The sequence below is a fragment of the Sphaerodactylus townsendi genome, linkage group LG01 (genome assembly GCF_021028975.2).
Source record: "Sphaerodactylus townsendi isolate TG3544 linkage group LG01, MPM_Stown_v2.3, whole genome shotgun sequence".
NCBI classification, from domain to species: domain Eukaryota; kingdom Metazoa; phylum Chordata; class Lepidosauria; order Squamata; family Sphaerodactylidae; genus Sphaerodactylus; species Sphaerodactylus townsendi.
In genome coordinates this window covers 149,952,096-150,094,004 of record NC_059425.1, presented here as the reverse complement: position 1 = coordinate 150,094,004, position 141,909 = coordinate 149,952,096, and the positions used below count along the sequence as shown (strand labels likewise).

General features: G+C 44.0%; 6 protein-coding genes across 17 annotated transcripts; 1 reads left to right on the top strand and 5 right to left on the bottom strand.

The window, feature by feature from the left end:
- The first annotated feature begins 21,730 nt into the window (after positions 1-21,730).
- Positions 21,731-31,419, top strand: TMEM14A (transmembrane protein 14A). Its single transcript, XM_048497467.1, has 5 exons — positions 21,731-21,887; positions 24,551-24,636; positions 26,466-26,567; positions 28,912-28,999; positions 30,840-31,419. The coding sequence occupies exons 1-5, from the start codon at positions 21,796-21,798 to the stop codon at positions 30,877-30,879; spliced, it is 408 nt and encodes a 135-aa protein (XP_048353424.1). The 5' UTR covers positions 21,731-21,795; the 3' UTR covers positions 30,880-31,419.
- LOC125433090 (glutathione S-transferase-like) lies at positions 31,299-62,164 on the bottom strand. Of its 3 annotated transcripts, XM_048497441.1 has the most exons (8): positions 62,029-62,164; positions 39,770-39,876; positions 37,705-37,756; positions 36,877-37,009; positions 35,456-35,597; positions 34,094-34,219; positions 32,473-32,630; positions 31,299-31,762 (listed from the first exon to the last, which is right to left on the bottom strand). In XM_048497441.1, the coding sequence occupies exons 2-7, from the start codon at positions 39,854-39,856 to the stop codon at positions 32,508-32,510; spliced, it is 663 nt and encodes a 220-aa protein (XP_048353398.1). In that variant the 5' UTR covers positions 39,857-39,876; positions 62,029-62,164; the 3' UTR covers positions 31,299-31,762; positions 32,473-32,507. The 3 variants fall into 3 exon arrangements, with proteins under 3 accessions (XP_048353398.1, XP_048353390.1, XP_048353408.1); XM_048497433.1 differs by having other exon boundaries at positions 31,299-32,630; XM_048497451.1 differs by having other exon boundaries at positions 31,299-32,630; positions 39,770-39,871.
- A 3,108-nt stretch (positions 62,165-65,272) lies between these two features.
- On the bottom strand, positions 65,273-75,251 carry LOC125433076 (glutathione S-transferase-like). 2 transcript variants are annotated; one of them, XM_048497412.1, is made up of 8 exons: positions 75,226-75,244; positions 74,758-74,787; positions 74,080-74,186; positions 72,309-72,360; positions 70,927-71,059; positions 69,485-69,626; positions 68,675-68,806; positions 65,273-65,588 (listed from the first exon to the last, which is right to left on the bottom strand). In XM_048497412.1, exons 3-8 carry the CDS (start codon positions 74,164-74,166, stop codon positions 65,469-65,471), a joined length of 666 nt encoding a protein of 221 aa, XP_048353369.1. In that variant the 5' UTR covers positions 74,167-74,186; positions 74,758-74,787; positions 75,226-75,244; the 3' UTR covers positions 65,273-65,468. The 2 variants fall into 2 exon arrangements, with proteins under 2 accessions (XP_048353369.1, XP_048353377.1); XM_048497420.1 differs by lacking the exon at positions 74,758-74,787 and having other exon boundaries at positions 75,229-75,251.
- A 4,633-nt stretch (positions 75,252-79,884) lies between these two features.
- On the bottom strand, positions 79,885-99,178 carry LOC125433041 (glutathione S-transferase 3-like). Of its 8 annotated transcripts, none has more exons than XM_048497338.1 (8): positions 99,040-99,162; positions 94,252-94,296; positions 89,545-89,663; positions 89,305-89,356; positions 87,517-87,649; positions 85,872-86,013; positions 84,462-84,593; positions 79,885-80,577 (listed from the first exon to the last, which is right to left on the bottom strand). In XM_048497338.1, the coding sequence occupies exons 3-8, from the start codon at positions 89,629-89,631 to the stop codon at positions 80,458-80,460; spliced, it is 666 nt and encodes a 221-aa protein (XP_048353295.1). In that variant the 5' UTR covers positions 89,632-89,663; positions 94,252-94,296; positions 99,040-99,162; the 3' UTR covers positions 79,885-80,457. The 8 variants fall into 8 exon arrangements, with proteins under 8 accessions (XP_048353295.1, XP_048353312.1, XP_048353321.1 ...); XM_048497355.1 differs by having other exon boundaries at positions 99,073-99,141; XM_048497364.1 differs by having other exon boundaries at positions 98,996-99,099.
- A 4,328-nt stretch (positions 99,179-103,506) lies between these two features.
- LOC125433029 (glutathione S-transferase-like) lies at positions 103,507-123,039 on the bottom strand. Of its 2 annotated transcripts, XM_048497315.1 has the most exons (9): positions 121,825-123,039; positions 118,632-118,829; positions 118,227-118,314; positions 116,504-116,611; positions 114,139-114,190; positions 111,531-111,663; positions 108,738-108,879; positions 107,930-108,061; positions 103,507-103,994 (listed from the first exon to the last, which is right to left on the bottom strand). In XM_048497315.1, the coding sequence occupies exons 4-9, from the start codon at positions 116,588-116,590 to the stop codon at positions 103,869-103,871; spliced, it is 672 nt and encodes a 223-aa protein (XP_048353272.1). In that variant the 5' UTR covers positions 116,591-116,611; positions 118,227-118,314; positions 118,632-118,829; positions 121,825-123,039; the 3' UTR covers positions 103,507-103,868. The 2 variants fall into 2 exon arrangements, with proteins under 2 accessions (XP_048353272.1, XP_048353281.1); XM_048497324.1 differs by lacking the exons at positions 118,227-118,314; positions 121,825-123,039 and having other exon boundaries at positions 118,632-119,187.
- An 889-nt stretch (positions 123,040-123,928) lies between these two features.
- On the bottom strand, positions 123,929-138,791 carry LOC125433026 (glutathione S-transferase 3-like). The gene is made up of 7 exons (XM_048497301.1): positions 138,667-138,791; positions 135,793-135,899; positions 133,870-133,921; positions 128,976-129,108; positions 127,266-127,407; positions 126,441-126,572; positions 123,929-124,718 (listed from the first exon to the last, which is right to left on the bottom strand). Exons 2-7 carry the CDS (start codon positions 135,877-135,879, stop codon positions 124,575-124,577), a joined length of 690 nt encoding a protein of 229 aa, XP_048353258.1. The 5' UTR covers positions 135,880-135,899; positions 138,667-138,791; the 3' UTR covers positions 123,929-124,574.
- Between the last annotated feature and the right edge of the window lie 3,118 nt (positions 138,792-141,909).

Genomic DNA, 141,909 nt, shown 5'->3' with positions numbered 1-141,909 from the left:
ACATTGCCCTTTCACTTACACAGCACATAAGGGGCCCATAAAATGAAGGAGAAAAGAAAATGCAAGTCGCCTTAGTTCTGCTTCAGGGAGAAAGGCAGTATATAAATGAAGCAAATAAAGCTGAAAAATGTACAAGTGATTCTATACAATTTGTAAAGAATCAAATGTCAACCTTTATCATTGAAAAGGTGATTTTATAATTAAAAAGAGTATATCCAACCATCCTCCACGTAGCCTTCCAACCTGAGGAGACTTTCTGCCATTTAAGGGGGCCTGACTACAGTGGAATGATCACTTAAGTTGGAGGATTCCTTAGATTGGTTGAAGGCTTCAAACTGAAGTGAAAAGGAAAGATGGGGTGCAAATATTTAAATAAGTAAGTACACTTTGTTCAATGGAGTGGTAGGGTAGAGGTAGGATCTCCCCCAGTTATAGGAAGTGTTTAAGAATTCCATTGAATTCTGTTGTGGCTGAGGCATGTTACCTTCAAATAGTCTGGTCTAATTTAGCCATCATGGTTGTAAATTAGTGCTCTGGCTACATCTATTGATGCAAGCTAATTATGGGTTATACAAAGTATTATTCTCCTTCAGTGGGGCTTGTTCACTGATGGGTTAGGTCACACCCCCTACTATCCAAGCAGAGCTACCTTGTTTCCCTGAAAATAAGGCAGGGTCTTATATTAATTTTTGCTCCAAAATATGCGCTAGGACTTATTTTCAGGGGATGTCTTATTTTTTTTCCATGATTTTGCGTCCCCCCACATGACCAGATCAGCTGCGCTGGGGAATCTTTAACTAGGGCTTATTTTTGGAGTAGGGTTTATTTGAAGCATCCTCCAAAAATCACACTAGGGCTTATTTTTGGGGTAGGTCTTATTTTTGAGAAAACAGAGTATATTACTTTCTGTTTCTCCTGGAATGATAGGGGGCTGTCCTTCCTCTCCTTCCAGTTTCCAAAGCCCTGCTTCCAGAAAGGTTGCTATTTGGAGTACCTCCACAACTTAGGACTTCAGAATGGCAAAAGACAAATCAAAACCTTCCTCCATGTCTGCAGAGGACATTTTATGGACCTCTTCCAATTGTATGGACCCCCAATGGGAGATGGGGGCTACCCTTTTGAGAGTCCTGCATTCCTGGACCAAACTTTACCAAACTTGGGTGCTCTCATCAAGAGAGTCACCTGAAGCTACCCTGGAAGTTTGGTCCCCTCCCCCTTCCCTTTGCTAGGGTGGGTGTGCCATGTCAAGATGTCGGGTCCCCTCCCTTGCATACCACCCCTCACTCACTCCCCTCCCTTGCATGACACCTCTCCCCCTCCCTCCCCTCCCTTGCATGCCACCCCTCACTCACTCCTCTCCTCTCCCCTCCCTCCCTCGCTCCCCTTCCCCTGCATGCCAGTGGTAGACCATCTCATTAGTCTGATTCAGTATAAGGCAGTGTCTTATACATTCCTGACAGCCCCCCACCCCACCCAATACCCCAGATTCTCCCTTTGAAATTACTTGGCTCCCTTTGAAATGACTTGGCTCCATTGCAAAATCAAACTGGAAGGCAGTTACATAAAAATTTTACAAATGCAAAATAACAGTAAACGGCAAACAAAGGAAAACAACAACAAACAACAAACAACAAGAGTTTTAAAACAAAAATGGGAGAGGGAAGAAGTGATAGATAGATGATGAAAAAATAGAATGCATACTGGAAAGTATAAATAATAGAAAAATAGAAAAGTATGCAGAGATGGAAAGAAAAATAATACTTAAATGGTATAGAACTCCAATACAACTAGCTAATATGATTAGAGGACTTAGTCCAAAATGTTGGCACTGTGGAGAACTGGGGGCATATTACACTCATATGTGGATTGAATGTAAAGAGGTTAAAATTTTTTGGGAAAAATATTATTGTATATAGAGAAACTTGTGAAGATTAAAATAGCATTAAACAAAAGTTTGCTGTTTACAGGAATAATTGAGAATAAAATAGATTAAAATATGGTTTAATGTATAAAAGGATGATAAGAGCTGCACATGCAGTAATAGCATTGGGATGGAAAGATAAGAAGAAATAGACTATTTTGAAATGGCTAGAATCTATATGGGAACAAATACAACTGGACATTTTTGAAATAATGGCAAGAAATAATTTATGGCAAAAGAAACAGAGAGACATTTTGAAGATCTGGACACAATTTACAGACTGGATGAAAGATATCGGAGTCAAAGAAGAAATATGGGAAAAGAGCATACAAAGAATGAACTTATTGCTGCTTACTTAAATAAATGAGAAAGAAAATAGAGGAGGGGGGAAAGGGGAGAAAGTATGGTTTGGAATATGTCAATATAGACAAAAACTAATTGGTCCCCGAAAAGTGATGCTGGAAATATGGGAGAAATTGAGAGGGATATGGATGCCAGGGATTCTGGATGCGGCACCATTAGGAAACATGGTCAGTAAGGAGGGCGGCCAAGTGATAAGATCTCTAAAAAGACAAGGAATACATAAAGTAGCACATTTGTATGATGAAAGAGGGGATTTGATTACGTTCCCAAATTTTATGGGAAAATGAGGTACCGAGGACTGGTTGGTATTAAGAGGCATTTAGGGGAAGATAAAAATGTCCAGGATTAAAGGTGAATGTATAATGAAGAATTGTAAGTGGTTAGGAAGACTTCCTAACCACTTATGATATCATATTTTTGCAAGAAACATGGTCCTCTGAAACAATTCTTTACAACGGCTTCAAATCATACGTGTTACCGGCAACGCGCTCCTCAAAAAAGGGCCGTTTGAAAGCTGGACTCTGCTGCCTTTATTCTAACCATCCAGACCTTAAGTGTACCTATCTAACAACATGTCCGCCCCTGGCTCAAGCTGTTCTGCTTACAGTGGCACAACTCAAATTAATAGTAGTCAATATCTACCTTCCGCCAAATGCTGATCATGAAACACTCCCAGCTCAATGGGAAAAGTCTCATCCTATCTGGAGGAATTAGGAGCCAACACCCGGAGCTGATTTGCTTATAGTCGGTGACTTTAATGCCAGAACTGGCCAAACAGATCCCATTTCCCAGTTGCCTTTGCCATTGTTGTCCAAAAACAACACCCATTTTGCCAAGGGTATCTCTAAGACTCCAATAAATAAACAAAAGCTGCCATGAACTCCATTAATTTCTGCTCTGGTAACAACAAAATAATCCTCAACAGGAAATTTCAGCAGGATTACCCAGGCAGTTTTACACATATCTCACATAAAGGAAGGAGGCAGGATTGACTACATGATCGCTTCACCCATTCTTTGATTCCATACATCCTCTTTTCAGGTTATAAACAGAACAGAAAGTGACCATTTACCACTGGAACTAACTATTTTATTTATTTATTTATTTCTCAGTCTTATAGATCCTACCAAACTCAAGGGGCTCTGACTCTTACCTCTTCTAATCCACAACTCATGCAGTCCTCAACCAAAGCCACACGATCTTCCATCCTGGCCTCCTTGCACCAAATGGTCTCCTAGGTGCAAACTCGCTTTGGATACGCAGGGTTCGAAGGGTTACTGTCAGGAATCCCTCAAAAAATGTCTGATACTTCCTCCTTAGAAGGGTTCTGCTGGTGTATGAATCCCTATCATCTTGATAAAGCAGCCACTCTTCCTTCACCAAAGTGCCATACTTTCAGTCAGTAGGACAGAAAAACATCCACGTTGGTTTGATGAAGAGTGCTATCAAAATGAAAGCACACCTCAGATTCCTTCATCGTATCTTCTTAGAAAAATGCTTTAACCGCTAGATCATATGCGATGAATACCAACAATTCAAAAAAAACCAGTTCCAGAAAGCTCTTTGATTATAAAGAAGAGGCACTTGTGCAAAAAAAAAACTGGGCCAATCTGGATTGCCACAATCAAAGTTGCCAAGAACACCGCCAAACAATTTTGGGAACCTCGTTTCAAAGTGGGCAGCTCTTGCACCTAATCCACCGATTTCACCTCGGGCCTCCTCTATCACCTCTTCAACATGGTGGGGAGCACTATAACAAAAATCTTTGGACCCAGAATCCAATCAACCCAATGTGGAGCTACATTGCTCTTGAAGACCTGCCCAGATGGCTCCTCGAAGTCACTACCACCGATGTATCTCGCCATTAGGAAAACTCAAACATGGAAAGGCCCCCCTATCCGATGGCCTATTCCCTGAAATCTTTTCCAACTATGCTGGAAATTGGGCTCCTATATTGGCTGAACTTTTTTTCATCAATTGATAATAGTGGTCAATTACCTCCCAAGATTGGGACCAAGGCCACCGTTGTTCCAATTTTCAAGAAAGGAAATTATGATACACCTTCAAATTACAGGCCAATCAAAGCCTGTTATCTATTCCAGGGAAACTGCACGCTGACCACCTTCCGGGCGAGAAACTCCTGGAATGGGCCATTCCTTTACTTGGTCCTGAGCAAATCAGGTTTCACTCAAGGGCCACTCCACGCACGGCATCTCACTGTGTGTGGTACTGGAGGCACCTCAAATGGTAGCCTATGGAAACCAAGAACTCCGTGGCTATGGTGCCGCATTCCTGAACTTCTGAGGAGTGCCTTTGATCCAATCCCCAGGCAACTTTCTGAACAAGCTAAGCTGAGCTGGGACAGAGAAGCCGCCTACTTCTTTCCTCATCCAAAAAACTCTATACTGCCACCACTTCGCAGCATCTATTACAATCCTACTCGGCTCATACAACTTCCAAAATAATCCTCTAATAAGTGTGTCAAGCAAGGCTGTGTCCTTGCCCCTTTACTTTCTGCTAACCTGTTTCTACAGGACCTCCCAAATTCTTCCAATTGCTCGAGCTCACCCTCCCATCTCTTGGGCGGCAATCCTACCCTTGGCCACTCTTCTATATGCCGATGACACGGTTCTACCTCGTGCACCAAGATAGGCCTGAAAACGCTTCCACTCCACGCCTCTTTCACAGACTACTGCGTAATGCAATCAACTCACAATAAACTATGAGAAGACCAAAATTGTGACATTTTCAAAATCGTGGAAGCCATCAGCATGGTCTATCAGTGGGAACAGAATTGACCAAGTCAAAAGTTTCCAACTACTTGGGAATCCGTTTCCAATATAATCTGAATTGGACCGAAAGCAGTACGCTAGATATCTCCCTCTCCACCAATTAGTGCCTGCAGCAATTAGGCGGTTCTTCTACTCCTGGCAAGGGGTCAATGTGTCCCAGTAGCTGTGAGAGCCTTTGATGGCAGACTGATTCCAAAACCTTGTATGGTGCCCCAATCTGGCTACAAATCACAATCTAAAGTTTCTTGAGCTCTATGCCAATCTAGCTTTTTTCAAGAACCTACTTGGAATTTCAACACCGTGGTCATATCTCTCTTTTATGTTTGGAATTAGGTCTAACCTTCGCTAAACACGTGATATGGCTCTCCCTCGCCATACTGGCTGCCTTACTTTCTAATTCTCATCAGAGCAGGACAGCCTAACAAAGTTTAATGCTTTCGATTCCTATCTCTACTACTTGAGCCCTCTGATCAAGAAAAAAATTAATTCGTTAGGGCTTCAGCTTTAGATTTCTTCATAAACATGGACTTAAGCTTAAATAGAATCAAACTTCTGTCGCTTAAGGGGCTACTTTGACTAAAAACCAACTGCTTTCAACTCAGCACATGAAGGGCATTTTACCGAGGGCTCCTGCCTTCCCCTCCTTCAGTAAAGGGCTACTACAGTATTTCTACAAATATATCTTCAATTGCATCTCGACTTACTCTTAATGCTAGCCTCGACTGAACGCCCTACCTCAGCAGTCCTGAGCGGGTAGATTTTCCAGATCCCATATACCAACAACAAAGAACGCAACTTGCGTTTCACAAAAGCCATTCAAACAATCGAGCACATGGTCCCCTCCTTAGATTAAGCTAACTATATGCTTCATCTAGAAGACAATACATAGACCCATATTAACTGAGAACTATGCCTACTCATCAGACAAGGTCAAATCTTTCTATCTGCTTTGGTGATCAAATCGTCAGAGATCCCTAGAGGCTGCCAAATTCCCATGCTTGGCACAACAGATCTCAATAGATTCGACAGATTTTAGTTTATTTATTTATTGTTTTAATCCGCTGAAATGTCTTTTACTTATTTTATTTACTTATTTTTACTTGATTCTCCTCAACCTCTCTGTTGTATTTTAAACTCATGCCAATAAAAGGTTGATGATGATGATGAAGAATTGTATTAAAATATATGATGAAATGAAAGGGAAAATATTAGGGGTTTTATATAAATATATGATTGAAGATCAAGAGTTTATGGTAAGAGTGGTGATGGGAAAATGGCAACAAGATGGAGTAAAAGACATTATGATCTCTATGTTCAAATAATAGAAAATATAAATAAGATAAAAATTGAAAAATATGCTGAATTAGAGAAGAAACTAATGCTAAAATGGTACAGAACACTGAAACAATTGGCATATATGATAAGAGGATTCAGTCTGAAGTGTTGGCATTGTGGGGATAAAAATGCAATTAATATCCATATGTGGCTGGAACGTCCAGAGGTAAAACAATTGTGGAATAATGTTATATTGTATATCGAAAAATATGTGAAAGTAAAAATAAAGATAAAGATAGATCTATTATTCATAGATATAATGGAGGTGCAAATAATAGAACAAAGAAAGAGAATGTTATTTAAATTTATGATCTGAGCGGCTCATGCATTAATAGCACGGGTGGGGAAAGTACATAAGAACCTGGACTATACAGAAATGGATGGAATATATATGGGAACAAATACAATTAGAAATTTTGATATATAATGTCAAGAACCAAATATGGTAAGGGAAAAAAGGATATAAGTTGTGGATCTGACTCAGTTCAAAAGATTGGTTAAATGAAATTGGAATCACAGAAGAAAACTGGAAAAGAAGACTAGAAAGAATGAACCTACTGCTGAACATTTGAAGAAGAGAAGAAGAAGAGGAAGGTGTGGAAAGTAAGTAAAAAAAAAGGGATGGAGGATGGAATATAATGATGTATAGCATAAGCATGTAATGATCCAAAATATCAATGAAAATTTATTTTAAAAAGGAATATGTCAATATGAATGCATATATTGTATAAATGTACTGAAATTTCAAACTACAATAAAAAGTTTATTTAAAAAACACGACTTAACAATGAAATAGTTGAACAAATTAAACTTGGTTAGTACAACCCTAGGCCTTTGTGCCTATGGCCTCAGCCTACCATCACCACCACCCTACCACCAAGCATCAAACTGGAACTGGAGCAACAAAATGTTAACAGTTAGTGAAATGTTTTTTTTTAAAAATAGAACTTGGTTCATCAAAGTGAAACTCAAACCCCTTGGCATCTTCTCTCCAGGCTGGTCTTATCTGCAGGGCTGGTGTCTCACACAGTCAGGCTTTCCAATGACCAGATAGATGGAGGACAAGTTCAATGACCAGTTAGATGGAGGACAAGTTCCAGGGACCAGATAGATGGAGAGAAATCTCTTGAGCTATCACTCTACCTCAGTCTAAACAGAATGGACTGGCTATGAACCAGCACTGCAATTTACACTTTTGGGCCAGCCAGCCAGGAACCCAAAATCCAGGAGTTTGAATATCCCAGGAAATAAAAACCTTCCCTGATTGGCCAAGGAGCAGCATTGACAGTTAAGCTCATGCTTCATTGGCCACAGTTAGCTTTTTGCCTTCTCCTGTCCCTAGCTAGGTAGGTCCCTGCAGAAATGCATCATTGGCTGAGTCAGCTCTCCTATTTGTTGCCCTGGAAACATTTAAAAACACAGTATTCACCAGGAAAGGAGATTGCAGCCAACTCCAGCAACATTGCTGGGCTTCAGGCAGGCAGCCTGCCCCCAGACGCCCCCCCAGAGCCCAAACACACACCCAGAAATTGGTAAGTAGGGTAAAGGAGGGATTCTCAGGGGGGATATATCTGAAAGCTGAATATACACTTTTCGGCTTTCATAGGTATTCAGCTCGACTTTTTCTGCTGAGCTTGTATTCTGGCTTTTTGAGGTTTTTAACTGATTCAGCTTTACGGGCCGAGGCAGGACTCTGCTGGACCAAGCCCTTTATGCAACCCCTCTTGGTTGAATAACGACGCTACGCATTCCTTTGTGGGTAAATATTTGGCCATAGCCGGATGTATTTATTGGCAAGGAGTTAACAGGAAGCAAAATGGCACAGCATGGGGGTGATCCAACCATCTGGGCAGCATGAGTGCTGTTTCCCAGAGGCAAGCAAATTCCTCAGCCCACCTGCTGGAGGAATTGACAGTGATGGGCCAGGATTGGAGGCAGGGGATGCCAGTTGAGCTGATGGGACTCCTTCCCTGGCTTGTTCCAATCTGCTGTTAGGGGCCCAAGCCTGTAGTAGCTCCCCTGCCGGGATGTCCTCCCAACCTCTGGCTCGGCCTCCACCTCTGCCCCTTAATAAGGAGGCGTCTCCAACAGGAGAGCTCCCGCAGTTCCTTTTCACATCACCCCCCCCCATGCGCAACCCGCCAGCTGGCTATGACGTAACCTAAAACAAACACAGAAAACAACATAAAAGCATGCAAACAAGGATGGATGGGTGGGTGGGTCTGGCGCCTGCATATGACGCGAGCCCTCTTTGGCTCCATGGGAATGCGGAGCCAATCAGGGACTCAGCCCCCCAAAATGTATTGGGTTGGAGTCTGAGGCCATACGGCCGCCCTGTCCTCAGAGTGGCACGCGGTTGTAGCTGGAGCCTGCCCACTAAGCACGTAGGTGGGCTCCAGTCGAAAGCTGTGGGTCACATATGCTGAATCACCAAGCCTAATGTTGAGCCCCATTACTATCTTGATTCCCCTTTTCCACCTTTATCATATCCTCTTTGAAATGGTTTGACCAGAGCTGTACCCAATATTCCAAATGTGGCCAGGGACCTACACAAACCCTATTTTCAATTGTTTCCTAATTATCGCAAGATCACAATCTTCCCTTTCAGTGCAACCAAACAGGGAGACTACTTTTTCACTGAGCTATTTCTCACAACCAGTACTGTCCAGTCACTGCCAATTCAGACTATACAATTAGGATTTTTTTTGCCACCGTTTGCACCCTTCACAATTATTTACTTAAACCTCATTTGCTACTTTGTCGCCTTCTCATTTCTGGAGAGATCTTGTTCTTCATAAGTTACTTTTATTTCACCATATTGAGGTCATCTGCAAATGATTCCAGATAGTTTATGAAGACTTGTGACAAGACAAGACTTGTCCCCAAACAGATCTCTGGGGGACTGCACTGCTTGTTTCTGTTCATTATGACAATTGACTATTTACTCCTATGCTCTACTTCCTGTTTTACCAGTTACTGATGCCCAAGTGGATATATCCGTTTGTGCTTAAGATTCTAAAGCTTTCACCCAGGACGCCTCATGTGGGAGTTTGTCAAAGCTTTTTAGAAGGTCCAAGTACATAATGTCTATCCTGCATTCTCTTCTTATGCACATATTTGCTTTATGCTCTGTGAAGAACTCCAAAAAAGCTGAGTGAGGCTACTGACATTTCCCTGCAGAAGCTATGATGGTTCTTCCTCAATAAGTCTTGTTCCTTGGTATTACATGCTTATCATTCTTTCTTTTAACAACTGTTCTCACTAATTTAACTGGAACAAATATTAAGTTAAGCTAGACTTTAATTTCCTGAACTTGCTATTTTCCAGTTCCCCAAAGGAGAGAACAGTTTAGTGAGAAGTTGCACATATTTTGCTAAACCATCCATTTCATATGTGAATTCCTTAACTCTTACATGTATTCTCTAGTCTAGAACATCATTCCTCATCATTAAGGGCATTTTTAAGCACCTTTCCTAGAAACAACAGTACCCAGTTGTGTCGTCCATGGTAAAAACTGTCTCAGAGCTCTTTCAGCTAATCTAGAACAATGTGCTTTGCCTGTTTTTTTAAAATAGCCTTTACTACTAAAGAATGAAATAACGGAGTCATTGTCGGCACATAAAGGATTATTAGACCTCTTCCATTTAGCACCATCTGCTGGTGAGATGAAAAGAGAAATGTAAACGATATGAAATATATCCCAAATTCCATATCTGGGTAGAAAAAAAGGATGGGATTTCCCAAAACCAATTTTCTCTGCTGTCTCATCTACAGTCTACCATCTGTCTCAGGAGACAGCAGAAACTAGCTCTTTCGTCAAGACAGAATTAGATGCAGATTAAGAAAATGCCACCTTGGGCTAGTCTCATCGTCTCAGCCTAACTGACCTCTTAGGGTTATTGTGAGGATAAAATTGATGAGAGAACAATGATGTATGCCATTTTGGGTCTCCACCGGGGAAAAAGTGGGGTATATGTGAAAAAGGAGCAGCAGTGGCATAGTGGTTAAGAGCTAGTGTATCTAATCTGGAGGAACTGGGTTTGATTCCCCGCTCTGCCACTTGAGCTGTGGAGGTTTATCTGGGGAATTCAGATTAGCCTGTGCACTCCCCAACACACACTAGCTGGGTTGGACCTTTTACAATCACGAAATTTCTTTGGAGCTCTCTCAGTCCCATCTACATCACAGGGTGTTTGTTGTGAGGGGGGAAGGGAAAGGAGTTTGTAAGCCCCTTTGAGTCTCCTTACAGGAGAAAAAGGTGGGATACAAGTCCAGTTCTTCTTCTTCTTCTTCTTCTTCTTCTTCTTCTTCTTCTTCTTCTTCTTCTTCTTCTTCTTCTTCTTCTTCTTCTTCTTCTTCTTCTTCTTCTTCTTCTTCTTCTTCTTCTTCAATGTGTGTGAACGGGTGTTGGCAGTTTTCTGACTATGCAAATTCCTGCAGTGGAGATGCACTGTCAAAGTACCCTGGTGGTTTATTCAGCAGCAGACTGGCTGCAAATGTATCTACTGGCAAGAGCGCAATCAGCAATCAAGAGAAGGAAGAGTGTGAAACTGAGGATCCGTCAGCTGCCTGAGTGCTAAATGGGGTATCATTTGTTTCTGGAAAGACTTTCAGTCTCTATTAGGTTAACAGCCAAACTATGCTGGAAAGAAGAGATCAAGTAAGACGATCTCTTTGAAAATAGATTACTTGCCTAAGGAAATGTGCACTTACTGTATCCTCTAAGATATATAAACATGGCTTATCTTAATTTCCTTATCTTGTATATTTAACACCTCATTTTAATACATTTTATTGATTTGGCTCAAGGGTCTATCCCCTCCTGGGACTTCTGCAGAGACAGAGTTTGTAGACTAAGAAATTTCCCTCTGCAGAGGAGTGGGATATGTTTTCTCAGGTTTTTAAAGGTAAAAACGCAGGGAATTATTTACTGAGACAAGACCAATTACTTTTTGACTGACGGGATCCTTACTTTGCTCATTTCTGGATAGCACTGCTTCCTATTTCTCTGTGTGTGAAAGGGTCTTGGTCTTTGAATGACAGTTTAGGATTCCTAAAAAGTATGGCGGTATAACACTATTGTTCTTTCCCAATATCTTCAGACCACAAAGGACAGAGTTCAAGCATGAGGTTTGTGGGCTCAGTGAATTAAATGTTCTTCCTGCCTTGTTTTTCTTTCCTAGAATCTTCTCCTGACCTCCCCCTCACAACCTGGCCTGTTATTTCTCTCTTAGCATCATCTTTGGTCTTCAGTGCTGTGTAACACATGGCTTTGAAGAGATGCTGTATTCGTACCTCTCTCTCTCTCTCTCTCTCTCTCTCTCTCTTTCACACACACACACACACACACACAAACACTACAATGGAGATTAAAACAATAATAAATGCAAATTGTGGTTTAGTTTTTAGTGGGAGTTGATTCCTTCCCATGTACGTGGGCAGTACTTACAAGCAGAGATGCATAGAATTTCCTGAAAAGCCATCAAGTGTGTGTGTGGAGGGGGGGGGGGCAGCAGACACTGAAGCTTCTTGGCTCATGGTGGTTATAAAGGGCCTGTAATGTGCATGCTATGAATACACAACCCTAGCATGTCAGTGAACCATTTTGAACCATTTTTAAAATTTATTCCAGTTTTTCCTTCATATGTTAGAGAGGAATATGAATGACATTTACCAACAACATCTGGTAAAATAGCTTTGGGGAATGCTGTTGTCTAGGTATATCTTTGATTCCAGGTTTCCCATTTGCATCACTAATCCTGGCCAAGTGCAAAATGTCATGTTTTGTACAAACAATAACACAGTTTATTATCCTGGAGCTTCATAGCCTGATACCAGACATCTTTATAGGAAGCTGTGGGGTGTTGTTTCCTAGCAAGATTATAGCCTTCCCTGATTTTTTAAATGCTCATTATTCCACTATGTGGAATAAGAAATTATAAGACCCCCATCCAAAGGAGGGGACTGAACCACCTCTGGGAGTGGTGTGGTGGATGGACTGGCAGATTAGCCTCTCTGGGACACCTACCCGACCAGAGAGGCAAAACTGTCAGCTGCCACCCCTCTCACCCAGTGGTGGAACATGGCCAGGATGCTGCAGCAGTGTCTCTGTGCCTCCACTGCCACCAGTGTAGCAGGGTCAGGCTGGGGGAGCAGGTGATGTTGGCATCCTCCCAACCATTTGCTGGTTTAAACCAGGGAAACCAGACTTACGCAGCCCTTTTGGGTTGCATAAGTCCATTCAGCTCCATAGAGGCTTCTCAGCAGCAGGCTGGTTTGTTTTGCCAGCCTCTCCACGCCATTGGGAAGCCTTTTTGGAAGAGGCAGGGCCACATCGGTGCTGCAGCCTGTCACCTCCACTGTGGATGGGGCTGTAAGTTGGATCCAACAGTTTTTCTGCCGATGAAAAGGAGGAAGGAGGTCTCCTTTGAACACCAGTAATGGTTATGCTGGGGATTGATGGGACATACACTGAAGAAAGCCACATGGAATGCAAACTAGGTGAAATTGAGTGAAAATGGTGGCTGGATCCAACCACATAATATATAAGTGATCCTTGGATCTGCAGAGTGCCTAATGTTAATAGATAAGAGCAGTGGTGGGATTCACTTTGGCAGAACCGGTTGTTAAAATGGTGCTTGTCAACAACCAGTTGTTAAATTATTTGAATCTCACCACCGTAACCGGTTGTTAAATTATTTGAAACCCACCACTGGATGTGTGTGTGTGTGTGGGTGGGTGGGTGGGTAGGAGTTGTATTGAAGGCAACTGTGCCATAACACAGTACTTGCTGAGGTATCTCTGTGTTATTCAGTTCTTCCAGGCATAGAACTCAAGGAGGGAAAGATAGGAATCTTACTTCACATACCCTGCCATAAAACTTGGGAAGAAACTACTGTGGCATATGCATTCATGCTTAAAAGACAGTGTTATATCCCCTGAATTTAAATGCCACATGTATAAACCATGAAAATAGGGGGAAGGTTGTTAAGGGTGTGCACACTTGTGTAACCAAGCTCTCAGATCTGTCTTGCTTTTTTTTTTTCCATTTGTGGGCGATGTTGAGATCAACAGCCCCTGTCTGCTACAGCACTAAAACTTTGGTGGCGGTTGCCCTGTTAATCATTCTGAGCTCATAAAGTCCATGTACTCTCTTAACTTTTGCCATATCTGATCCATTTGAATGCAGTTTAATGAATCACACAACATAGAATGAGAGTACGCCTTTCGTTTGGCAACAGAATTGTGTTTATTTTTTTCCCTTAGTCTTACTCTTGTACATCTTACAAAGCAAAGCTGTGGTACTGTCTGGTGCTTTACATTTCACAGGTGAACAATTATTTGTCATTGTTTTTGTACCATGCCAAGGTCAGGGTTATATCAGCTATGATTTGTGTGATCAGCTGTCCCAGCTGGAAGGAATTTGAATTATCCTTCAGAAACATCAGGATGTTGCTCTTATTTGTTTCCTGAAAACAGCTTAGTATTTTAAATGATCAGTACTAGAAGCTGATGGGAATGGTACATGACGCTTTGGCTTGGATCCTATAACATGTTTTCATTGTGCTCCTCTTCCCTTGTGGTAAAGGCAGATTTGCAGCCAGAGCATGTTTCTCTCATGCTAGTCTCCATTCTGGTTTTGCTTGAACAGAAGGGCCTAGTACCAGGAGAATGCATCCTCTGCTGCCTCTACAATAGAGGAGAGCAAGCAGAAAGAAGGTGAAGGATCCAAGCCTTTGTGTTTGACTGTTCCGTAAGAGATGCCATTACAAGTGTTTCCTTACAGTAATTATAGGGCCTTTCCATCTTGCAGTGGTAGATGGTAATTTCTTAAAGCTATATTCTGGTTAAACCAATTCAAATCTGTTTTCCAGATATTTTCATTTGTTAAATGAATACACAAATCAAGAAATTATATCATCTGATTCACACCCATGTGGAACTTTTATTAGTGACTTTACTGGTAGGTAAGAATGAATGGTCTAAAGGTACTACAGGTTGTATGTTTTGATCATGGAAAGGGAGGGCCCCGAATGCTATCTCAGAAGAATATCTAACAACTTATACCTATTGGTGCCAGCCAACAGCTATTGCAGTTGTTCCAACCTTTGCACTGATAAGACTGAGTTAGTTTGTTCTAACTATTGTAACATTATAGCTGTTTGGCGTAGACCATGTGCAAAAAATGTTGTAATTGATTCTATCACTTTTTTCATTTTCCTTGAATACAGCATACTGTAAATATATATGGCATGTTATGTGATCAGAGCAATGCAAATAAAGAATAGTAAGCTCATATCTGAACCTATAGGCAAACAAGTAGTCCTCTAGGGCATTTGCAGAAAAAACTGATCCTGATCCAAATTCTCAACCCTACAGGGAAACTTTTTTAAAAAAGTAGTAAATTCTCAAAGAAAAAGGAACTCACAAGAGTGTATCTTAAATCAGCAAATCTATGCTGTAGTATGACATTTAAAAAAACATTTAAGGGGTCAGTAACAGTAGATGGGAAACTGATGCCTCTGGTACCCAAGCTGACCTCTACATGATCATTAGGACCAATGGAATTATCGCCTACCCCAGGGACAATTTACTATTGAGAGCTTCAAAACTGACTGTCAGTTGCACACCAAATATAGATGGAATCCCAGAACGTAGATAATAGTTCTCACCCTATCCTACTATAGAATGTCTGTGTAAATAAAACAAACCTTTTATCAACCTGTCAGCAGGGCCTAGTTAGCTATTTTAAAATGTATTTTACAGCTAGCCTGGCCTAGTGAGATAGAGATCTTGTTTTATGAGAGCCTCTGAGGATGGGTGGGGTGGAAATCTTGAATTATATTCTCATCTCACAGAGGAATACTTAAGTCAGCACTAAGATGATTACTGGGCTATTAATTAATTAATTATCTGTGTACTTATCCATCACCAAAGTCCCTGGGATCCTCACAATGCTGTAAAGCGTTTCTCCCATGAGGGATTTAAGTTACTGCTTACTACCCCCTACCCCAAATTGGCAGTGGATTTTAGTATGAAGGCCTGTTCCCTGCACGCTCTGTCTTTAAAGTCTCATTCACATATGCATGTACATTGTACAGTGTTTCTCAATTCCAGCTGAATGTGGTAACCGTTTCTACTCTCAAGCATGATACCTCAAGCATGATACAAAATCTAGGCCATGTGGTGGATGAATTTTAATTACCATAGACAGCATTTAATTAAAGTCTTAGGCCCGCTTTGAAATGCAAGTTGTGACTCTCAGGAAGTTAGTGTGCCACAGTTTCTACAAAGCATTGTGAGCATAAAATATTACTCAGAGAAGCATTCTGAATGGCAGAGGCATACCGGGAATAAAATGGCACCTGGGGCAACCCTCCCTCCCTCCCTCCCTCCACACACACAAATACACACACACACACACACTTCCTGCTGCTGCCATAGGAGGGGAGAGAGGCTTATTAGTAAATGGTTAACCCACCATTAGTAATTCATCCTACAGACATCCCCTCTCCCCCTGCCCCAGCCTGTTGTTAACTCCAATGCCTCTTGATGTGAGAGCACAAGGGAAATGCCTGATCTGCCATTTGAAGGTTTTCAAATGCAATAGAAGACTGATTTTGCAGTGATTCTCTTGATATAACAAGAAAGTTGAAGTCCTAACAAATCTGAAAAGGGGGAAGGGGAGATGTGTGTGAGGAAGTGAGAGGAGCTGGTGGTGGGTGCAGGGAAGATGTCTGGGGCAAAGCTGTGCTCACTGGCAAATCTCCCCAGCTCTGGCAGCAAAGAAAATTAAAGTCATGCTTAAAGTGGTGATGTTTGGCACGAGGAGAATGAAAATTGAAAGAAGGGCTGGGGGAATACATCCATACAAGAAATCTCACTGCTATGGATATTTGCCCCTGCCGTACAGAGACACCTTGTGCATAATGGGCCACTGAATTCAAAGAGACTTTCATCATAACAGATGGATTCTACCTTTATGAAATACAGCTAAACATCATCCATTACATGCTATAAGTCATACTTCATTCTATGAATTCTTTGAGTATGGGGGGAACTATGATAGTTCCAGCATAATCTCATGAATCATTTCTGTGTCTGGTTGTGGTGGGTTTTCCGGGCTGTGTGGCCATGGTCTGGTACACACAACCTGGAAAACCCACCAGAACCTGGCTGTGAAAGCCTTCGACAATACATTTCTGTGTCAATTCCTAGTCTGTGAACTCCTGAAAAATTCTAATGAGAAAACAGTCTATCTATAAAAACTCCTGAACTCCCTCTGGGAATTCACTGGTTGCAGAAGAGTTCAGGGGTTGAAGACTGAAGCTTATTTACTGATTTTCACAGTAAATATATCATGGTAACACAGGATAAGAATAGCAGCCATCAGTGAGAGGAATGCCCATCCTTTTTAATGCATAAACCTTTGAGCCTCTGGACTCAAAACATAAATTAGGGATGTCTTAAGCAGATACAGTATCCTCCTAAGAGACAGTGGGATTGAACTGAACCCTGTATTGAAGGTAACAGCCACACCAGAAATCTATTCAAGGCATTATAATAGTGGCCTACTTTCAACCCCTTTCTTAACACTGAATGAGAACAAACTTTGATATTCTCAGATGACAGAGTCCATCAGTGAAACTACTAAGGCTACTCAACAGCCTGTCCAGAGAACTCCCCTATGGGAGAACTCCCCTTTTTCTAGATTTTATATATATATATCTTTTTCTAAATTTTTAAAACCAAGCGCTCAAACTTCTAGTCCTCACCCATATATAAGGAAGCAACTGGGTGAGGAAACATGAAGTAGTTTGAGCCTAAAACCTGGTTGCAGTTTCTTTCTACACACCATCTCAATAGTGGGCATGTTGTTGCAATGTCGAAGAATGTTCACAAATATTCCAGCTGTCTATGGCAGGGGAGAGAGAATCATCAAGTCATAGAATGTTCAAAACCTCAGCTGGACATTGTGATGGGAAAAGAGGCTGGGGTCAGCAGACCAGAGTAGAGTATAGGGGAGGAACATATATAAGTTCTTCAGGCCTATGGCAGGGTCCCCAACCTTTCTGAGCCTGCGTGCATCTTGGGAATTGTGACAGAGGATGGTGGGCCCAACTACACAGGAGGCGGAACTAGTTACAACATCGCTGCCACCAGAGGCAGAAGCAACTACAGAATGTCAGGAAGGGAGGTCATGCATAACTCTAATAGTAACTCTTCAATATATTAGGGTCAGAAAGCTAAAGATGAAGGATGTTTTAAATAGCCCTGTACCCCTTCCTGTGAGATTGCTGGCTTTACCAGAAGCAGTCCCTATTTTCTGGTCCCCGCCCCGCTGAACAACTTGCTTTTGGGTGATGCCATGTTCAAAGTTTGTTACTATGAGTCTTGGGGGTCAGGGCTCAGTTAAATGACCAAGCAGAGAATGAATGCTTGTTTTATTTTTAGTGCACCATGCACATCAACGTATCCACATTGTCACCCACAGCACCATGCATGGCTGCTTCATTTAGCGCTCTGCATCAAAAAGAGCATATTCTCAACTGCTGCTATGTGAGCAGAGTGGAGTGAAATGTGCCAGGCCTTCCTTAGCAACAACGACTTCCGGTCCAACTGAAATGGGGGTGAGGTGCAACCCAAATGTGAAGGTCACCACATTGTTTCTCCCTTCCTAGTCAGCCCCCAACTGGTCCTCACTTGAGCAATATTGTGAAAGCCACGGATCTTTTCCACAGTGGCATCCACTTCCTGAGGGTTTGGCAGAGCCTGCGAGGGGTAGGCACCCAGAGAGAATCTGCCATACCTTGTGGGGTCAGAGAAAAGAATGGATTAAAGTTACTGCTCCATTCTCCTTCACCTAGCAGGATTGTAGTGAAGATAGAGCAGGGATCCCAAACCTTTTTGAGTCTGTAGGCATCTGTGGAATTCTTCAGGTGGAGGGCAATCTTCAATCTAAAAAGGGTGTTAATCCCTCCTACCCCATAACAGAAGTAGCTGCTGTATCTTTAAGAAAGGATGCATTCTGTGGGTGTTGCTAGGCCTCTGATTGGAGGCAGGTGTCCAGTGGGGTGCCATAGGACTTAGTACTTCTCAATATTTTTATAAATGATCTGGATGAGGTGGTTGAGGGACTACTTATGAAATTTGCAGTTAAACCAAATTCAGAAGAGTAGCAAACACCCTGGATAATAAAGATAAAATTCAACGAAATCTGAATGCACTGGAAAAGAGGGTGGATGTGAACAAGATGCAATTCTGCAAGGACATTTTCCTGCAAATCTGGGGGACTCCTCAGGTTTGCTGAAAAATCTGAAACCTGGGGGAAAGTGGACTAGGATGGAGAAATTCCTCTCCTCCCTCCCCCTCCCCCCCCCCAGTATACAAGCTTTGTCTGTTTTACAACTGGACAACACACCTCCATTGGAGCTCTTCCCTCAGGCTAAAGGTGGCAGTATTTCAGGTGAAGAGGGAATGGGCAGGTAAAGAATAAGTGGATGGAAGGGTAAAGCGGCCAGCATGAGGGTAGGAAGAGAAGCTGTTGTTGTCATCTCTCACCCAGCCCCACCAGTTGAGCCAAGTGAGTGGGAGGAGGTGCTGCTGCAGTGAGTGGGAGGAGGTGCTGCTTCAGTTTGCCAACTCTGCGTTGGGAAATGCCTGGACAGGTGTGTGGAGGAGAGAGACCTCAGGAAGTATAATGTCCTTTAATTCAACCTCCAAAGCAGCCATTTTCTACAGAGCAACATCTCTAAAGACTGAGAATAAATTATCATATTGAGAGATATCTAGGTCCCACAGAGAGGTTGGCAACTTTACTGCCACTCCCATGTGTAAGCTGCCACAGCCCTCAGCCGCTTGAGTCGGGTGGGAAAGGGAGAACCATCAAACCAGGAAAGCAGTGGTGGGGCTTCAGCCATGCGTACTGCCTGTTCGGCAAGTGGTTGGCCTTCCATCAATCAGAGGGTGATGGGAATGGGAGGAGGCAGCAACTGGGCTGTGGCAAATGGACAGCCTAGCGAGTGGCTTGCCCAGCAGACTGCTGCAGTGAATTATTCTCTTATTCACTTATAAAGCCTACTGAATTCAATGAAATTTACTACCAACAGGCCTGTGTTTAGGACCACAATCATTATCAGTCTGCAATGTGTTAGGTCTCGATCCTTGAAGCAACAAACAGCAGAAGTGTTTATTGAAAAGGTAACGTAGCACTCAGCTTGCAAGAAACCAGTTCTGCCAGACCTGGCTTTTGCACCCCTCTTTATTAGAAATGAAATCACCCCTCCCATTTTCCCAAAGAATGTGAGAAAGAGTCACAGCAGAGCCTGGCAGGCCCCAAGGTCAGCGACAGATAGAAATGCCACCTGGCCATCTGCCCCCACAGAGCAACAGACCTCTTCTCATGGGAGTAGAAGGTGTCAGGGATAAGCCTTGTTTAGATATCAGGCATGAGAAGAGTGAGAGTAAGAACAAAGCAGGAATGTTCCATTAACAGAATGGTTACCTCTAACAGGCAGGATACATATATCTTAGAGCAGTTATATTGACAGGACTATACCTCAGTCACCCAGATGTAATTACCATCCCCCGTTAGAAGACCTTGCCCTGGAATCAGGAATGCACCTCAGTCACTAGGTGCCATCCCTGACACAGTGTCATCATAACCAGAGTTATAACCTTCTTAGCCCATTGACTTCAATAGATTTATTATAGATTTGCTTAACCTGTAGTTCAATTGATCTGAGGGGGTCAAACAACCAGTTATCCAATTTGTAAGACCACTTCCCTTGCTTAGTGGGCATTTCCAGAATGGATGTTAAAAAATATAGCCAATGCCTTTTTGCTGCTGATTTCATTTTAAAAACTTCATAAGAACCATAGGAACTTTCACACTTGGCTATATTGCTGATTCATGTACATGAGTGGTGAGACAGAATGCATGTTTCACCAGGAACAATGTGGAATGCATCATTCAGCAATTATCTTGGTGGTTCCCATAGTGCAGATATTCACTATGAAACTTTGTGCACTGAAGACAAGTGCAGAGCAAGAAGTGTATGGGGTCTAGCAGCATGCACCAAATCTATGCAAAGTCACAACTGCAGCTACAAGCATAGTTCACTAAAATAGTCAAAGGTAAGTTGTATCAAATGAAAAGGTTAATAAATCGCAGTAAATAAATAGCAGGAACAAACAAATCACATTATAGGTTTTCATTGATATCAACTGACTCTGACATGTAATTTGTTATTGTCCATTTTAATTACATGTCAAAGTTGGAAGCAACTTCATGCAACAAACAACAAAAAGATCTGCACGGCAGTTTCTAAAATCTGAAAAATATTTCTATTCCACCTTTATTCAAAACTCATGGTGGTTTGTAATTCTACACTTGCAGTGGTGGCTTCTGTACAGCACAACTAACATGTGTAACATTATTAATGAACCCAGTTTCCCGTTTGCCTTAGCACTGGAGATTTCACCGCACTAGAAAGCGATTGCGTTCAGTCCAGGTTGCTGGGCTCGTTTGGTTTCTCCAAAAAGATTATTAGTTTAGTGGTTTTTGTAAAACTTGAGGGAAATATAACAGGCTGAACCCGTTTTGAGGAAGAGCCCTGTGTGAAGTTCTTCCCCAAAACAGGATAAACAGTTTCCTCAGCCCCCTATATTTGGGCTGTGAGAACCCACCAATGAAAGGAAAAGGCTCAGTTCCATGGGATTTGTCTTGCTCCAGTCTAAAGGAAACAAGCCCTCTGAGCGCCAGTTATGGCAACCTTCCTTCAATTAAAAAAAAACCTAACCTGTTTTCCCGATAAATAAGACAGTGTCTTATATTAATTTTTGCTCCCAAAGATGCACTATGTCTTATTTTCAGGGGATGTCTTATTTTTCCGCTCCACAGCTGCTCTGTTCGACGGGCATGCTTCCAAACAAAAACTTTGCTCCAGCTTACTTTTGGGGGATGCTTTATATTTAGCACTTCAGCAAAACCTCTGCTACGCCTTATTTTCAGGGGAAGTCTTATTTTCGGGGAAACAGGGGTATCAACTTTTTGAAACTCGTTTTTTAGGCTTCCTGGAGTGATATTCACTTTCTCCACGAGGTGGCAATATTGCGCTTCGCAAAGGCTCGTGCCAAAGCGAATGGTGAAAAGCGAGGAGGGGAGCAATGGCCTCGCCTGATTCCAGCTGCCAGAGCACAACCGCAGCTCACATCCGCAGCTCACAACTCCAAAAACTGAGGAACACCACCCCACCCCACCCGACCCGGATGTTTTGGCTTTTTCATGGTATGTGCTTTTTCCCACGAGAGCTCCCTCCTGGCTTCTAGCGCGCGCCTTCCGCTTGTGAAGCACGAAGCCGCGCCACTTTTGCGCTGTGGAGCATGCGGGCCCCCTGCTGGTCGAGAGGAGGCTCGCGAGAGTGGGAGCTGCGTAAAGGGGCGGCCCGAAGAAGCGGCGGCGGAGGCGGCGCGAGGTCCGTGGGGCTGGGGGAAGGGGCTTTTGGCTGGCCAAGTAACTGGGAGGGGGACCAGTCTGCATGCGGGGCGGGTAGCGATTGGTCTGGGATGAGGGAGCATCAGCGCTCCTCTCCGGTACCCGCGCCTGCTTTAGGCTCTATCCACCGCCACGCCACTATTTTGCAGGGGCTGCTCGAGTTCCCTGCCTGAGCCCACCCGCTTTTTGGTTGTTGCAGGCGGCTGCTCTCTTTCGCAGCTCGAGCTGCTCTCCTTATTTTCCGGGGAGCCGATTCTCCCACTTGCAGCCTTTGTCAGCCTGCCTTCGTGAGGACCTGGCGAAATGTTAAGAAAGAAACGGCGTGATAGGCTTGCTGTTTTGTTTTAAGGATTCGAGGGGAGAGGTTAATTTTGCACACGTCTTGTTTTCGCAAAACTGTCGGAAAGGTCACGAAAGATAGGCAGGCATGGGTGGGACTAGGGTTTTGCCCTGAGTTATCTGCCTGCTGGCAGGGCTGTGCCCTCGTTTTTAAGATAAACTAACGTCTCCTACTGGAGTCCTGGGGGAGCTGAATAGGAGGCACAGAGGTATCTAGACCAGATCTGCAGGTGAATTTTTTATATATATAATGTTATAGAAAATAAGGTCCTGAAGGGATTTTGTTGAGGAATTGAGAAGTCCCTTAGAAGAGGCCCCCACTGCAAGTTTCATTTAAGAGAGTTATACCCTGCTTACAACGTGTTTCTTCCTTCCTCCATTTTACCCTTTCAATAAGACTGTGAGGGATTGTAACCAGCAAGTTAAACGTGGTGGCGTGGAGATTTTAGCCTCTGTTGGCCTGATTTAGTCTGACATTTTAGCCATTGCACCATGCTGGTACCCAATGATGAATGCTTCTCTCATTCCTGATAGTGTGAGAAGCAATCATTACAACATAGCGGAGTTTGATTGTTGGTCCTGTTTTGATTGTATGCAAAAAGCAAATTTCCTGGAAGGCCTTGGAAAGGAGCCAGTTGCTCATGTTGGTACCTGTGATGCAGGCAGATAAAGGCAAACGGTTCTAGCAGTAGCTATGCTGCCAGGCACAAGGAGCGTTAGTACACAGATGAATAGGGCAGTAGTTTTGACGTGTTAGGACCTGGGAAGTACTTGGTTGAAAAGGCACCTTTCACTAGAACTTTAAATTGAAATTCTTCTAAAAGGCCAACAGGGGAAAAGCAACATCATCTGCTTCAGCGATAAAATCAAATACTGTGTATCTTCCCAGTGAGCATAGGCAGCACTCTCCTGTTTTGTTGAGTGTGTGAGCACTTTGGAGATATAGTGGTATAGTGGCTAAAGTGTTGGACGGGGGCCTAGGAAACCCTGGTTCAAATCCCTGCTGGCTCTGTGGAAGATTGCTGGGTGGCTTTGGATAAGTCACACACTCTCAGCTTTGATTGGCTAGTATTTGGATGGGAGACCTTCAAGGAATACTAAGGTCATGATGCAAAGGCAAGCAATGGCAAACCACCTCCAAAAGTATCTTTCCTTGAAACTCTGTGGGGTTTCCATAAGTCAGCTGTGACTTGATGGCAAAAATTAAGAAAGGAAGCAATGTGCAGTTTCCTTGAACACCCTTTAACTTTTACCCCTAGGACTTGGAAAGTTACTTGTCGAGAGGGGGGGGGGGTATTTGGGAGCTGCATGTTCAAGATTCCATGTATTTAGACCCAACTTGTTAAAAAACATAACATGAGGTTTGGCCTGAATCAGGGAAGTGAGTGAATTCTGTTGACACAGCGCTGGGGATCATTGGACTAGCAGTTACTTTGTAGTAGTAAAAATAGTAAAATGAAAAGGTGTGTTTCTGTCAATACAAAGAAATTGCCATTGGCAGAATTCCCCAGCTAGTGGAACAGAACCTTTCAACCCAAACCATTATAATTTTTTTTCGGTATTGGAAGTCATTTTAGAATTGAAAGGCAGGATAGAACTGTTCTAAATAAATAAAAAAATGGAAGTTCTGGGTAGGAAAGAGTATAGGGAGTCGCTTGCTGTAGGCATGGTCTCTAGAGTTTGAGAACATGAGGGCACCAAGAATATATAAGGCTTGTTAAGATTGCCACAGTTAAGGGTTAGTTTGCCACTAGGTTCTGTTGCCATAATACCATGTTATTACTGTTATTGTGGTGCTTACTGATTGAATACAATTTGTGGATTGCATGCATTTTTGTGCACCATAGAGTGGGCAGATTCATGCAGTCCCCACGGTCGGACCCAGTGAAAATAACCGTTTGCCCATATGGAGCAGGGTGTTTTTATTGTTAGAGGCATTACATTAGAGGGGAAAGGAAGGATGATGTTGATCCTTCAACTACATCTGAATAAATCTGTATCTGATGGAGGGAGCTTTCACTCTCAAAAGCTTGGAAATATTGTTGATCCTCAAGGTGCTACTGGACTCCAGTCTTGCTCTTCTTTTGCAGACCTGAAACTGTCTTCAGCTACCAAAAGGGAAGTGAACTGTGGTTGCTTTAACACCAGCATTTTCCTACAAAGCCTGCTGCCATTTCCATACATTCTGGATATTTTTTTTTTTGAAATATCAGTTTTATAATTTGGCGCTTGCGCAGCCATTTTGGAAGCCTACTTTGTTTTTTCACTAAGTTCTGCTATTTTCATTTTTCTTCTTTCCTTCAGATATTTCATCATGAGTGTGGACTGGATTGGTGCTGCTTATGCTGCAGTTGTGGGTCTTGGAGGTGCAGTCGGATATATTCGCAAAGGTAAATCTTGCAGGTGGCAGAAAAAATTATATTGTCTAGTTCATTGTTTCCAAAGACCCCGGGGCAGCATGCATGCTTTTCTGTTCTCATGACAACATTGAGATCACAGGTAAGGCTGAGAGTGTGACTGGCCCAGGGTGTTAGGACAGGAAATCTTGTTCAACTCTGAGTCCATAATGTGAAATGGGCTCATTCACAGAAGACAGGCACATATAGAGACCACTTATGGTAACAGGGTAGCCAGTGACAGAATGAAGTTTGAACCTGGGTCTTGGGCAGCTCCACCCAAACTTCAACAGCTGGCCGCCGATGCAGTGCCACCTTGCTGCTCCCATGGAGGTTTCCGGGCAGCGTGGGCAGGCTTGAACAGTAAGCCTCCCTGCCACCAAGAAGCCTCCATTGGGCTGAATGGAGTTATGCTGCTTTTTTTACTGTGTAGGTCTGAGTCCCAGGCCGCTGGCATAATGGCAGCAAAGGCTGGGGGGGAGCCGACTAATGTTGGCTCCTCCCCTGGCCATGTCCCACCCTACAGCAGGGGCCCTAGGTCACTGGTGCTGTGTCCCAGTGCTAGGGAGGGCCACTTGGGGCTGCACTCCAGTGAAATCACTCCTCAGCAGGGCTAAGCACCCTGGGGAGGTCAAATCCACCAGTGTGGCTGCGCAGTGTTCCCCTAAACGACTTCACCCTCCCCCCCTTTGGTTGGGGTTGCTAGCCCTACACTCTAATGTCTCGGAAATTAAGCAAGGTCAGCCTTGGTCAGTATTTGGGAGGGAGACTACCAAGGAATATCAGGGTTGTTACATTGAGGCAGGCAGTAGCAAACCATCTCTGAACATCTCTTGCCTTGAAAACCCTACAGGATCACCATAAGTTGGCTGCGACTTGATGACAAGGAAACAAAAAAAAAGACTATTTCTAGACTATGCTCAGTAGAAAGAGTTGTTAATTTACATGTTGAATAATAGATTAATTTCTTTTTCCAAATATGCTTAAGATCCCTGATATGTCAGTGGTGGCGAACCTATGGCACTCCAGGTGTTCCTGGACTGCAATTCCCATCAGCCCCTGTCAGCATGGCCAATTGGGAAATTGTAGTTCAGGAACATCTGGAGTGCCATAGGTTCACCACCATGGTTATTTGTGGATTGCGTGAATTTTTGTACACCATAGAGTGGGCAGATTCATGCAGATCCCATGGGCGGATCCAGTGAAAATAACCATTTGCCTATATGGAGCAGGGTGCATGTGTGGGCATATCAGCAGATCATCTACATGACTAATTAGCTGAAGAAAGATACTTATCAAAAGAGCATGGCGACATCTGCACACGACTCAAGCTCCTGAATCCACCTTTATATGTCTTATACCTTTCCTTTGCAAAGTTGCTTCAAACTAATAATCAGTGCGACATCAGGGTGTGGGAGAGGGCATGGCACACTGCAGTTATAGTGAAAAACCTGAAATCTTAGATGCATATGTAGTGAAATTCTTTGCATTCTGCTCAGTATTAGTAGACACTTCTCTCTCATTAGCATAAAAATCCACTTGATTTCAGTAAACTTTTCATGTGATTGTAATGGGGAAAAACGTGCACAGATACCAGCAAAATTATTTGGTTATATGCAGTTGTGGACTTTCTGTTGTAAAGCAGCTTTGAAGTCACAGGTCTGTGAGAATACATGGTAAATAGTTATTTTCAAGTTCTCGAAATGTCTCTAGTTTTTTTTAAGACACAAGACTTTTTTATTTCAAATATGATTTCTACATGTTTCTTTTTTATCTTTTTCTCATTGAATTCTTATATATGTGTATGTGACTGTTAACTGCAGGCAGCAAAATCTCTTTGGTGGCTGGCCTTGTCTTTGGCGTATTGGCTATGTATGGAGCCTACTGTGTAACACATAATCCCAAAGATGTAAAGGTATCTTTATGTAAGTATCCTACAAGTTTGATGAGCACTTCACATGTTCTTTTTCTTAGTATTGTAAAATATATATATATCATGTTACCTGGTTTTTGCCACTTATACAGCTTTAGCTATATGTTTAGTACACAACATTTTCTACAACAGCAGATGTTATTAATTCAAAACTGGTAGGTTTTACTCCTATTTCCTTTGACTGATATATCTTGGTCTTGTGGTTCTGCTGTACATGAGGAGCAAATACATGAGGGCTGGGGTGATTCTGTCTTTTCCTCCTTAGGAAATGTTTCTCAAGCATTTGGCAACTCTGAGCTGAATGTTTCAGTATCTGTTTGTACAGAGCTCCATACTGCTTGAAACCATAAGTGTGTTTCTTCATTCTTTATTGACCCAATTTTCTTTATTGACCCAATTTTGTAACTAACAGTAACTGCTGAGGTGGAAAATAAAAAATCTGAGTCATAAAAGCATGCCACTACCATCAGACAGAAATGTTAACCAAATTACCCTGTTCAAATTTGGGTTTGCAACAGAAGGCTCAATTGCAAAAGCAAGGTGCATAGGTGATAAAGAATGACCTTATCAGTGCCAGCATGTCCATGACACATTAGTGAATTTGGATGCTTGGTGAGGAGGAGGTACAAATATATATTACCTGTATATGGTGTATTGTAATAAGGCCTAGATCCAAACATGCCAGAATCTAAAATAAAAATGACTATGGGCACCCCATCAAAAATTTAGCTGCACCCAGTGTTGCAATACACTGACTTTGATAGCCCAGGCTAATTTGATCTGTCAGATCTTGGAAGCGAAGCAGGGTTGGCACTGGTTAGTATTTGGATCGGAGGTCTACCAAAGAATACAAAGGTTGCAGTGCAGTGGCAGCCTGCCTGTTAGTCTCTTAGCCTTGAAAATCCTAAACACAGTCACCATAAGTGAGATGAGACTTGATGGCAAAAAAGTGCAATCCTGCTCAGGCGTACTCAGAAATAAGTTCCACTGTATCCAGTGAGGCTTCTTCTCAGGTAAGTGTGCATTGAACTGAATGTTAATAGTTTTAGGGTTTTGTTGATCTGAACATTACTCATAAGGCTTATAGCTCTCCTAATGTTCTTACCAACGTTTTGTTCAATGGTATTTTGCCATAATACCTGAAAATCTGTAAGTTATATTATGCCTGTAATAATTATATACCGTATATACTCATGTATAAGTCGAGTTTTTCAGCACATTTTTGTGCTGAAAAAGCCCCCCTCGACTTATACACCAGTGAGGTGTATTTTAAAAAATATTTTAGTGTTTTTACTTTGTTGCCCTCCAGGGGGCACAGTTTCTAGGCTAGTGACACCAAAATTTCAGGGTATCAGCCAAGTTTGGTAAAGTTTGGTTGAGGGGGTCCAAAGTTATGGACCCTCAAAGGGGGTGCCCCCATCCCCCATTGTTTCCAATGGGAGCTAATAGACGGAGCTACAATTTGAGGGTCCATAACTTTGGACCCCTTGAACCAAATTTTACTAAACCTGGGTGGTATCATCAGGATAATCTCATGCTGATACCAGCCAGGTTTGGTGATGTTTGGTTCAGGGGGTCCAAAATTATGGATCCCCAAAGTTCGTGTTCCCATGCCCCATTGTTTCAAATGAAAGCTAATAGTAGATGGGGCTACCTTTTTGAGGGTCCATAACTTTGGACCCCCTGAACCAAACTTCACCAAACCTGGGTGGTATCATCAGGAGAGTCTCCTAAAGATACTCTGAAATGTTGGTACTGCTAACATAAACATTCCTCCCCTGACAGGTTGTGTGAATGTCCCTTCTAAAATTACACCTGCTATGTGCAATTTTAAAAATATGTACACTAAAAATAATGAGCTATTCTTTTAAAAAGCAGGGTAGTTTTGAGTCACAGTGAACAGGCATGTTCATTCCAGTTTTTATTGTAAGATCCATTGTTTAAAACCCTTCCTTACAAAAAAGCTAAGGTTCTTGTACTTTTAAAGTTATTGTTGATACCATATAGTTCTTGTTGACCCTCTTTTCCACTTACAGAGCTAGTTTACTGTTTTTCTTTGAAATAAATATTCAAAAACATTTAACCTACTAATGCCTCAATTAATGTAATTTTATTGGTATCTATTTTTATTTTTGAAATTTACCAGTAGCTGCTGCATTTCCCACCCTCGACTTATACGCGAGTCAATAACTGTTATAATGGGTTAGAAGACTTTATATTTTGTCACATGTCTAATTAAAAACTTTGTTCTGTATGTTTTGGAAAGATTGAAGTGGTACATTGCTTTTAAGACAGTTTAAAAAAAACAAGTAAATATGCTGTTTGTTTTTCTCCAGTCACAGCATTCATTCTGACCACTGTAATGGGAGTAAGATTTAAGAGGACCAAGAGATTAATGCCATCTGGAATCATAGCAGGTCTAAGGTAAACAAAAATATCTGATTTTATGCTACAGCCCTATCATATTTACCAAAAGGACACAATGGGATTTATGGCGCCATAGGCATACATAATATTGTCCTGTTCATGATTTTAAAAAAAGCTATTTTGGACATCCTGGTTATTAGATTGCCTATGAATCACAGCAAAGGGCAGAATATTAGATACATGAGTTAGAATCCAGAACAGCTGGGAGACTGTGGCAGGAAGTTGTTTCTTGCCTCACCTTTCCCATAGTATACCACCAAATTGGGTAAAAGTAAACCTCTCTTATGGTGTTGCCTGAGGTCGATGCCACAGGGGTGTATTTCTTTTGCATGCCAAGTGGCAAGGCAGTGAGTAAGAACAGTTAGCAATCCATGGAACACCTGGTATTTGCTGGTTGCACAGTGCCCCCCAGTGCACCTGGAAGCCTCTTCTAGAATCATTACCCTCTATCACAGGGGTCTGCAACCTGCGACTCTCCAGATGTTCATGGACTATTATTCCCATCAGCCCCTGATTGGCCATGCTGGCAGGGGCTGATGGGAATTGTAGTTCATGAACATCTGGAGAGTCGCAGGTTGCAGACCCCTGCTCTATCATCTCGCTTTGCAGACACACAAATGGGTGAGTACTAAAAATGCAATACCAAAACTCAACCACTAAAAATGCAATACCAAAACTCCATCAAAGAGTCCCAAAAGAGGAACATCTCCCCTTTTTGATACCCTTCCCTATGTGGATTCCTAGGGCCTTAGTCAATCTGAGTACCAAGTCCTGGAATTCAAGTCTGCTAGAACATGGAACCTCCAATCAAGAGTGTTAACACATCAAAGAGCTTTTTAACACATCAAAGAGCATTTTCCCCATTTAGGTTGTAAATGATTCTCCCTGTCTGGATGAGTGCATCTCTCCTATACTCTGCCTGTCACAGGGACACCTTTCCACCATCTCATCTCCATAACTGTCACAGTGTATCTTGCCCATATGCCCTCACCACACATCATCATCTTTTCTTGGAAGAAACTTGAGATTATCTTGGTGCATGTTTTTTCTGCTTTGTTTTGTATCAGTGTATTTTAAACTGCCTATATAGTACATTTTTAGCACACCCTCCAGGGAGCTCAAGGCAGCATAAATAATTCTCATGTTTTACATTTTGTCCTTACAGCAACACAGATAAGGTAGATCAGGTGGAGATAGAGGCTCATAATGCATGGAGCACTTACCTCAGGGCTCTTCTCTGCACAGTAGGCTTGTAGTGGCCCTCCTCATGTTTCTGTATTTCATTCAAAGAGGCACTCCTGCGATGGAGCTGTTATGCAGAGAACTCTCCTGGATCTGCTTCCCTTAACTCCACCCATCACACCCAGTAAACTGCACTTATATAGATATTACTGTTCCAAAAATGATCCTCCTTCCCCAGTGAAAGAGGCAAAGCAATTCCCTGGACCACAGTCCTAGAGCTGATATTTCCTCCCCTACACACACACTTCCTCCTCCTGCTGCTGCTGCCAGAAGACAAATAGGCTTGTTATTTGATAAATCAGTATGAGAATTAGAGGTCAGTGTGTTTTGGCTAAGCCAAGTGTGCCTCTTTTCTGTGACTTGAAGCAGCCAGACATCTTGTGCACAATCAGCCAAAGTCTGACTGGCTCAAGCTTCTGTTTTAAAGTGGGGAATTGAACCTGAGTCTTCAAGATCATAGGCTAGTAACTGCTACACAACATCCACCTTATAAAAATGTAATCAGCTCTGGCTGAGAGCCTGTGTAATCTTATGCGCCTTAGTAAGCTGCATGTCTGTTAATTTTACTCTCTTGTATTTTTTCCCCTGCATGTAGCCTTCTGATGATTTTGAGACTGGTGCTTTTGCTGGTATGAGATGAAAACAGCAAGAATCAGTATTCATATCATTCCACGTGAGCCATCTTTGTACTTTGAATGTCTCTGCAGAAATATGCAGTGCTTTCTTTTGCTACTGAATGAACAAAATATGTTGCTACTCATGGATATTGGGCTTCATTATTTCCTTAATGATAATTTGATAATATCTCTGTGTTTGTTAAGGACAAGTGACAAGTTTGTCCAGTTAAACATGTACTTTGAGGAAGAAGGGGAATTGGAAGTAAATACATTTTCAGTTATACCTTTCTCCCAAATAAATAAATGACTTTTGAAACTCAGGTAATTATGTCATAGGACAAATATATAGGCCTGCATTGAAAATTACCAGTCATGCTATGGAGTGGTTCAGACTTGTCTATATAACAAATAATTGGATAGGAATGATGCATATTGTATTGCAATGAAGAACAAGGATTTATTTTGCATTTCTTAAATGCTGTCAATTTCTACTCCTGTCTGAAAATTACAAAGATAGAAGCTACCAAAACTGAAATAAAGTTTAATAATTTGAAAGACTGTCATGTGTCGTTGCCAACATTTAGAAACTTGTATAGGTCTGCCTCTGTTTCATGCTTTTTGTCTGCTGAGCCCATGGGAGCACTTGAATGTTTTCTTTTCCACGTTATTGTCACAACAAACCTAAAAGGTAGGTTAGGCTTAGAAAAAGTGACTAGCCCAAGGTTCCCAGCAAGCTCCATGGCTAAAGGAAGATTTGTAGGTCACAAAATTGTAGTCCAACATACTCCTCTTTATCCAGCATTGGCTTGTAATGCTTTGGAAACGCTGATGTCACAGAGAATCTGTTTCTGGCCATGTCTCTGTTCTCTTCCAACTAAGTGTCATCACCAGTTGATCCACAGAAAAGTTTGCAGCAGAAACACAAAGCAAAATGTCAGTTTGCTATAGTTATGTTAGAAATTAATAGTAATGTGAAACCTACCTATGCTAAGAAATGGCAGAGTTCTTTAGGATATGCTTCTAATCTGAAATTTTGGTCTTATCTAAATACTTTTTCCTTCACTTTCTCAGCTCTGTTTAAGGAGAACATATGCAAGGAAGACTTAAATTTTATTTAGGTGTGTTTTACCGAGAAATCAGTGACACTTGTTACATAATGATGTTTCTTAGAGATGTGCTCATCACCAAATAGTTAAAATGCAAAAACAAAGAAGGATGTATTTAATTTTTGAAAAGCAGCTATCTTTGATAATGGAATTATTTATACCATAACATCATGTATATAGATAAGGAAATCTCAGTACAGTTCTGAAGACTATTAATATAATGCATATGAAGAGTAACAATTTTCAAGATAGTTTCTACTGTACTCATGAGGCTCTTCAGTTGAAGAGTGGTTTAATATCCTGTATTATACTAATCTCTGGAAACTTTATCCTGTTGTGCCTTCACAACAGTTTTTCAGTGCATTGTCTGTTTATGCACCTAGTGTTCTAATACTAACAAAAGTTTCAGAGAACACAAATCCAAAAAGAGTCATTAATGTTTTGCAAGTAAAGGCCATACATACAGTATATGTATCGAAAAAAGTATAAATCACAAAAATTTACACAAGTGATTTGCTGTCAAAGTCATTGCAGGTGATGTCAGATGCTGAATATTTTCTTGACCTTTGCAACAAACTCATCACCATGAGGGGGTTTTCTCTGACTTCCAGGCTGCAAGAATTTCTTAATGGTGGGAATATTGCTTACTCTGGTTTTGAAGGTCTAAAGGGAAAAAACAAAAGTCTATGCTAGCATAGATTGGCTTTCATGAAGAAGAGTCATTTGTACCCCAGCTTCCAGATATGCTCTGAAAAGGTGACCGCAATTTCCTGATCCTCTGAGGCTGAATTATTAAAAGCGAGTGGTGATTTACAGTGATTCAAAAGAATGCCAGTAGTATACATAAATGCAATACAACTAACCTGGAATGGTACACAATCTTGAATGGTCCACATCATCATGTATCATATATATACATTGTGTATCATCCTTAGGATTTAAAAGGATATGAAAGCTTGAGAATGTCAGCAGTAAGGAATTTCTTCTCCTTTTTTCCAAACTTATGAAACTGATAGGCTAGAACTATGATTGTAAATAGTACTATGTTTTTCTAGTAAATAGAAATTTTGAGCAGCTAGAGACAGTAAATGCAATCGTTTCTGCAGTGGATAAGCAGTAAAAGGAAATATTTCCATTGATAGCCCCACTCTCCATCAGCTAGTCATTCCTCTGGCTGTAGTTGTTTTTAAAAGTCAAGAAAAATAATCACCACAACTAAATGTTTTGTGTTGAGACAGCCAGGGAACAATCGGTGGTGTTTTCACAATTTATTTTAAGTGGGGAAATTTGCTTTTTCAGAAAATCCTTGTGACTGGATGCTTACAACTTCTTACAGACTAATAAAGCAGGAGTTAAGTGAGGGAGGGGCTGCTGGATATGGGTTGTTGTTTTTTACAGCTAGAGGTAAGGGAGTCTCCAGTTCAACATGGTCTAGTTAAGTATGATCTTAACACCAGAGATATGATTTCCTCTAAAAGTAAAGTTGGTAAGGCAGTAGAGAAACAAAATGGGGCTACCCACAGTCACAGAGGAGGATTCTGGCTCACCTGAGAGAAAGCCACATTATGGAAAAAATAGAGACATTTACTAATCTTTTAGCGAACACAAAATGTTGAGCACAAATGAATGGAATGTGGGAGGGTCTTAATCACATCAGAAACTTGAGGTGAGGTAGGGGGAAGTGTAAACAGCATATAGTATCCTGGAAAGGGGCCAGTTTAGTTTTGATGTGTGTGCCTGTGATGTCCCTCCAGCAGCCTTAATTTGTACCCTATCCAGGGTGTTAATACCAGATTCAAAACGAGCTGATTATAATAAACAGGACTTTAGGCAGTGAGTTTATAAAAGCAAGTTCAACTGTATCTGGGTCTTGAGTTCTGGAAAGGTTATGGATTGTACTGAATTTATACTTTACCATATATTTTTATTTTATTTTCTATTAATGATTTCCAGCATGCTGAAATTGGAAATACTATTGAGTGCCTAGACTCGGGTTACATACACTATAATTATAATTTTTACAACCCACAATGTATTCTTATAGTGGTTGCATTCTGTATATCACATTTAACTCTGCTTGCACATAAAGGTATTCAAAACTAGGTAGGTTGTCGCATTACTCTCACCTGTAGCTGGGGGAATTTGGAAAGAATATCGGACTTCAATTCCTCTGTCATCAGAATGGCTTCAAGCAGATGAACATCTGCCCAGCTGAACTGGTTACCAACAAGGAAATCTTGCCCTTTTAAAACCTTTGAAGAATCAAATCAGTTTTCATGGTAAGTGGAAGATCACTTTGATCAGAAATAATATAATACTCAGTTTTGGGTATTTGTGTCTCTTTGAAAACCAAAGCTATGGAATGCTGACACTGAGTAACAAGATCTGGCTCACTGTTACCCTCTTTGGGAATAACTAGACATTAACATGTCCCCAAGGACAACCTAGGGATGCTACCATCATTTTAGAGCTTAATACGGGTAATTTAAAAATGCCTTGAGGCCCTAGTCTTGCTTGCAACTGCAGCATGGCGGGATCAGGCATTCTTGTTCCCCTTCCCTCCATGCCTTTCAAATACTAAAACAGTCACCCTCTCTCTCTCTTTCACACACTCTATAGCTGGTTTGGCGCTTGAACAGGTCTTAGTCTTTGGAGCGGCCAAAAACAAGCTTGCTCCCTCTTCAACATGGGATCCCTTCAAATGTGTAAAACATGGCTACTGTGTCATCCCTTAACCTGCTCTTCTCCAGACTAGACATACCCAGCTCCCTAAGTCTCTCCTAGGGCATGGATTTCAGACTTTTTACCATTTTAGCTGCCTCCTCTGGACACTCTCTAGCTTATCAATACCCTTCTTGAATTTTAACTATATTATATACTGTTTTGTTTCATATGCCAATAAAGGCTTACTGAACTGACCCTTCTTGAATTGTGGTGTCCAGACCTGGACACAGAATTCCAGGTGAGGTTTATCCAATGAAGAATAGAGCGGTACTATTATTTCCCTGGATCTAGACACTATACTATTGATGTTGCCTAGAATTGCATTGGCTTCCTTAGCTGCCATTATCACACTGCTGACTCATGTTCAGCTTATGGTCTATTAAGACTCTCAGATCCCTTTCAGATGTACTGTTGTCAAGTTAGGTGTTGCCCAGCTTATATATCTGTGCATTACATTTTTTCTGCCTAAGTATAGTATCTGACATTTCTCCCTGTTGAAATTCATCTTGTTAGTTTTAGCACAACTCTAATCTGTCTATGTCATATTAAATTCTGACCCTATCCTCTGGGGTGTTAGCTACCTCTCCTTATTTGGTGTCATTTGCAAATTTGAGTAGCATGCTCTCGGTTCCATCATCCAAGTCATTTATAAAAATATTGTATGGCACTGAGCCCAGCACAGAACTCTGCGGCACTCCACTAGCCACTTCTCTCCAAGATGAAGAGAAGTGGCCAGTGGAGTACCACAGGGTTCTGTCATTTACCTTTTCATAAACTGGGAAGTATCTGGTTGTGGCCCTGTCAATGATTAGGGCATTTTTCTTTGCTTTTTCCTCATGGGTCAGGAATATGAGAGACATAATCATCTCCATCAGATCAGTGGTTCCTTCCACGTACATGTTTATCCTGAAATAAAGAGTTCTCACAGTTAAGTATGTCATTGAAATGGCATATTAGTTGTGCATCAAATGGTTTTAGTGTCACTAATATAGGGTGGGATCCAATAAGCTTTTCTGCTTGTTAAACTGAAACAAAAAAAGAGTCCCTTATGACCACCAACCCCCCCACCACCACCACCACCACCACGCTGTGTATCATGGAACCTGACCATACAAAAGCCGCATGGGTTGGGGACTGAAGTAGGGTTTGCAGTTGGACAAGACTCAGTGAAAAAGCTGGCTAGGGACAAATAGTGCAGCTAGGGTGCCTGCCAGGAGCAGCAGGTGCAAAAATGGAAAGAAACAGCTTCATGCAATGCTGTTGGAATTTCCCAACTATCAGTGACAATAGCCATAGAGATTTCAGAAATTCCTGGATCATTGCCTGGCACTGTGATGTCACTTCTGGGCACATGAATGGAAGCAGTGTTCCGTTTGTTATGCAATGCTTGTTTCCACAATCTCCATCCATCAAATCTTAAATAAAATCCACACTGTCCCATTTTCCTTAGCTGACGAGATAGGCATAGCTGGTGATACACAATTTATAGGCTATCTTTCAGCTGACAGCAGAAAAATAAAACCTCAGTTCTGCTAAAGGGACCAGAATCCGAAGATTCCAGGAAACATTCCTTGGTAGCTTTGGGGTCTGGTTTTGGAGCAATTGCCTTTCTGAGAAGGATGCTGCTGCAAAAACTCATCTTTCTGCAGGATTCCCGCCTGTTATAAAAGGATTTTGCTCCCCATGAATCTATGGCCCCTTCTGCACACGCAGAATAATGCATTTTCAAACCACTTTCACAACTGTTTGCAAGTGGATTTTGCTATTCTGCACAGCTTCAAAGAGCATTGAAAGCAGTTTGAAAGTGCATCATTCTGCATGTGCGGAAGGACCCTATGTCCTGAGTAACACTGTAAATACTTGAACTTCGAAAAGTGCATCTGTTCCACATTATTTTTACTTAACGTGATGGTAGTGCTTGAATCCACTGGACTTTTCCCAGAGGAACAATAATTTCTGCCTGATGTGTGTGACTTTCTCATCTCCGCCCTCCCATGGCAGCCCAGAATGACCCCCCCCCCCCCGGCTCCTTCTGAGGTGCTGTGGAAGTGGGAGATGAGAATGCTGCACACCACGGCTGAAAATAGTTACATTTATGGAAAAACTGGTGGAGCCAAGCCAATGTTTTTACTACAGATAACACAAGTATAAAAGAAAGTCTGAACACAAGGCAGAGACATCATACAGAGTTTTCTCGTTCAGGTCCTTCCCATAAAGGTTGTGCTTTGTTGCTATGTAGTTGAGAATGGCTCGTGTTTGCACTATCTTCATCCCATCAATTTCCACCATGGGCACCTGCTGAAAAAGCAGGACTCCATCTTGTGAAAGGAAAAAGAAGAGACTCGTTTAGCCTTCAGATTGACAACCCCTCCAGGTGGTGCATGAAGATTCCCCCCCCCCCCAATTACAGCTGTTCTCCAGATGACAGACATTAGTTCCCCTGGGGGAAAATGATTACTTTGGAGGGTAGACTTTATGGTATTATAACCTGCTGAGGTCCCTCTTGCCATGCTCCTTCCTGTCCAGGCTCCATCACTCAAATCTCCAGGAATTTTCCAACCCAGAGTTGGTAACCCTATTCAATCTTCACATAGAAACTGTACTGTGTACACTTGATTTTTCTTCACAAATGCATAGAGCAATTCTCATTTTACATGCAGTGCATGTATAGCTGAACATGTGAGTTACACTTATTTATTTAGATACTGGTCCCCAATTTCATCTGTAAAGTAAATGTGTGTTGATTCCTTCTTACAAACAGGTGTATGCATACATGAAGTTATTACATGCAGCCACTGTTACATGTGAACAGGGCGAGGGTTGAGGTGACTGAATGTTTGAAATTGATCCAAGCTGCCTACCAAATACAAAACACTCAGATCTCTTACATAAACATTTCTTAGAGCAACTTTTGTTTACGGAATGTGGTACTGACATCCTGATTTTGATTGTTTAATGTGTTGTTGACATCCTGATTTTGATAGGTAAACTAGACCCAAGCCAGTATACTTACCACTGCGTAATTTTTCCAAATCTTCTTTTGTTTCTACAAATTCTTCTTCAAACTGAAACACAAATGTTTGATTTGTTATACAAATCATGGAGGATGAAGAGTCAGCATGGTGTAGTGGTCAAGAGCAGGTGGTCTCTAATCTGGAGAACCAGCTTTGATTCCCCACTTCTCCTTATGAGTGATGGAATCTTATCTGGTGAATGAGATTTGCTTCTGCGGTCCTGCTGGGTGACCTTGGGCTAGTCACGGTTCGTTCAGAACTCTCTCAGCCCCACCCCTAAGGGCTCTGTTGTCAGGAGAGGAAGGGAAACAAGTTTGTAACTCACTTTGAGACTCCATGCAGGAGGGAAAGGTGGCGCCACCTATACCTATACTTGTGCTTTTACTCATTTCACATTTTAAATGTTAATGTGTAGTTAGTTTCGCTGCTTTTATAAGTTTTAGTTTATTTATGATATTTTATGATTGTATCCATTATATGTTGTGCGCCGCCCAGAGCCCTTCGGGGACGGGGCGGGATAGAAATTTGAAACATAAATAAATAAATAAATAAATATATAAATCCAAGCTCTTCAGCTTCTTAATTCATCATGTACCCTTTTATTTTACTTAAAAGCAGCTGATATTTTATGGAATATGTTTTCAAAAACAACATGTTGCAGAATGGGAACAGTGAAACAGTATATCTTTGATTTGCCTAGTATTTATTCACTACTGAAAAGATACTGGGAAGAAAATGGATACTTTGTCTCTATGGACATCATGTGCTCTGATAGTATACAATACTGAATAGTGGTTTAAAGGTTCCTCTTAATTATTTTCACTGAGCAGATCAGCCACACTGTTCAGAGGATCACAGAGCTCGGAATGGCCTACAATGTCAAACGGTTCAGCCTTCTGAACTAGGAGGAGGAGGAGGAGGAGTTTGGATTTATATCCTCCCTTTCTCTCCTGTAGGAGACTCAAAGGGGCTTACAATCTCCTTGCCCTTCCCCCCCTCACAACAAACACCCTGTGAGGTGGGTAGGGCTGAGAGAGCTCTGAGAAGCTGTGACTAGCCCAAGGTCACCCAGCTGGTGTGTGTGGGAGTGTACAGGCTAATCTGAATTCCCCAGATAAGCCTCCACAGCTCAGGCAGCAGAGCGGAGAATCAAACCCGGTTCCTCCAGATTAGATACACGAGCTCTTAACCTCCTACGCCACTGCTAGGATGATGACTCCTAAACCTCTCCAGAATCATATTGTGTCATTTGAATGGCTGGGACTTATTGATAAGCTGCCTTGTGTCCTGCTGTGCATGAGTGACAAAAGCAGACTAATTTCATTTTTTACAAACAGTTAATGGCTTGAACACGGGGTTGTCAACCTCAAGTTGGGCCCTGGAATTCTCTGAGAATTATAACCAGACTACAAAGATCTGGAGGAAATGGCAGTTTTGGAGGATGGACTCTGTGGCAGTGCATCCATGCTGAACTCTTCCCCCGCACCCAGAAACTACTGCCCAAATCACCAGGAAATTCCCAAGCTGAACTTGGCATCCCTATTTGAAGGTGTATGATCCAGCGACATGATTGATTCTAAGGAGTTCTGGACCCAGTAAGTGCCTGGATGGAAGACTACATAAGACACAATCCAGTCAAAGTTATTTTGTTCTCAGTAGTGGAGGAGCATCTGATTTGCATTCAGGTTCAATCCCTTCTGTTAAAAGGATCAGGGATCAGGTGATATGAAAGACCGCTCTACCTGAGACCCTGGACAGTTGCTGTCAGTCAGAGTAACCTTGGGGGACAAATGGTCCATCATGTGTTGTGAGTAACCTGTCCTCTGAAAGAAGACAAATGGAACAAGGCAATCCTAGCATGTCAGAAAAAGCACAACAACTGAATTATGATGTTCTTTGTCAGGAAAGTGTGCACAGGATATGCCAACAAACGAATACACTTATTGGGACACTGGGACACTGAACCCGTTCTTATTGAGCAACTCCATTTGCAACCGAGACCAACTCCTTTCGATCATCAGTTCATTCACCCATTATTGCCTTTCCATTTAAATATGTTCTAACCTCAATTCCAGCTGCTGCAAGTAGCCAGCGGATGGATTCCATTTTCCCTCTTCCGTTGACATAATGCAGTTTAGGTTTCCCAGCCATCTTCCAAGTAATCTTCTATTCTGCCAAGAAAAATGGAGTTCATCATACAATATCAGTATTACAGTTTTCTCAGAGGCCTGAATGAAAAGCTCCTGGGACAGCACTTACTTGGCTACCTTAGGAGGATAAAGCACTGAGACCACTATATTATTTGCTTATTTACTGATATATGAAAAGGCATTCTTATTCCCACATAATCTGTATTCACAAGGGACTACAGCCTACTCACAGAAGTCTGTCTGCTTTTCTGTGTGTTCTAGACTGAAAACTGCTATGTGTGCGTGCACAAAACACACGCACTGGACCTTTATGCATGCTGTGCTTACCTCAAGGCAGTTTACATGCAAGGAGACCCCACTGATTGCTCCAAGCCACCATTTTGCCTGCACCTGCTTCCAGGTCATTCCCAGATCAGCTCGTTGAATGCTGGCGCCCCCCCCCCTTTTTTTTTAATTTGGGAGGGGATGTTTTAGTGTTCTATTGCTCCTGCAGTAGAATGTTAGTGTAAACATTTTTTTTTTTTAAAAAAAAAGGTCCATTGTTTCCCCCAGAAATGCCTGCGAAGGAGTGAGTGGGAAAAAGCTGAGAGGTGAAAAACCCAAAGCAGGGCAAAAGATCAGAGAGGAAGACCACTCAAAAGTGGAGATTATTCCTCCATGGCTCTGACCCTCAGTTTGATACACTTCCTGGGGATCAGTTTATGCTTCCTACTTCTGGATCTCTTTGTGTGTTAATCACAGTTATAACTTTTATGTCTGATTTCTTCTCTTCCAGTCCTGTGCTTCTGATGTCCTTTGACTTCCTATTACTGTTTTTGTATTTCAGTGAGACTCATGTCTGGTTAGCCTGAAGTCTATTAGTCCTGACAATATTTCAGATTAATGGGTCTTAGCTTACAATACCATATGATTGTCTTTAAAGTGTCATGTGCTTCTTTTTTAGCTGCAGCAGACCAGTTAATTTAACGTCACTGAAAGCATCTGTCCCGTGACACCATCATAGATCCTCATTTTGGTGGATTTATGATGGCATAGTGTCCAAAGACTTTCCCTGATAAATGGCTTATCATATGAAGGCAGCCATCACAAGGAGCAATCCTAAATGGCCACAACAGAACAGTTTTGGGTGTGAACTGCCCAGTAAAATATACCAAATCAATGAAGAATTTGCAATGGACCATTAATTTCTCCTCTAGGTATACATAGTACAAGAGTTAAAAATCTGCTTAGTTAGTGTGTTTTTCAAGGCTGGAGAAGTTGAAGATTAGCTTTTACAACATGTTATATAATAATCAGCTGAGGGGGCAGGGAGACAACAGTTACTACACTTGATCTGCCAATAATTCCTGCAGGACACTCAGGAACTCTGCAGAAGAATTGTAGGTAGGAAAGGAATTCAGTATGGTGGATTCTTCCCGCACCGGGGTTAATGTTGCCAGTCTCCAGAGAGTGGCTAGAAATCTCCCAGATTAAAACTGGTCTCCATGTTACAGAGATCAGTTCCCCTGAAGAAAACAGCTCGAACACAGTTTAAACACAGCCTGTCTGAAATTCAAGCAATAGGAATATTTGTCCACTGATGTTTGCAGAATTTCAGCAAGTTGGATTCACCAGGCATAAGAATGAGCTTGATAGTCTTTGTGGTCTTGCTGTGCAGTCCGACATGGGATTGCACATGCACAGGCCTGCCGCAGGAAGATCTGACAAGATTCTGAGTAGCTCTGCAGCTAAGAGTGCTCCTCCCCTTACCACTGCCAGTGGCGCTGAGGGAGCCTTCCCACCCACGTTCTCACAGTTTGGAGGGGAGGTTCATGGGGTCTAATCTTGGTTCAAATTTCCTGCCATAGAGCATGACGCAAATGCCTTACAACCAATCAGTGAGTGCGGTGCTGTTCTTGCAAGAGCACGATAACCAACCAGAAATTGGGGCAGGGTAGACGTGCTGATGTCATAACAGGAGCACGTTTTTGCGGGAGAAAAAAGAGTCCCACCCCAACACGGCACGACAGCCAATCAGGAGAGACCCACCAAGCCGATTGCGTGGTAGTTGGGATTGTTACATTTCTTGAATCCATGATAGGCCTAGATGTCTTCACTGGAAACATGCTGCGGTGGGGAGGTTGAAACCTCGATAAAAGGTGCAGTTTATTTTCAAACTTGGTTTGATCTAGATTGAATTTCCCGGTGGGGATTCGGCCTAAGCTGGCGTGTAAGTCCACCTTATCTCTGAGAAACTTAGTGAAGTGGGGAATCTAACCTCAGAGTCCTTAGGTCCCTCGCCCTCCTGGAAGACATTATAGCCACTAGGAAAGCAGCTTTGTACAAAGGCTAATGTAAGTCACATTTAAACTTAGGTTCAAAGGTTTTTCTCATCATCTTAGATAACATTAAGGATAAACTCCACTGTGGCACCGGAGGGTGGATGGGGGAAACAAGTAGTTTAGTCCGTTCAAAAACCTCTTTGTGAAAGTATGGGCAAAATGAGAATTAGAGTCAACACCAATGTGGAACCAAGAAATCACCACTAAATGCAGTTTAAAGGATGAGTTGGCCAGGCCATTAACTTTCAGAGTCAACAGATATTCAAACACAGATGACGTGTCACAAATCTCTAGACTGATGTTATTTCACTCAGTCCAGACAGCAAACTTTGCCCACTTGGCACTGTATGAATAGAGGGCCCATCTGCAGGAGGTCCTCCTGACGAGGAAATTGCCAAAAACATTCTCTGGGTAGGTGCCACACAAGGGGAAGTCATGGTCATCAAGACCAAAACAGGACGACTGAAATGCAAGGAGTCTTGTCTGCCAGAATTTTGGCTAGAACCCTGTTCAACAGGGGGAAAGGGGGAAACAGATACATCAGATCCTGCTTCCAAGAGTACTAGAAGGCATCCCCCATTGAATCTCTCCATAGACCCGCACCATAGTAATAACAGGAACGCCTTTTGTTTTCTGCTGATGCAAAGAGATCCACAGTCAGGTTTCCCCAACACTGGAGAACTGGGCACAGTCACTTCCAATTCAAAGACCACTCGTGCTAGTCCCTCAAGCCTCTGCTCAAGTCGTTTGTCACAGTGTTTTCTTGACTGGCTCAAGCACAGCGTAGAGGTGGACACGATTTTCTATTGCCTATTTCTACAGAAGTAAGGCCTCTTCACAAAGGGTCCCTGATCCTGTGCCCCCTTGTCTGTTTACATAAAACATGTTGTCCATGGCGATGAGAACAAATTTGTTCAACACCAATTCTGAAAAAGAGACCAAAGCATACCTTACAGTCCGTAATTCTACCCTATTGATATGTCTTCCTCCTTTAACTTTCTCCTCAGCGATTAACAGACCTCAGCCAGAAAGTTCCTCTCTAAGCAGCAGTAAAGAAAGAATTAAATGTGTGCCTGCACAGAAGACAACTTGATGAATAACAGTTACAAATAAGCGCAACACTGTTTTTCACCCTACATTTAACACCCATTGCATGGGGATGTGTGGAGACTCATTCCAATCAAGACACTAACACATACTTGTTGGAAATAAATCGGCCGCAGCCCAAAATTTATTTAACATAACCAAAACCTTGAAGCTGGGCGAGCATAACAGAGCACATCCTGGCCCCCAGGCAGCAAACCGCTGAACCTGGTTATAGGGCATGAAAGCTGACCCATAGGCCCTTCCGGACCAGAACCCCTGTCCGGCATATCTGAGGGGACTGGAACAGGAAGTTACTAGATGCCACATGGTATAAAATCCAATTTGTGACACCCCTCCCCTGCAGACATGAGCTCTCAGCCACTGACCCCAAGGCTTTGCTTACCTGCCAGAGCTCTATGCACCACCACGGACCTCATGGGAGGCCCCGAGGTGGGAAGGTCGGCTGCATAAGCTACTGCCTTCCCAAATGGGATGTGCTCTTATACCCTCCGCCACCGAGCTGTTGAACCAACAGCTCCCGCTAACTTCCAGCAGCCCAGAGTCACACCGCTCAGTGCGTGCCCATGAAAGCACTGCATCCAAAGCAAACGGATTTTAGCCAGCTCAGTGTGGGCAGCGAGAAGCCCACTGCAGCCAGAGCATGGTGGACATCATGCAACCAGATGTCCTGGCTAATCCGATAAGTGGACTCCATCGGGCAAAAACAATGCTGGTAGAGCATGAGATAGATCAACATGGGGAATAACATCCCCATGCTCCCATTACCAGCGGACCTTGGACCGACACAGTTTAGACCTGGTTTGTTAACCCTGGCGAACCCACAAAGCGTTCCCTCAAGTCCCTGCGCTTCTAGTAAGCCGCGACAAAACAGTTTAGTCTTCGGCATCTTACTGTGGAGCAGCATTAAGTCGTCCCTCATGGAGTTCTGCAACGCCACCCCTTTAGAGTCAGGAATGTCATTTTCCCCAAGTTGAATCAAAACTGCATCAGGGAAGCCTTGGCTGGCCAAAAGGCCGTAATAATAAATATCTATCTATCTATCTATCTGCATCAGGGAAGCCAAATTGCAGGACGGAGTTCCGCAACCGGAGAAGCAGAGCAGGCCACATCATGCCTCGTCTCGCCAGCCAGCGAATATCCACCGAGGTGTCCAGGCCCAGTCGATCTCCCCACCCAGATTGCTTCGCCTACCGGCCCGCCCAGTGGACAATACTGTGACCAACCAGCCAAACTTGGTACCGGCGGGCCACGGAACTATAAAGAGAACAAAGTTACAGCGACAGGTGAGGCCGGACATAAACACGATAGGCTAGAGACCTCCAGCGGCCTAAAGCCTGAATCTCAGTTGCTGAGTGTCCTTCCTGAGAGGCCGTGGTTTGCGCTCGATTCGAAGGAGTGAGAACCAAACTGTTCAGCGGGGAGGCCCACAAATTGTGGGCAATGCCGCCAGAACCCGCTAGGAGTGGTATCTGGACTGCCAATCCATCCCACTATGGATGAACGGTGGACCCTGCCCCTTCGGGGCGAATGGCCAAAATGCAGCCATGTGTGCCACCGGACAGGAGACCCTGGTGGGGAAGGGCCAAAGTCACTCTGGTTCCTCGGCGCTGGTCAGTCTTGGACCCCGCCAACCATATAAGTAGGCTCCCATCGGCCATGCGACATCCACTCTTTAGCAAAGCCTTAGGGGCCGATGGATGTGGTGGGCCAGAGCAACTAATTCGCTACCCGAAGGCCCCATAAAGCGCCAAAGTAAATAAGGCTTGAAATAGTGCAGCCTCATAAGCAGAGTCACATACTGTTTCTGTAACATTAATTAGAGTCCCTAAGAGCTCCCTGGTGATGGGCCGCCTACTGTCTTGTGGCCTAGGGGAAGCGCGCTGCCACCCGGCCACCGCTCTCCTAGCCTCAAAGGACCGTGAGTGGTCGGTGATCCCCAGAGCCTGGCTGAAAATGAAATGGCCGCCAAATGGACCTTAATAGTCCTGGCAGCCATTCGACGGTCCCTCAATTCCACCAGATACCGGAGAACCAAATCCTTAGCAAACCCTTATGTACAGGTTCGCCGATGGAAGCTGCAAATGCAAAAGGTGTTCAAGAAGCCCCTTCATGCAGCTGACGTGTAGCTGGGGCCAGTGACAAGACACCTTAACCCGGCTATGGACTGTCTCCAAGACGCATACAGATGGTCTGGACACTTCTCCGGAAACTGGCTGGCTTCGAGCTAGGGGAGATGGCAGCGGCTGACCTGATGGCGAGACAAAGTCAGCTATGTTGTTATTTATACCTGGCAGAAAAACAGCTTTAAAGAGATGTTGTTAGACAGGCAAAATAACAATTCCGATTACTAGCCGCGTACGCTCATGACCGGCTGGACTGCCGGTTTACCACCACAACAACAGCCTGGTTGTCACACCAGAACTTTAACTGTGTGGTCATGAAACACATCCTTCCAGATGTGGACCGCCCAGCCACCAGAGGGAACAACTCAAAGAAAGTCATATCCATAAAAATTCCAGTCTGATTCCACGCTGATGGCCATTTCCCTGCACACCACTGGCCCCTGAAATAAATACCGAAACCTATAGAGCCAGCTGCATCGGTATGAACTTGAAAACTTTCTTGCAGCTCCCAAGGCACTTGCCAAATTGAAACCCCATTATAGTTTTCAAGAAAACCAACCAAACCCGTAGGAATTAGGTAAGCAAACCAGAAGTCACCCCTGATGTGATGGTGGGGAACTGAGTAGCCTGCCATGGACCTGGCAGTGAGAACAAAGGCCCTTCCGGGAGACCACCCTGCAGGCCAAAATTAAGGTGCCCAAGCAGGGGACTGTATTTCCCGCAGTCTGCACTTCCTTTTAGCAGAGATTTCACTAATCCAGTGTATAGCGCCCGTCCAGCTTATCAAGGCAGGGGAAGATGTTCCTCCTATTGTGTCCAACTGAATTCCTAAGCAGGTTAAGCAAGACACAGGCCCTTCGGTCTTGCGGCCGCCAAAGGAACTCCCAACTCTGCCGCTAAGTCCTGAAAAGCCGACAACATCGCTGCACAGTCATCAGTGCCGGCTGCACCTACAAATAAAAAGTCATCAAGATAATAGGTAACTTTTGCTGATGGCATGCGATCTTTGATTGCCCATTCCAAAAGGTGCTAAATTTTTCAAAAGCAGCAAACTATAGAGAGGCATCCCATGGGCATGCATTTATCAACATACCACGGTCCCTCAAATCGAAAACCTAAGAGTTCGAAGTCCCTGGGGTGTATGGGCAGCGGCGAAGAAGCCGACTGTATGCATTTGGCTAACAGGCGAGGCTGTTCCCACCTCGAATGATACTCACTGCCTCATCCAAAGTGGCGTACCGAACTGAGCAAATGCCCGGTCGATGAAGTCGTTCACCCGACCCCTCGCGGGTAGGACAAGTGTTGTATCATTCTATACTCCCGGGGTCTTTGGGGACCACCCCAATGGGGAAACCCTGAGGTTGGGTAGCGGCTCAGCAAAGGGGCCTGCAATCCTACCAGCCAGGCATTCTTTTTGAAATTTTGGCGGCCCACTGCAAAGGCAATTCCCTGGCTGATTTTAAGTTGGGAGCTGATGTTGCCTCCCTGTTCCCCAAAAAAGGAATGTGGAAACCCCATTGGAATCCCTCCTTCCAAGTATAATCGTCTTCCCAGCGGGTACCTGTCCAGCCACTGGGATAAAGGCGCCTGCAGCACTAGAGGGGAGGCTGAGGACTCTGCAGGACCTCCGGGACTTCAAGCCTTCTGGACGGGGAAGGATCCTCCCTGGCCACCACACGTCCTTCTTAAGCTGCGAGGAGCCAGGGTTCCGGCCCGCACGTTGAAAGGGAGGCAGCGCCAGTTGAGGGGCACTGTATCCTGGTGTGGGCCCGAAGCATCTAGAGCAAGAGTGCTCAAACCTGCACTTATCTTTCCTACAAGAGCCCTGATTAAAGGCCCAACAAGCGTGCCGTGGCGGGTCTAAGCTGGCTAACCCTTTCTTCTTTGACCTTTCCCCACTAGGGGGTGACCTTGACCACATTTGTCATCCACGTTTGATAGGTGGATTATGTCCACCCTGCTGACCTGCAAGGCGATGTGAAGCACTGCTGAAATGCTTCATCATATTTTCAATGCTGCTTTCGTCCCCGAGAGGATCCGGGCTTTTCAAAACTGCATTGGCCCAGTGAGCAGCCAGGTGCCAGGCCCTTAGAGGGTGGCCCGGCTGCAATAAGTGCCATATACTCCATAAACCCTTTTGACCAGTTGTCAAAAGAGCGGCCGCTCTTTCGGGCGTTCCCTCTTCTTTCTGGCCGAATGGGAACCGGACTCCTCAGGATCCTCTTCCGGCCGCAAAACCGTGAAGAGGTCCACGTAGTAGCCGTCCAGGGCTCTTTCCCTCAGTTTTCTCGGTAAATGGGAGCCCGGAGGATCTCCAGGATCCCATGCTGAGCAAAAAGCTGCCAGCTCTGGATTCCCTGCACTGTCCGCTACAGCAAGGTCCCCTTTTCTCCTTTGAATGATCCACTGAGGGAGAGCTGGCACCTTTTCCCCCCGCTCCCAGTAATCCCCTGCCGCCTGGGCGGACTCCTCATCTGTCGACTCACCGGATGAGGATGAACTAGGGGAACGATGAGAACGACGAGAGGCCTTCTTCCCCCTGCGTCTTGCTCTGGCGCGTGCTCTGGCCGATTGGCTTGAAGAGCCTGCCAACTCTGGACCCTGAACTATGGGGCCCGCCACTACTGCAGGAGCTAGGCCTCCAGAAGGTGGCTGGCAACCCAAGCTCTGCTGGGCTTGATTCCCAACAAAGGTGGGAACGGAGGAACTCAAGCCCTGCTGAATGTTAGACCCTGCAAAGGGGGGAACAGAGGAACCCATGCTCTGCTGGACCTGAGTCCCTGCCAAAGTAGGCCCAGAGGAACCCGAGCTCTGCTGCAATTGAGTTCCCGCAAAAGGGGGAACAAAGGAACCCAAACCCTGCTGGAGCTGAGTTCCTGCAAATGGGGGGACATAGGAACCCAAGCTCTGCTGAATCTGATGCCCCCTAAATGGGGGGCTGGGAGAATTGAGTCCTTGAGGAGGCCAAAGACCGGGATGCACCTGTTGGCTTCCCCCGAGACTTCCTAACCATTGTCCAAAGCCAGGGGCGGGGTTAAATTGCCCTGGCCAAACCATCCCAGGATTCACATTCATGCCCATGCCCACGTATGGAGCATATGGGTAGGGACATGACATGAAAACAGCACTTGAATTTGTAGGTAAACCACTTTGAGCAGCCGGAGCCACGAACCCTGCAGGATCGCTTGGCCCCGCCCGCGTGGAAGGAGGCCGCGGTGGACCTGGGGTACCAGGCACTGGTTGTACCGGCGACCCCCGGCCGGGCTCTGCCCCCGACTGAATTTGTGCTGGCAGGCCCACAGCGGATGTGGCACATGCCGCCGAGCTGGAAGGGGAGGCAAGAATCCCAGATTGAGCAGGAGTGGCGGGCATCCCCAGATTGTCATGGGGTGTTCCTGCATCAGCCTCCCGGGCTACTACTAGAGTGGGTCCCAGTTGCTGCTGCGCCAAAGCCCTACTGGTCGCGGCCCGTGCCACATTCCGTGACCTCGTTTTGGTAGCTTTTGGCTTCGTGGCCATGGTACAGAATGTCCACTGAATATCGCCAACTGCAAAGTAAACTTATTATGAGCTATAAAATACAACTATAATATAAACCTATCAGTGTTAGCCAGCAGAAAATATCTTGTTTGTTTGTTGCTGCTTGTTCATTTAGATAGGCAGGCCCATCCACGAACGAAATGGCCTGAAATCCTCTCCACTTGACTAACCAAACTGCCTGATATTCTATGGGAAGGGATGTAGTCGACCCACGTGGTCAGCGTAAGAACGAGACGAGACGCGGAGATAACATCTGGTGGAGATCGCCAGCAGCGGGAGCCCGGAGGTCCGTGTTCCTAGCGAGTCTCCCGCGTGCCGGTTCCTGGCACCTTTTATTGTTATTCTATCGGGGGCGTGTAGGAGGGAGGACCGGGGGGAGTTCCGGGAGAGCGAGGCGGGAGATCATCATGTGATGCATGATCTCACCTGGCTACGTGCGGAGAGGAGCGTAAGCGTCTGAGCCTAATCCTCACCTGGGGAGCAAGATCATTGTCCCTAAGCCTCGTGACTGAGGCCAGACAGTTCATGACCCGACTCATGGGGGATGAGAGTGGGGAGTGCTTGGTGCGACCAGAAGGCGTGGAGTCCGTTAGCGTCTAACGTTCTACCAGTGCTGCTGGGTCAGCAGTGCATTACTACATCTCCTCCTTTTACATTTTAGAAGGGGGGGGACCGAAATGCTAAGGGGTGATTTAAAGGGGCAGCTTGTCTCCTCCGCCGTCTGGTCAAGCTGACCGAGCTACTTGTGTAACATCAGAACTTGGTTGGGTAAGGGAAATTCGAGGGGCTTCTTACACCGTTACAGGCAATATTAGACACACATTAGGCAGAAACAAGATCCGATAGCAGAGGCACACAATTAAACCAATGCAAGAGCTGCACAATAGCACTCAACCATCCTCCCGGCAGCCAGCTCCAGAGGGCTGATACCAATGGGAGCAAAACATCATATTTCAGATTAGATACAACTTCTTGCAGCTCACGTACTTTCATATGAATCAATTGGGAATTATCAGAAAGATTAAAACAACACATATTATGTACATTCTCACAACCTTGGTGATGTAATAACAATAAGTAATCAATAGCTGCACGATTGTCTAGGGTAAAGCTTGGCCGAAGTTCCTGCTGCTTTCGGGAGGCCAGAGCCGCCCAGAGCAATGGAGGTAGGAGTGATGGACTTTGCAGGGCACAGGCCAGCCCGGCCAATAGTCTTAGCATTGTAAGAAGCGAGTCGGGGACTCCCACTGGGAAGTTGCGAGGAGGCGAACTCGCTTGGGAGAGGGGCTGTATTAAGCTCCGACAGGAGGGCCGAGGCAAGCGGGCTGGCGGGCGTCCCGGCTCCCGAGGTGGAGCCTGGGGTAGTGGTGAGGCGATAGTGAGAGCTAGAGGCGCAAAGAGTTCCGGCAGAGAGTCGGGCCGGGAATGTAATTAAAGCGTTCTCTCCCATGGGTCCAGAACCAGCCTAGAGAGCAGGATGTTTTCGAACACGGGGAATGTCCTCCATGTGTGTACAGTTCCAATTGGCCCGAGCCGATGAATGGGCGGAGTCGGTTCCCGGTTAGCTGCGGTGATGCGAGCGCAGGTGTTGGAGTCCGATGGTTAGCGACAGTCTTGGTGACAAAGGAGGCGCCAGCCGGGGGTTTGGGCAATGGTCCCCAGTCGGCGCTCATAGAGTACCTGATGGATGAGGCATTCATGAAGGGGCTTAGCCCAGAGCTCTGCTAGGAAGTCTGGGCGCTGCAGGCAGGGAGCAGGCAGGAACTTAGCAGGCTCCCGACCCTAGGTACTGGGCTCCAGGCAGAAAGATGAGGCGTTGGCAGCGGCAGCAAACTGCTCCCAGGTGTGGGTCTGGGGAAAGCTCGTCAGGGGCTGGCCCCGCGCCATCGGCAGGAGCCGGCAGAGCAGGCCAGGGCTGGTGGCCGCCGAGGTGGCGGTGATGATCGCATAAAAGAGAGCGCACAGAGGTTCTCGGTGTCTCGGGTGGTCTTGCTGGCGCCCAGCAGACTCTAGGAGCTTGGCTGGTGGTCAGCCTTGAGCGTCTCCCAGGTCATTCCCGGGTCTTTGGGCGTTGGCGGCCCGGCGTTCCTGTTGAGACGCTGGGGCGGGATCCTTTAGAAGATGTGTTCCATCTCGGGATGGGGTTAGTTTCCTCCTGGCGCCATTCCATGGGTTGGCCTGTCATGGCGAATGCGGAGTCCACAGGGACCTGTAGAGGAAGAGGACTGAAACACACCCCTTTTCCCCAGGTTATGGGGGGGGGGGTCCAGTCCAGGCTCAGTTCTAGAAGCGGATGGCGGAGGTCGGGATCGAGTTTTGTTTGAGTTAGGGGGTTTAGAGTTTAGAGTTTAATATAAGAAGGCTTGTTTTGCAGTCTGTGAAGGTTGCTTTTAATGCAATCCTCCTGGGGGCAACCTACTCCTCTTTTCTTTAATTGTTTGACAGGGAGGGCAGGAGGTGGCGACCCTGAGTGGGAATAGCTTCAAGCGTCATCAGGGTGCGTCCAAAGGCGAGGAGTCCGAGCCTCGAGGGGAGGAACAGGCGGTCCTGGGGATTGTGGGTATGCATGCTTAATCAGCAACACAAAGGGGGAGCTTTTAGGCGCCTTTTGGGGGGAGATGAGTGCATCGGAGAATGATGCAATCAGGCGCATTAGAGGCAAGATTCCTCATACACACAAACAAAAAAAAGGGGGGTTTCTTTGCAAGGGTTTTGCACTTACCGTGACCTTGGTGGCTACTTGCCAGGAAGCTGGATGGTGCTAAAATTTTGTGATAATTATCTTGGGAATTGCAGCCCTTGAGACCGCTCCTTAAGAGGCGGTTTGTCACTCTAGCCTTTAACATTGGTACTGATAAAGTTGCCAGGCTGGGCAGCTCCCATAACAAGCGGGTTTGGGTATTAGGGGCATAATGGTGGCAGCCTTTTAAACTGGGGCCTGTCCTGACAGTGCTGCGGTATCAGGGCGGGCCCAGATTTTAATCCCAGGGAGGGAGGCCAGTCAGCCAATTGGCCCTCCCGCCTCTACTGGTCGAAAAAAAAACAGAAGGAGAGGAGGAGGGAAACAGTTTTCTTCGGAAATTAGAAAGCATTTTCGGAAGACACGATTGGGATCAATGATCTGTAGCCGGCTTTATCCATCCCAGACCAAAGTCGCTTTGACCTGACTCATGAGGTCCCTTCCCAGAGATTGACATGGATGTCTAAGGCGATGGGGCGGGACTGTGAGCTGCCGCTCGAGTCCCTGGGCTGTTGACCGTGTGGGCGGATGCTCCGTCTGTGGTTTGTCCCACCCCCCCAGATGTGCGGGCAAGCCTCGGTCGGGCCACTGGGCCGGCCACTTTCGGCTGCTCTGATGGCAGTAACATCAGCGCGGTGTCCACCAGGCCCTTGAACATACAGCGTTCTATGGCGAGCTCCAGGTATGGCGGGAGGCTCCTGATGAAAGCGTCTCCACCGCTGCGGCGGTGGTGTAGGCTGCGCCATGTTGGCTGCTGGGGCTTGCTTAGCCTTTATTGGGTCGGCAGCCCGGGCAGCGCATGGGGCAAGAAGAAATCAACTGGCTGCCGGCAGCTCCGACGAGCAACTCCTGTGGGATGTTTGTCCAGACTTGGAGATGGATGGGTCCTTGGTGCGTGGAGTCGATCACTCCGGGGACGATGAACAGTCCCTGTTCAGCGGCAGAGGCCTTTGGCAGCACTAGCCCAATAGTCCCGGTAGGGATGGGCTCGTCATACTGGGTTGGGGCGACAAGAACCTCGTGGGGGAACTTAAAGGAGATGGGCTGGGTGCATGCGGCGAGATGCCGCGAGAGGGTGGTTTTGGCAGGGCCTTGGTGTTGTTTGGGTCTGCTCTAGTATTCTCCTCCTTGGTCCTGGGCTGGGGAGGCAGCCGGGCGGGAGTTTCCAGCCAGACAGTCGTTTCTCCAGTGGGAAGCCTTTCTGGCATCGTGGGCACCGGGTTTTAGGTGGCCTTCTCACCTCCCTGGGAGGACCCTCCTCCATCGGGTTGTAGGCCCCCGCGGGCTGCCTACACTCCCTTGAAGTGTCGGGTCTGCAGTTAAAGCAGTCATCCACAGGCTGCCTCCCGCCCGGTGGAGAAGTGCTGTGAGAAGGCGAGCTAGCTTGGTGGGCCCGGAGGATCCGATGTCCTAGCAAGCCTTAAGCATGTCGGGCCAGTTCAGGATTTTTTGCCCAGGCCATTGGATTGCCCTGCGGCACTCCGTGGAGGCGTTCTCTTTTCGCAGGCGCATGAGGAGCTTCGTTTGGAGCCTCTTAGCTATCTACCTGCCTCTTGAGCTTCCTGGAGCCTGTTCACAAACTTCGGCATAGGGCTCTTGGGGTTTTGCCGGATGGTGGAGAAACTCTGGGTTGGCTGGCGGCATTGGGGACTTTGATAAATGCCTTATAGAGCACTCAGAGGCGACCGTGGGGTGGCCTCAGGCAGGACAATCTGATGCGTTGGGGTTGGCTTATCGAAACCCGTAAAGCTGGCTGACTGTGTAGAGAAGCCGCCCGAGGCCAGCTCCTACTGATGCATTGCTGGCGGAACTTCGCTTTCCCAGATCACAAATTGTGCAGGGCTCAGGAGCATCGCGAAGGTGGTTTTCCAGTCGTCCGGAACCATTAGGTGATTCCTCGCGATTGCCTCCAGCATGCCTCTCCGCGTGGGGCTAGTGATTCCCTCGTCTACGCATGTCGGCTGCGGAGCTCAGTGAGGATGTTATAGTTTAAAGAGGTGGTACTTTCGACAACCCGCCGAATAGCTCCACCCTCCCCTCGGTATCATGTGAAATGGGCGGGGCATAATGCAAGAATATCGGCATCGTCTTCCGTCAGGGTTTTCTTTCTTCTGCAGATGTCGTGGCTATCACGTTCTGCGAGAGTTTGAAACCAGCGCCATTACCGATGGCTAATGAGGAGTGCAGTGAAACTGAGGAAAATGAAGGCGGAGCAAGGGAGAAGCTGACTGAGCCGGAGGATTTGAAAATGGGTGAAGGAGAACAGGGGGGGCAGAAGGAGGACGAGGCGTCCAATTTAGTGGATAGAGAAAATTCGGGGTTGAAATTGAAGGTGAAAGATCGAGAAGGAGGCTGACACTACAGCAAGGGAGCCATAGGTCTGCAGGCTGATGGCGACAAAACATTGTCTCCACGTCAGTAGCAGCGACATCGGTAGCGAGGCTCTGCAGCGAAGAGTCGCCCGATGTTTTCCCAGTCCCTTAAGATTCAATGTCCCCCTCTGGGTACCATGGACACTGAGCTTCCAATCTCCTCAACCAATTTGCGCAGCTCCCTTCTCTTCACGGGGGACCCTGCCGCATTTAAATGCGCTTTCAGTTCGATCAGCGTGCTTGTCATAAGCCCTGCTTTTGCAAGCTCCCCATACTCACCGGTGTTCCGTCCGGACGAGAGTGTCCTAGGGCCAGCGTGTCTCTGGATCGCCCGATCCAGAGGGACAGGCGATACGAAGCGGTGGTCCCTGGATCGCATGATCCAGCGGACTTCGGTGTCATGACCCTTCCCAGGCGTGACGGTGAGCAGGGTGGAGGTTGAGGATTCCCGGGTTTCGGCACCAGCTTGTAGTCGACCCGTGGTCGAAGCGTAAGAGCGAGGCGAGGCAGCGGAGATAACATCTGGTGGAGATGCGCCAGCAGCGGGAGCCCGGAGGAGTCCGTGTTCCTAAGCGAGTCTCCAGCGTGCTGGTTCCTGGCACCTTTTATTGTTATTCTATGGTGTAGGAGGAGGACTGGGGAGTTCGGGAGAGCCGGAGGAGGTGGGAGATCATCATGTGATGCATGATCTCACCTGGCTACGTCGAGAGGCGTAGCGTCTGAGCCTAATCCTCACCTGGGGGCAAGACCATTGTCCCTAAGCCCGGTGACTGAGCCAAACAGTTCATGACCCGTGACTCATAGGGGATGAGAGGAGTGGGGAGTCGCGGTGCGCACGACCAGAAGGCCCGTGGAGTCGTTGGCGTCCCAACGTTCTACCCGCGGTGCTGCTGGGTCAGCAGTGCATTACTACCACAAAGGGGAGGGAGAGGGTTATGGAGGGATCTAGTAGCGGCTCTGGCAGCTTTGAAGCCAGGCCTAAAAAATGGCCGCCCGCCATAACAACGACCCAAAATAGCGCGCCCGCTCTCCTGCACCAGCCGAGAAGTCACGATCTGGTGGGGCCTTGATGCAGCTTGAAGCCGAGCTAAAAATCACACCACGGAGCCGAGCGGCCCGTAGATCAACCGCCACACCAGCGAGAGGCACAAAGCCCGGCTCTCAGCTTCCCTCGAGCGGCAGGGAGAGGCGGCAGCACTCCTGAACCCTCCGCGAGGCCAGGAAGCGCTTTCGCAGAGCAGCCCGGGCGATGCCAAGCGCTGCGACTGATGATCGACTTCCTCCATCCCGACAAGCACCTCAGCCTAGCGAGCCGGACGCCGCCCGTTCAAAGTCGGCGCTTGCCCGTTTAAAGTAGGCAGGGTGGGGGGGGGGGGGGGGACTTCCCTGCAGCCCCCGCTTCCCCCCTCAAGTGCCTGATTCCCTTCTAGGCTGTGTAGGAAGGATCGTGCGATCCCCTCTCTCAACGAGGCCTCCCAAGAAGAAACGCTACCAGGCAGCAGTCTTCTTTCAAGCAGTCTCCTTTCAACTCTGGAAGCCTGGCCTCAAGAAAGAGGCGGGACCCTTGACGCCAGCCCTTTTATGGAGCTGCTCTGAAGCCCTGTCGCGATGCGGTACCCGGCCGCGTGACAGGCTCAACTGCCGGGCTTGAGGGAGGAGGGTTTCCATTCCTTCCTCCCCTGCAATCAACCGTCCCAGGCTGAAGCCTGGGGCCAGCGATCTAACACCTGCCATTTTACACTAAAAAAGTATAAGAACAACCTGATTAAATCCTTTCTTCTGTAGAGTTCTTAAAGGGACAGCAACCTTTTTCTCCTTTATGTCTGCTCCCTTAATTTCATTTTCCGGTTAAGACAGGCAAACCATCCCCTGGGTATTAACTTCCGCACATGTAGAATAATGCACTTTCAATCCATTTTCACTGTTTGCAAGTGGATTTTGCTATTCCGCACAGTAAAATCCAGGTGCAAAGTGCACTGAAAGTGGATTGTAAGTGCATTATTCTGCATGTGCGGAAGGGGCGCAGGAAAACAAAAGGCATTTGCAAAAGTCAGTCCAAGAACTTTACCATCTCAGCTGGAAGCCTTTTAAAAATAATTAATAATTAATCACAGCTGGAGGTAGGGTGGCATGGGTTGGGAAATTCTCAGAGATTTGGGGTGGGGCTTGAGAAGACAGCAAGGAATAATGGCAGCAAGACCACCTTCTGATCTCAGTCATCTGCAATTTCTGGAAATTTACAGGTCCCACCTGGAATCTGGAAACCTTAGGTTCTGAGCAGATAGGACTGCCATGATCTATGCTTTCCTGTTGGAAAAGCACCCCATTTATGACATTACATTAACATGCTCAGGTTTTCCACAGAATTCACATTCAATAGGCAGTCTTTAGGGGTCCTACCTTTTTGACTGACACACTGCGAGATATACGTGTCTCTACATGTATGTCTCTACACTTAGAAATGTGATGCGTGAACAGGTTCCTCAATGGAACACATATTTTTTTTAATGGCCATTAATACCCAACAGTCATTTTTGTAAAACTGTACTGTTGCAGATTCTTGAAGTTAAATCTACCTGCAGGATGGGGACTAAAAGGAATTTAAATTTGTGACCGAGAAAATGACAAGAAAATGGAGGGTTTTTTTGCTGGTTTGGACCAGTTGCTAAAAGAACATTTGCTGACAATGGGAGGCCTTAGGAGAACACAACCCTGCAGCCATTGACTTGAGGCATATCAATGCCAGTTTACTAGTATGCCTGGCAGTTCTACCACTTTCTCCGTCAATTAACTGATCACCTACTATTACTAAATTTCACCATTCCAGAACTGTCTCTGAATTCATATAACATAATCTAATCTGGAACACTCTAGCTCTTGGAAAAAGGAACATATACAGTGTAAATTGGAGGTCGAATGCAGGCAGTCTTGAAGAGTGAAACACTAGCACTGGTGTTTTCATGAGAACTGAAATCTAAGTAGGCTGACAGTCAAGTTAGAAACCCGTCCAAACCAAACACGTTACCTTACATAAAAAGGGTGCAGAGTCTGGAATAAGCGGCACAGATTGAATAATAATAAGTCATGTTTGCTGTATGAATTTTAAAGGTCATGTATATAAAGTGTCAGCTAGTTGCCTGCAAAACATCTGCTTGCAAAGGAGACGCATATGCCAAATAGCTGAAGTTCTGCTTAGAAGACAGTAATTATAGGACCAACATTTGATTGGAGGCTTAAATGCGGCCCTTTGCTACTGGTTTGGTTATTTTTGCACTATTGTAATATGTGATTCGTAATTTTGTGTGTGTGTAAATTTTGACCTTTGAAGATGACCTTTGGGTCGAAACATGTCAGATCAATCTTGGCAACAGTTTATGTGCTATTATTGGTTTTTTAAAATAGTATTATTGGAGATGCAACTTCTGGGTTTATATATCCATTGAAGTTCCACAATTTTAAAAGGATATAAATGTTTTTAATACAATTCTTGTGAGCACAGTGTAATAAAAATATTCTGTATAATAAAATTGTTCTGTATATACCTAAGGTTTTAATATTTTCTCAGCTTTTCTCAACCCTTTGGTTCCTGGCAATCTTTAACATGATATCCCTCCAAATATTTAAACATGGCTATCATGTCACCCCTTAACTTTTTCTTCTCCAGACTAAACATACCCAGCCCCCTAAGTCTCTCCCCATAGGGCAGTGGTGGCGAACCTTTGGCACTCCAGATGTTATGGACTACAATTCCCATCAGCCCCTGCCACCACGGCCATAGGGCATGGATTTCAGAACTTTTACCATTTTGGTTGCCCTTCTCTGGACACGCTCCAGTTTGTCAATATTCTTCTTGAACTGTGGTACCCAGAACTGGACACAGTATTCCAGGTGAAGTCTGACCAACACAAAATAGAGTGGTACTAATACTTTCCTTAATCTAGACACTATACTCCCTGCCCAGAATTGCATTGGCTTTCTTAGCTGCCATATCACACTGCTGACTTATATTCAGCTTATGGTCTACTAAGGCTTCCAGACCCCTTAATATGTACAGTTGTTAAGTCAGGTGTTGTGTTGCCCATCTTATATATCTGTGCATTTCATTTTTTTCTGCCTAAGTGTAGTACCTGACATTTCCCCCTGTTGAAATTCATTTTGTTAGTTTTGGCCCAGGTCCCTAATCTTTCCTGGTCATTTTGACTTCTGACTCTATCCTCTGGGGTATTAGCCACCCCTCCTTATTTGGGATCATTTGCAAATTTGATTAGCATGCCCTCTGTTCCATTACCCAAGTCATTTATAAAAATATTGTATAGCACTGGGCTCTGGACAGAACTTTGTGGCACCCCACTAATCCAGGGGTCTGCAACCTGCGGCTCCAGAGCCGCATGCGGCTCTTTCATCCTTGCACTGTGGCTCCCCATGGCTTGGGTCCTCCCCGTGGCTTGGGTCCTTTGGAGAGTTGCCCTAAGGGTTAATGGGAAAGAGTCCCTGTTCCTAGAGAGGAACAGCCTGAGACGGCTATCCCAAACCACTTCCGGCTTCCCTGTTCCAGCTGCCTGATTGGCTGATGATAACGTGGGGCGTGGGGGAGCACCGCTGGTGGATCTTCTTGAACAGGTGAGCGGCGAAGGGTGGGAAATGGGAGGGAGTTGCAGGAGTGCAGATTTTCAGCACAATCCTAACCTCAGTCCTTGCCCCTATGAATAGGGGTCAGGGTTGACCCTGCTTTAGGTGGCCTCATTTACCCCTCTCCAGGTCCTTCTTGGGGGGCAGGATACATGGGGGGACCCCAGCATGCACATGCAGTGAGTTGCAGGACCCCCCCAGCTTAGCCCCACACTGAGCCTCCAAAGGGCTTTCCTGGCGGATGGCAGCTTAGCTGAGTCCAGGTGAGAAAGACTGATGTCAGGTTTTTAAAAGGAGTTATTACCATGCAGCCCCTGCAAGGTTGCTTACTCATTGGGGCTGTTTGATGGGGAAGGCAGGGGTGGAGTGGGAATTGTTTGCTTCTGCTGCGTTTGCCAAGAAGGGCAGGGGCATGGGGAAAAGCCTTGCATGTAGATCTTGGAAGGAGTTTACTTCAAGAGTAAGCTTCAGTGGAGGAGTAAGCTTATAGATTGTGGAAGAGAGGAAGGCCAGGATCATCCCCTCAGCCAGTGGTTGGCAGGTTGCCAAATCCCGGGCAAATCCCAGGACATTTGGGGTAGATTTTCCAGAAGCTGTGCTCTTTTTAGGACCAGGGCTGAGAGCCATACTCAGTTGAGGAGGTGTGGCTATTGAGTCCCACACCCTCCATGGCAGACATTTTTCTGGTTGGGGGAGAGGCTCTCATTTCCCCCTGGAAAGTTGACAAGCCCCCATTAAAAGGCGGCACCAATTTTGATCCACCATCCAGGGTAGAATTTGAGGGGACAGGTTCTTAGAGGGGCATAATCAGTGTCTTTCAACTTACAAGAAAAGAGAAATGTGTGAAACGGGGATTCTATTGCTGGTCCTTTGAATCATGTACAAAACAACAGGTTTTACCTTTTTTTACCTTTTTTTTTTTGGCTTTGATGGGTAAAAATGGGCCCCAAAGAAGGGAACTTCTCCCTGCATGAGAATATATACAGTGTTATCTTCATTTTAGATGTCAAAAAGTATTTGAGGCTCCCAGTGTTTTCTTGTTTGTGGAAAACGGGCCCAATTTCTAGGACCTGGCATGAGCAGACATCTCCTTCCTCAATTCCCTGGGTATGAAGCCATCCTCAGGGGTTCTGCTGTGCAACTAGTGTATTCTCCTTGGTCAGAAATCTGTGGGAAAGAATGGAAAGAGGTCCCATGCCTAGATTGCCTCTTTCCCTTATCAGAAAGGTTACTGAAAGACAAACAGCAGCCAGGAGCCAGCGCTGGCAGCACTGCAAATCTCCTTGGCTTGGATCAGGCTTGGAGCAGCTCATTTAATGATGATGGATGAGATGATACCCATCATGGTTGCCACAGCTGGGTGTCTCCACTCAGATGCAGGGCCAGTGCTACAGAGGTATTCCCCCCTCCCACACCTGCATCAGGCCCTGAAGCAAATACATCACCAGTCATTTCAGACAAAGAAATGAGATTTGAGTAATACTCTGATTCAGCATATTAAAAGACAGTTTAACACGAAGTCTGAAGTTTGAGGTTAACAGACAATGCAAAGTCCTTCACTTCCAACAACTGAAAGCTTTAAATGTCCCAGGAGTTTATGATGTGTGGGAACTAACGTCATTATAGTAACAAGATGGCAAAAGATGGCTGGGAAACACAGGAAGGGAAGCATCCTGTAGTCCAGGGGTCTGCAACCTGCGGCTCTCCAGATGTTCATGGACTACAAATCCCATCAGCCCCTGCCAGAATGGCCAATTGGCGATGCTGGCAGGGGCTGATGGGAATTGTAGTTCATGAACATCTGGAGAGCCGCAGGTTGCAGACCCCCACTGTAGTTAAGAGAGAAATGAACGATTGGGATGTTGTGTGGTGTCCAGTCTGTATGGCTTTGTTCTAGTAGCATTTTCTCCTGACATTTCACCCGCATCTGTGGCTGGCATCTGAGATCCTCTGAAGATGCCAGCCGCAGTAGCGGGCAAAATGTCAGGAGAAAATGCTACTAGAACAAAGCCATACAGACTGGACACCACACAACACCCCAATGATTCCGGCTGTGAAAGCCTTCGACAATACATTGAAATGAATGATGTTGGCAATGGAGTTTTCAAGTACGGGCACCACAGTGCTGCATGATGGTCACTGGTTAAACAAGTGAGTTCAACAGCTTCAGTGATGTAAGGATACTTCTGTGATGCTGGAGGTCACACGCCTAAGAACACATTCCTGGAAGTAAGAGCCACAGAATACAACGGGACTTACCACTTTATAGAACTGCTTAGCATTTCTTTCAGACAGTATTTGGCCCAGGCTTGGTCCTGTTGGGAAGTGTTTCTTTTCTACCTTCCCACAGAATTATGGTGCACTTGTGCACCTCCTGTGGTTTCATGGCTTGTCTCTGACCCTGCCCAAATCTGCTTTGCCACAAAGTTGTGGGGCAAATCACAGCAAATGCTAAATGGCTGTCATGAGGGTAATAAAGTTTATAATGCCAATAAAGGCTTTGGAATTGGAATTGGTAATAAAGTTCAGATTTTGCCAGTTCATTCACACAGCAGCCATTTCCCCTGCCACTGCCCCCAGTAATCAGTAGTTCCCTCTTGATGGCATGGCACCCCAAGTCTTTCGATCAGCAAATGAACATTGTTATATCATTAAAATAATGTATCTTGCAGATTCTCAGATTTCCCAGATTTCATTTGTAAAAGTAAGTTTTTAAAAGTCTGTAGCCCTTTTCATTGCAGCAAGGGGAAAGCACATTAACAAGAAATGTAGCTAGACAATCTTTTTTAAAAAAGAAAGAAAGAGAATCTGAGCACACACTGTTGTGTTATAATGATATATTCAGCTGCTTTTTAAAAAATGAAAGAGACATGTTCTGGAGGCAATTCAGCTGGGAAAGAGTGAACAAAATCATATTTCAGTCGGTCCATCAGTGCCTCATTTTGCTTGATCCCATTCCTTCTCTACTTTTTTCATTGAGTAACCACATTGTAGCAAAGTGAGCTTTCCAATCTGTACCTCCCACTTCTTGAATTCTGCTGACATATTCAGCTTGCTTCCAGTTCTGTTACATCAGTACAGTACAGTAAACCTTTATTAGGCATAAAGTTCTGTTACATCCATACCCCCCCCCCCCCCCAATCAGCTTCCTGGTTCTTTAAAGTCATTGCCCCTTTCTCTTACGGCTACTGCAAACTGCCAGCTGAACTGTTTAACATGTCAAAACTGTGCAAAAAACAAACAAACCCTGACATGTTTGATCAGCTAGCCACGTGTTATTGCTTTTAAGAAAACCTTTAAGACAACTAAGTATGCACATACATTTACCAGTTACTACGAACCTTTCAGTCTGAATTTAAGGTCTTCTTCACCTTTCCTTGGAGACTCTCTACAGCTTCCTACTACAAGAAGGAATGATTCTTGTTGCTTTATGAATCTTTATTCCCTGCTCTGCCTACCAAGAAGCTGTCTCTTTCAGCCTGCGCTGCTGAGAGTGGGGGGAAGTAAATTATCCGCTGTAGTCATGTTCAAGATGTTCAAAGGTTAGAGCTGGCTCAAATTTCAAGGACTGCTAAAACAAGCAGGGAGTCTTGTTGCACAATTTTAAAATAAACGGTGCTTACCTAAGCTTGTGTAGATTCAATCTAACAGATACATTAAATTGTTGCATTCAGTTTGCACACACACACTTGGGTGGAGCAACACGGTGGAGTTAAAAGCTCACAAAATGCATTAAGCACAAGAACAAGAAGACTGCTCTTTCGGCCCTATTGTTTCCATTTTTTCGTCTATATTTTGATGCACAAACACATCTGTAAAATTTTGCCAGCAGTCAGAAACAGGGATGATGCCACAGTAATGTGGGAACCATTAAAAACTTGAGGGAGCCATATTATTTCCCATTCTCCCATTATTTGTTCGTTCCCTTCCTTGAAAGCCCCCATAACCTCTCCCTTTCCCTGCCTGCTTCTCTCCTTTCCACCCAGCAGCCAACCTACTTTTAATTTACTTTTTTATACTCCACATTTCTCTACTCTGGAGACCAAAGCAGCTTACATTTTTCTTTTCTTTTCCTTTTTATCCTCACAACAATCCTTTGAGGTAGATTAGGCTGGAAGTATGTGACTGGCCCAAAATCACCAAGTGAACTTCCATAGAAAGATGGAAATTCAAACATGCACTTCCCAAACCCTAAGCTGAAGCTCTAACCACTGTGAAACATTGGCTTTCATAAAGTGACTGCCACTGAACAGTAGCAAGCAGTTAGGCCAATGGTGGGATTCAGCAGGTTCGCACCACTTCGGCAGAACCAGTTGTTAAAGTGGTGCTTGCAAACAACCAGTTGTTAAATTATTTGAATCCCACCACTGAGTTAGGCCTAGTTAGGTCATGCAAATGAGGTCATAGCAAGTCACTCACTGGTTGCTGCCAGGTCTTGGGTGCTAACCTACAGGTGGAGATCTCCTAGAATTACAATAGATCTCCAGATGACAGAAAGCTGTTCCACTGGAGAAAATGACTGCTGTGGAGGGTAGATTCTGTAGCATTATATCAGGCTGAGGCCCCTCCCCGCCCCTCCCCTCCCCAGAGCCAGCGTGGTGTAGTGGTTAAGAGCAGGTGAACTCTAGTCTGGAGAGCTGGATTTGATTCTCCACTCCTTCACCTAAGTGACAGACTCTTATCTGGTGAACCAGATTTGCTTGCCCACTCCTACATCCCAGCTGGGTGCTTTGGGGCTAATCACAGTTCTTCAGAACTCTCACAGTCCCACCTATCTCAGAAGGTGTCTGCTATGGGGAGAAGAAGGGAAAGAGTTTGTAAGCTGCCTTGAGACTCCTTACAGGAGAGAAAGGGGGCATAAATCCAAACTTCTCCTCCTCCTCCTCCAAACTCTCCCCTCCCCAGACTCTCACAAAATCTCCAAGGATTTCTTAACTAGGAACTGGCAACTGTAGTCAGACCTGGGGGAAGTGAGTCCTCCCTGAATGGCCAAAACAGCCTTGAAAGGGACTTTACCATAACCCCACCACCACCATTTTACTCATAGAAACACAGTCTGGAAAGCTGTTGTTGGCTACCTACGGCCACCAAATCTCCCAGCAAGCTTCCACAGCAAGGTAGGAATTTGACTCTGGGTGTCACAAACCTGCTGCAAAGCTCCAACCACTACAACGTGTAGGCTTTCATAGGGTAGCTGCAGCTGAACAGTAGCAAGCAGCCAAGCCTGGTTGAGTCATGAAAGACAGGTGGTATCAAGTCACCCAAAGGTTGCTGCCAGGCCTAGGGTTGCTAACTTTCAGTGGGAGATGGAGATCCCCAGCATTAACTGAATTGACGACAGAGACCTGTCTGCCTGGAGAAAATGGCTGCTTTGGAGGGTGGTCTCTTTGGCCTCATATCCAGCTGAGGCCTCTCCCAGCCCCAAACCCTGCCCTGCTCAGACATTTACAGGAATTTCCTGACCCATAGCTGGCAATACTAGTCAGGCCTGGCCCAAAGGTGCCCTTCCTCAAAGGCCAAAATAGGCCTGGAAAAGCTCTGCCCTTTCCTCTTGCTTCACTGACATAACCAAGTCTTGGAACGCCGTGGCTGCCAAGCAACAGCCACTGAGGGAAACACTTCACAGTATGGGTGTTTTTATCATTTTCAGATTTTTAAAATTCCTTGATTCATTTATTTTAAATTGCAAATTTTTCAGCAAACCTGGGGCCCTTTTCAGGTTTATATAAAGATCTGTCTTGCCCATTCACAGCTTCAGTCACTGCAGTGAAGGATCCCAAGACTTTGCTATTAAAACATAAGCCTGAGAAACTTTCTTGTGATCGTTTTCTCTGTGAGGTGGATTCTACACAGGCCATAAAGATGCCACCCCTGGGGCGCCGTCCACACAGCTGATGCCTCCCAAGTGAGGCAGAGCCGCCCTTTTCTCCTCAAGCCGCTGTTTTTGAGACTCGCTTGGTGAGCAAGTCTTTTCAAAAACAGCAGCGTCCACCGGGTGCTGAGCAAATCCCCCCCTCCACTTACCTCCTCTTCCCTGTGCAGCTCCATGGGGACACCTCTTGGCCCCCGACCCCCAGGGCGTTGCCATGGCCACAGGGTTGTGTCCCCTCGTCTCTACAGAGCTACACAGGCAAGAGGAGGTAAGTACCAAAAAAAAAAAAGCAGCGCACTTCCGGAAGCCACTGCAGCTCCGGGGCCGCGCGCATTAAAGCGTGCAAACGGCCTCGGGGGTGCATCGGCATCAAGTATGCCAGTGCACCGTCACTCTTAAGGCTTGTGCAGAGTGGGCATGAGTCAGATGTCTATATTACTGGTATGCCCAATGATTCAAAGTTCTGGTTCCATGGACCATCGTTTTGCTTCTTCTCAGGTCTCTCTCTACTAAGCCAAAACTGTGCCATCTGCAGAGCCTGTCAGCTGTCCATTGAAAGACTTTGATTCAGTGTGCCTCTGACTCACTCTGCCCATGCAAACAGGGATCAATTTCTCCCTCCATCAAGTTACCATTGGGAAGTGATTTCTGTTAATGTGGTTATGCCAGCTCAGACATGTTACCCAAAAAGTCAAAAATCATGTCACCAAACATCTGGACAGCAAAATATTTTATTGTGTTTTAGTGTAGTAGCGTGTAATTGATGTCACTTCTATTTTCTCCCATTTTGCTGGACATTTTGCTGTACATTGTTGTGACTGGAAATCTGTGCCTGTATGTTGTTATACTCTTGAAAGAGTGTCCCAATAGTAGCATGTTAATCGCAACTACGTTTGTCATGATCCTGATTCAGTGGAATATCTTGATCGCTTCTGCAGCCGTTTTTTCATCGGTCGGTGGTTTTCTTGCACTGCCAGGCTGCAGGAACTTTTTGATTGTAGGAATGTTGCTTATTCGTCCTTTATAAGCCTAGAGAGGGGGGGAAATATTGGAACAAGAAGTATTTGCTAGCAATGAAAGGTGTCATTTCTCAGGAGGCTATTGTCAGCTGAAGAACTTAGGTAACAATATACTGTGATAATCCGGAATAAAACTTCTTGTGAGGAGCATTTTGGCATCTATCTAAAATCCCATTTATTTTAAGGATGCTTCTCAGAAAGTTAAGGTCACCATTTCTCCCTCATAGAAGCTCATAATTATGTTTTGGGCATGACTGCAGTCCATTCTGTAATGGCTGTTGTGGGTTTTGTAGGCTATGTGGCCATGGAGAAAAACACATCTTACCATGACATGCCTCTGAAGACGCCAGCAAAATGTTAGGAGCAAAAACTACCAGAGCCCAGAAAACCTACAACAACTAGTTGATTCTGGCTGTGAAAGCCATCAACAATACATTCTCTAATGACTTGCCCATTTAATGAATATGGATCGCATATACATTTGTGAAAATTTCTCATTCAGAGACAAATGTATGATATCTAGACCACAGATAAGGAATCTGGGAGGTAGAAAAATCGGGATTAAAAAGTCTTGTAGATGTAGACTTCAGTGCTGGACAAACAGAAGGCATAGCCATTGACTAAATGAATATAACTAAAAGATCACAGAGTGTTTTTCAGTGCTTGAAAGACACACCAAAGGAATTCTTATCTTCTAAACCATTTAAATAATGAAAACCAAAGAGATTCAAGGTGGTCCAGGTATGGTCGAGTTTAGTCATGTCTCTCACCATCATCCCTTTTGCAGATTATATCTGATTGCTTTTCGTATGAGAATCACAATAGCAATAGTTATGATAGTGCAGCGGCATCTGATCTAACCAGGTATGCAGCGCAATGCCCCCAGTGCTGCGGAAATGTGATATCCCTCAACTGTAACAAAGCCTCAAGCAGACTGCCCAAAGAAAATTTTTGGCAATAAATGGGTATTTCTTGCAGTTAAGTTCAATAATTGAGGGGAGCCCTAGTTATACAGATTGACATATCCTTACCTTAAAGTGAAACTGGCTTAATAGTTATTTCCCTTCCCCTTTCCTCAGATCTGCTGCTCCGTAAGGAAGTATCCTCAGTAACCCTATCAAATTACAGTTCTAGTGATGACAGTCCAACTAATAGAAATATGGAAGTGTAGTGAAGTTTTGTCCTGAGGGACTGTAAATTATGTATTGCATCACTTGCTTATTATTCATTACAGTTACAATTATATTTAATGTTGTGCCAGAGTGCAATATTAAAAGAGAACACTGGCTTGTTGTTTTTTAAAAAAAAGGAAAAACCAATGCACTTATCTTCATTGTCTGAGATACTCCCTGAATTACAACAGATAGAATCATTTTTATAAATCCCCCTTTGATTTTTATATTTGCTAATGTAAATAAATCAAATATAAACATTTCTTAAGCAAGGCTAGAGTTTTAAAATTAATTTAATGTGGCAGCAGACTTACAGTAGGACACACAGTAAATGGAGCAGATGCGGTGTGTGATTTGGAGATCCTGACTGGGGGTTCTAAGACCCTGAGTCAAAGAGTGTGCAAAGAACTACACCTTCAAATACTGGAACCTTTTGCACGCAGTTGTCTTGATCCAAGACTCCACACAAGAACATACAGAGCTATTATGTAAGGTGTTTCATTCATTTAAATAGAAGCAGCAGGTGTGCACACTCAAAATAATATACACAGAATTTACCGCCTGTGTTGAATGACTTGACTTGTGGGCAAGTGAGTTATATGGATCTGTTGTTCCTATATGAAATTATGAGGGACTGTGAACATGTCTGCTCTACAGACATACCACATATGCAAATCATCCAAATTTAAAATCCTTCCAGGATCAATCTGGCATAAATCAGGAATAGTTCTACATAGTTACATGTTTACTCTGAATAATGGGGGAATGTGAACATAGCATCAACCTTCCTGTGGCTTTACTTGAAGCCAACTGAAACAACCAGTGACATGGTGCATTGTTCCTTTCAGTTCTATTGTTTGGCAGAGGCGTAGCTCCAAGGGAAAAGGGGGGTGCGTGATGCACCAGGCGCGTGCCTTGTGGGGGTGTGCCGAGGGCGTTCCTGGGGCATGGTGGGGCATTCTGGGAGCACGGCAGGGGCATTCTTGGGCAGGGCAGGGGTGTTCTGGGACAGGATGGGGTGGATGTTAGCATGGTAGGGGCGCAGGACGCACCAGTGTACCGGGCGCTTTCCCTCCTTGCTACGCCTCCGTTGTTTGGTCACTGGAAGAGCCTGAGCAAGATCTACTGAATTTGATCAAAGAATGGTCTCTCCACAATATTGTTCCTTTCCTTCTTTCAAGCTCCTTTGATCTTAAGATCTAAAGCAGCAAATAGGAAGCTTTTATTTCTTTCAGGAAAATATGGTAGAGAGATACTTAGCCACTGCCAGTGTGATTCTTGGATCTTTATCCACCATAATATTCTATTACAACAGAAGGTGGCTTAGTTAAAATAGTCGGTTTGAATGGTGCAGGTTTCGGAGGGGAATATTTTCTTAAAGAATATAACCTAATCAGATGCAGAAATACAAAATAGAGAGAAAGGTCCACTGTTCAAGTTCCTGGACGTCAGTGACCAGAAGAAACGGGAGTCTTTGTTGTCAGTTGCAGTATTCAGAAGATTGCACGCTCTATGTGTTTCCTCCCTTTTCTTCTTGCTTACTATATTTCTGTATTGGGCTTTAAGGTTCAGCAGTTCCTTAAGGACTCCCAAAGTATTATTCCTTTTACATTCATGGCTTATACTGAATATCTTTCTTAGGGATTTGTAGTCACCATCAAACCAACTATGATGTCTATTAATTTGTTGAATACCCAAGTATGGTTTAATGTAAAGAGGTTCAAACATATTAAATAAAAATATAAAAGAGTGATAGGGTCACTCTTTAAATTACTCAGGTGGTGTTTTTCTTCTCTTTCCTAAAACTCTTGAGAGATGATCAATATGCCTCTTCAATAGCAGGGGACCATTGGGTGTACTATGTAGTTATCTGATTATCAGGTAACATCTTGCACAACTTGTTAAGGGTTATTAAAATGCTTACCTTTAAAAGTGAGAATTTTGACAGAATATCAGGTTTGAGTTCTTCTGCCATTAAAATGACTTCAAGCAATTGAACATCTGCTCTGCTGAACTTGTTTCCAACAAGATAATTCTGCCCATGATCTTTGAGGACCTACAGAACAGGAAACATGTTGAGGCACTCACAGTACTCGGGAAAATTAGCATTTACAAAATAAAGGAGAAAGTTATGGACCACTTCAAAAAATCTCACACACACCCAACTTCAACATTTAATGCTGAGAGTTTATAACAGCGTTTTTATGGGTTGGCCTATTGTAAAAGACACTGCCTTTGGATCATGTGTCCTTCTAGTCAGCTTCCTCTGGGAGAGAGATAATTCTGCTGTATCATTGCACTGAGAGTGACTGAATGAGCTAATTGACCAACAGAAAGATGTAGAGCAGAATAATTTTCCCACAGAGATGGATGTCTTTTGCATTTCGGTGTGAGTCATTGCATTGTATTTGCCTTGTTTCAGTCAGGGAATGTGCAGATCAGTATCCCATATAGAAACACACTGTTAGATTGGAGCGTGCCTTCACATTTAATTTAGAAAAAGAAATATGCCTCAGAAGTTTCAGAAACCCTGAAATAAGGAAAGGAATTATGATGTGCCACAATGAGGATTTCAACTGGTTTTCACCAGTGAATTTTATGTTTCTGAGACACTATTCCTATAAAAAATCATGAGATTGAAATAAGAAACCATAAACAGTTACAATTGTCAAGCCCATTGGAGCATAAATGAGCCTATCCCCTAATCATGGCTGTAAACTAAGCTGCCTCATACCTTTTCAAAGACTGGAAAGTATCTGGTGGTGGCCCTTTCAGTAATCAAGGCAAGTCGTTCTTCTTTGTCATCCGCTGGCTTGAAAGGATGAAGCATGATCATTTCACCCAAATCCATCATACTTTCGATATACATATCCATTCTGAACAGAAGAGAGTATCGACATGATGACCCCAAATAGTTAGTGACATTAACTTGCCATTTTAAATACACGAAATTCGGAGTAATACTGCCACTTTCTTTAAGAGTGGAAGCATTTCTTCCTCTGTATAAAGTATATCAATTTGACTAAATAATAGTACTTGGAATGCATTTAGAACTTTTGAATTTTCAAAATCTGTCTCATACAATATCTTCATGTGGTTGATCTTGGTACATATACACCACCTAGTCAGGTATGCTGGTATTTTATATGACCATATTGCAGTAAAATGGAAAGAGTGGATAACCTAAGGCCTAAACTGACAGCTGAGGCAAGATTAATGTTTTATTCTGGCTAACTTCAGAAAGTAAAAGCTATTCTCAAATAATGGCAAAGGGTGTGACCAGCCTTGTTGCTAGGGTGTAACCATTTTTTCCATAAATGGTTGCTATATAGTCCAGTTCTGAAGTGCCTGTGCTGTGTACACTGGCTAACCAATGTACACAGCACAGGCACTGAAGAACTGGACTATATAGTAACCATTTATGGAAAAGAAAGGAACGAAGACAAAGTTCACGCTAGACAAACATGTTGCACTCTATACGTTCAAAACTCCCAAGCATCTTTCTTTCAGTAGCAGCTATACAGGAGCACAGAAAGAAGTTTTAAAAAATGACCTTCCATGGACTCATAGATTATTGTGTTGACAGGAAAGAAGTATTTACTCTATTGGGGCAGGCTATATACCAGATGCCTTATGATTGCACTGCAAGTGGGACTTAGGAAATTAGAAGCGAGGGAAAGGTTAAACCTTCCCCTGTGCACATATGAGCACCATTGTTCCAGTTCTAATTGAGTCTATTTACAAAGGGGGGAAAAAAACCTCCACAGAAGAGAAATCTCCAAGCATGTTGTCTAATTTACAGAAAACAAAGAGCAAAGTCTGCTTTGGAATTCTAAAGCAATGCCATATGCGCTGCCTATTAGGAATATGGGACAGGAGTGCACGCGTGATAGGAGCTTGAGTTATGGGGATGTCCTTGTAGAAAAAGAGCTCAACTATCCTGTTTGCTGAGGGAAAGAGCCCCCCCCCATTCAACTGTCATGACTGAGAGGTCAAGTTAGTTCCCATTGCTCCACAATGCACTTTTAGTTTTTTTGTCTCAGCTGATAGTGACCCTGAACTGAAATATGTTGGTTGTCAGCAGATTAGGCCGTACACTAGAGATTTTGTTTGATACATCATGTATAGTAAGCAGAAATATGTGTTTAGCAGCTAATGTAAGAAATGTTACAGTACAATGCATTATCCTTGAGGTCTTTCCCACAGAGATTGTATTTTGCTGCAACGTAGTTCAGGATTGCTCGAGTCTGAACCATCTTCATGCCGTCAATTTCGACCATGGGCACTTGCTGAAACAGCAGGACTCCATCTTGGGAACAGAAGATGAGAAATTAGTTCAACCACCTCATAACTGGGCAGCGGTCCAGATAAAAGCACATTGTGCTTTTTATGATTTTCATGTTTCTTTCCGAAGTGGAAAGCAAGAGGTTGTACCAATAAACTATTTTAATTAAGGCTGGCTGGTCTATTGCCTAAGATGGATATTCAGCTAAAATTCACCTCCAACTCTCCTGAATAAAAGCGTCTATGTAAAGATCTGTTGAAAACTCCAAATAACTTAATGGAGTATAAACTACTTCTAAAATTATGATGAAATACCAGCCCTAAATGTTGTCACTATCCTGAAACAGAAATTTCAATCAACATTTATAGAAGATTCAGAAGATACTGCCATTCCTGTATCATTTAGGTCGGTACTTAGACTCCTCTGTACTGTTGACCCTTAAGGGCCATATTACACATATTTATTATGTCCAAGTTTCCCAACTTGATTTTTAATCAGTCCCATATCAGCATAAGATTCCCTGTTGTGAACTCAATTTCCGGGTGCACGGGGGGCTGGTTCAGTTTCTATAGCCTTCCTTCTTAGAGAAGAAGAAGAAGAGTTTGGATTTATATCCCCCCTTTTTCTCCTGTAGGAGACTCAAAGGGGCTTACAATCTCCTTGCCCTTCCCCCCTCACAACAAACACCCTGTGAGGTGGGTGGGGCTGAGAGAGCTCCGAGAAGCTGTGACTAGCCCAAGGTCACCCAGCTGGCATGTGTGGGAGTGTACAGGCTAATCTGAATTCCCAAGATAAGCCTCTTAACCATTTTCCTTACCCCAAGTAGCTCATGGACACTAATTTGTCCAATGAGGGCCATATAAACTTTCTTCTCCTTCAAAACAAATAGTTTGGCGGGAGGAAACTACACGACAACTCTGCACTGGATGCAGAATTGTCATTCAGTCCAGTGCCACCAAATTGCTATTCAACATTGCTATACAATGCAGGCATACTTGAGCATACTTCAATGCAGGCATACTTGAGCCTAAACAAAAAAAGCTGAGATAACTGGTGCATAACAAGGACTACTTTGAGGACATTTCCTTTTAACTTTCAAGATGGCCTACCTTCTTTTCAAATGGGGCTGTGTACAAAGTCTGCAATCCTGCTCCATGGTAGTTTTGCCATTAACACTGTCATTAAGGGGAGCTTGGTTGTAATTAAATACATTCTGAATACTATATTAGTATATGCAGCAGGAAAACTATAAAGTTGCATCTAATTTACTCACCTTTCTTTAATTTTTCTAGGTCTTCCTTTGTTTTAATTAATTGTTCTTCATACTGGAAAACAAAAGAGTCAAACAATGGTAGGAATCTCTTGAGCACCAGATAATTCTAGTTCCATTACTGCTGAAGCCTCTGAGTAAATTTGTACAAGGTTCCTAATATATTTCCTTTTTTATGATTACTTTTGGAAATGTTGGGAGAGGGCTGTCAGGTATGATGCTGGAGGCGAAGGGTTATATCCAAGCACTGATTTCTCACCCCACCACCAGCAGGATGACACATCTGCCAGGGACCATTTTTGACCAGAACCTTCTGGAACCCTCATTCCACTTAGACACAATCCAATGTGCAATGTCTTGACAGGTTTGAACAATGAGCAGAATAGGGACTCTCCTTAGGAACAAAGTTTACCCTGGGCGTGCTGCTTTGGCAAAGGAGCAGAAGTCCTTTATTGTGAAGTAACTGCCTACTGGATAGGAAAGTATTGAGTTAGCATTCTAGCTATCTATTGTAGAGAACACATTTTACCCTCCTGGTGGTTAGAGAAAGAAGAAAAGGGGGAGAAGAAGACAGCCTGAAGGAAGGAAGCTCCCTGGAGATACTGGTCGGGGTAAAAAAAGGGACAGCAGAAGATCAGAAGAAGGGAAAGATACAAAGGGAAAGCTGTATTGCCCCTTCTGAAGTTCTGGTGAGTGCCAGTACCAAAAGACATTGCACAGTCCATTCCCACTGGCACAATAATGACCTAGCGCTTGTATATGGATACCATAGAAATCTTGGGTGAGATAAACTCTATTGCATGTTTCTCATCACCAGATATTGAATATTACTTAAAAAACACAGTTTTATATATGAAAACTGAGATGCAATGTAGTTTGCACCTCAAACTATATTGCAGTGGTGTAGCAGAAAGGCAATATAGTTTGCACCTCAAACTATAGTTTGCAGTAGTGTAACAGAAAGGCAATATAGTTTGCACCTCAAACTATAGTTTGCAGTGGTGTAACAGAAAGGCAATATAGTTTGCACCTCAAACTATAGTTTGCAGTAGTATAACAGAAAGGCAATATAGTTTGCACCTCAGACTATATTGCAGTGGTGTAACAGAAAGGCAATATAGTTTGCACCTCAAGCTATAGTTTGCAGTAGTGTAACAGAAAGGCAATATAGTTTGCACCTCAAACTATAGTTTGCAGTAGTGTAACAGAAAGGCAATATAGTTTGCACCTCAAACTATATTGCAGTGGGGTAACAGAAGGGCAATATAGTTTGCACCTCAAACTATAGTTTGCAGTAGTGTAACAGAAAGGTAATATAGTTTGCACCTCAGACTATATTACAGTGGTGTAACAGAAAGGCAATATAGTTTGCACCTCAAACTATATTGCAGTGGTGTAACAGAAAGGCAATATAGTTTGCACCTCAAACTATAGTTTGCAGTAGTGTAACAGAAAGGCGAAGTGTCTCCTGCCCTATTGAAACCTGAATTGTAGAAACTACCACATATTTATCCTTCCCTTTCTCTAGGGAGTTCAGGAAAGCATACATAGCCCCCTTTCCTTAATTTTACTCCATGACGACTTTGTGAGAAAGGTTAGGCTGAAACAGTGCGACTGTCCTCAATTTAACAATATGCTTCGTGGCAGTTTGGCGATCCCAGCTCCCGCTTCCCCAGCCCTAGGCTAACTTCACTCAAATCAGCCACTGCCCAGAATGTAGATTCCTAAATAAATGCAGTCGTCTTCAGCAGTTCTTCAAGCCATAAAAACAAACCTCAACACCAGCTGCTGCCAATAACCACCGAATGCTCTCCATGCGGCCTCTTCCTTCAAAGTAATGCAGTCTGGGTTTACTGGCCATGGCTAGAAATTCTTGTGTTCCTGTTCAGATCAGAAGAATTCACAGGAAAAAAGACAATATAGGTGAAGAACCTCACTGAAAGCAGCGTTGTGCAATCTTTCTTATATGCTTCTCTTTGGTGGTAGCCGGAGAAATTACTTATAGGATCATAGAGTCAGAAGAGACCACAAGGGCCATCATGTTCAACCCCCTGCCATGCAGGAACACATAACTAAAACACTTCCAACATATGTTCATCCAGCCTCTGTTTAAAAACCTCCAAAGAAGGAGACTCCACAACTTTCCGAGGCAGTGAATTCCCCTGTCTAACAGCCCTGACAGTCAGAAAGTTCTTCCTAAAAAACACACATCACTTTTCAGAATTTGCTGCACCATTCTGTACTTGGGCACTGCAGGTAAAAGGAGGAAAACTTACAATTGTAAGTGTGGGCATAAACTTGCCCACCTGAAATATTCAGGAAGAAGGGAGAGGGGGATAATTTCCCTCTGGATCTGAGCTGGGACCCAGGGCTCAGTCACCTCTTATCTTCTCTCATGGATGAGGTGAGCAGCTATGGACTGCCGAATGCATTTTCTAACCCGAGTACTAACCTCTGGAAGTCCTGGGTATGCAGAGTTTCTGGAAAAAAATTGAATGAGTATGCCTCAGACTTATAAAGCTCTGTAACTCCACCTTCAAAAAAGAGGTGTGTCTGGAGGAGAAATTTTCTAGTGCAAGTAGGGGGGAAAATCTACTCTGTATTTTACATGACTTTTTACCTACAGCCCAGCCGTCCTACTGATTAATCCATAACGGGAAAGCCTTTCTCTCGCACATGATGTGATGTAACACAGTGCAGATATGGGGCAATGTTCTTAGTCTGAACCGTTCATAAATACTCCTGCATATAAGTATTTGAGGAAACACTGTCTAGAAACTGATCGGCACTCTAGCAGTATGATTGGCTTTCAACTGCCTGGACATTCTTTTTGCTAAATCCTTTCAGAGCATGCAGATTTGATTCCCACCCCTTCTTTTCACATGCATCCACATTATATAAGCAGGTAACCAAAGAAACATACCAAACTGTTTCTGCTTTCAAGTATTTAGGTTGGCACTGCTTGGGGAGATATCTGGTTGTAGCAATGGAGAACTTCTTCCAGGAAGAGGAATGAGGACTGGGCTTGATGGATTAATTAATTAATTTTTCATATTTTTATTCCGCCCTATCCCAGAGGGATCCATGTTGCAACTCAGGATGAGGCAGTTCGACCACGTTCTGGCTTTTACAGGGAAAAACAAAGGTTTTCCACTGGTGAATAGGAAGGAGGGGAGGTTCCCTTTTGACCTCCAGCTGGCTACTGTGGTGATCATGGGACCTGCATGTACAAAAGCCATGGGTGATGGAAGCGGCAATAGCCAGGAGAATTGGAAAAGACTAAGTAAAAAAAGCTGGCTGAGTGCAACCCATTGCTCAAGTTTATGGCATGCGGAATGTCCTTCAGTTCTCATATCTCAGGGGTGAAATCATGGACAGTTGCCAGTCTGAGCAGCAATAGTGGCCAAACTCACTATAAGGCTGTTGCATATTGTTTAATGCTCATGTTGTTCAGACAGTTCTGATGTCAACTTAAATAATGAGAAAATGCACACTGGGCATGAGAATGGGTATTCTGAGAGACTTGCTGAGCAAAGCTGTATTTTCTGCCCATGCATGGTATCCCAAGAGAACTATGGAATCATTCTCAGCTGATAACCAGAACCATCCAGAGTTAACTGATTGGGACTGAAGCCCAGGTTAATCTACAATCATATTAATCCTCAGCAGTAGAACACGTGCCTTTTATTCAGCACAGAGGGGGGAAAAGTGGATGGGAATGCTGTTCCCAACCATTCTTGCCCTGTTGGTGCTGATATGGAATAGGCACAACTTTACAAACACCCTTGTGGAAACAGATAGAGGGATTCATACCGTATGTGCACTGCACACTAACAAAGAAAAAAAACCCCAAAATGCACATCTGGTTTAGATTACATGCAGTATGTTCCAGTTCCACACCCTGTCTGCTCAAAGGCCAAATTCACAAATGTGCTTTCATCATGACTTCATAGAAATCATGCTATGTGTAACAGCACTGCTTTCACTGCTGCTAAATCCTGTCAGAACTCTCTAGCCACACAGGAAATATTTTACATAATCTATATACTATTTCCCAGCTGTAGAGGCTCTCTAGGTCACATACTTTCAGCATAACGTGCCTGACAGGGTTGCATAAAAACTAGGCCTAGCTGCTTGCTACTGTTCAACACCAGTCACCCTATTAAAGTCAGTGTGGTACGGAGGTTAGAGCTTCAGACTAGAGTCTGGGAGACCCAGCTTTGACGCCCCATTTTGCTGTGGAAGCTCACTAGATCACATACTTTCAGTATAACCTACCTGCCAGGGTGTCAGGGATGCATTCCTAACACAATGTATTCCTAACTCAATGTAGTTGCTACATAATATATGGACTATGATTATATCTCGGTGATTGAGATGCATCCCTGTCAATGTAACTGCTTCTAGATACGTGTACCTAGCCTGCTATATGTTACCCCACTGTAATGGGACATTCTTTCCTTGATCTTTGTTTTATGGTTTCACATGCTATAGATAACTAGGCTTATCCCTGACATTTTCTACTCCCATGGGAACTGGGATGTTTCTGTTGTTCCGTGGGGGTAGGAGTCCAGGTGGCTTTATCTCTATCTGTTGCTGACCTTGGGGCGCTTAGGCTCCAAATAACTCTTTCTGACATTCTTTGGGAAAATGGGAGCAGGGGGGATTGTTTACGGATAAGAGGGATAGCAAAAGCCAGGTTCACCAGAACGGGCTTCTTGCGAGCTGGGTGCTTCGTTACCTTTCAAAAAACGCTGCTGATCAACAATCCAGAGTTAGTTTATTTATTCAAGGGTCGAGACCTAACACAGGGTTGGTGTGTGGATAAAAATGAGGAGAGAATACTGTAAGCTGCTGTAGTCCCCACTGTAGGTCGAATCCCCACTACCGTCTTAGCCAGGTTTCAGAACACAAACTAACCAGGTTTGAGGGACGACCTCCCCATTGCTTGCGTGGCAGATTCTGTTTCTGGTGCTCGTTCTCCCCGTTAATCTGCGTTCCGGCAGGACCTGATTGCAAGTGGCATAGACCCCATTAACACTGTTCAGCACTGATCCGAGGGGAGGGATGAGGGTTGAAATCCTGACTCATTTCCCGCCCTGTAGTGTGACGCAGAATTTGGGCAACCAGTCAGCCTTGCGATGCACACTCAGCCTTTCCTTGGTTTCATTTCCACTTTTGCGATCGGCCAGCAGAAGGGAATGCAAACATTAAACAGTCAAACGCGTAACTTTGAATCTCTCATGGTTTACACAGGTAACGATTAACTGTTTGCACAGTTAAACAGTTAAACGTTAAACTTTTACACGCTGGTTTTTTTTAATCACACCCCTACAATGTACGTTTCTGCAATGGGAAAAGGTCCCGCCCCATCAAGGCACGCCAGCCAATCAGGGGAGACCGGTGAAGCGAGCTAGCCTGGTAGTGGGGATTGCTAAGAGTTCTGCAACTGGGTGTGTCAGCTGTGTGCTCGCTGCGGTGGGGAGGGAGAAACTCCGATGAAGAGGACACGGTTTCACAATGAACAGGTTTGGATCTGCGTTCAAATTTCAAGTGGAGATTCGACCATAAAGTCATATAAAAAGGGAGTAAATAAATAACAAATACAGCCGAAGATAGGAAGTAGATAAAAGGTAGATTGGCGAATGAGAAGGGGAGAGAAGGGAAAGAGTGAAGCAGGGGAAGGTTTAGGATATGGGATTGCCAGAGGAAAGAGCAATTGTGTGGGGAGGGAAATAGGGTAAAAAGTTAGGAGTTCCCTACCATACAAGTTGGGTTGGCCCAGTGGCTAGCACCATAAGGCAAAGCCACAGTTTTTCTAAATAGACATTGCCTGGGAGAGGGAGGCGAGAGGGAAAACTTAAGGCAGGTAGGCAGATGAAGGCAAGGTCACTGTTGAGTGGCAAGGAGATAGGTTTGCCAATTCCAGGCTAGGTAATTCCTGGAGATTTGGGGGTTGGAGCAGGAGGATTGTGCAGTTTCAGGAGGGGAGGGGAGGGTATAATGCCATAGAGTCCACCCTCCAAAGCAGCCATTTCCTCCATGGGTGCTAGGGTTGCCAACTCCAGCTAGTGGGGACTAAGGCAGCTTTCAGAAGCTGGAGATCACTCAGAATTACTGTTCTGTCCCCCAAGTGACTCTGTTGGAGGTGCCCTGTTCTTGGCTAGGACAGAAAGGGGAAGACACAAGCCAGTTTCAACAGGTCTTATAATGGCTTTATTAATGGAGAGAAACAAGACCCTAACTCCTCCCTTGGGTCTAACTAATCAGAGTACTTGCTTGTCTTCAGGATGTTAGAAGCGGCAGACTTTGTCCTTTTCTGGCTGCTTTCAGATAGTTCACTGTCTCTTGCTTCCTTACAGCTCTGAAGTCTTGGTCTTTACTCTAACTGCTAATAAACTTGTCTTGTTCTCTTTTGGACCACCATATAAACATATGGACTTCTCTTTAGACCACCATATAAACATATGGACTTCTCTTTAGACCGCCATATAGACATATGGACGTCAGGAATATTAACGGACTCCAGTTTCCCTTAGCACCTCATTGACACTGACAGACTAAACTAAAACCAGGGTTGCTGGGTAAAGAAAAGGAAATTGCCTACTGGGAAAAGTCTTAAAGGGACAGGGACTAACTAAAATACCCTCCCATGGAAGACTTAACAAAGAACTAAAACCATGCTAACTATGGGGAAACTAAAGTTTAAAGGGGAAATAACCAAACCTCTGTGGGGGAATGACAATTACAACTGATCTCCAAATGGCAGAGATCCGTTCTCCGTGAGCAAATGGTTGCTTTGCAGGGTAGACTCTATGGTATTATACCCTCCCCAAATCTCATCTGCACCCACAAATCTCCAGGAATTTTTCAGTTTGGAGCTGACAACTCTAAGGAGAGAAGGAAGCAAAAAAAAAAAGATGCATCTATAAGGGTTTTCAGGGAAGGGAAAGAGAAAATACTGGTGGAGGGGTTTCCCTTTGATATCTCATGCTCTTAAACAAAGTCTGTGGCTCATTCTAGAGCATCCATTTGGCATGTGGAAGGCCTCAGCAACTCTAGTTAGAAGGACAGTAGGCAATGTGAAAGGTTGTATTTTGAGTTTTTTTCTGTCTCCTTGTGTTATGTTTTAACATTTCTTTTCAGGCATATAATTTACTACAACCCTGAACAGAATTGCCTTCTTCTAATCCAGTGGATTTGGATGCAATTCTGTTTGGATTTTACTGTTACGCACAGGTATAAGTGGCCTCACTCAATGGTGTAATTTCCCCGCCACATCAGCCCCAGTTTTCATGTGCTCACTGGTTGTATGTTGGTTCAGCAAATAGTGCTCAGTCGTGCATCCAAAGAGAAATTTACAAATGTGTTTTTGCATTAAAAATAATTCCCACTGGGCATGAAACATAACAGAAATGACGTATTTGATATTTTCCAAAATGGATAATGTTGATATTTCTCACTAGTAAGAAATCACTTTTTAAAAACTACAGCAGAGTGCACAGTGGAAAAATATAGCAGGGTTTCCCCCCCGTGTGTGCATGTGTGCTGAGAACAAAAGAAACTTGGAGCCATTTTGTAATTTTAAATGAATATAAAGGAATCTTTATTAGAGAACTCCATTCTAGACAGGAAAGTGGAGAGATAGGTTGTGTAGTCTAATCTGACTAGCTAGATGGATAGAGATGCTGTCTGCATCTCTCCCTATATGCTGCAAGATGGAGAAGTGTGCGTGCAAGAAAGGTGGATTGTGGAAAAGCAGCAGGAAGAAGAAAGGAAGTTCCCTAACAATAGCAATCTACATATCAAAGGGATAGTGTCAGATCAGTAGAAAAAAGGATGGCCAGTGGTTTGACCCCTCTAGCTGTCTGACTCACTAATCAGCCCCCCTCTGTCACTGAGGCAGGAGACAGCACACAGGTTTTTCACTTCCAACAAATAGTACATTCTCTTACTTTATATTTAACATTTTCAATGAAATAACTGAATGATCTGTAAAGCAAGCTACACTCAAAGAAGCGACGACTGCTCAGCATTCTACATTCTCACTTACTGCTTTCAATTATAAACGTGATCATTTAATTTTAACTGCCTTCTGATATTCAGCATTTGCACATGAACTGGCAAGCATTCTTGACACATGATGCCATACTTAGGCGAGAATGCTCATCACAGTGGCTACATATGCATCATCAGGAGGCGGTTTCCTTTGGCTCCCAGGCTGCAGGAACTTCTTAATAGTAGGGATGTTGCTTGTTCTTTCTTTGAAAGCCTAGGGCAGAAATTAAACAGGAAAGTAACAGAATTGCTTCTTTAGTCTGTACAAAACCCCTTTAAAGCATGCTCTATGTAACTTCAGAAACTCTTCCAAAATAAACCAACTATCACAAATAGAAACTTCTTGTTGTATAACCGAAGTACAGAGTTGGGATGTTGTTCACGTGTGGCATGGTTGCTGCTTGGATTCCACACTGGAATGCAAGCATCTAACAGTGCAATGCAAAACACTGTTACGCCTCCCAAGTCTATTGAAATCAGCGGGTTTGCAATTCGGTTTAGGATTGTACTGTAAACTAAGATTGACAGATCATGTGGGATACTCCCATATCAGTGTTGCACTTTCCCAGATATCTGAACATACCACAATATGCCTGGGCACAATCCTGCAAGACTCTGCTATGACTAACCTCATCCCTTTACACATTCTCTAGTACAGGGGTGGCCAAACCACAGCTCACAAACCACATGCTACTCTCAGACACATATTGTGCAGCACATGGCTGGGGAGGCTGGAAGTGGAGCGAATCTCCCTATCTCCTGCTGCGCATGTGCTTGCCTCTGACCCCACAGCTGTGCTTTGCTAGGGTGCAGGGAGGCCGGAAGGAGTGACATCATTCTGAGCTTGCAAGGTGGAAGTGCCCAAGGGCCAGTGGTGGGATTCAGCAGGTTCACATCACTTCAGCAGAACTGGTTGTTAACTGGTGCTTGTAAACAACTGGTGCTTGTAAAGAACCAGCTGATAACTTATTTGAATCCCACCACTGCCAATGGCCCTAGCAAAGAGCAATAGCATGGCCAGAGTCAAGCATGTGCACAGTAAGAGACATACAGGTAGCATTTTTCTAGCCAATTTTTGGAGGGGGAGGGGGAGATAGAACTTTTTCAATGGAACTTTGCTTTGTTTCAGGAAAATTGCCCCTCTTATAGCCAAAGGGTCAATTTTCCTGTAACTGAACCTCCCAAAAGAGGGCAATTTGCCCCTGGATTTCATTCCTTGTGCCCGATATCGTTTCTCTGTGAGCAGTGGCGGTCTTTTACTTCTTGTCTTTTACATCTTCTGGATGTGTAAATATTGCCCTTCCCTCAATGCTCTCTTCTATCCCCCTCTACTGATCACCTCTCTTTACATCCTAGGCTCCTTAAAACTCTGTGCATGTTTGCAGCTTGCATTTGAATGTTTATTATTTTAATCCCTAATAAAATTTAATACAATTGTAAACCTTCTCCTTATTTTGGGTTTTTGTGCGGATATCTGTATACATAATTAGAAGATCTCATTACCTCGGCTCTCGCATCTGTTCCGAGCTAATTCCCCAACCAAAAAGGGAACAGACCAGACTAATTCAAGTAACAGACCCAGTTTTGATGCTAAGGGCTGCCCATCCCCTTGATATGCATTAAACCTGCATTCAAGTGATGCCAGAAATCTTTGGCCCACAGAGGACAAAGGCAGAGGTTGGAGGAAGGAAAAGAGATACACCTAATTCACTCATACTAGATAGAAAAGATTAGGCAACATCCAGAAAAACAGAAAGGTGATGCCTTGGCCAGCACCCACAAGTGGTAAGATTACATTCAGGATTGTGCCTTTTGCCAAAAAAGATTCTTCCTCTGGCATCATTATTTTTCTACAGAAACAATTATAGCTTCTAGGCCAGTGATGGTGAACCTTTTCGAGACCGAGTGCCCAAACTGCAACCCAAAACCCACTTATTTATCACAAAGTGCCAACATGGCAATTTAACCTGAATACTGAGGTTTTAGTATTAAAAAAGGTTGGCTCCAAGGCATGTGTTACTCGGGAGTAAGCTTGGTGGTAGTCGGTGGCTTTGCTTTGAAGCAACTGTGCAGCGCTTCAAATGGGTGAATCACGACCCTAGGAGGGTTTATTCAGAAGCAAACCCCATTGCCAGCAACCGAGCTTACTCCCAGGTAAAGGTTCACGCTTTCGTTCTTTCCATGAAAATCAGTAGGGTTTAACAGCACTTAACAGATTACCTACACTGCTTCCCCAAAACTAGGTCTTAGGTTTAATGCTAATAATCTCCCTGAAATAATTACATTATTATCACATGACGAACTCTGTGTACGCGTGCCCACAGAGGGGGCTCTGAGTGCCACCTCTGGCACCCGTGCCATAGGTTCGCCACCACTGTTCTAGGCTGAGCAAGCTCTGGGCTGGTATTGTATGGATTCAGCTCTGGACCGCAGAACTGCACCAGAAGGATAATGATTTTTTTTCTTTTGCTTCTTTACACATTTGCCCTAAGCATGTGCCTCAGACTTGTGAGTTCCTCATGCCTGCATCTGGTATGAGCGGTATTCTGCCTCATTGTCTTTCTGCTCTGAATTGGCATTTGTAGAGTTCACTGGAAGCATTAAAGAGTATCATTTCCCAGGAAATTCTCTTTGGGCATTAGCCCGTGTTAAAATTTGAGCCAACAGCTCTATGAGACTGCAGAAGGGATGTAGTTTCACAAAATAACCTGTGAGAACCAAAAGAAATGTAAGTTTTGAATCCAACAGAGAGTTTTCAAAGACAGAAGGATTTCCCTCCCTGCAGCATGACTTTCCCACCTTTCCCTTCCTTCTGTAGTCTAAAATGCCACCAGAAATGCCGCTGATGGGGGGGGGGGGGTATCACCCAGCAGCTGCATTTAAGGGTGTATTTGGGCAGCAGCGTACTGCTAATAGGGGCATGGGGTATCCCATGCCCCTAGGTGCCTGTCACAGAGCCCCACCCCCACCACCCTCCCTGCTGGCTCCCATAAGTGGCGCACAGGGAGCTGGGCAAGAGGGGGGTGATGGAGCAGGTGGGGGGCGAGGGGGGGAGGCAGTCATGCCCCCAGGTGCCATTTAGGCCCAGTATGCCACTGTATTTGGGACTTCAGAGGAAAGAGTAAGGTGAGACAGTCACTTTCCACAAAGAGTACCCTTCTATCTGTGGAAATGTTTCTGTGGATTCAAGCCTCTGTTTACTGAGTTAGAACCATATCTACACAGGTTGGTATGTGTTTAGAGAATATGGGTACCATTACTTAGTTGTTTTCTGAGCCTGATCTGTTTCACATTTGTCATTATTATCATTATGATTTGCTGTGGCTACCATGTATAAATATTGGACATGGAACATGGAAATAAACATGACAGGACCAGTTACAGTTCTTGCATGGCTCATACTCACCTGAAGGTAGTGCTTGTATAGGCCAGAGAGAAAGGCTGGCATGTTTACCAGGGCCAGCTCTACTGAGCAACCATAGACTACCAGGAACAGGATTCCTGAAGCCAGGGTAACTGGGTATGAAAGGAGTGGCAATATCTTTCAATTTCCTCTGCCACCTCAGGGCTTACCAGCTCACCATGATATAAGCACAAGGTAGGTCTTGGGCCAGGCTTTGTCTTACTCTCTTATTGCTACACACCCTGATGCTTGAACCGGGGTTTCACTGATCCTAGTCTTAAACACCAACCAGGTCATCACAGTTGAATAGAAGTGAGCAGCTGGGTCTGCCAGTGGTTGCTGACAATTGCGGCCCCAGTGAGCTCCCCTTCAAAGACTTTAGGCCCTTCACCTTCCTTTTCCTGACAGAAATCAAAGCCTGAAGGCTGGTAAAATTGTGATTGCCAAGCAACCCCCACAATGACCACTACAGAGAGTATTAGTTTCTTAAAACAACAGGTGTTGCTTCTATTATTGTGGGGATATTAGTCTCCAATGTTTTGTTTTTATTATTTTATATTTCAGATTTTTCTGCAGACTTGGGACTATTCTTACATTTGTAGAATGCTCTGTTTTGCCTATTCATGACTCAAATCTCCAGATTTAAGTATCCACAGCTTTGGCCATGTTCAGAATTAGATATATTGACTGATTACCTGCAGTTGAGGAAATGACGAAAGAACATCAGGTTTTTTCTCTTCTACCATTAAAATTGCTTCAAGCAGTTGTACATCTGCCCAGCTAAAGCAATTACCGACAAGAAATTGCTGCCCATGCTGTTTCAATGCCTAGAAAAGGAAAAAATGCCATTCATTTGGGTAAAAGGTAGGTCAGGTAGATGACACCATCTCAACTCTAGGAGACGTTTCAGGTGTCACATGTGCCACAGCCATCCATGCAGTGTCCTTGAGTGGTTTATATTTAGTAGTTTTTTCTAGACAGCCTTTTCTCCATGTGGCCTCAAGCTTATATTGGACAGTTGGATCTATTGCTGCTGAAGAGAATTCATAGGTGCATAGCAGATGCTGTAAACTGAAGAATGCAGAAACCAGTGGGGAACCATTTCAGTCTCCCACACCATTCCACTTCTGGAATGCTAATTTGTCAAGGACAATCGAAGCAATTTGAATTAATTAACAGCTCTGAAAGAGAATTTCCAAACCTAACTAATTATTAAAGATACTATTACCTACTTGCTACTTCTCTGTGGAAAGATATACCAGGATCAGTCTTACCAAGTTTACAGTGCCGTCCTAAGCAGAATTATACCCGATGGATTTTTTTGCCGTCGAGTTGCCACCGAGTTATAGTGACTTTCAAGGCATGAGATGTTCAGAGATGGTTGGCCATTGCCTGATTCTGCATCACAACCCTGGTATTCCTTAGTGGTCTCCCATCCAAACACTGACCAGGGCTGACCCTACTTAGCTTCTAAGATCTGATGAGATTGGGCTAGCCTGGGCTGTCCAAGTCTGGGCACCCAATGGGCCTTTCCCCACTAACCTTAAGCCCCGCGCTACTCTCCTCAAGTAGCGCGGGGTCCCCAGGCACTCCCCATGACAGGGGCGGCGACTGTGTAGCCGCCCCGACGGTGCCGCTGTCGCACCCCCTCAGCGCGCGGCATCCCTGGCACTCTTGTAAACGGCGCCTTTTGATGACCCCGCGCAGAGCCCGGGCGTGCACCAGGGATGCCATGCGCTGAGAGCAGCGCGTGGCATAGGGGGGATTGTGGAGAGTGGGGAAACGCCCAATGTCTATTTTTTTTCACTTGCACTCTTCTTTTGTTGTAATTAAAAATCACAGGTTACAAAGATCTCCACTGCATAACCAATTAGAGTAAATAGAACAAAACTAAGCAGAATTATACCTGCTCATCCCCTGAAGACTCATCACTCTCCAGGTGATGGCCCATGACAGCTGTCTGTGATCCAGCACATGGTGAAACAAAACTGATGATCAAAATGAGCTGGCACAAATATCTGTCCTGTGTTTCTAATGCCTTTTAAATGCCTCTGCCATTTATCCAAAGTAATATGCAGCACTTAGCAGAAATAACTGTGACATACCTTTTCATAGACTGGAAAGTATCTGGTTGTGGCCTTCTCGATGATGGAGGCAAGCTGAGTCTTTTTTTGCTCAGGTGGAGAGAATGGATACATTAAAAACATTCCCATTAGATCCATAGTGCCTTCCACATACATATCAATTCTGTGTGCACAGGAGAGGGAGAATAAAGTGAAGCCAAATATAATATAATATACAAAATAGAATAAATGAATGTAATATAAAATAGAATAAATGTTTTAAACTGCAACTTATTAAAAAGTCTGTCTATTTAGTAAAGGTACAATTTAGCTCCATTAGCCTGTTCAAATCAAAAGTCTAACAGTTCAGTTTTATGCTGTTACACCCTTTTACGTCCATCAAGATCAATGGGCTTAGAATGGTGCAACCCTGTTTAGGATTGAATTGTCAATCTAATAACGTCTGAAGAACTACATTCCAATTTATTTCTTCCAAGACCCTGAAATTTTAGAAAGTTGTTCTTATTCAAACCCTTTATCAATAAATCTATTTTTAAATTTATTTATGATTTATTTATTACATTTTTATGCATTGCATACATTGTCTAATATTTGCAAAAAACCACCTTGTGAAAGAGGTTATAGTGAGGCCTCGACACAAGTCAGGTTGCGGGTTTTATTAGACTTGCAGTCACATGCAACATTGGGAAGCTGACATTTGGAAGTACAGCACTGAGGGTGGGGGGCTTCAGCTAGCCCACCTATACTGTTTTCCCAGGCCAAACCAGGTGCCACGAGAGGGACTGTTTTCTTCCCTGTGGATCTCCATGTGTACTGACTACAGCATGTGGTGCTCCCAGTGGCATATCTGCCCGGGGACATGGGGTAACCCATGTGTCCGGGCGCACGCCATCTGGTCATGTGGGGGGCGCAAAATCAGCTGAATTAAAGTAATTCAGGCTGCTGGCTGAATTAAAGTAAGTGCGGATAGCTCAGTGCCTTGAACTATGTTTTCAAGTTATGGGCGAGCATTTCAAATGCTCACCATAACTTGAAAACATAGTTGAAGGCAGGACTGGGCCTGCTAAAAGCAGGGGAATGGAGGCACATCCCTGATCTCCATGCAGACCAGGGGGTGGGGATGAGGGAGGCCCAACTCTCCATGCTCCACAGGTGGGGAGGTTCCGCCCTCCCGAGCTCCCTGCAGGTAGGCTCCTAGCAGGAGCTAGCAGCAGGGATGTGCAGGGGTGGGGCTGTGCTCCTTGCCCCCCCCTCACTGCAAGGTTTTATCTCCGGGCACTGTTTGGTTTTGTCTCTGGGTGCCGTTTGGACCCTGTATGCCTCTGGATACTCCACAGTGTGATAAACAGAACCCCCACAGCTGTTTCTGCATGCTCAGAACTCCATTCCCAAGGGGTTTTGGTCTTACCATGCATCCAAACTGCTGTGTGTAGAGAGAGAGTGCTTAGACCTTTATGTCCATGCTGTTTCCCTGATCATAAATGACCCCACAAAACCACTAACTGCCCTTTTGGAAAAAATCTGTATGCGCCCCATCAGTACATATGGGACAAATGAAACAGCTGCTTCACAGTCCTACTTAATGCACACTGAGGAGCATGTGTGAATATTGTAATGTTAACTGTTTTAACTGTAAACGAAAGGAGGTGGAATCATGATACAATACTGTGCCCTGTCTTTCAGGTCTTTCCCACGGAGTTTGTATTTCTCGGCTATATAGTTGAGAATGGCCTTTGTTTGGACCAGCTTCAGCCCATCCATCTCCACTAATGGGACTTGATCAAACAGCAAACACCCATCTGTGGAAAAGGGAGTGAAAGCATTATTTGTCAGTCCTGTATTGTGATAGGGTATTCTGTGGAATTAAGGAAATACAACAAGAGCTAACCATTGTTAAGCACATTCAGAAACCAAACAGCTAGGCTAAATTTGTCCAAATTGAATGTAATTATACACCTTTCCATTATATCCTACCTTAAAATGAATTTTGAGCTGTACATCTAATGCATTGACTGTACACCTGACAAAGAAACAAACGTTTCCATCTCAGAGAAGTTCCCTGACTGATGATGTTTGACAGCACACTCCGATTAACATTTTGCCGGGAGTAAGTGCCAGTGCCAGGAGTCCCATGGTACGGAGTGGTAAGCTGAAGTACTGCAGTCAAAAATCTGCTCATGACCTGAGTTCAGTCCCAATAGAAGTTGGTTTTGGGTAGCCAACTCAAGACTGACTTAGCCTTCCATCCTTCCACGGTTGGTAAAATGAGTACCCAGCTTGAACAAAGTGAAGATGACTGGGGAAGGCAATGACAAACCAACCCATAAATGTAGGTCTGCACAGCACAAAAAAAGAGGTGACTTAAAAAGAAACAACTGCCTCTTTTCATTCTGCACACTCAAAATAAGATGTCCAGGGGAAGTCTTTAAAAAGGTGGCTCCAAGTCAGCCTGCCCAAAGGCATCAGGCTGTTTCTTGCTTGACCATTTTTCTCTCTGGTCAGTTTCACCCTCAGCTTGTGCTCAACATTTTATTTGCAGCTGGACAATACTTCTCAATGGGTGGTATACCTGTCCTCCACAGTCCCAATGCTTTTTAATGGGAGTCCTCTAAGTGGCTAAGGCTGATTCCACATGGGCCAAAAACAGCAGTGTGAAAACAGTGTGAAAACGGTATAAATCCTTTTACACTGTTTTAAACCCTTTTACACCATTTTCACACTGTTTTACACCACTGTTTTTGGCCCATGCGGAATCAGCCTAAGATTCTCTTATGCGTGTCAATCCACTTTGCAGTTGGATTTTACTGTGCGGAATAGCAAAATCCACTTGCAAACCATTGTGAAAGTGGATTGAAAGTGCATTATTCTGCATGTGCAGAAGGGGCCTTAGTCATGCTGCTCTAGGAATCACTGGAAACTACAGCGACAGGACATCACTTCCAGCTTTACCCAGAAGTGATGATGTCATGCTATTGTGCCAACAGCAATTTTTAATTGGGTTTTCTCTCATCAGCTGACGAAGCGGCAGCAGGAAGTATGTGTTGCCAGACAAAGGACTCCTGCCATAGTAGGAAACCTGGCAGTCCTACTAACCACCAATGCCATTGCAGACTTGTGTAGTGAAAAAGTGCACACACTACTCAACATGAATATATGGTGACTTTTGTAGAAGGTAAGATATCTTGCAGTAAGCCACATTAATTAAAGTTTTCGATTTAATTTCAAGAAACTCTGTTCTTGGAAATGATTGATAACTGGCCATAATGATTTCAAAGAGTTCATCTGAAATCTAATTCAGGCTTGCTAAGTGCATGGTTTCTACAGAGACATCACGATGAATTTCTGATGGTGGACTGACCACAGGCTAAACTGGGTCTGACCTAATATGAAAGGAAACCATCCCTCTATCTCCCCACGCCCACCCACTGAGTGCTTCAGCGCTGGTAACATTTACCTTTGATGAGCTTCGAAAGCTGGTTTTTTGTTTCCAAAAATTCTTCCACGAACTGTTTAAAAAACAGCAAGAGAAATTATCTATCCCTACATTTCATGTATGTTCTTTTTACAGCAAAGTTTTTTGCACGGTTAAGAATGTGAGCTGTGAAATGGGCAATCCACAGTTCACATTTCAGAACAAACAAGGATATTGATTTTACTCTGGGGTTGTTGTTTTTTAAAGAAAACCGCAACTAACCTCAACTCCGGCTGCTGCCAACAACCACCGGATGGATTCCATACGCCCTCTGCCATTAAAGTAGGTGAGTTTTGGTTTCTCAGACATGTTGCTTCTGAGCTGATTTCTTAGTGTGTATACTGCAAAGAGGAAAGGAATAATCCTGAAATTTAATCGAGATCAGTATTTTTTAAAGTAACAGAACATTTATAATAGTTAAGATTTATACTTCTTGCTGAAAACTGATTAAGTATGGTAAATTGTAGTACATAAGGCCGGAAAAGGTAACTACAGAAGGAAAACCCACTGGTAGAATTTTCAGACTTAATTGCAATATGGCTTGAAAGTTTATTTCCTGCAGAGGAAAAGGTTAGAACTTGAGTGTTCAGCTCTGTTTCTCCCTTGCTAGGCTGTGTGCAGCAAGTCCTACTGGGAAAGCAAGATTTGGGCACCTCTCTGGTATTCCCATCCAGCCCTCCTAATGTGTTTGATCAAAAAGCGTGTGTCTGTATTATTGAAAAGTGAGGTGTCTGCCTGCACAGCAATGTGGAGGTGGAAGAAAGGGTGAAGAAGAGTTTGGATTTATACGCTGCCGTTCTCTCCTGCAAGGAGACTCAAAGCAGCTTACAAACTCCTTTCCCTTCCTCTCACCACAACAGATGCCTTGTGAGGTAGGTGGGGCTGAAAGAGTTCTGAGAGAACTGTGACTAGCCCAAGGTCACCCAGCAGGTTTCATGTGTAGGAGTGAGAAAACAAAATTAGTTCACCCGATAAGAGTCTGCTACTCATGTGGAGGAGTGGAGAATCAAACCCGGTTCTCCAGATTAGAGTCCACGTGCTCTTAACACTACATCATGCTGCTATTCCCTATGGCAGTAGTTTTCAGACTTCTTAAAGTGGAACTCATTCCTAAATTTCCTTGAGAAATACTTGCAAAGAAATTCCATCCCCTGCAGAAAATGCAGTAAATTCACAGCAGTTAACATTAAGTTTTTTTCATATTGAGTATTTATCAATATATAGCATTTATGAGCACCAAGCTGTATTTCATGGCCATTTCATAAAGTGTGTATTAGCAATACCAACTTTGCCTTTAAACCTTCCCCATCTCTTCTGGCCTTTTAACTTCCCTGCAAAATTACTGTGACCTGTCCGTGGGGATAAAGACAGGGGCAATTGCAAATGTGGTCAGAACTGGCTTAATGTCAGGTTCTATGACTGAAGTCAATAAGGGACTCTGGATTTTTGATCAGAAGTCTTTATTGATAACAACAGCACGTACCTGGCTTTGCAAAAGCCAGTTCTGACCACATTTGCAGTTGCCCCTGTCTTTATCCCCATGCAGCAACCATAAATCCCCCCTCCCTTTTCCCATGGAATGTGAGAAAGACACAGTGTAAAGAAAGAACCATTGGGGATGCGAGAATGCCCAAGGCCAGAGCAGTGATAGACCAGCCACCTGTGGCTGCCCCCTCAGAGTTGGCACCAGGGTCATTCCTAGTTATATATAGTTCCAAGCATCAAAGGAAATGAAAGGAAGAGAAAGGTCCATTAACCTAGGAGAGGGGAGTTCCTTCTCCCTCACCTGAGGGCATTCCTTTGATGGAAGGAGAAAGCACATCCTGACACTTTAGGGTCCCACAATAAATAAGTATGAAATCAGTGTGCCAAAGGAACAGCAAGTATATGGCAAAAAGGAGGAAAATACATTGCACACTAAAGCTGCAAAACTGGCATAAATATATTTTCAACTGATCCTAACATTGATAATACATCTATCACAATAGAGTATACCTATCAACCAAGGTGTATATACATTGATATTCTTATACTTATTAGTGTCAATAAAACCGATTCTCCAATCTTCGAGGAAATTAGCATAATTGTCTATATTGTCAATGCTTTCCTATTTTTCTTACAGGTAAGTCTTAGACATCCAATACAAGATGAAGTGCAGTCACTGTGGTGTAAATATTAGTATCGCTTATCCGACACCATACTGTCGGCTTTCCAACCATTCAATTGTTCAAGAGTAGCTGGGACTCTCTAATGCTGCATTAACAGCTAGCAGAAAGCTTCCAGACTTGACACACAAACCACAAACTGACTCCACCTGTTTGGCATTCTTCTCCAGCAAAGTATCAGCCTCACCAATTAAAGGAATATCAGCCACGTATTCAGGGAATATATCAATTTACACAGAAGCAACACGCATTTAGGTTGCATTTTTAGTGCCCTTCATCAGTGTGTCATTTCTCCAATGGCCAATTTGGGGTTATTTCATCCTCTTTTTTCTGTTCCCCATACACTTCCATGGAAAAGGGTAACTATTGAATTATTTAAAAATAGGCATTCATGTTAGCTGAAATGAAATCAATCTTGGCAAAGCACATCCAGGGAGAAGGGAGGAGTTTCCAGAGCATCTGGCTTCATTTCTCCTTTCCTAACATGGTTAATGGGGCCATTTAAAGAGATGTGGATTCACAGTGATATATGGATGCCCATATATTTCCTTTCATGGCATAAGAAGGATCGGATTTGTCCATCTATATCAAGTTCATTTCTGACCTACTCATGGCTTCATGGCTGACAGGATTTTAATCTAGTTCTCCCTCATCCTTGTCTGACAGTGCAATCCGATAGAATTCAGTGAGCTCCAACAGAAATAATTCTGCATAGAATTGCATTGTGATATTCTAACCACTACAACTCCGGCTCTTCATCTGGGGAGAGATGTTCCCTTACATTCACTCCCACAACCACTTTAAAGGAAGTGACCCCAGATTTTTTTTAATCCTCTCATGGCAAGTAATAAATTGCCCTGGTGTGTTATTATCCTTTTAAATGGCTGCTGAGCAGTATGTACCACACAGAGAGGTACCGGGAAAAAATGGTGCCCATTCTCTGGGTCCCCCCCTCCCGCTATGCCTGGAGTGGTTAGGCCATGCCCCCGAGCTTATAAAAGCAAAGGCCTAAGCATGGAACCTTCCAGTTGCTTCTGTCCTCCCCAGAGGGAAGAGCAGAGGGGACTGCCAGCTGCTGGCTCGGAGCTGGCAGCTGGCAGAGGGGTGGGGGTTGGGGGGTCCTCTGACTTCCTTGACCCCTCCCTTGTCGATGACAACATGGGCAGGGCCGAAGGCACCAGAAGACAACAAGGCAACAGGACTTCCTGCTGCCTTGCAATCTTCCTGGTCACGTAGGGGGCCAATTTTGCACCCCCACGTGACCAGATCAGTGGCACCTGGGGACAGAGGGTACCCCCTGTCCCTAGGGTAATACACCACTAGTACCACAGTATGATATGCAGAGTGCTGGGGGAAATGGGACAGATCGTGCATTGCTGTTAAGGGGAACATGACTGTCAAAATGGAGGAAGGGGAGCTTTTTCACATAGTTATTTATTTCACCTTAGCTTTAAAAGGCAGCTTTTTGAGCCAAAATATATACTGAAGCAAGAGCCCAACCAATCCCTGCAGCATTTTGTTTTGCTAAGAGAAGTGGAAATTGAACAGTGCAAGTATTATTCAGAATTGTGAAGTATGCATGCTCTGTTCTTTTGTACCTGTATCTGAGTATATCTTAAGTGTCAAATGACATAAAGTTATGATCACTTAAAAACTGACTACAGCCTCTGATTATTTGATGTACTCTGTGGCTTCTCCTTGCAATGGTTTCTGAAGAATATTGTTAGATTTTAAATATGGAGGCTGTCGTATATTTGTTACCATGTTAAGCAAAGGCAGTTAAAGCATCTATTGTACACAACGCTTTTGGAATTAATCAAGAACTTCAGTGAAGCCTAACCTAATATGCATGCTTTTCTCATGGGTTTGCATGCTCCTGGGAGAAACAACACGTTGCAGAACCACTATGCCAGCCAACATTGCTAGTGGAGGGTTTACAGTGGCCTGACTCAGCATGGGATTGCCCCAGGGTAGCCAGCCTCCAGATGGTGGCTGGAAATCTTGTAATTCTGGGAGATCTCCAGGACTCACCTGGAGACTGGCAACCCTAGGTAGAAGAAAAGTAACCTTCTGTGTGCAGATGGTCCCTGGACCTGCAGTAAACTTTATAGTTAGGATGACTGTATAATGTTTTGAGAGAGTTTGGCAGGAGGGTGTCCATATTGATTTTTCTGTCATGGGTACGAAGGCTGTGAATGTTGATTTTTTTTTAGGTGTCTGGTGAGTACACAAGCCCATGTGCCAGTTATCATCTTGAAAAGGCACCCTGATTAGTGACTTCAAAGCACCCTGAAATGAGAGGAGAGAGGTTGGATCAGTGGCGTATTTGCCTAGGGACAGGGGGTACCCTCTGTCCCCAGGTGCCACTGATCTGGTCACATGGGGGTGCAAAATTGGCCCCCTACATGACCAGGAAGATGGCAAGGCAGCAGGAAGTCCTGCTGCCTTGTCGTCTTCTGGCGCCTCAGTCCAGCCCATGTCATCATCAACATGGGCGGGCCCAAGGAAACTTGAGGACCCCCCTAAACCTCGCTCCCCTCCCGACTGCCGGCTCAGAGCCAGCAGCCAGCAGTCCCTTCTGCCCTCCCCTCTGGGGAGGAGAGAAGCAACTGGAAGGCTCCGTGCGGGAGGCCTTTGCTTTTATAAGCTCAGGGGGCGCCATTTCCCCCCAGTATGCCTCTGGGTCGGACGTAGATGAGGAGAATTGTGGGTGGAGGAAGAAGAGGAAAATGGATCACATGGAGTAGTGAGTATGCAGACTCACAATCTGTAGTGGCTGGGGGAACATGGATTCTCAGAGAAGAATAACCTGAAAAAGAAATTATGCATGAAAACATGTGCCAATCTGATATCATTTTTAAAGGAAAGATCACAGTATAAGCAGTCGTAAAAACACCAGGTAAAAAATAAAGAGTTAAGGAATTGGGGCCAAGATGGAACCACAATGCGGAACACACACAAAAAAATTCTTAACAGTATATAACCAACAAAAACATGAGATGCGAAAGAGGCTGGTTGAGTCACAGCAATTAGAGCTCAAAGGCCTGGTGAAATGTAGACACTTAATCCAAAGCCTGTTAACGTTCCCACCATTAATGGATGGATTAGATGTTGCCATGCCCATATTATTCTGTAAATATACTACCATTCAAAAGAACACTGTCAGTCTACATATCTGAACTGTTTATTGTAAGACTGGGACTATATGGTGGGAGACAAACCAAACAATTTGCTGCAATTCAAGATGGATTAAGAGTAGGGTTGCCAGGCAGCCCTAGCAAAACTAGCAGAAGAAGAACTAGGAGCAGAGACATGGGGTGTGTGTGAGAGAGAGATTACTTCCAAGAGAGACCCAGAAATGACTATACCTCTCTAGCAATAGCTAGAAACTCTATGGTAAAACCTATGGTGTTACTTCTGGTTTTTTTTCTGGAAGTGGTGCCATGCTGTTGGCCTGATAGCCATTTTTGTATGTATTTTTTTATCCCACTGGCACTCCAAGCAGTGACAAGAAATGGGAGCTTGGGGGGCAGAGGCTTCTCTACCCCCAGTGGAGGCTTGGAAGCCTTAATTAAGAAACCAAAAGTTTGAATTCAAATCTTGACATTCTTTTTCAATATTTGATGTTTCCAAATCGGAAACAAAATTGATCAACATCCCTGCAACCGCAAAGCAGTTGTGGGGAATGGCTATTTAAAAATAAAGTGGAACCTGTCTGGGCTTAAAATGCGACTGTGCAAGAAGAAAGGTCTTCTGTCTTCCCCACAAGGCCTTTTCTCATGGGGAGTTACTTCCCCTTTTTTGCAGCTCCACATGTACAGAATACTCCATCTGGAGCAGTAAAAATGGGGAAATTACCTCTCCCCTACAGCACTGACTCCACACGAGGAAAGTGCTTGAGGAGAAGGCAGCAGCCCCTCCTCCTCCCTGTGCGGCTGCGGCAAACCTGAGCTGGGTCTTGGGAACGGCTAGTTTGACCCCAAGTTCCTTCCTGGTGTCTGAGCTCATTCCAACGGGGCAGAGTCTCCATTCGTAGGATACTGCCAACCCACCTGCTGAGCCTACAATGTAACTGAGGGTACAGAGATCAGCAAGAATCAAGTGGCTTGCTAGGTTCAACACTATTATTTTCTTCCTCTGAATTCTGTAACAGTTACACAGAAATAAAAAGATGAGTAGCATGCCTAGATAACAAGTCAAATTTTTCTCACTCTGTATCTTGGGTGGTTAACAGTGGTGGCCTAGGAGTGCTGAAACAGGAAATGGATGTCACCAGCACTTAAATGAGAGACAATGAAGCCCAGACAATACACACATGAGGCAATCTACATGCTGAAGGACGAGGCAGAAAAGACTGGTTGATCATTGCAATCCTCCACTGAGGTCCCAGTTTTCAACTAGGTGGTTTTTGTATACCTAAGAGAGAGACTCCAGCAGTGGTGGGATTCAGCAGGTTTGCACCTCTTCGACAGAACCGGTTGTTAAAATAGTGCCTCTAAACAACTAGTGGTTAAATTATTTGAATCCCACCACCAGAACCGGTTGTTAAATTATTTGAATCCCACCACTAGACTCCAGAGTATGTTTGTAAATGTCTGTTATCCAGCAACCTTGATCAAGTTAAGTGGATCTGGGTAGTATTTGGACTGGGATATTTCCCTCAAGCCGTACCTTGATTTCTATCATGAAGGAAAGGTAGAGTATAAATACAATTAAAAATTATTCAAGCAGACGTAGGTTTGTACTGCAGAAATGATACTGAAATTCCTTTTCCCACATGACTGCTAAATAGGCTGAACTTCTAGCCTTTTTGGTATAAATTCTCCAAATAAATCATAGAATTGTAGAGTTGGAAGAGACGCCAAGGGCCATTGAGTCCAGCCCCCTGCAAAGCAGGGACACACAATTAAAGCACTCCTGACAGATGGCCGTCCAGCCTCTGTTTAAAAACCTCCAAAGGAGACTTCACCACACTCCAGGGTAGTGAATTCTACTGTCAAACAGCCCTTACTATCAGGAAGTTTTGAATGGGAATCTAGTCATTCTATCAGGATCTAGGAACAGACCTCAGCAGCTGTGATTAAGTGTGATAATTATGGGAGATCATTTTGATGACAGAAATGAATGTAATTAATTATTGCTGATGCTATTCTAACAATAGCATTATTTCTGACTTGCAGGGTATTTACAAGTATGTGAGAACACAAGAGAGCAGCTTTGGGAACATGTACATGGTTAAACAGGAAAGAAAAGAGTCCGTCCAGGATAGCATTTTGTCTTGAATCAGGAGAAGTAAAAACTCATTGCAATATACAGTGTTTATGTGAAAAAGTGTATCGATACAAATTAAAACAATTCATTTAAAGCATTTAGCTGAAATTTTTGAGACGTACAGTCTAAAGTTATCAGAGGTCTTCGGGGGGGGGGCATTTTTGGATTTCAGCACATTGTTCACATGAAGATTCTCATCAAGGTTTAAAAAACAAGGCTATGAATATATTCAGAACTGTAAAAAAACAGGTAGAGTAATTTGTTGCCACAACTTGTTTTTATCATATAATATATGTGATGTGCACAGCACGCAAGCCACTTAACTGTTCTTTTTCTTTAAAAAGCCAAAGGATCTGTGCTTTTGACATGCAAGCTGAATACACATTATCACAGTGCCTAGTGCCAGTAACACCTGCCAGATTTATATGTAGTCCTAAGGAAGAACAAAAGGGCATCTAAAATGGGGAGGGGTGGTCACAGTGATCGTTCCTCTTGCCTTTTCTATGTGTCACATCACATGAACACCTGAAGCTGCCTTAGACCCTTGATCTATAAAGGCTAGTGCTGTCTACACTGATAAGCAGCAGCTCCCCAGGACTCTCAGGCAGAGATCTTTCACATCACTTTCTACCTGATCTTTTCATCGGGACACCAGGGACTGAAAACTTCTGCTGATTGTCATTATTTCCATGCAAATTAATACTGCTCCATAGGCTACTGATGTCTTGCTATCCGCCATTAACAGTCTGTTCTCTCTGATATGTTATCTCACTTGCTCACTCACACTTGCTGTACATTTGGCTCATCAGGATGCACACTGAACAACAAGACACACAAAGTGTTTTTCAACAGCCATGAAACACTGGTTGAATCCCCACTTGAAATTTGCACGCAGATCCAAACCTGTTTGTTGTGAAACCGTGTCCTTGTCATCGGAGTTCCTCCCTCCCCACCGCAGCAAGAACACAACAGACACAACCGGTTGCAGAACTCTTAGCAATCCCCACTACCAGGCTAGCTCACTTCGCCGGTCTCCCCTGATTGGCTGATGTGCCTTGTTGGGGCGGGACCTTTTCCCGCTGCGGAAACGTACATTGTAGGGGCATGATCAAAAAAACCAGCGTGTAAAAGTTTAACGTTTAACTGTTTAACTGCAAACAGTTAATCGTTACCTGTGCAAACCATTAACGATTTAAGGTTACACGTTTGACTGTTTAATGTTTACGTCCCTTCTGCAGCGCTGATTGGTTGCACAAATTCCATGTCACACTCCAGGGCGGGAAACGAATCAGGGTTTCAACCCTCATCCCTCCCCTCGGATCAGCTCTGAACCGTGTTAATGGGGTCTATGTCACTTGCAACCAGGTCCTGCCGGAACACAGATTAACAGGGAGAACGAGCGCCAGAAACGGAATCTGCCACACAAGCAATGGGAAGGTTGTCCCTCAGACCTGTTTAGTTTGTGTTCTGAAACCTGGCTAAGACGGTAGTGGGGATTCGACCACTGAGGAAAGTGGTTTAGCCTGTTTTACAGAGCCGTAGTGGGGATTATTTGTGGGAACCGTTTTGAACACTGGAGGACTATATAAACATTTCATGTTAATATTGCTCTGCCCTGAATTCATCTTTGGATGAGTCATATCAGCATGAAACTGCCAGGTGGTGTTATGCACAAAAGCAGACCAAACACTTTAGGGCAGTTTTTGTAGAAAAATTTAAAAAGCAGCACTGGATGAGTGCATGGTGATATTGAACAGCATAGTAATATTGAGGAGAGAACATAAAATATCCTGCATCTCCGTTTTCCCCATAACAGTTTAGTGCATTGCCACTAGCTTTTCTCTTTTAAAGAGAGAACCTCTTCCATAGGAATATAATACGCAAGCAAACCCCACTCCCAACGCACGGAGATTTTTTTTCCACAGCAGTTCTCACCTGGCTTTGATCAGGTGTGGCAGGTTAATGTCCAGGCATGTCATTCAGACTCATACATTTCCCTGTTATCTTTCATTCAACCGAAATTCAAACTTTTCTTCTCCTCCCGCCCCATTTTGTACTCTCACTCATTGCCCTTCCTAATCCACAATATGCGTCTTTAACAGATTAAAATGTAATAATTTTGTTCCCAGCTCATTCACATCAAAGGGCTGCAAACTCACAGGCATAATACAAGCTTTTAAATAAATAGATCTGTACACCCCTTTACCAATAGTTGCGCTCATATTGAACCCTTATACCTATAAGCAGTTGGTTTAAGTCATCTTGAGATTGAAAGAGTTACCGTGTTGCTGAGCTGCCCTTGCTCCATACAAACCTTCTTCACAGCCCAAGCCGGTTTTCTTTCACATTGAGAAAGTGTGCCTTCGAGTTTGTAAAGCTTCTGCTTTACAGAAGCACCACCTACTTGGGGGAAGTCTCCTCCTATCTGTAAATTCAGAGTTGCATAACAAATTTTTTAAAAAGGCAGCTGCACCCAAAACTGCTGAAACCACTATGTTTTACAGAAGATCTATGTTTACTGCAATGTTCAATCAGACAGGGGGAAAAAAGTAGTTCACTCTCTTTTCCATTGCATGCAGGCCTGTGTGTGTGTTAATTTCCCACATGCACAGTTTATCACAGATTTTACCAGTGGTCAAACCTTGCGTCTTGGAAACATTTTGTTAAATCATTCCGCATACCTCCTTTCCTCCATCATTTTGCCCCCCCCCCCCTTGTCTCTTCAGGTCCATTTGTTCCACATGCTACTGCTGAAAATGTATTATCCCAGATTGTGATAGCATGTCAACCATGATTCAGAAGAACAACCCCACCCCCACCCCTTTTTCTTTTGTGTAGATGCTCAAATATTACTACACATTTTGGCCATTTTTGCATGGCGCAATTACACCGGGGTTGAATCTGGATCATTTAGGGCTATTTTATCCCAGTTTCTGCCTACGCATGGCTCCCTGCTTCTGCCCAGGAGCAGATCTAGGACCAGTAGGAAATGCTCCAGTTTACTCCACATGACCCGGACTTCTGTATTTACTTTGGAAGCATGTCTGAGCATGCCCAGTGTACCGCGTTCTGATTGGCTGTTGTGTTTTTGAGTGGCAGCTTGAATGGACGTCAGGCAGGGAGATAGGCAGCTGTGCGGGAAAATAAACTTGGTCCAGAGGTGTAGCTAGGAAAAATGGAGCCCGGGGCAAAATCTGAGTTTTGCACACACACCCCCCCCCCCGGCCACCCATGTAGGCGACCACCCTCCTCAACCACAACAACGATTTTTTGCACCAGGTCATTTCAGTCACCATCCCATTGTAGAACATGCCCCAACTCACAAATCTGAACACAGCAATGGTTCATGCCACACAGTGGAAATAATTTTTTTTACATTTTCAAAATGCTTTCAAAATGTTTTATTACTGCTGAGAAAAAAATATAAAAATAAAACAAAAGGGCCCTAAAAGGAACTTCTAAATCGCTTTCATTTGTTTTCCTGTATGACACTAACCCTAACCCTGTGATCCATGGGCAGGGAGGTGTGCTGCAAGGGAATTAGCGAGAGGGGGGGGGAGGCTGGCAGAGCTTGCAATTTGTGGGATGTGTTTGTATTGCTAGCTGTTCTGGAGGACTCAGATGGTCAAAAAGATGGCAGTACAATATTTTAACAGTACAAATCAATATATAAATATTATATGTACTTAATCAGAAGCAGATAAACACACTCCGATACTACCACTCAGAATCAGACAAAATCTTGGATTTCCAATACTAATGTCTTAACACAACTTCCACTCTTTTCTTGTGATGACATTTCTGAACACTGGGTTAACCTCAAAGGCCAAAATATGGGGTATAAATACTTCCACAAAAAAATCAACCCCAAATTCTGGGCAAATACAGCACCTTCACCACAGAGCAGTACAGGGAATTGCTGTCTTTCTCCGAAAGTGCATCCATCAGTCACCCTTCACATCCCTCTTAAGATCAGCATATATTAAAAGTTAATTGTAGACTTTCCTTCTTTTTATCACTTTCCTAAGAGCAGCAGGTCCACAATGATGCTTTACTTCGAACTGATGCCAAAATGTCCACCATCTAAAAGGTGTTTTTGGAAGTGAGGCCAAGGAGCACTTTCACACATGCAGAATAATGCATTTTCAAAGCCCACTTTCAATGCACTTTGCAGCTGGATTTTGACTGTATGAAAGAGCAAAAAATCCACTTACACCATTGTGAAAGTGGATTGAAAGTGCATTATTCTGGAAATGTGCCAAAGTGCCCCAAGAACAGTTCATACACTTCACGAAACCAACAGGATATAGGCATTTGGCTATTAGCCATGAAACACAACACATACGCACACAATGGATTGACCAAATTGCCAATTTATCCAGCACCTCACAAAAAAAGAGAAAGACTGGAAAAAAACCAACCTAAAAAAAATACAGATAAAAACTCTCCTGGAGACACAGCACTATGAAAAACCAGATGGATGCATCACAGTGAAGCAGCTCCTTATACCAAGCCAGACGCTTTTGGTCTGTTGGGGTCAGCACCTTGCTCCACTCTCACACTGGACACAGCTCTGCTGGGTCTCAGTTGGAAAGTCTTCCACATACCCTCCTACCTGAGTTTTTTTTAAAGCTGGAGAGATGCCAGCAATTGAACTGGGGACTTTCTTGAATGCCAACTGGATGCTTCTTCCACTGAGTCATGCCCCTCCCAAACTTTCGGCTCCTTCCCTCCCCTCCATAAAGGCAAAGGACTCCTCAGAATCCTGACTTTTGCACACTTCTGGATTGGGGCGGGTGTGTATTGTGGCTTTTTTCTGAATGTGCAAAACACCTTCCTAGAGGTAGAAAGTGGGAAATATTTTTTTATATTACAAACCAATTGAAACAGATTAGTGTTTCTTTTTTTTATTTACATTTTCCCCTTTTTCTTTGTAGTTCCAAAGGGAAACACGTCACTCATTCATTTATTTAAACCCTTATTTATGTTGCTTACAAAGTGTAGTCTGGTGTGGAATGGGGGAGAATAAAAGGAGAAAAGCTGACCCACTCTTAACAGCCCAGCTCAATCCTAAACACTTACTTGGGAGTAACTGCTACTGAATTCAGTGGGATTTACTTCAGAGTATACGCTTCCAGGTTTGCACTTCAAGAGGTTCTTTTTAGTTGACTAGCAGAGGGATTTTTGGGAGACAACTGTTTAATTGCAGTGGTTGAGTTTACCTTTGACGGGGATGGATGAGTTCTGAGATTAAAAACTGAAATCCCGATTCCAGAAAATGTAAAGTCCTGCTGCCCAAACCAGTCCAGTGTTCCTTTACTCACAAGCAGGTCCTGCTGAGCTCAGGCTCAGTCAAGGCAAGCCCCCACCCCGTACAAGTCCCTCTTGTCTGAGCAGCCCATGCGCTCCGAGCAAGTCAGGGAGGAGAGAGGAAGAAGAGGATTGTTCAAAAATAGTTTAAACCAAAAAAAAAGGCCAAAACGAAAGCAGAGGGCAGCTCTGGGAAAGGACAGGAAAGGGGAGTTTCTTCCTCCCCCGCCCCCAAGATCTACCGTGAATGGCGAAGGAGCAGGGAAGGGGAGAAGGCCAAAGCCCTTTGCGCCCCAGTAACTTCCACAACAGCCAAGACACAAAACAAGGCACCAACTTTTGCATGTAGCAGCAAGGAAACCGCGCCGACCAGGTCCAGATGCGTCTCTGGTGCAAAACTGAAAGGGCTCCTTCCCCACTGTGGTCTGCCTCCCCCCCTGCCTAGCCGGACCCGGGAGACCCCCCTGCCTGGCCAGCACACACACACACACACTGCCCTTCTCCCCATTCTTCCCGTCTGGACGCCCCCTCACCGTGTGCTGCGCTCCTCTTAGCCCTTGGTGGGGGCGGCAGCAGCAGGGCTGGCAAACAAGTCGTTGCTGTGGCTGCTAGAGGGTCTGAGCCATTAAAGGTGCTGGGAGGCGGCGGCGGCCACAGGTGGAGAAGGGAGGCGGTGGGCGCAGAGGGGGAGCGGCAGAGAAGGGTCGCCATGGCTAGGGCGAGCTTGCTAGCTCCCATAGGGAAAGCGGAGCCCAGGCGAGAAATGCAGGGTGGGGAAGACGAGGAGCTCGCTGGTGAGAGAAGCAGGAAGTGGTCACTGCTGCTGCTCGTTGGCTGTCTCCCTCCTCCGCCCACCCCCAGCCGGCTGCCTAAAGGGGAGGCGGGGGAGCACTCCCTCGGCTGAAAGCCAAGAGGCGCAAGCCTCCTCTCGGGTATGGTGTGCTGAGGCCGAGCCACGCCCCTCCTCCTTCCCGGTAGTGTGGAGGGGATTTTTCCGCCCCCCATGTGACCTTGCAAGCCTGCACCCGGGACAAGCCGCCCCGGATGTCCCCGTTGGCGCTTCGCCACTGACTTGGTCTGCTCCCAATTGGTGTATTTGTGTATGTGCTGTGGGAATAGAATAAATTTATCTGTGTTTTTAATGGTTCAAAATAAGATTTTGCTGTCAGAGGGAGAAAACTAGTGAATAGGTCTGATAATTGATTTAAAATAAAGCTTGTACTGAGGAAAATAGACCAAGTGACTGTTCTGATTGGCTGTTGCTTTTGAGTGGCAACTTAAGCACCTGTGAGCTTGCCTGTGTCCTGTATTCTGATTGGCTGAGTGCACCCAGTGCAACCTAATTTATTTTAATGGACTAAGACTAGAGTAATTTTGCATAGGATTGCACTGAAAATTATTAAACTATATTTTGAACAGCATATTGAGGAAAACAAAATTTCCTGTTATACTTTATTTCTTATGTTCATTTATAATCTACCTCTCCCACTGGGACCCAAGACAGATTACAAGTATGACAAAATCTAATAAAATCAGATTACAAGTATGACAAAATCTAATAAAATCAAGGAGTCATAAGATATGAAATATTTGAATCAAGGTTTGAATGTCCATTTTTCCCAACGTTGTAAATGTTTTTGAATTCACCTCAGAATGTTATTTGCTACATCATTTCCAGTGTAACTAATAATCCAGTGGAGTCCATAAATGTTCAGGAGCCTTATTACAAGCACAAATACAAACAGCTCCTCACAAGAAGTGATTTAAGCAAGCCCAAAACATTTTTCCAGTTCTTTAAATTTATTTCCGGTTGAAGACTCTTTTTGCGGTTGCTAGAAGTTTTTCACCAGAAGGAGGCTTCCTCTGGCTGCCAGGCTGCAGGAACTTCTTAATTGTGGGAACTTCACTCATTCTTACTTTAAAGGCCTAAAATGTAAAACAGAGTTCCCACCCTGAACATTAATTCTACAATATAAACACGATACTAAGAATTACAAAACTAAACTGGCCCTTTGGTTGAGGCAGCTGCGGTTCCTTTCCAACTGGCTTGCATTCCAATCTGGCTCTCCTCCACCTCCCCAATGGTTAAACATTACATTATAATCAGGTGGGGGATAGAAAAACTTTCAGGTTTTGTTGGGGCCCTTTTATGGGTGCCCTATTAATGATTTAAACTGTTAGCCACCATCATTAGTAATAACTGTTATTTAGTATTTTAATGTTTATTTTTATCTTTGATTGTTAGATTTTATATTGAATGGTTTTGTATGTTGTTAAATTGTGTAAGTTAGCTGCACTGAGCCCAGCCTTGGCCAGGAAAGGGCAGGATACCAAGTTTAATAAATTAAAACAAGCTCCAGTTAAGCTATGGTAGATTCCCCACTTCAAAAATGAAAGTCGATTCAAACCGGTTTGGTTAGATTCGGGACCTTTTGAGCACAGTTTCATGGTCCCCACTTCAGCTTCTGCCCCCTTGTTCCCAGAAACGCCTCAGCTACGCAGGAGTGCCCACTGTCAGCGGATCAAATGTGCAACCCACTCAGGGACTATCCTGATTGGCTGCTGCGTTGTGCTGGGGTGAGAATTTTTTTAAATTTTCAAACTGACAGATCCACATCTGCGCAAGCATGCACAGAACGACTCTACGTGGAAACGAAGAAATAGGCGATTAAAGCGAAGTCCTGTTTCTGCGCACCTCCATGTACTCGGATCCACGTGGATACAACATGTAGCACAGTTTTGTATTGCCTTTCATTCAGTCAATCAGTCAAAAACGGCCCTATGTAGCTTCATATCCACGTGGATCTCTGGTCCGCAAAATACATTTTTTAAAAGGCTGTGCGCGCATCGCGCACAGCCCACTGCGTCCTGATTGGATGGAAGGCTCCACATCACTCGCAAGGGCGGGTAGTTTGAATGTGGATTCACACACACACACACACACACACACACACACACACACACACACACACACACACACCATTTTCCCTAGATTTTGCCTCAGGATCCATTTTTCTTAGGCCGTTTCCGCACGGCCTATTTATGGCGCCCTGGGAACGGTAAAAACGCCGTTCCCAGGGAGCCATTCGCACAGGCGTCGCTCCCCCTCCCCCAGGGCAGCGTCAGGCCGCCCTGAAAAACAACCCTTTAAAGGGTTGTTTTTCCCCCGACAGCGTGTTCCCGGCGGCGCGGTGCGAACAGCACCGCCGGGAACACGCTGTTTCCCTTCCCCGCTCCACTCACCGTGTCCCCGTCGTCGGCCTGCTGGCCGTCGCAACCCCGCCCACGCTGTCCTCCGACCGCTGGGGTGGGGGGGCTGGAAATATCCCAGAATTACAACTGATCTTCAGACCACAGAGATCAGTTCCCTGAAGAAAATGGCTGCTTTGGAGGGTGGACTCTACAGCATTGTAGCCTGCTGAGATCCCGCCCTGCCCCCACCCTCTCCATGCTCCACCCCAATCGCCAGGAAATCTTCAACTCCTACTCAGGAGGCCCACCACAGTGCCTTGCTGGTGCTCATCAGGTCAGTTTATAGGCTGGGTGGGATCCCTTGTTGGAACCCTGAGTATCTTTGCCATGCTGTCCTTGATGGAAAGTGAAATACAAATGGAATAATAAATGCATTAGGAACATGTCATGTGTACGTCTATCCTATGTATTATAAATGCATTATGAATGGGGGCTGAATAATTCAGCCATAAAGGGGTACACAATTAAGGAATTTTGAGGGGGGAGCATGATTTTAGAGCAGAGCTGTGCTGTAATACCCTGGCACCCCTGCCAAGAGGCCTTTTGCGTCCATTTCTCAGCTGGGGTAAATTTAGCTAGAGAGCCAGCGTGCAGCCCCGCTCTCCCAGAGGCAGCCTCTTTCATTATTTACTTCTGTGTTTGCAATTTAGAACATTCCTGCTCAGCTTCTTCTGCCTGTAATGCCACTCAAGGCTTCTTACAGTAATAAGAATAAATAGACTCAATTAGAATCCTTAAATATATATAATATATGCATAGAGACAATCATCACCATTACTCAGTTCAAAAACCCAGTTCAGGTCAACAACAACAGAAGTGGCAAGCAGTTGAAATGCTAAATCTTTCACTGCCAGGGATAAAACCAGTGTGCAAATGGGGAAGGAGGAGTGGGGGCAATTTTCTGGGGGGGGACACATGACTGAGTGGCCTGAGCCTGAGCCCAGGGACATGTCACCCCACATGTTCCCATGGGCAATACGCCACTGCCAGTGCCTGGATAATCAAAGTTTGTCTATTTTCCCACAGATCAGGATTATATAGTGTGATTTAATCCAGGTTGAGAATTCCAGGCCCTTTCCCCACTCACCTTTGCCCGAGGGTTGCTGTGGGCAATTCATGGCGCGCGCAATTCTCTGCGCGGGGTCGTCGAAAGGCACCATTTGAAAAGGCGCCAGAAATTCCGCACGTCGAGGGGGCGCGAGAGAAGCAGCGTCGGGGCGGCTGTGTTCTCACTGCCCCTGAAGTGGGGAGGGCAGCTGAACCCCACGCTACTTTAGGAGAGTAGTGCAGGGCTTAAGGAAAGTGGGGAAAGGGCCCCAGTTACAGGGGATATTCTGATTCATCCCGGCACCTGGATTCATGCATCTTGGGGACTGGAGACTGTTTCTAACTAGAAATGGTACTCCATGTGAGAAAAGAGGGGAAGGGGCATGCAAGCATGGCAATAAGCTATATTTGTATAGGTCTTGGCTTAGCTTGATGTCTGAATGCAAGATGTTTTCCACACAGGGACAGGCATGTCTAGTTTCCCATTGCAGTTGCAATACCCAACACAACTCAGCAGCAATAGGGCTCCAACATGGGAAGTTGCCTCATAGTTTCCCCGCCCTTTGACACTACCATGACTTTTTCTATGTTTTTTTTTTCAGACAATTGAAATTTGTTATATGGGTATGAATTCATAGCAATCTGTGTAAGCTTCTCTGAATTCCTAGCGTTGGTTTTATAAAATTTTAAATCTCTCCCCCTTTCACTGAGAATATACGTCTGTCTCCTTACAGCACCTCAAGTTAAGGTGTTGCAGACTTACTTTTCAAAGAGCCTACTGTATTATACACATATTGTTATAATGTTATATTAGTATAACAATATTCAGTAGCCAGTTTTAAAACAATTTAAAAAGCTCCACAGAGACAGGGGAGAAAATGGCTGCTGTGTGGGGAAGACTAGGAAAACCAGAATTTTCTGACACATGGCAGCCATCCTTTGCTGCAATCTTTCCCAAAACTTGGCAGCAAGGCAGGTTTGAGAAAGCCTCTCTCTCCTGCAGTGGCAGCAGCAGGAATCATGTGTGTGTGTATGTGTGTGGGGAGAGAATATCAGTTATACGACATGATCCCCTTCTTGAGCAGCAGTGGTCCAGGGAATTGCTTTGCCTCTTTCATTAAGGAAGGGGATTATTTTTGGAAAGGGACTACGATATCAATATAATTGCAGTAACATCAATATAGGTATAACAGCAATTTAAAGGACTTTAACAAAGGCAGCAATATTGCCACTTCTGGGTGTGATGAAATCTGTGCCTTTAAGAGTAAGTTCATGGGCGGAGTTAAGAGAGCCAGGAAAAGCAGAGACCCAGGGAAGTTAAGCAGGCAACCTGCCCAGCAGGCATTGGGGTGCCTCTTCACTTGTAAATGGAGAAATGCAACAAGACCCCACTACAACCCCACTTCACAGCAAAGAGTCCTAAAGTAACATTCCATGTGTAATGGGCCTCAATTGGCCGAAGGCAGTCACTGGATCCAACCTATTGCCAAGGCAATTTTTCCTCAATCATAGATTTATATTATTGACTACATCAAATACATGGTTATTTGGTCCCTGTTTACCTGCAACAAAGGAAACTGCCGAAGAAGCGTGGGCTCAATCTCTTCTACCATTAATATGGTCTCAATTAGTTGGACATCAGCCCAGGTTAGTTGATTTCCAACCAGAAAACTCTGGCCATTGTCTTTCAAAACCTACAAGAGAAAAGTTTAATGGATACAAGCAGTTCAAATTTGCTCAAAAACCCATCTCTAAAGCATTTTTATGGCGTGCAAATACTGAAACTTACCTGTATCCACCAACTACAAATTCCCCAGCCTTCTCCAAATTAATCCACCTTGTTTCTCACAAGAGGAACTCTTTTGGCCCCATGTAATGATCCATTAGATCAGGGGTAGGAAATCCCCAACACTGGTACTAACAGAAGCACACCAGACCATTCTGCATGGTGCTCAGAGGCAGATCTCTGTCCCAGCAATTGAGGCTCCGCCAGCACTGCTGAGCCAGAAGTGCTGGAAAAGGCAACAGGCATGACTTACGCCTGTCAGCACCTCCCAGGCCTACCCAGCCACCACCTAAGTCCAAGTCAAATTCCTAAGATGCAGGTAGCACCACTGGGACATGGCTTGCTCCAAGTCTATCTCAACAAATAAAACAAGGTGTACATGTCATTTTGTTTGTCACACCAACATCTTTGCAGGTAGATTTTACATTTTTATCAATACAGGGACCAAATCAGATTTCCTACCACTGCATTAGATGATTGTTTGTAAGTCAAAATACTACCACCCAATGCCAGATGTGCCATTATTTGTGATATTTTTACTGAAATACACTATGAAACACACTTTTTGTCTATTTGTTACATACTTTTTCGTATACTGGGAAGTATCTTTTTGGGACTTGTTCACTGATCAAACGAAGATTCTTCTCCTTTTCTTCAGGGTCTAATCTGAAGAGAGGTCTCATAAGTCCCATAAGATCAGTTGTTCCTTCCACATACATATCAATTCTAGAGGAAAACAATCAGCCACAGTGAGTTATATTTCACAGAGCCAACCTTATTCGCCCACATTTTATGGCTTTGGTCCTGTGGGGTCATAACCTTTCAAAAGTGGCTCATACGGCTTAAACTCCTGAGCCAAAGAGACAACTGTGCCCCTTAGTGGCAGGAAGAGAAGAGGGGGCTAAGTTGCTTTATTCCCGCCTCCTCTCTTTGGTCTCATTCATTCTCAAGAAGACAACTTCCTCCAAACCGTCAGTAGTGTGAGAGGCAACAGGCACAGTTCCCAGACCTCTATCACTAAAGTTTGGACCAAATTTGGCATTCCGAAATTACAGTCCATTTAGAAATAGGTTCCGCTCCAAATGTTTGATTACCACTACCTGACAGATTTTTTTCATATATACAACAGTGATTTTTCTTTCTCTGTACAGCAGCTTTATGGATCCAGCAGACATGTGAGATTCCCCATGACTCTGGTGGATTTCGTATCAGGCAAATATAATAGGGGTAGGGTACAATACAAACCATTTTGAGGGCGAGGAACTTCACATAAGTCCTGACCCCAAAATGAGTTTGCCCCATTTTATTTCCCTCAATCCAGGGTTTTTGAAAATTACTGAACCAGCGATTCTTTTGCAAAATCTCAGGTTGGAGATTTTGTGTGAACAGCCAGGCAGGAGGCGCTGTATTTTCTTCCCTTCCACCTGTTCACTGTAAGTTCCGCACCATCCACCATCAGGGAGAATCCACCTGCCTGCCAGTCTGTGCAGGCCTCCCAGCAGGTTGTGGGCAGATTCTCTGAGGGTACAAACTCTCCCAAGCACATTTTATCCCTGTGGCAGCAAGAGTATGACTGATCTACAGCAACATGTTCATTATTCCAGGGATATAGGTAAGGGGGGGGGGGTTCTCGGGTTCAAACCCCTCCCATTACATGTCTGGCTTATATTTCGCCTCTACTAATCTTTACGGCAAACCTATAAGAACATAAGAACAAGCCAGCTGGATCAGACCAAAGTCCATCTAGTCCAGCTCTCTGCTACTCGCAGTGGCCTACCAGGTGCCTTTGGGAGCTCACATGTAGGATGTGAACGCAATGGCCTTCTGCGGCTGTTGCTCCCGATCACCTGGTCTGTTGAGGCATTTGCAATCTCAGATCAAGGAGGATCAAGATTGGTAGCCATAAATCGACTTCTCCTCCATAAATCTGTCCAAGCCCCTTTTAAAGCTATCCAGATTAGTGGCCATCACCACCTCCTATAAGGTAGGCCAGTTTGTCGTTCCTTCTATTTCAGATGGAAAGCTGAAAAATGGTAACCATTAAGACTACAGGAGGATTTCATAGGAGAAAAGAGATCTGAACCTGCTCAACTTCCTCTCATACTGAATTCACATGGATTTTCAGTCTGTCTTTTGGAGAATTGCTAACACTGTCACCACCCAGGTGAATCACTTCGGATCTTTTCTTCTTAGAAATTGAAAAAAGTTGGGAGGCGATCAAAGCAGTGTGATGAGAGATAACCGTCTCAACATGTCAATTCATCCAGCCATTTCTTTTCAATTAGAAAAAAAGGGTGTGCACACTACAAGCACATACATACATGTGGGGAATGGACATGTTGATCCATTTGGCCATATTACAGAAAGTTGAAAACACCTCCACCCTGTGAATTCTTTAAGAATCCTTGACTATATCGTTTCTCCAGTTTCATGTCCGTGCTGATTAACAGGGCACTTCTTAGCTAAAGGCCAAGTCACTTCTGCATTTTGCTTCAAAGCAGCCATCTTAGGGCCTACCCTGAATTCTGTCAGCTATTGCACACCAACAAGTGTCTCTGGACAGAGTCATTCTGCATCTACATCATGTAGCAGTGGTGGCAAACCTATGGCACGGGTTCCAGAGGTGGCACTCAGAGCCCTCTCTGTGGGCACGCCCCCCCCCCCCATCTAGGCAGGCCTGGGCATCTGGGCTCAATTAGTAGCATTAAACCTAAGACCTAGTTTTGGGGGAGCAGTGTAGGTAACCCTGTTAAGCACTGTTAAACCCCACTGATTTTCATGCAAAGAACTAAAGTGCGATCCTTTATCTGGGAGTATGCTCGGTTGCTGGCAATGGGGCTTGCTTCTGAGTAAACCCTGCTAGGGTCGTGATTCACCTGTTCAAAGAATTGCACGGTTGCTTCAAAGCAAAGCCACTGACTACCACCAAGCTTACTCCTGAGTAACGCACGCCTCGAAGACAACCGTTTTTTCTAAACTAAAACCTCAGTGGGGTGCTGTGTGGTTTCCGGGCTGTATGGCCGTGTTGTAGCAGCATTCTCTCCTGACGTTTCGCCTGCATCTGTGGCTGGCATCTTCAGAGGATCTGATAGTAGGAATGGAAAGCTTTGGAAAGATGCCAGCCACAGATGCAGGCGAAACGTCAGGAGAGAATGCTGCTAGAACACAGCCATACAGCCCGGAAATCACACAGCACCCCAGGTATTCCGGCCGTGAAAGCCTTCGACAATACATAAAACCTCATTATTCAGGTTAAATTGCCATGTTGGCGCTTTGCGATAAATAAGTGGGTTTTGGGTTGCAATTTGGGCATTCGGTCTTGAAAAGGTTCACCATTGCAGTCATATAGTAATGCAATATAGCTGCTAATACTGTACAGAGCTCTCTCTTTTAAGGTCTTCCCGTAGAGGTTGTGTTTTGCGGCTATGTAGTTGAGAATCGCTCGTGTTTGCACCAGCCTCAGTCCATCAATTTCCACCATTGGGACTTGCTGAAAGAGCAGATATCCATCTGTTGAAAGAGAATCACATTACACATTACACCATTACACCACAGTTTCTGACTCATCGGTCATCTCCCTAGACCAGTGGTTCTCAACCTTCCTAATGCCGCAACCCTTTAATACAGTTCCTCATGTTGTGGTGACCCCCAACCATAACATTGGTATATATAAAATATTTCAAAGACCATTTTCCGATGGTCTTAGGCGGCCACTGTGAAAGGGTCGTTCAACCCCCAAGGGGGTCGTGACCCACAGGTTGAGAACTGCTGCCCTAGACCTAGACAGTGTTAAGAGTTCCATGCGCCAGTTCCTCCTTCAACCCCAAATTAACAATACCTCCTATGCAAGACTCAGATCAATATATTCCACCACTCATTCAGATATTCCCCTCCCAAGATACTTGGGGATGGATCCCACAGAAGATTTCTATCTGTGCATGTGTCTTTTGTACAAGCAGAAGTGCTACAATGATTCCCTGGTCTCTTCTTGCACTAAGTGAAAGCGACCGTTTCCCTACTATCCTTTCCATGTGTGCATAACAAAGCATAACAAAGTATTTCTCCTGATACCATTTCAAGAGTAAATTAAATGAAATCATACAAACTGTTGGACATTCCCTTGCTCCATACACACATTATTATTTCACTAAAAAGTATTTTGAAGCATTATGTTGTAGCCCCTGTGCAAGGGGAACTGTGCTATTTTACTGCCTGCTCATGCATCACTGAATCCATCCCATAGACTCTACAAGCACCAATATTTATGGACCTTAAGCTAATTTGCCCATATGCATTTTTTTGTAATGGGTCATGGGTGTGTACATAGATCCAGGTTACACAATGTGTATGCTCTCAGCCTGGGTTGCATATTATGTTCTGGATATTTTGAAGGCTGCATGCGAGCCTCAGCTTGCACACCAGGTCAGAAGGGCCCCAAGCTGAGCATCAAGTTGTTTTAAGTAATCCTTACTATGGTAAAGAAGGGTTTTTAAGCACAGTCTATGCAGTGCCAAGTTATCCAAGTCTTAAGCTTTGTCTCTACAGCAGGCTTGGTTCACTTATATCTCAGTGTTTGACTTTACTTAGAGTTCATCACCTGCATGCTAAATCAAGCATGTTTGTTGATTGTTCTGAGGTACGCCTAAAACTATGCCTTATTCAGGATAAAGTTGACAGGTGATTTGTGAATTCGTCCGTCATTGCCTGGACCATCTTTGTTCTAAAATGCTCCACTTGTGTCCTAGTGCCTTGGGGACAGAACTAGGTATGCACCAGGACCCAAACGGAGCATTTTAGAACAAAGACGGTTCAGGAAATGGTGGATGAATTCACAAATCTCCTGTCATCTTTATCCTGAAAAGGGTATAGTATGTGTGGCTTAATCCACTTCTGCATCCACCTTCTTTTTCCTTTTATTCACTCAGAAGAACTGCAACATCTTTCTGGGTGGCAGGTTACACCCACCATTGAACAAGTCACTATTGTAATGCTTCACTTGTTGGATTTTCCAAGATATGAATGAATTGTGCAATACAGAATAGCAGCAAGTCTGGTGTTATTTTGTGCCAGAGAGGTACATACTGATGAGGTTTTTTCTGATACTGGTGGTCTTGCTGCCTAAAACAGATCTGCTTGTTTGTTCCGTTCTTTTCCCCTCTGTTCAACAGTCCTAGCAAGATCACACCTAGTCATGTACTAGTACGCTATATTATCCTGGCCGAGAGAACAGTGATACTGTCTCCTCACACCTGAAAACACTGCACTGCATTTGCTATGGAAAATTTCAGAATGCCCCCCTGATAAATCAGCACAGGGAAGGGGAAATGGCGCAACAGGAAACATGGACATAGAACAGAATGGAGTGAAAATTCCTGGGATTCTTATGGATAAGAGAGAAAGCAAATGATGCCAAAACTACAGAAATGGTGAGGTTAGTATTGGCACAATTAAAGGATGGTACTTGGATTTAGGTTGTAACACTTTACTGCGAGTAGGCTCTCCTGAATGTGACTTACTTCTAAGTAGGTCTGTTAAGGATTTCCCCTTTAGTGAACCACTGTAGCTAAAACTAATGTCCTCTTTGTTTTGTTTTTCTTGTTACCCTATTCTTACAAAATTTAGTGCTAAAGCAGATTCAACACGGAAGATCCATGATCAGAAACTCCCACTTTTTAAAAGCACTTTTTAAAAGAATTGGATTGCTGCTTTCTCAATTTTTTTATGGTTTATTTTGATGAATTTTTATTGGAGTGACTCTGCATATTGGATTGTACTATAAATTATCCTTCCACCAAATCTTACATACATATATGTTTTTTCTTGCACCTTCGTGTGTGTGTGAAACAGCACAGAGGAAAAAGATGATGCCAGCCCAGAACTTTGGCTGTTATTCAGGTCACACCTGCACACAGTGAGGGCTTTTTAATCGCTGGAGAGCATGATTCTGCCCTATCCTGTATATCCCATCTGGGTCTGAATTCTTACCTTTTAACAAGTTTTCAAACTGCTCTCTAGTTTCCAAAAACTCTTCTTCAAACTGAATAGGGAGAGAAATTATGTAGATATGTTACATACAAGCAAAAGCTTTTGTGACTGATTTATTAAAAAAACAAAACCTTACACAGTGAAACCACAGAATAGAAGGCGTGCCTCTGCACTAGGTGGAGCACAAACGCATTGTTCTGTATCAGGAATGTTGACTGAGTAAATATAGCCAGTTGCTGTAGAGCTTTACAAAGAGCAGCACCTGCTGGAGGAACTCTCTGTTTCCTAAGCACTAAGCACCCCCCAAATGTATTCTGTTCTTATTTTAAGAAAATAAGAAAGATGTAAATGTGTTTTTCCTGATAAATATCGACAGATTGCATAACAGATTGATAGACTCCTGGAATGGGGGCCTAGAAATGCACTGAATAAATAAATAGATTTCTGTTGTAGTTGCTGTGTGGATTGCCTCAAGGGGCACCCAGTTTCACACCATGCCACCAAAATTCAGTTCGACGTAGTTGTATGTCAATGTGGTGTGAGCAGCACGATAGGTTAATGCAGAGGTGGGATCCAGCAGGTTCTCACAGGTTCCCGAGAGTAGATTACTAATTATTTGTGTGTGCCGAGAGGGGGTTAGTAATTGGTGATTTTGCCACGTGATTTTTGCCTTAGTTACGCCCCTCCTCTCAGCAGTAGCGCGCAGAACTTGAAGCAGTCTAGCAGGAGGTGCACCGGCGTGCGTGGCAGCCTACGCCTGCGTACATTTGTTTCCCACCCAAGGACCAGCACAGCGGCTGTGTTCTTGCGACAGCCCGCCCAGGAATTCCCCTTCCCCGGAATGCCCTGCCACGCCCCCGCCGTGCCACGCCCAGCACCATTGGTGCTACGCCACAGTTTGAATCCCACCACCATGGGAACCTGTTACTAAAATTTTTGGATCCCACCACTGGGTTAATGCAACCCACCTAATAATATAGCAGGTGATTTACCTGTTACTACAGCAACATTATCTGACCCAAGTAGGTATAACCAGGCTTTAATTATATCTATTTGTTGTTTTTAGGGTATATGTGAGTGTGTGTCTGCAGCACATTACTTGTTTAAAATAAAAAAGAGATTCCAAATACATATATGCATATGTATGACAAAGAGAGAGGAAAAGATTTTCTGCTTTAGCATAAAATTAGTATTTCTGTTCACATGTAGAAGCTTCACTTGCAGCTTTCAGAATCTATTTCTTTCATAAAAGTGATACTTAAAGGAGGACTACAGAAGGAGGTAGCCGAAATGACTGTGCACTTGTAGCCTTTTGGCTAAAAACTACAGCTGGTTCTGGAATGCAGAATATTTCCTCCTCAACAATGAATCATCATTTTCTCTGTGCCACATCTTTGGCGTTAGATAGAAATGTTCTAATTCAGACAATATGATTTCCAGATGGGCTCAACTTCTCTTTTTTAGAAGTTAAATAATTAAATAGTAAAAGTTAAATAGTGAAAGTTAAATAGTGAAAGATTGTAGCACATCAGTCAGAATGTGACATTCTCTTGAACCCTGTTCTTGACTTTGTTGTCATCCTCTGAACATTTTAAACTAGGGGTTTAAACCAATTGGCCATGGTGGCAGGAGCTGATGGGAATTGTAGTCCATGAACATCTGGAGAGCCGCAAGTTGCAGACCCTTGTTTTAAACAGTTAAGGAGTTTACACTAGAGGAGGAGAAGGAATTGGTTTTTATACCCTGCTTTTCTCTACCTTTACGGAATCTCAAACCAGTTTACAATCACAATCCCTTCCCCTCCCCACAAAAAGCACTTTGTGAGCTAGATGGAGCTGTGACTGGCCTAAACGTCACTCAGCAGGCTTCATGTGGAAGAACAGGGAAAACAGAACCAGTTTTCCAGATTAGAATCCACCATGCTTAACTGCTGCACCATGCTGACTCTCTCCATGTATGAGATTTATAGGTCTCACAGATATTCTGGTGAAGTTAAAAACAAACCACTGAGTCATGTCAAATGTGATAGGGGAGAATATGTACCTCTAAATTGAGAAAGGGGTGGCTTGCAGGTCCCCCCCCCTTTTGAAGCCAAAAGGGAACATAGCTAAGTTCTGCTTCCTCCCCTACCTAATTTTACTACCTTTGCTGCTGTTTGCACTTTTCTCCCAATGAAGGTCACTTCAGATATTGAAACCAGGAAGAGCACCAGCCCACATGCGTTCACCTACATAAATACACCTGGTCCTCCTGCCCATAGTCATATCCAGTTTTCCCCCACCTAGAAATAAAAACGACATTATAATGTAGGCATTTATTCTACCAAACCATCTATATGAATTTCCCTATTAAAAAAGTTGCAAACCTCAACACCAGCTGCTGCCAAGAGCCAGCGAATGGATTCCATTCTTCCCCTTCCATTAAAATAGTAAAGTTTAGGTTTCTCAGCCATGGTTTTAAAGCAACAGAAATTCTGCAATATAAGGCAAAAATTGTGCAGGTCACCAAGGCAATGCAAACAAATATTCCACAAGTTCAGCAGTTCACAAATGGCATTTCAAAATCTGAGAATTAAACACTAATCTTTGATAGCGATTATCTTTTGTTTCAACAGTTACATATGGCTTACGCGGGTGCCCAGGATGACTTGAAATAGCTGTTACCTAGCTTAACAGGGGTTGTGAACTTATTACTAAGGAATCTCCACCAGCTGCTAAGAGTGTAACAGCACACATATGTTTTAAAGTAGCAATGGGGAAATAACTCGACTTGGCAATGAGAGATTGCTAGGAGGGGATATTTTAGACTATGTATACAGGGAATGGATGGCAAGGAGCGTTCCGCAGAGTAATACAAGAGTCCAAATTAAGTTTTAAAATATTTATATAAATTTGGTTTCAAAAGCATACATACAGCAAGGCATAAGAGCACATACATACAAGTTCCTAATATATAGAAAGGTTGGAAAAGTAGGTGGGAGGATAGAGAGGAAGTTGGGAAGCAGCAGGGTGATACGTTACCTAACGATCTTAAGGAGCACACGAAGTAGTAGAAGGCAGGGATTCCACGCCAGCACAGAAACCCAGTAGGAGACGATATATCGTGTCTCACACCAACAGGACCAAGGGACGTTCAAGTTAGCAATGAGCAAGGTGTTGCAGGTGAACCAGGCTTTTATAAGGTAGATCGTTCTCTTGGCGGGAAAAAGGGACCAATTGCTCTAAGTTTCGTTTCTCCACATCTGTGCTGGGTTTGGGGTGCTGATCTAATTAATCAGCTCACCTATTACTAAGTCTGGGACAATACGGCCAATTGCTTTGTTAGTCTAAATGGGAAAATGCTGTAAGGCTTCATGCAGATTAACTCTGTAGAGACACTGCCCAGGTTATTCAAATTTGGCTGAGACATTTGATTAGGACAGGGTGAGTGGTTTAGGAGAGTCATAACAATAGGTGGAGGAAATGCAGAGGAGCAACCATCTTTTGCTGACATGTTTTCTAGAAGAGATAGTGAAATGCAGCATCTGATACCAAGGCATCTTTCCATATTCTTTTGTCTTACAGTATCTTAGCAAGGTGTAGTAATCAAGATCATGCCCACAAACAAAATGAGACCTCCAGGTTATGCTGGAGTAACTCATCCTCTTGATTAGATTTTGTAAAGTAAGCTGTTTGCCTTTGGCTTGCTGCCAAGTGGACATTCTGCTACCTATACAGAGAGGTGTGTGACAACTGGCTTTTGCCAATATGATTTTTGAAGAAAATATTGTTGCAATAATATGCGGGGGTTGATCAGGGCCATATAACATAGCTTTATACTAATGGAATAAGCAATAATACCAGAAAAGAAAAACCATAACAAAACCTTCCCAAAATTTTTAGCTACTCAAAAAGCTCTCCTCATCCAGCTGCCAGCTCTTTGTTCCTATGAAACAAAGCATCAACCAGTATCAAGCTAAGCAAATAGGTGTTGTGTTGTTCTAACAATCAGAAAAGACCAACAAGTGGGGCTTTCCACATGCATGGGTGTGTGTGTGCCCGAGGGTCAGTGAATCTGTTTTTCACCCAAAATAGCAGTTTAATACATACCAAAAATTATAATTCTTTTGTTCCAAAAAAGGCATTTTTTGAAATCCATTCAGAAGTTTCAAACGTTTTACAAATGCACCTAGGAACACTGAATAGAGATTTAATTAACAATTAATTAACCCACTCCAGATGGTAGTTAACCATTATCCAAGCAGTCTTGCTCTTATAAAATCCAAGTATGTTTACCGAACTGCCACATTTTTGGGGTGTAGGGAGTACAGGGACACTTATGTTGCCCAATAAGCAAAATGTCAACAGATAAGGTAGATTTATTCAGGTGTGCAGAAACTGGCAATCAGCATTCTCCCAGCTGCAAAAACAGATTCCCATTTTACCTGTTAAACAGTTTGCTATTACATGTTAATGTAAGACGCTTACAGACATGTACAAGTTTCAGTAACTAACCTCTAGTGAGTCTCTGATCTGAAGTCCGAGCCACCTCCTTCCTTCTGCTCCTTAAGTAGCTTCGCCTGGCACAATTACCTTCTAGGACTCCTCCCACAAAGTGACCTTTGGAGTCTTGTGGCATACATTCAACCAGAGGCAGCCGCAAAAACAAGCATGTTTTGCAACAGACGATTTTGTGGTTCATGTATCAGTAATCTATATATATAAAAAGCAAACAGTGATTTTGTTAGTCACTCCCTAACTTAGGAAACGCCGGCGTCACACCGGTCAGGCGGTGCGAGGGGGGCGCGGCTGCGATGCAGCTGCGCCCCCTGTGCGAACGGCGCCCTGGGGACGGCGTTTTTGCCGTCCCCAGGCTGCCATATTCCGCCCGTGCGGAAGGGGCCTTTGTTGATTAGCTTTAAATTTTGTCCCATCCCAGTTTTGCTTCTTGGCCCTTAATAATAAATAAGGATCATTATTAGTCACTTGGTCAGTGCAGATAATTTACTTTTTATTACACTGAGGTGTATTTCTTCAATTATTAATCCCTGGTCATTAAGAAGCAGAAAATCCACATGCACATAATCACACAATTTTTTTTGTTGCGTGTATACACACGAGAGAGAGAGAGAGAGAGAGAGAGAGAGAGAGAGAGAAACATCACGGCAGAATAAGCAAAAGTGTAATGTATTGTCGAAGGCTTTCACAGCCGGAATCACTGGGGTGCTGTGTGGTTTCCAGGCTGTGTGGTTTCCGGGCTGCTAGAACACGGCCATACAGCCCGGAAACTACACAGCCCCCCAAAAGTGTAATGCTTTTTTCTAGGAGTTGATGTTATTTGAAAGCAAAATCTATTGGTCAAGAGATGCTAGAAAATATAACACAGCTCTATCTACTGCCCCATTTACAAACCCTGCTAACTACTAGATATTTTTTAAATCACAACTTTTTCATTTAACATTTAAAATCAGCATTTTCTTTGATTTCCTTTATAAACGCTACTCTGTAATATTTGCACAGCTATGCATAAAAATATTTTCTGTACCAGTATTTTATCACTCCCACCTTTGTGCTTAAATTAATTAAAAATAAATGTTAAAATGAAGCTGCGACAACAATCTGGAAAGCCATCCTAATACTGTCCCATCCTTTGCATCGAAGCTCTTGTTTTCTTTCCCACTAGTGTTGATAAATTCGCGATTTTCCTTGGAAAGGTAGAAAATTAATAATTAGCCACTAGATGGCAGTATCCAACTCAACTGACATTTTGATCACACCATTAGACTGTTTTCTTCTTTCCTTCCTTCAGATAGAAAACAAAGTTTACTCACTAGATGGCAGTAGTAAAATGATATTGATGAGATAGTTTCTTCTTCCTTTTGTAGATTGATAACCAAAAAGGGGAAGAAATTCTTTTAGGTAGGTTTGCCCACTGCCGGAATAAGAAAAAAAAAAAGCCCTCTCCCTTTAACAGGGGCTTAGTGAGATGTTATTTGTCCCACAGTGCTGTTTGCCTGCATTCCAAACAGCTCCTGCTGGCCATTAAGCCTCTAGTAAAAGAACAGAACATTTTTCCCAGGCCTTACTTTTTGCACTCGTTCAGCATCAGGACCAGTCCTGTGTTTTATATAGTGAAAAGGAGGATAGCTAGGGCAATTGCCTTTTCTGTTGGTTCCTGGGCCCTCACCAGGTGCGACAGGGACATGGGCAGATGCAGAAAGTATCACCTGTCCACCATGCTGTTGGTAAAGGATCCTTACAAGGAAAAAGTTGTATGGAAGTTCAGGCTTGGATCGCTACTTTTGAAAATTCATTTCAGAGCTGAATTGGAAGGGCTACTGGTATATTTAAATATTGATCCTTATTGGTCCCAATGGTTTCAGGTCATCTCCCAGAAACTTTCCCAAATTGGAACTGCCTTTGACTCATTATTCTCTGACGAAAGATCTATTTTTAGGTCTATTGAACAGAGACTTATTTGACCAGGAGCATCAGAATTTTTTTTCCATCCCAGACATTTTTATGCTCACCTGCTTTCTTTGGCATTCAAAGTCAGTTGGGATCGATGGCCCAATATTTTTTATAATTTAGATGTCCCTGTCCAAAGAGCCTTTACTTTGGCACATATGAATGCTTTCCCTCCTAATGTCCTTCTAGGAAGATTTCAGCATGTTGCCCATCTGGAGAGGTTTGGTCGCTGTGAGCTGGCTTACCAGATTCAATACCCCATATATCATCCTTGAATGTCAACTATCCGTGGATCTTTGTAGCAAATACATTTCAGCCTTGCTTTAGACTAAAAGATTTATAAATAAGGTCCAGCAAATTCAGTTTTTGTTGTCAGATTCTGGCATGGGAACTTTTGTTCTGGCATTCCGGTTTCTCGCAACAACATGAAAGCATAAAAAAAAAAGTTCTTTTGACATTACTATTTATGCTTGTTAGGATACCTATTGTTGTTTTATTTTACTTTTAACTTGTCAAACTGATCTATTTATATTGTAATTATATACTATATTGTGATTTTATACAGCTTGTGTAGAGGATTTTATTGTCTTTTTTATTTTTCTGTTAATTCCTTTAAAATCTGAAGTGATTTGGATCCCTTGAAGTCGGCCGTGGACATGTGGAATATTTTTTTGCTGTTGAACTATATTTGAGGCTGCAGGATGTGTTGGTGTAAATTATAATTTATTTAGTAAAGATTAATTAAATGAAAATAAAATTAATGAACCTCCCAAATGTCCTGTTGTTAGCAACAATGCTTAGGTCTTGCAAACTGAGGCTTGCTTTATTAAGCCAATCCATCTTATTGCGTCTTCCTCTTCTCTGGTTGCCTTCAACTTTCCCTAGCATAATTGTCTTTTCCAGTGAATCTTGCTTTCTCATAATATGACTAAAGTTACAATTGCATCAGTTTACTTGTTTTAGCTTCCTTCTAGGGACAGTTCAGGTTTGATTTGATTTAGATCCCACTTGTCTTTTTGGGGGGCTCCACCATACCTGTATCATACACATGCACAAGTTAACTCATTTTATATATGTTCTTCCATGCTACTGCTCTGTGCCATGGCTCACTGCTTCAGCTGTTAGATGCAAGACAAAACATGCTTACTTATTATTTCAGAACTACAGCATCCTGCTTTCTAAAACCATCTTGCCCACATCTACTAACAATATACATGATGCATCTTTATTAAGAACCTACCATGGAGCAGCTCTTCCCTTACCAACACCTCTACAATGTGTATCAGGCTCCTATTCAGTGTTTCCCATTCCTTAATCCTAAATGTGCAAGGGCAAACTGTGGTTGAATGGCAAGATAGAGGCATTCTGCTCACACAGAGGCTTTTCTCTGACTACCGCTTCACATTGTTGGATATGGTGCTATTTTAATGTCCACTTCTGATTTTCCTGTGGAAACAGGAAAATCAAGGTAGTCACAATCCTACACAGCTAGGAGCTTTAGAGACTACCCAATCTAACCCCATTTAATGCATGAAATAAAAATATTGAGCATTCCCAACCAATGGTTGAAGACCTCCGCCAAGAACAAATAACTGGTTCCATCATAAAGCAGTTCTTTCCTTTACAAGCTTTCTCATTTTCAAATTAAATTTAACTGAAACTATTTAGATACACTCTCTCTGGAACAGCAGAGAACAAGCCCATTGTGATTCTACATTCATGACAGTAGTAGAATCCATATTGTGTGGATCTTCAGTCTTCCCCTTTCTTGTTCCTTCAACCTTTCCTTCTATGACTTATTTTTGTCATCACAATATTACAGCAGTATATAGTAAAAGCTATTAGTGTAGTCAACCCATGGACAAGATAAGGGTTTGTTCAGAAGTTCTCAGATTTCCTAGGAAAAAATGATTTCATAACAGCCCCAGTGAGGACTGAAAATGCTCCAGAAGCAAGAATATTGAGAGTAGTTGAGCATCAAGTTTTTTAAAAATGTGAAGAGAAATTAACGTGTAATAAAGTTCTGAGAGTTAATGAAATCTGGGCCGGGGGGAGAAGACAGTTGGAACATGTGTCAACTTGTTGAAACCCAGTCTGGAATAAAATGTTGGTCCCTACTACAAAGCCTAGCCCGTGAACCCACTGATCTGTACAAAACTCTTGACAAAAAGCTAAACTCCAAGAAACAATTTGCCCCCTCACTGTATAAAGAACAGAATCTTAACTTCAAAATGTGCTCGCTGGTCTAGTGAACAGGAAAACATACATCAAAATTTAAATATTCGTATATTTAAGAGTTGTATTCTAGGAACTATTACCTTTCACAATTGTGCCGTGTGTGAGAACTTAAGTTGTGTAGCATTGCTCAGAACATTGTCTTCCATGTTTAGGCAACTAAAAGCACTTGAACCAGACCAATCTTGCATTTTATTTACAAAAACATGGTCACGCTCTGTACCAGATAGGGCAGGGGTAGGGAACCTGCGGCTCTCCAGATGTTCAGGAACTACAATTCCCATCAGCCTCTGTCAGCATGGCCAATTGGCCATGCTGGTAGGGGCTGATGGGAATTGTAGTTCCTGAACATCTGGAGAGCCGCAGGTTCTCTACCCCTGAGATAGGGTTTTTTTTCTCAGTTGCAGATTCATTTTTATGCCTAATGTTGTTCTTCACAAAGAGGTACATTTCGCAGTGCTATAATGTGCTGTTACAAAGTCAGGCTGTGGTAACACTGCATGGCATGCACACTTAAGCACCACAAAGCAGATTTAAGTTTAGAGAAAAGGGAGTTGTCATTTTAGTTGACAGTGATAATATTGTGGCATTTGATTCTTGTAACCTGCAAATAGTTACACTTTGAAGAATGGTATGTATCTTTGTGGACAGCCCTTGCAGTACAATTCCAGCACTGTAGAACTCATTAGAGTAGACGGGACAGAGCTGTCCACAGGAAAACAAAGAAGGCTATACATGAAAACCTTGAATGAATGTTTTTGAGTCCCTGCAAGTTTCTTCTTGCTTTCCCTTCCATGTGTCAAGCAGAACTGCTGCTATATAATCTTTGGCATTCCCTGTGGTGCCTCCAATCTTGGGAATGGTTCTCCCAATAAAGTTGGGAAAATACCTTACTTTATAAGTAAGGAGATTTTTAGGAGGACTTTTAAAAACATTTGCCTTTATTTTCTCTTGCCCATGTTCATCCTACTTCTGCTGTGTTTGAAGTCTGATGTTTAAATTTTTACATGCAGCGTTGAAGCCTTTAGGGGAAAAGGAATTTCAACCACAAAGTAGATGTACATTTGCGATATGTAAGCTCATATATGACAATGACAAGCGAACAAATATTCCATAGTATGCAAGCTGTTTATTATAAAGAGACAAACTGTATTCTAGGCTTTGTCTGAAGTACAGGAGAAAGTACTGAACTCTTCAATATCACAAACCAGGTTTAAGCTTTATAATAGAAGAGGATGTAGACATTTTAGTCGGCAGCTGTCACACTGTGGCACCCAAGCAATACCCACTTATTGGAATTCACTTGAGGTCAATGCATCCTTTCTACGTGTCTGTAAAGTGTTCTACGTGTTCACTCCTCTTCAACGTGTTCTACGTGTTCACTCCTGTTGGCAGCAGCAAATGCCGGGCAGAACAGAGTTATCTGAGCTTCTCTACTAACACCGTTTATTTTATCAGCCTGTTCAGACAGAGTTTTGCTTTGCTTGATGCAGTCAAATACTCAAAAGCTCTCTTTAAAGAGGATTATGCCTAGGATTCTAGATCAAAATACCTGCTTATAATTGGAATACATGTTATATATCGTGTCCTCCCTTTGCTACAGGCTACCCCTACCATTTACCTGTTAATCAGTAAATGGGTTTCTAAAGTAGACCTATCTAAGTGTCACTTGTCTTTAGCGTAACACCATGTTTGATGAAACAAGAGGTCCTTTTATAACCATCGTGATTCTGCACTGGCACTTGTAGTTTGGAACTAAGTAGGTTTCACATTATGATAGGCCTGAAGGACCCTTCTCACAGTCTCCACGTATCTGTCATCCGGCACAGGCTTCCTCTGGCTTCCTGGCTCCAGAAACTTTTTAATAGTGGGAATTTTACTTATCTTGCCTTTAAAAGCCTAAATGAAGAGAAGAGAAACACACAGAGAGACACAATTTACATACCAGAAAGAAAACAGTCTGTTCTTAATACAAAGTGTGCCTTTTCATCTCCCTTCTCACTCGAGTCTTATCAGTGCTGTGTACAAAGAGACCACAGTGCTGAGGAGATGCTTTGGGCTCTGTTTTTAACTGGCATATGACTAACATCAGACCATACCCTATACTGACAGAGACTACTGCCATCGGGCAATCCACATATGTCACGCTCCCCACCCTCACCCCTACCCAATTTAAACTTAATGCTGGCACATCAGAAGCACTTCCCCACACAATTCTACATATTCCCTATTAGACAGGCAATCCCACTACGTGTGTACTGTTAGCATGCCAGCCAGCCCTAACCCCCCTGGGCCATAAAACTCTGGCTTGCCAATACTGCATGCACAGTGGCCAAGAGTCCAGTTCCAACAAGAGGCATGGAGAGGTATGCTGTTCTGTCAGCATCAGGTTTTGATCAGGCCCCTCTGTTGGCTAATGAATGGCCCAGCAGTTGATTGTCCGAGGGTGAAAGTACATAGTCCCCTATTCCTGGGCACAATCCCAAGATCCATCAACACAGTGACTCTGGGTGTTCCATGATCCCAGGGGAAATTGATTCTCAGGTGGACAGGAGCCTGATTCAGATCAGGAATATTGAATGGAGAGAGAAGCAGCTTCTGCCTCTTCCCCTGTGCCATTCTCCCAACCTGAAATGCAGCAAGCCACCATTTGCCCCACTGGGAAAACTTATGCACACTGATGGGCTACACACTAAGCTTCTCCAGTAGAACAACTGGCATCTCATGTTTGGAATATGATACAGGATGAGGGGGACTTGGCCCTCTATTCCTGCAGCCCTGATCCAAATTTGGCCCCACGCACCTGAAAATCAAGTCCCACTCATGGAAATCCTAGACCCGTGGTGGCAAACCTTTGGCACTCCAGATGTTATGGACTACAATTCCCATCAGCCCCTGCCAGAATGGCCAATTGCTGGCAGGGCTGATGGTAGGGGCTGATGGGAATTGTAGTCCATAACATCTGGAGTGCCAAAGGTTCGCCACCACTGTCCTAGACCAAGTCAGTCAAACAGACCTGAAGATGAACCCCAGAAAAATGTACCATGTAATTAGTCTCAGAGTATTTTTTAATCCAGATCACTGGATGAAAGGGGCTTTCATGCCAAGAAAGAGGTAGGAACAACCTACGGGGAAGGAGGAAGAGAGGGAGGGAGAGAGGGAAGCAGAGGTGACGGCACCTATGGTTGCAACACATGTCAAAGCTGGATTTCTTCATACACTACAGTCTCACGTGCATTAAAAAGTAAGAGCCCAAAGCTCTATCACAGCAACATGGACATTCTGTGCTCCTTCTGCCAACTCACCAAATGAAACCGTTTGCTTTTAAAAGGAATTACTGAAGTATAATTTTCAAAAACAGCAAAACATATAAACAAAAATATTGCTATTACTATTTTCAAAAAATTTTGTAAGATATGGGATGAATGGTTTTCATTGGTCAGGAAAACTGTTTCTTTTAAGTTTAACTGAGTGTTGTTAGATTAGAAAGTCAGTTGATTAAACATCTTGCCTACAATTTAGTAGGAAATGATTCCTCAGAAAGCCATTCATTTGGGCTTCTGGGAAACAGGTCCTTAAGGAGGCGGCTGAATAATTGGCCCTGCTGTTCTTTTTCCATACCTGCAAGTTGGGGAATTCCGAGAGGATGTCAGAGGCCTTTTCCTCAACCATTAAAATAGCTTCAAGGAGGTGTACATCTGCCCAGCTGAACTGGTTGCCAACAAGAAAATCCTGCCCATGATCTTTCAACACCTGCAATTAATCTATGTTATTGCAGTTCTAAGAGAAGTCACCATCATCTGAAGTTTCAAGGCCTCAACATCTCAAAAAGAAAAACTGTTTACTCATCCAACATTTATGCCCGGTGTAGTTTTTTTTTTGGGGGGGGGGTAATTTTTTTTTCACAGAAAGAGCAAAGGAGCTCGCTTAGTTTGTGAAGAAGCATGCACAGAAGAAGTTGGCTGACTACCAAAATTATTTTTAATGAGGGATGTATGCTGTTGGGGGGGAAAACCCAGTAATACAGAAAAGGAATAATTTATACTAGGCCCAGTTTACAGAAATAGCAAAATGTGAACAATATGGTACCCCCTCTTTTATCTTCACAACAACCCTGTAAGGTTAAGAGGAGCGAGAGGAGAGATCATTTTTTCTGCTTTATGGCACAATGAGGATTTAAATCCATGCCTTCAAGGTAGTAGACCAACTTTAAACTGACTTGGAGCTCAGTACAAGGTTTTACAGGGTGCATGCATCTTCAAACATGGGCATATAGCAGAGAACCCTGGCTTATCCCATTTTCACATAGATACAACTGTCACACATTAGTGCATGAACATTCATTTATCTTCTTTACTTGTTAACCTTTTAAATATTCAGTTGAAACATAACCTTCAACTGTAAAGTAACCTTTTAGGCCGTAACTAATGGACTGCTGACACATACCTTTTCATACACAGGAAAATATCTGTTGGTCGCTTTCTCAGTGAGTGTGGCAAGTTGTTTTTTCTTATCCTCGGATGTTAAAAAAGGGTACATCATAATTAGGCCCATTAGATCAGTTGTTCCTTCCACATACGTGTCAATTCTAAAGAGACATACACGCAGGTCAGAAACAGGCTCTGTCTTGTTGATAAAGTTATTAAACAGATTTAAAAACATATAGTGTCCTCCAACTAAGGATTGATATTGCCATGAAAACTTTTTTTTAATGATAGGGCAAAGTCTTTTGTAGGCATTGGCTCCCTTACAGTGAGTGGCTGCCTTCCTTTAGCAGCAGTGGTGTAGGAGGTTAACAGCTCGTGTATCTAATCTGGAGGAACCGGGTTTGATTCCCAGCTCTGCCGCCTGAGCTGTGGAGGCTTATCTGGGGAATTCAGATTAGCCTGTGCACTCCCACACACGCCAGCTGGGTGACCTTGGGCTAGTCACAGCTTCTCAGAGCTCTCTCAGCCCCACCTACCTCACAGGGTGTTTATTGTGAGGGGGGAAGGGCAAGGAGATTGTAAGCCCCTTTGAGTCTCCTACAGGAGAGAAAGGGGGGATATAAATCCAAACTCTTCTTCTTTATGCTATTGTAAATATTAGGGAAGAGAAAAGATTGGAAATAGTGCGGAACAGGAAAGAAAATGTGTCTGCCAAGCAGATATTTACAATGGTCTTTACCAAAAGGTACATTTATTAAAGTAGACGGCTTGGCACCAGCCTGTATCTTTATCTACTTTGCAGGGCAGCATTTACAACCCAGGACAAGCGCAGTTTCCCATTCAGTAGCTGTATGCAACAAGCATCCATAGGAGTATGGTTTAATAGACGTAACTATACAGGCCACGCCTTCATTTCCTGCTCATCAGCAGAACTCTGCTAACTCACACTGAAAACCTTATGTCACTTTTAGAACAAGGCCACCACTTCTAAACCCAAAGTGGGTTCGCCATTAAATGTTGAAAAAAAAAAACAAAAGCTCATTTTCAGGAGCCAACACTGGCAGTTTTACTTGGGAAGATATCAAATGAGCTCCTGAAAGCAGAATACTTCTGGAGAGGGTCATTCTAACTACACTTTTCCAGAGCTGGTTTCTGTATATTCCAAGGTGGGACAGCTGCCAGGATTCAGGGATTTCAGTAGCTCTCACTGCTACTGGCACCTACCTATGTTCTGCCATCTTTCCCTCCCCCCTCCTATAAGCCTGCCCACTATCTGTACTCCCAGTAGTAAGCAGTTCTCAGAACCATGGGTGGGGGGATGTGGCTAAGAGCATGGGGTGGTGCACAGGGTCTTAAGTGTATAGAAGTATGTAGACCCAGTGGTGAAATTCAGCAGTGGTGGGATTCAGCAGGCAGAACCAGTTGTTAAAATTATTTTACAACTGGTGCTTGTAAACAACCAGTTGTTAAATTATTTGAATCTCACCACTGGAACCGGTTGCTAAATTATTTGAATCCCACCACTGTACAGGTGAGAATAAGGGCCCCAGCAGAAGACTGAGCAGTGGGCTTCTCTGAATATGCTCTGCTCGGGTCCCCCAAAGTTTGGGACCCAGTTGGTGCAATCAAGAGATGTTCCTATTTGGAGAGCATACTTGCGTCCACAAGAAAAAGGTGCAAAACACAGGTCCCTAACTTTATGCTAACTAAATGTAATCTGTTACAATACAGGGCTTTCTCCTTCAGGTCCTTTCCGTAGAGATTGTGCTTGGCTGCAATGTAGTGGAGGATAGCTCGAGTTTGCACCATCTTCATTCCATCAATTTCCACCATAGGAACTTGCTGAAACAGGAGGTCCCCATCTTTGAAGAGAAGAAAGCCAGAAGTCAAGCATTATGTCTAAAAATATGTTACAACCGTGGGGAGGACAACCCTTTAAATTACTAGAAAAGGTCTCGTTCTGCCAATATCTTGGAAGACCACTAGAAAGTTAAACTGAGCAAAAACTAGGATCCTGGTGGCTCACAGGATCTGCTCAGCTAGGGGTTCAGTGATGGTAATGGGCATGGGTTCACCCACTGGCAAGCCTCTATGTACTATCATGTCACTGTAGTCCGATTGGTACCAGTTCCACAGGAGTCACTTTACTCAGCTTGATCCAGGGCTGAGTTAACGTTCCAATCCATCCTTAATTCTTATCCTGGAACTGAAAACTAAAACAATATCGAATTATTTTATATGAGCAGAGAAGGAATTCCAGGATGCTGATAGGAAGGAATGATATCCTATCAGAGCAATGAATTTGTTATTTTATTGAGCTCACACACAAAAAAAGGAACTCACAAACCAAAAAGCAAAGAACAACAAACATGTCTTTATCTTAGACTACAGAGAAGTGCCTTAAAAGTATTTTCAGACAACTGGTACAGCGGCCTTCAGCCAACTACAATGGTTTAAGAAACTGTTCAAGAGAACTTTGCACTCCTCCCCAACTGCTCACTCAGGGTTACTTCACAAGCAACAGACAAGATGGATCCTTGGATTTCCACACAAAACAAGCCATGTATTTTAGGTAATATTTTAAATGGAAGATACATTTACACAAGCATGCAGGAAATCCATGTCCCCTTCAAATATATAATAAATGGCTGACACTATAAAAGCCATGCAAGCTGTTCTTGTCCGTCATCCAGTGCCCCCAGAGGCTCCAACCCCTTAAAACAACTGCAACAATGTCTGATGGGAATGAGGGAAAAGGTAAGATTTGTATTTACTAAAACGAAAGAAAAAAGACATTCAATCTGACTTGGCTTCTCAAGTTGTACTGCTAGAATGTTTCCACAAGCAAATCAGATTTGAGAAAGGAGTATTAAAGAAACAAAAGCAAGCATATCACATGGTTTATCACAAGACATTTTGCTTCCAAAGCTGAAAGCTTATCAACATCCACTTATGTTTCTGCAGGACCTTTCGTGTCATGAAATGCCATTATTTCTCTTTAAAAAAAATCAGTATCACTATTTTTAATATCATTGTGAATCTCATGTTGCGTGCAAGAAGAACCCCACCTTCCTCACAGCTTATTCTTGAAGTGCCCGTTATTCCAACAACAGTTAGGGTCAGGAATTCCTTACATTTGGCATGACACCACTCACAATCTTGATCTGCACCTCCAGGTCTAGTAGATTTCTGCCACTAACAAACAGTCTGAGATACTAACTGTATCTTAACATGAGGGCTGCCAGGCATGGCTTTGAACCCCTTGGGGGGGAGGGGCATGGGGATATTGTTGGCAACTGCATGACATTTCTTCCAGAGGAACCCCAGAAGTGACTACTTAGTCACAACTAAGTTATGACTACTTAGAAATCTCTAGAAACTCCATGGTTTTACCACAGAATTTCTAGGTATTCTTCGAGAGACAAAACATTACTTCTGGGGTTTCTCCAGAAGAGATGTCATGCCATTGGACCAACAGTGTTCTTTTTGCTTATTTATCTCCTGCTGACACCCCAAGCAGCAGTGGGAATAGTTGAGTTGCTGGTAGGAGATCTCTTGCCCTAGAAGAGACCTGGCAGTTCCACTTGATACCAATCTACATTTAGGAGGCCCATTTAGAATTTCACATAAGGGACAATATTGCATTATGCGTCAATGCTTGTTTTACTATTCCTAGAAAGCCACCCAGTTAGGACCACTACATTCAGTTTACAATAAATTAAATGAACAGATAAGGGTATCATTGTGTCAAATATATACATCACAGAGATACATTCACTCAAGAACCAGCAGCTCTACAGGGGTAAAGTAGTCTTTAGGTGACAGACCAAATGTGCTTCTCTGCAATGTGTAAGATGGTCAGCAAGCAGCCTAAGCAGTCTGTCACTCATTCTGGTGACCACCAGCCAGCTAAATCTCTTCTTGTGAGTTGTTTAAAGCAAGAAATCAAATATAGTAGGGCCTAAATAGGGCGACAGAGTTTGTGTTGGTGGCTAAGTTGGGGCTGACTGGAAAGCACCCTGAGGCATCTAAAGATGAAAGGCTACTGCCAAGATGGACTATCATTGGCTCAAACAGTCATGTGGGCCTTTGGCATGAGCAGCATCAACCAAGTCCTCAGTTACCAGAGTGCTATTTGGCCAGGGGGATGTCAAGGAGGAGGGTGCATAGTTTTATTCAGCACCATGGTTTTATGAGCAGGCTAGGATGACCAAAGACAATGGTAATGCAGGCCAGGTTTGGAGCCAGGGTTGATTTGCCCCAAATGTTGGTAGATCCCTTGCTTGTAGCATTAAACTTGTGCTTACCAGCAACTCAGAGTGGAGCTATTATTATTATTTATTAATTTTCGTATACCGCCCAACCCCCAAAGGGCTCTGAGCGGGGTACAGTAAGGCCCAAAGGCAACAACAATATACAGCAATACATAATATAAATAACACATTAAAATATTTAAAACAGCAGCAGTATGCCACATATTTATTGGCAGTGCCCGATCCAATGCTCAGGAGGGGACCGACAGAACGCCGAAGATGGTACAACGGATGTTATATGGGACATCAAGTATTCACGACCCTAAGATAAATCCAAAGCCAAGCAGAATGGTAAGCTGGCCTCTGAACACTGAAAATAAATCCAAAGCTAAGTAGAATGGTAAGCTGGCCTCTGAACACTGCTGGTTTTTAATCTCATGGAAATTTAGAAAAGATACAAATCAAAAAACTTGCTCATTTCCCAAGCGGTCAAGGCTAATAAGTTACATTAAGCCACATTGCAAGTCTGTAACTCAGCACAAAAGTAACTTGGGCTGAAGCCAGAGATTCCTTCTAGCATGGCAACAGGGCAATTTCTGAGCGACTGATGCACAATCCTGTCATTATATCTCATTACAGAAGAAACTCAACAGCAAATAAGGGGGTTGTTGCCTTTCTTTTTGAATCAACAAAGGTGTCACTAGACACAGAAATGAAAAATGGAAGAGAATCCAGACAGACAGAGAAACCAGTCTTCCTGACTTGAGTATTGTGCTTGTCATAAAGGAACTGGGGAATGATTCACAGGATCGCCTAGAAATTGGTGGGCAAATGGTCTCCATAGGTTACCAGCTATTCACTGAAAGCTCTGATGCTTTGTTGGGTTCCTCCAGGGGAATCACATGCAGTGCAATACATGAACACTTAATCTTGTGTTGCACACGGCAGTGACTGGAAGTGACTACTGAGCCACAAGTAAGACCCAAGATATTTACACTGACTTGAAGTGGCCATTAGTTGTTGCATGAGTTGCCCCTACTCAAAAAGGTAAGGGATGCAGGGCCAATTCAGCCTGATAACCAATGCGGTGCAAAAAGAGAGAGAGAGAGCGAGAGAGCGCACACAGGCAGCTGTACATAATGCAATCATATTAGCCTATAACCCAGTTATTATTCAGAACACTGTTCTGAATAATTCAGTTATTATTATTATTATCATTATTCAGTTATTATTCAGAGCACTAAACTGCCTTTCCACCCAACTTAAGGGCCTAAAGGGAGAAAATTATCAAAACATAAAAACAAGATTTAAGAATACATATAAAACAATTGAAAAAATGAAAAGGACGATCTATGAGGAAATAGCTAAACGAGTCAGTCACTACCTTTACTGGCATAAACCAAAGAAAAATCAACCTAATAAAATATAAATTCAAACATTATGCATCTTCTGTTTTCATAGCTATCAGAAGAAACTTGGCAACTACACAAATTACAAGAGGACACCGTACATAATCTGCCTGCCCCAAACGAACTAGTTTCTGTCCCGGTAAATCTACTGTGGATGACTGCATTGTTCTTTCTAATTTGGTTAAAAATATACTGATGGGGACAGAAGTAAACTATATACTGCCTTCCTTGACTTGAAAGGAGCCTTTGACTCAATCCCCAGCGATCTTCTATAGGAAAAGTTGACTAGAATGAATATAAATAAGTGCTTACTCATTCTTATCTGAAAATTATACTCCTCTACTTGCTGCCATGTTAAGTTAACATCTTTTAGTCAACTTAACTACTAAAATTTTATCTATTAGAGGAGTTAAGTAAGGATGTATCTTAGCACCGATTTAACCTTTTCATGAGCGATTTAGTCCGTTTTGAAATTGGTGGATGGACACTTTCCTAAATTGGGCCTATTCCTACTCCCTTTATTATTACATGCTGATGATGCCATTGTGCTTTCTCGCATACCAAAAGGTCTCAAGCATTTCTTTCTGGCCAAATAAGTCTTCATCGAGTGGCAGAAGACCATGAGAGAAGGCCAAGTTTAGAACAGAACCACTACTGTAGCAGTGCTTACCACTTTGCTGACAATTTTGTACCAGTTGTAGGCATCCATCAAATGAATACCCACGTGTGGTGAAGAACACCAGATACTGGCTATCCACACCCATCCACACAGTCAGTGTGTCTCTTGCTGCAGTGGTGATGGACCACTGCACATTGCTTGCAAGGACGATCCAAAGCTTCGAAGGAATACATTGTACCCATTCTACATATGCAAGCTACTCTGTTTTCCCCACTCCCCACACCCCCAGCTAGAGAGGGCAAAGTCTGGCCAAACTTCAGCATTACTATCAGAGAAACTTGCCTTGTAGAAGTTTCTCATATTGTTCTCGTGTCTCCAGAAATTCCTCTTCAAACTAAAAGAGAGAGAAACATAAAAGGAATTACTTCAGCGTTCTAGAGCCCATGATCATAGTTGAGTGGAATCCAAGGACAAGTCCCTTGAATTTGTCATTTGCCAACAGTAAATGTAAGCTCAAAATATTACAAAGAGTCATTGTACAGTTCGTTATCAGGGGTTTATGAACTTTCAATACGGTCAGATCACCATAGCTAGTAAAATGTCATCTTCACATCTTAAGAGACTTTCTGTTCCTCCCTCACCACATTCTGATACGAAATATTTTTTCAACTGAGTCATGCATAACAACAGCTCAAGGCTACGGGATTAAAATCTGACATACCCGCTCTCCTAAACTTGTGACTATTCATGTTATACCCGCTCTCCTAAACTTGTGACTATTTGTGTTATGGTAATAAATGCTCCAAGGCAAACAGTCAGTGGGTTTGTGTGGTAAAGAACACTCGTGATGCTCAGACTGCTGTCCAAAATACATAGAAATTTCTAGTGACCAAAACAGTATGTGCAAGTTATGTCAGAAACCTACAATTCACATGCCAGCTTTTTTTTTATTCTTCTTATATGTATTTTCTTTATGTATACCCCACCTTTCTCCCAAATGGGGACCCAAAGCAGTTTATACTGCTTGCCGTTCCTCCAATTTATCCTCACATCAACCCTGCAAGGTAGTCAGGCACCAACAAAAACTTCTGAGACCCATTCCCATTGTGACAGTACAACTTTGACTACCAGAGGAATTCTGGCTTTGACTACCAGAGGAATTCAGAGTGCTTTGGTCAAAATGGTTGTAGAAAGTGTCATGCGAGTGCCTTTAAGCCAGAGTGTGTGATATCACTACCTAAACTAAATCTCATGAATGAACTTTTGCAAATTTTAAGTGAGATTCATTTTAGTTTCTTTACAGACCAAACATTTCCACACTGAGCTTCCTAAGAGCAGCAACAGTCCTTCAATGGAAAACCCTGGAAAAGCTACCCTAGAACAATGCCCCACATCTTATACAACTTGTGCTTTAGGTATTTTAAAATGTAATTCTTTAAACACATTTCATTCTCTGCCCCAAACTGCTAACTCACAAGTTACAAAAGCTAAAAATGAACAACAGAGTACGGTACCCTTCCATGCAGTAAAGCTAATACTTCTCCCTGGCATTACACCATGAAAGTTACCATCTCATCCTCATAAAAACTAGGGTGCTGAGCCCCTGTTGGCAGCATGGGAATCCCCGACTCTAGGATCCCTCCTCCCAGCTACTGATCAGCAGGCCGGCAGCGGGACTTGCCAGCAACAAACAGAGACCTAGGCTGGTGTTGGCAGCAACCTGGTGATGTAACTCCTGGCATGCACCAGAAGCTACATTATCACAATGCTGGGGGCACTCTGGTAGAAAGGGATTTCTACTGTAGAGTTTTTGTCCAAATACCAGCATGTCCCTTCACTGTCAGTGATGATGTTACTTCATGTGCATGTCAGAAGTGACGTCGCCACATCACCAGCCTAGGCCTCCATTTGTTGCAGTACCAACCCCCATTGCCAAGCTGTAACTAGCAACCCTAGCAACAGCCCTATGAGGTAAGTGAGGCTGACAGTAGCTAACTGTCCCAAGGTCACCAAATAAACTTGCATGGCAGAGAGGGGATTTGAACCGGGGTCCCAGTCCAACGTTCTAACCACTACATTATGCTGTTTCTCTCTTTAAAAACACCCTGAATTTTCTCCTATGGAAATATTCTCTTCCACCCAAATTTTCAGCTTTGCTGGATTCACACAGGTTTAGGAAGACATTACTTCCTTGGAAAGAATAACTAAAAAATACAGTCCCCTTCCCCCATCATTTTTATGGGTCAGTAGATATAGAAAACAAACCTCTACGCCAGCAGCTGCTAGCAGCCATCTTATCGATTCCATCTTGCCTCGTCCATCAAAGTAGTACAGCTTAGGCTTTCCTGCCATAATTTCAAATTCTTTGTTTCCTGGCAAAGAACACAAAAATGCTTCAGAATGGTGCTTCAAGAAAATCTAGACAGGACACAAGACCATTCCATCTGATAAAAAATATATTTCTGCAAGCACAAGTATTTCTTTTAAATGCAACTTATTTTATTAAACATACAGATGGGTCGCTTAAACAATGGTGTTATTATTACTAACTCTCTAATTAGAATAGGAGAGAAGGAAAGATAGCATGCTGCTATCTTACTGGCCAAGAAGAGTTTCTGCAACTAACTTCCGAGAAGAAGCAGGATATTAGACCTAAGAGTATCAGTCTAAGGACAGACAAGAGGTGACACAAAAGAAAGGAGGAATCACTAACTTTACAGCCCTCTCTAGCTGACCACTTGTCCACTCTATGCTGGGTCTTCTTCTCAGTTCCTTTGCACATTAGACATTGCTACATCCAACAAGAACTCCCTGCCCAGGGACTCTAGTGATGGGCCGGAAATAAGTAGGCAGATAAATACTTAAATAATCTTGGACATACTTAAGTGCTGGAAACAAGATGTAATGTGGACATAAAAGGACAAAAAAATTAAGATCAGTAAAAGTAGATCCCCCACTGCACACTTGTCAAGAAAAAGAAATAGATATAGACCCCAAAGAAATGGGAAAACAAAAAAGGGATAAAAGCATTAACTAGGAAGGCAAGTAAAAAAAAATCAGTTTCCAAAAAATTAAAAGACATCCAAGAAGATTCATAAAGCTGGATCGCTCTTCTCGCCTCTGCTTTTCCGGAGGTTTTTAAACAGAAACTGGATGAACGTATGTTGGGAGTGCTTTGATTGTGTGTTCCTGCATTGCAGGGGGTTGGACTTGATGGCCCTTGGAGGTCTCTTCCTACTCTGTGATTCTATGATTCTCAGTTAAGTGTGGCGCCTTCTTCTGGTATGACGAAAAAGGCTCTATCATGAAAGCAAGCCTGGGAGAGCCAAGCTTGTTTCAGTAAAACCTGGGTTCTTTTCTCCAATAACTCCAACCAGCTGAGGTCTCAACGATTTTTTATTGAAAAACAGAAATAAAAGAAATAAAACTTAGATGCAGTTAAGGGATTGCTTAGCTGGTTCCATTCCTTTTGATTCTTTGTCCCCATTCCGGGAACCGATGGCCCAGAGATGCTTCTCTGACTACGTCTCAAGATGGAATTTGAAACCCTTTGTTTTCCCCTCCTCAGGAAAACTCTGTTCAGGCCAGAGGTAACTTAGGCCTTTGAAGTTTCATCCTGGCACCTCTGCATAGTTTCTTGTCCTCCCTCCAGGAGATCAAAAGCAAAGATGTTTTTCACAGTCATATGTGACTTTGCTAGTCTTATAGTACTATTCCATCATAGGCTCCATCTTAGTGGAGTGGATTCCCATACACCATTCTTTCTGAAGAGACACTTACTAAATAATAAGTAAATTCAGTGGTGAAGAAATAGTTGTAGATCATTAGCATTAAAAGAACTGTTACGATGGTATAGCTAGCATAGAACAGGGGGTGGTTTACAAAAAAAAATGGAGCATGAACATAATTCTGCAGAATTCCAGCAGAAAGATTCATCCCAAAAGAAAACCAATGGCCAAGGAATGAGCTTTAGATTTATCTCCTTGGAAGTGGGCAAGGTGTCACACTAGTACAGTGCAATCCCAAAACTTAGTTATACCCTTCTGAGCCCATTGACTTCAACTGTATTAAAAAGGGAGCAACTCTGCTTAGGACTGCACTGTTAGTTTCTTACACTAACAAGTTCTAGAAAAAAGTACAGGCTGGCTCAAAAACAGCAGCCTAGTTTCCAATGGGGTGGTGGAGGGAGCCAGGAGACAGCAATCTCTGAAAAACCTTGGGGGGCACACTGCCCTGCTTGGAAGAATGCCTGCCTGTTAATTCAGCAGCAGCCAGACAAAGCCCCTCCAACATCCGACTTCAAGGGCTCACTCATGAGGCCAGAATGGGGACAAAGGCTGCCCCCACCCCCAACTTGGCACAGACTCCCTCTGTTGAGTCGCCTACAAGGAACTCTGAATGGGCTGGATTGGGGACGGTTAGGAGCTCTTATGCAAGAGGGGTTTGCTAGGAAAGTCTGGCGAGAGCTCTCCCAGCATCACAGCGCAACCACAACAGGACGCCAACAGCCACAAGTGCTGGTTAAGGTGCTCCACTAGAGGGGCTGCATCTGACGACAATAAGAGGAACTTGCAAGAAACAACAACAGGCCTTGCACGAAAAGCAAAATGATGATCCAGAGAAACTCTACACTGCGCATACGGGATCGTCCCGACAGTTTTAGGGACATCTGCCCCAACACCGTTACCTTATGGTAAGCACCCGGCCCAGTTCTCCAATGCATAAGCACACATGCATGCAAGAAAAAGAAACACTCTGCTGTATGGACTGGTTAGAGGAACCCCCTTGGTCATCTTTCCCCTGGATCCGCGGTTGGCCGGGGAGGGGGGGAGCGGTGTCTGAACAGATTCAAGGCACAGCTTGGCATTTCCACTGGCTCCAGACACCACTCCTTCCCATGCACCGGAGCAGTCCAGGACGTCTATTGCAAAACGGCGTTAAACTAAGCCCAATGCCACTGCAGGCAAAGCAAAGCCCCCTCCTTACCCAGACTGCCTTTAGACGCAGCCCGACGGAAGAAGGGACGGACCCTTGCAACAAAAGCCCCCCAGGTCCTTCCCACTCCCCGCAACTTCGAAACTCTTGCCAGGAGTTTAGAAAGACTGAATCTTCAGCTGTCGCCCATACTCAAAAACCCACCTTTACCACTCAACCTCAACACCAGCCACGCCGCGCACCGCTCCAGCCGAGTAAGCAAGTATCTCGCCTCCCCGGTTTTAAAAAAGCAGAGCGAAAGAGGGCGTGGGGAAGCAAGAGGGAGCTGGCCACTCATACCGGAGGTATTTGCATGCAAACGCACAGTCTTTCGGGAATCGGGCTGGAAACGGGGGAACAGAGGTGACTGTTGCAAAAAATGGGGTTTCCTTTTTTTCTGACTCTATGGTGCATGGGCTTTTAATTAGCATTTCCGCATCATGGTCCTTCCGGAGAATCACCGTAACCTTATTGTTCGACGTTTGGAGGGGGTTTATATACTGTTTTGGTTGCAGAATAGTTTTGGATGTGAGGGCGATCTGGCTGCGACATCTGTCACCCCATTGATCGCCAGGGTTGATTCGGCTGATCTGGCTGGCTAGGCGGGTGTCCCCTACCTCCCTCACCGCTCCATGTGCGTCCCTCCCGAAGCTGCGCGCTCGGTGGAAGAGGACGACCATCCCAGATAGAAGGAGTGTACCGTTCTTCGGTCAAGGGTATACGATAGCTGCGCTCCCCTGCTAGAACCTCCAAACAAGCTCAAGGTCCATTTGTAGGAGAACGTAGGGTAGTCAAGCTTCCAAGACTCCAGACACATCCAAGTGAGGCGCTGCATGTGGCAGTATGCCATTCTTTTTCGAGTTTAACTGTGAGATGAATGAATGAGGCCCCCAGTAGTTCCGCAACTTTTTTGTTCGGTGGGACAGACCACAGTTTTAACAAAAATTGGGACAGAATTAAACAGAGCAAAATGTGTGCTTTCAGGGAGGAGTCAGTAGTTATGAAGCACCCAGACTATAAAATATAAATAAAAGTGCAGTGAGAGAATAATCATGCTATTGTGAGTTTTATTGCCCCAAAAGGATATAGACATTTCTCTCTTTTCCACGTTGCTGCATTCAGCTGTTTGGGTATGGAGCCTGGGGAGGGCAGGGGCCTTAGTTGGGCACAGTTGGGCCATGGAATCCACTGTCCAAAGCAGCCATTTTCTCCAGTGGAATTGTCTCTGTAGCCTGGAGATGGGCTGTAATTCTGGGATATCCTCAGATCCCACCTGGAAGTTGGCATCCCTACTTAATGGATAGTAATGTAATGATTAGATTGGTGTTTTCTAAGATTGACTCTGGTCCTATCTAAATAAAGGGGTTTTGGTACACAAAAAGGAAGGACTTTGAATACTATTGTTGCAATCTGTTTAAATTTGCTTCTATTATCTTTAGCGATTGACATGCTCACTCAGCTTAAACCTTTGAATTCGGCTCATAAAAGCAGCTGTGCAGTGCATAGGCGTAGTTACCAGGGAACAGGGTGGGGACAGTTGCCCTGGGTGGCCGCCTTGGGGTCACGTGATGGGGGAAATTGCCCGGCCAGGCCCGGTGGAGGCCACTGCCAGATGCATCTGCCCTGCCAGGGCCATACCCTTGCCTCACCCCGCCTCACAGCCCTCTGAGGCAGCGGCACTGAAACTGGAAGCATCTTCCTGTTCCTCTGGGGCTCCCCTTCCCCAGGTGGAGAGTCTCTGGCTCGGAGCGGTGCTACTGCTGTTCATTGCACTGGTACTGGATGCAGCCCAGGCTGAGAAAGAAGGTAAGGAAGATATGCGTGTGGTGGGGGGAGTGTTATGGGGCAGTGAGGACTGTTCAGTGCTTCTCCCCCCCCCCCCCAATCCCAGGATCTGGAGCCTCTTTTCTTCTTTAACTGACCCCCGCTCCAGTTCTGTCCTCATTTTTGCAGACGTTTAAATGCTCCTCAGGGCTGGGCAGCCATGGTTCCCTTCCTTTAGCCTCCCTCTTGCCTGGTTCTGTAGGTAGTACCTCTGCTTTTTTATTTCCCCCTTTTCTGCTGAATCTTTTTTCTCGTGTGCCCCCCCCCCCGGCCTGGTGTGCCCCCCCCGGCCTTGACTACATGACACTGCTGCTTCTGCCCCCCCCCCTTTCCGCATATGAAGTTCATGACTCTTTTCTCGTCTGTTCTGAAGCTCTGTGACCTCTTTCTTCTCTTTCCCCTTTCTTTTTGGAACTTTTCTCCAGCTAGGTTTTTTTTCTTTCATTTTCTGCCCCTCGCCTGCGACTCTGGACTTGTCTTCTCCCTCCCCACCGGGCTGCCAACTCACTGCCTTGCTGACAAAAGCCTCACCTGGCCCTATCCGCTGTATAAAAACACTTGGCGGGCACCAGGAAAGGTATTAGCAGGTGTCATCATGCCTGGAGGTACCACTTTGGGGACCCCCGATCTAGTCTTTAACAAAATAATTTGTTGCTTTGGGTTTCAACCTATTCCCCATCCCTTCCAACAGAAGACCCTGTCCAGTTAATAAAAGCAGCAGCTGCCCTCTCCTACGCCCACAAAGTAAGCCCTCAAAAGATACTGATTTTGCTATCACCTTTGGTCTTTCCACAAGCCTCCCCCCCTCAGGGCAGAGAAATCGCAATCATAAAGCCAATTAAAATCATGATATTAAAATAATTTGTAGGACGCCAAATAAAAGTGAGACTCAGTGGCATCAGTCAACTGAAAACCCTGGTCAGAGAGAACACCTTGAGTTTTCGCTGGAAAGCAGAGCTGTGGGATGGGGACGGTTGCTGGGGGTGGGTGGGTGAGTAATTGTTAGCCTTGAACCAACCCCACAAGAAGTCTCCTGCCAATGAACACAGGCTTCACGTTCCTATTAAAGGCTCAATACTCATTGAAATTCTGTTAAAATTGGGGATGGAAACCACAGGAGTGGCCCTCCCTCTTCCACAAGACATTGTGTTTCAAGCACTGGACAAAATACTGGAGTCTTCTGGGAATGCAAAACCAGCCCTGAGGTGGCAGCCTGCAGCGCCATCTTGGCAAGGCCTTAGGCAGAACACATTTGAGGCTGGGAGTGGGGAGAAAGCCAAATGTTGTTTTGCGTAATAAATTACTCAAACATGCTTGTTGTACATACTCAGTCTATGGTGTACTTAGGAGCTGGGCAGAGCAGAACTAATCTGCTTCCAGTTTCCTCTCTGTCTGACTCCTGAGACGCTAGTTGATGCATCCCAGTAAGAGCAACAACATATTTGTGCTGGGTAAAATGCAATTCTTGATCATAATGGCATTCTGCGCTTTTACATGTACCCAAAATAGAAATGGACAGTGCTCTCCACAAGTGCATGTGGAAATATTGCTATTGATATTTCGAGCACAATATTCTGGTCGTGA

What these genes read in the sequence shown, in the direction of transcription:
- LOC125433029 (XM_048497315.1), bottom strand. Translation starts at nt 116,590, where the DNA reads ATGGCTGAGAAACCTAAACTTTACTATTTTAATGGAAGGGGAAGAATG. An exon ending in GTTTGAAAACTTGTTAAAAG is followed by an intron (nt 111,664 to 114,138) that starts GTAAGAATTCAG and finishes CTCTTTCAACAG; the next exon opens with ATGGATATCTGCTCTTTCAG. An exon ending in GGCAGTTTCCTTTGTTGCAG is followed by an intron (nt 103,995 to 107,929) that starts GTAAACAGGGAC and finishes TTTACATTTTAG; the next exon opens with GCCTTTAAAGTAAGAATGAG.
- TMEM14A (XM_048497467.1), top strand. Translation starts at nt 21,796, where the DNA reads ATGCGGGCCCCCTGCTGGTCGAGAGGAGGCTCGCGAGAGTGGGAGCTG. An exon ending in AGATGTAAAGGTATCTTTAT is followed by an intron (nt 26,568 to 28,911) that starts GTAAGTATCCTA and finishes GTTTTTCTCCAG; the next exon opens with TCACAGCATTCATTCTGACC. An exon ending in GGAATCATAGCAGGTCTAAG is followed by an intron (nt 29,000 to 30,839) that starts GTAAACAAAAAT and finishes CCCTGCATGTAG; the next exon opens with CCTTCTGATGATTTTGAGAC.
- LOC125433041 (XM_048497346.1), bottom strand. Translation starts at nt 89,631, where the DNA reads ATGTCTGAGAAACCAAAACTCACCTACTTTAATGGCAGAGGGCGTATG. An exon ending in GACCTGAAAGACAGGGCACA is followed by an intron (nt 86,014 to 87,516) that starts GTATTGTATCAT and finishes CTGTGCACACAG; the next exon opens with AATTGATATGTATGTGGAAG. An exon ending in ACTTTCCAGTCTATGAAAAG is followed by an intron (nt 84,594 to 85,871) that starts GTATGTCACAGT and finishes TTCCTTTTCTAG; the next exon opens with GCATTGAAACAGCATGGGCA.
- LOC125433076 (XM_048497420.1), bottom strand. Translation starts at nt 74,166, where the DNA reads ATGGCCAGTAAACCCAGACTGCATTACTTTGAAGGAAGAGGCCGCATG. An exon ending in TGGCAGCAGCTGGTGTTGAG is followed by an intron (nt 72,361 to 74,079) that starts GTTTGTTTTTAT and finishes TTTGTTTTCCAG; the next exon opens with TATGAAGAACAATTAATTAA. An exon ending in GACCTCAAGGATAATGCATT is followed by an intron (nt 69,627 to 70,926) that starts GTACTGTAACAT and finishes TCTTCTGTTCAG; the next exon opens with AATGGATATGTATATCGAAA.
- LOC125433026 (XM_048497301.1), bottom strand. Translation starts at nt 135,879, where the DNA reads ATGGCAGGAAAGCCTAAGCTGTACTACTTTGATGGACGAGGCAAGATG. An exon ending in GACCTGAAGGAGAAAGCCCT is followed by an intron (nt 127,408 to 128,975) that starts GTATTGTAACAG and finishes ATGTCTCTTTAG; the next exon opens with AATTGACACGTATGTGGAAG. An exon ending in CGGAATTCCCCAACTTGCAG is followed by an intron (nt 124,719 to 126,440) that starts GTATGGAAAAAG and finishes CTCTTCATTTAG; the next exon opens with GCTTTTAAAGGCAAGATAAG.
- LOC125433090 (XM_048497433.1), bottom strand. Translation starts at nt 39,856, where the DNA reads ATGGCTGGGAAACCTAAACTGCATTATGTCAACGGAAGAGGGAAAATG. An exon ending in GACCTGAACGAGAAAACTCT is followed by an intron (nt 35,598 to 36,876) that starts GTATGATGTCTC and finishes TCTTTATTTCAG; the next exon opens with GATAAACATGTACGTGGAAG. An exon ending in ACTTCCCAGTTTATGAAAAG is followed by an intron (nt 34,220 to 35,455) that starts GTAAATGACAGA and finishes GATTCTTCAAAG; the next exon opens with GTTTTAAAAGGGCAAGATTT.